This window comes from Lynx rufus, unplaced genomic scaffold (assembly GCF_022079265.1).
Source record: "Lynx rufus isolate CCGP_SWC_20201006 ecotype Redwood Valley unplaced genomic scaffold, mLynRuf1.p SCAF_3, whole genome shotgun sequence".
Lineage (NCBI taxonomy): Eukaryota > Metazoa > Chordata > Mammalia > Carnivora > Felidae > Lynx > Lynx rufus.
In genome coordinates this window covers 187,728,360-187,872,538 of record NW_025814845.1, presented here as the reverse complement: position 1 = coordinate 187,872,538, position 144,179 = coordinate 187,728,360, and the positions used below count along the sequence as shown (strand labels likewise).

The window sequence follows — 144,179 nt, the reverse complement described above, 5'->3', positions numbered from 1 at the left end:
CTGGCAGGGAAGCAAATTGTGACGAAGTGCCTGGTGTTAGACCAGAGCACCCAAGGCATGCTAGGGATGCAGGAGGAGGAACTGATTGCTTGGGAAGGTCAGAACTCCTTCAGCTCTTTATTCGTGTAGTTTGACATTTGTGTGATAGGGAATCAAATTAACACGCTGTGCCAGCTGATGCCTTTCAGACATTGGAGTGCATCCGAGGTCAAGGATTTGGGCTCTTGCTCAGCAAGTCTGTATTTACCCTAAATGCCTCTCTTCAGCATCATCTCCATGACGGCAGCCTCTCTCGGTGGCATCTGAGGTGAAATGTTAAGAAAACATTTGGACATCGGGCCAATAAATCACAGAAACGATTTTGCTAATAAAGCATCATGACATTTTTAGAGAAGACGCCAGAATCCCAGTTAGCCATGGACGATCGTGACTTCAACTCCTTCCAGTGCCTGTGGGTTGGATAACGGAGGACCTGTCTGAGTCCTGCTAGGTCGCTGGGTGGGCCGGTGTCGGTTCTGCCACCTAAGACGAACGTCATGGCTGCGGCGAAGGCTGCTCAGGTGTACAGGAAAAGTCTAGCGAAATAAGGAGCTGATACTTAAACTCCAAGGCGGCATATCACAGCCCACTGTATCCTGCCTGCTGAGAAGGATTCAGATGCTCAGTGTTGCCCTGAATGCTAGTCTTTTACCCCAGTTCAAGACTCATACTGTCCGAGTCATTAAATGGGGCTAGAAACTGACTTATCATTGAAAGCCGTTCAGAATTCTTGTCTTTTATCAGTGGTGCATGTGGATTGATAGGTAGAAACAGGTGTCCTTAAGGCATTTCTTTTTTTTTTTTTTTTACTGTAGCCATAGGAATCCCATGAAAGGTTAAAACTATAATGTATTCACCTTTTCAACTTGCTAAGTTAGATTTTCATCATTGGAAGTAATTTGTATCACTGTAGCTGCGTACCACAGTTTGAAAACGGAATGTTTCCCTTTCTTAGATTAAGTCAGTAAAGGTAAAATTTGGCATAACTGTCAGAATACTAACACTAGTCATTTATCACCCTGTTAATTTGTTAACTCAGAGTTTCCCTTTATCAATTTTTGCTTTCCCTAATTTTAAATGTGATTATTTGGATACAAACTGGACTAGGGTTACCTTTGCAGGATTTGTGAAAGGCTTGTTAGATTCTGTAGTTGTGTAAATAGAGACAATCAGCGACTCTTTAAAGCTACTTAAAACCATTCTTTGGGAGTTCCCCTATACTTGAAAACATTGATAAGCTATTTAAAAATCTTTTCTTTTAATCTAAAGGAATCCTGGAGACAGTTTGCTTTTCCTCGTTTCTTTTTCGTGATGTGTTAATTCCAGGCTTTATTATGCCAGGACCAAGGGATGGGCTTCTGATTAATGGAGGCCTCCTTTAAATAGGCAGCCCATAATGTGACACACGGATCTTTCCCGAAATTTGTTTGTGAGTTGACTTGAAGCATCTCAGAACTCAGATTTCCAAAGGGAAAAATCATTTAAAATAGTTAAGGTTTTAGACTAACCCACCAACACCCACTTCATTCCTTGCGCAGCTATGATGTGTATTATGGTAATAATATCTCCAAACTTTAGTAGTTGGTCTGCCTCAACAAGGTACCAGAACCCTTTATCATTCAGATGGTTTGTTGAGCCAGTTCCTGAAGTGGTACATTAATCCTTGTACAATCTCACTAGTTACCTCACCCACATTAGGGATTATGTTGGCCTTCTGTACTCCAGATTGCGACGGGAATTACCATCGATGATATTGTTTCTTGGGACAGTGGATTCCACCACAGATCGTGGTTTATAAATTTTGAGTCAGAGAACACCTGTGCACATATTTGGATCGTAAGGACTCGAGTAAACTCTGTTTAATGAAAAGAATCTTTAGATGAAAACTCGTTCTTTGAATAGTTACTGCTTACCCTGTTAGGATGCTCATAGCATTTCTGTCCTTAGAAGGTCTCTCAGCATCGGAATTAGGAATTTCAGTTGTTACACTGAGCAGGGTAGTGACTTTCAGTTACTACTACGGTACCCTTGGATTGCGAGTAACTTGTTCCGCGAGTGTTCTGCAAGATCAACATTTCTAGTAAATTTTAACTTGATAAACGAGCGATATCTTGCATCACGAGTAGTACGCCGAACGTCACATGATCACAAGTGAGCCAATGGTTCTTGAAATTGGCTTTGATATACGAGTGCTATGGATTACAAGGATGTTTCCGGAACAAATTATGCTCATAAACCCAGGTTTTACTTATATGGAAATTGGAAGTGCTGGTTAATAGAATCTTGTTTGTCGATAGAACTATATTCTTAAAAATACAGAAGTGCATTTCCAAAGAGGGTTCTTTATTTCACAGTTTTTGTTCATTCCAACTATACTTCTGTTAGCGAGCCCACATTCATGGAGTTTACTGAATGTGAAAATGTTCTCACTTGAAATCTTATATGATTCTATCCTTTCGAGTTAAATTTAAGAAACCTAGAAATCACACAGATGCTGGTTCTATGTGACTTACCTAACGACTGACTAAAATTATTTATGAGCTTTCTGTTTCTTGGATTCTCCTCTCTGTTTTTTTTTTTTAACATTTATTTATTTTTGAGACAGAGAGAGACAGAGTATGAATGGGGGAGGGTCAGAGGGAGAGGGAGACACAGAATCTGAAACAGGCTCCGGGCTCTGAGCTGTCAGCCCAGAGCCCGACGCGGGGCTTGAACTCATGAACTGCGAGATCATGACCTGAGCCGAAGTCGGATGCTCAACCAACTGAGCCACCCAGGCGCCCCTCTCCTCTCTATTTTGACTAACATGGCAGCACAGTGACAGTTATTCTGGTGAGTGGGCACCATTTGTGGTGTAGGAGGGATGTGACCCTTCCATGGGAACCACGGTCTTTATGCCTTGGGGTCCGCTCTGCTGCTCCAGATTTGCCCACAGTTTTTGTTGTTATTTTCTTTCGCAACTGTCTCTCTCCCTTTAATGACTGTGACATCTCTTCAGGGACTAAAAACTTGTTGCCCTCTCCTCGGCCCTCCCTTCAGAGGGCATGTCTTTTGTCAGTGCCTCTGATAGGCATTTCCAGGTCTGTTTTCAAATCTTGCTAAACTTGGGAACGTTTTTGAACCTTGAAAAATGTGTATCCTGATCTATTTTCAGTACTAATGCCAGTGAGTAAAATTACACTAATTGCCTTTAATCCCCTAGTCACTTTGGTTTTGGTATGAGAACATTCTGGTATTTGTGAACAGGCTTTTGTGCCAGAAAAATAATATAAAACCATTGCCCGGTAAAATAGTGCCATTAGGAGTCATCAGCAGCACATAATAATGGCAATTAATGACAATCAGGGCCAACATATTGCCTGCCATGTCTGACATTTTTTTAAAGGAGCAAAGCATGTGAAGTTTATTTTATTATTATTATTTTTTTACTTTGTGCAAGTATTTTTACATCTGCTTGTGATTATTCTGCCTTGTAACTACCACCTCAGGCCCAGTTCTTTTTAGGGGAAAAAAAATGAATTCCTTATGTAATAAGTTATCGTTCAGAAAATTTCTCTGACAGACCGTGAGCTCTTCTTATGAAACATTCAATCCGGAAAAAAAAAAAAAGTGCAGCTATAATTCACTGCAGAAATACGGGTTTATAATGGAAAGATAGTGGATTTTATGGGTCCAACTTAGTTATTTTTGTGAGGATGAAAATTTGTACCTCATACGTTAACGTGATAATGTAATACGAAGTGTTGCGGGATAAAATTTTAAAAACCCTATCATGTGGATGAACTCTAGCTTGTACCAAGACGCATGGCATCATGGGGAGTCATTTGGATCTTGTTCAAGATGACTTATGTATTAGACATATTTTCAATTCGGGAAGGGCGCCTGGGTGGCCCAGTCTGTTAAGCGTCCGACTTCGGCTCAGGTCATGATGTCACGGTCTGTGAGTTCGAGCCCTGCGTCGGGCTCTGCGCTGACACCTCAGAGCCTGGAGCCCGATTCAGAGTCTGTGTCTCCCTCTTTCTCTGTCCCTCCCCCGCTCGTACTCTGTCTCTCTGTCTCTCAAAAATAAAGAAAACATTAAAAACATTTTTAGAAGTATCTTCAGTTCAGGATTATCCTGAAGTGTATGTTGAAAAGGAAGAGTCATAGTCAGATTCCAGAATATGTATAAGCATTCTATGTGCTTGAAGAAAACACAGGAGCGTTTAAAAAATTTAAATATAAGAGAGAAATACAAAGGCTATGTGTCAGAGGCTTGAAATAGCATATTTAACCCCAGTAACAAAAGGAACTTCTTGCAGATTGTGAAATGGTGGTTTTTAAAATTAGAAGCTGGGTATGTTGTAACCTAAGAAGCATATGATATAGCTGTTGCTAGGGGAAGGGTACCGCTTTTGCCAAAATCTGAGTAAATAAACAGGATAAACCCACATAAATTGATGGCTCTGGTCCTCATAACTCATTGACCATCTGCTTATTTGTTTTCTTTTTTTTTTTTTTTTTTAATCCTGTGTTTTCTCACCCGGCAATATCTGTGTATCTGACACTTTGGAATTCAGATCAGCTATAACGAGATTAGTCAGTCATCTTTGTGGTTCCGTTGTTTGCTTTTCAGTGAAAGTTTGAAGAACCCTGAAAACCCTGGAATCAACCGTAAGACGTAGAATTTTCCGAAAGTCACGTTCTGAGACGTGTGTATAAAGCTCTGGGTGTTGCTTCTCAGATTTGGAAAGTGTTACTTATTTTTCAGAAGCCGGCTCTTTACTTTGAATATAAAGGGGGTCTTGAGTCTTTCCTTTACATGACGCGTCCTGTTGGCACGCTCTGATCTGTCTGTACGCATTTTTGTATTGTGCGCCTGCAGACGTTCGGAGGATTGGTCTGGTTCTTTGAGCGCTCTGTCGAGATGTCTAGGAGAGTGTGGAAGACTGCCTGAACGACTGTTAAAGGACAACTGTGCTGGTGGCACCCACCACATGCACCCTGTCTTCCGGAACACTGGGGTTGGGGCACTGATTTCGCAGAGACCGTGGGCGTAAGCATGCCGCCCTCTTACCATCTCACAGGTATGCTGGAAGGATAGTGAGACCATGTGTGCGCACAGGCTTTGAGTTCTTGGAAGAGAGCTCTTTCAATCAGGCATGTAATTCGTTTCAGCCCCATGATTATCTGTGCTTCTCCTAAACATTTCCCAGGGAAGCTCCACGGCGACTCATGTCACAGTTGTGTTGGTAGGAAGCTGCCTGGGCTGCCCGCCTGTGGCCGGCTTTGTTTTCCCAGGACCGTCAGTCCAGTGCTCGGCAGCAAGTTTGAAATAACATTTTCTTCTTTTAAAAACAAATTTTTTAAATGTTTATTTATTTTTGAGAGAGAGAGAGAATGGGGGAGGGGCAGAGAGAGAGGGAGACGCAGAATCCAAAGCACGTTCCGGGCTCTGAGCTGTCAGCACAGAGTCCAATGCAGGGCTCGAACTCATGAACCCCGAGATCATGACCTGTGCTGAAGCCGGACACTTAACCAGCTGAGCCACCCAGGCACCCCTGAGATCACATCTTCTCACATGATCTCACTGGGGAGTGTGGATGAACTCCATTCCCCAGACTTGACTTTCTGTCCCCTGCCCCCAGGCACGTGCCATTGGGTGCACAGGGGTCCACCTTTTTTTGCACACGGGCTGGACATCGCATTCTGTTCGTGGTTCCTAGGCAATAAATGAGTGGACAGTCATTGCATGTTTCTTAGGGAAGGGGTGTTCTGACTCAGACGTGGTTGTACCCAGAGCCTAGCAGATGGCAAGAAACAGATTGCAGAGACTTGGAGGGAATAAACGTGGCATTGGGTGCGTCCAGCCCACGCTTGGAGCCACAACTCCAGTTGAGCTGATTTCTTACCAGTGACGTCGTGAGAAGGTCTTCCCGCCCTGGCAGAAGTGACCCTTTAGTTGGTCATTTTCCCTTGGGTGTGCCTGTGAATGTCCTGCCATCCTCTTCAAGCCCAGCCCTCCCTGCAGTGCTAACCGAGTAAGAGTCTTTTTTTACTTACTGTCTCTCAGAGATGGGGAGAGCCATGTGGTCAGAGCTTAGATGTCCAGAATTCTCTTTAAGCAGCTGCACTCTTGGGTTGACTGATGGACATTTCAGAGTCTCGGGAGGACTGGAGATTATTAATGAGCTTTTATCACTTTGTTGAGCGTTTTAAAATGTACTTATTATTATAAGCAACTGTACAGAACTCTCTCCACTGGTATTTTTTTTCCTGACCGTGGAACTGTGCACATATTTATGCAGAGACTATATCCGTATATTTTAGGGTTTTACAGTATAAAATGTGCACGTTGTGGAATATTTTGGTTTGGGTGCATACTCAGGAATAGAGTCCCGTCCATCTCAAGAGCTCCCATTCTTCAGACTTTGAGTGGCTCTCTCCTTCCTCTTTCACTGGCCAACATTCTGCCCAAGCAGTGGCCAGCAAAGCCAATCATTGGGTGCTCGAGGCCCTGGGGATTATGGAGAAACTGAACTCCAGTCCTTCTTTTAAGTTCTTCTTCTTCTTATTTTTTTTTAATGTTTGTTTATTTTGGGGCGGGGGAGAGAGAGGGAGACACAGAATCCAAGGCAGGCTCTGGGCTCTGAGCTGTCAACACAGAGCCCAATGCGGGGCTCGAACTCGCAAACTGCGAGACATGAGCCCAAGTCAGACGCGTAACCCACTGAGCCACCCAGGCACCCCTGGTTCTTACTGTCTTAAAAACAGAGGCTCTTTTTGTCTTCCCTTCCTACAGGCTTTATTTAGTCTTCGTGAGGTAGTGGTGAGTGTCAAGGTCAGAGTTTTAGAGATGGGGCAGAAAGGAGAGGCACTGTGGTTCTGTTTTGTCCTCCTTGCTGCTAGCTAGCACTTTTCCCCTGGCCGGGTTGCTTTCCTACGGAGTCTCTGCACCTGCCCAGAACCGGGTCTCCTTTTGTGGGAAGGGCTCAGGACAGCCTCCTGTAGGGCTGTGTTACCTGGAGAGTTCTCTCTCACGTGCCATGGGACCAGCAGCCTTGGGAAGCCAGGCTGCCAGCCTGCACATGGCTGCTCTTCCCTTGCCTTTCACGAGACAGTAGCTGGTGCCTCTTTGCAAAGCCCTCTGAGAAGCGTGAGCGCCGGGATGTGCTTTACCAAAAGATGAAGGGGCGCCCGGGTGGCTCAGCCGGTTGGGCGTCTGACGTCGGCTCAGATCACGATCCCACGGTCCGTGAGTTCGAGCCCCGCGTCGGGCTCCGTGCTGTCGGCTCAGAGCCTGGAGCCGGCTTCCGATTCTGTGTCTCCCTCTCTCTCTGCCCCTCCCCTGCTTGCGCCCTGTCTCTCTCTATCTCTCAAAAATGAATAAACGTTGAAAATTAAAAAAAATAAAAAGGTGAAGAGGAGAGGGTCGCCTTAAAACCTGGCTCTCGAGAGTGATGGAGTTTTGCTTCTTTTAGTTGGACGTCAATGCTTCGGATAGTGTTGACCCAGAGACCCCCCAGGTCAGCTGGAATTTTTATGGGAACATTTTGCCCACGCTCACCTTGGACTTCGTGTCCTCCCCTAGAGGTACGGATCTCCCGTGGACCCCAATTCTGTTTCCTGGGGACACCTGAACCCTGTCCCTGACACACACACTTCTTTGACAGAGACCATGTCTATAATTTGAACATTAAGGGGAGACTCCAGGGAGTCCGAGTCATTCCCCCCGACTTGGCCAGGCCCCAAGCTCTTGGCAGCTTCCCAGACACGCCTGCAAAGGCTGTGCCTGCCGGCCTTCCAAAGAGTATGCAGCAGGTCTGGGAAGTCTGGGCTTTGTTTCCTTGGGGGAAATGCCAGCTTTGGCCCAGCGGCCTCCCCGGTTGGCTCTGACCAGTAAGCGGCTGATGAATAGGCTTCTTGGTGTGCCTTGTTTATAGTATTAATATCCAGAAATGGAGCTCCACCAGAGAGGAGAGTTTTAAAAATGAAAGTAGTTAGTCACGTTAAGCCAGGGATGGGGAGGAGAGGTTGGTGACTCGAAACGATTTGAGAGGTGCTAAAAGGCCCCACCTGCACAAAGGCCGCCCGCCCAGCTGCTAGTAATTCTCGGCGTCCAGTAGGGGACTGACCAGCTGTGGCCTGAGCCAAGTCGCTTAACTGCCGTGCCCCCGGCTTTCTCGTCTGCAGACTGGAGGGGATCAGGGGTTGCTAGGCAGGTCATGTGAATGAGCGCGGTGAGCCACATAGACATTCTTGTCCATCATTTCTTAAAAACACGTGGTCCTCTGAGTGCCGTTGTGACTCGAGAGTTGAGACATATATCTCTAGCGTGAGAAAAGTTTACAACAGTGCATGTATCACGATACGCAGCCACTGATGTCTGGCCTCTGTGTTGGGAAGGACCGTGGTGCTTTGGGGTCCTGGAGAGCGTGTGGTCCGTCCCAGGGGCCATCATGCAGCTCCCGTGTTCATTGCCATTCAAGAATAAAGTCTCTGGGTTATGGTATCTTCGGAGTTTTTTTTCTTTTTTTCATGCTGTAAATCTGTGAAGGTTTCCCAATTTCTGAAAACAGTATGAAGACAAAAAACAAAACAAAACAAAACACACACACACACACACACAAAACCACAAAATAACAAAAACAAAACAAAAAACCCCAAACCCACATTGATGTGTGAGTTGAATGTGACCAGTTTTCCATCTTCGGGATGAAAAACAATCTCAGAGTTCTCTTGTAGCTCAAAGTTCGATGAGTCTTTGATTCTTATTACCCTGAACTAGAATCCTGTCATTCCAAATGTGATCTGGGGACCAGACGATCAGTCTCTCGTGGGAGCCTGAGAAAAATGAAGAGTCTCAGACCCACACCCTAGTCTACAGGGTCTGCATTTTCACAAGACCCCAAATACTGTAGTGGGAGAAATGGCAGAGCAGAACATCATCTCGGGGAAGGTCCTGCTGAAATATTTCAGAGTAGGGGAAAACACCAATGCTCACTGGTGTGCTAACATGAATCCAGACTTTAGATTAATTTACTGTCTGAAATAATGAATAGGTCAAACATAGGAAAATTAATTTTGATGAAAGGAGACGATAAGGCTTGTGATTTGGGTTGGGATGTTTTGAATTCTCTGGGCAGCCGGGTAGGATGTGTGGAAACGTGTGTATGTTGGTTTTTTTTTTTTTTTTTAAACTCTACTAAGAATTCTAAGCACCTATCAGATGCCACACTGTGCTTCACCCTTTCCCATAATTTATCGTGTTAAGTCCTGATAACAGTATTTTGAGGCAAGATTATCACTTGAATGTTTTAGATGAGGAAACTGAGTTGCAGAGAAGCTTAAGAAACCAGCTAAGGCCACTTGGTAGGAAGGTGGAAAGAGCTGTGGTTTGCACCCAGGGGAGCTGTATCCCCAAAGAGCTGTACAGTTCAGCCTTCTTTTTTGTAACTCTGGCAATGGCCTGGCCTTGCTGGCAATACTCTCAGATTCAGTGGCCCTGCCCCCTCACGGTACCACCTGTAGAATTTCCAGGAAAGAGAAAGACTACAATGCGGGCCTTAGAATTCTGCCTCACATTGATGCGTTGCGTTTTATTTATTTATTATTATTTTTTTTTTAGTTGTTTTTGGGAAAGACTATTTCTTCGATCTTCAGTGGCCATAAAAAGTGAGAGCAGTTCCAGGATAAGAGATATTTGTCACTTCATGAAGACCCATTATTGTGTTTTCACAGTGGTTTCCTGGGCTTATTCGATCCGGGAAAGTTGGTTCCTGATTTAACTTCTGAATTAGAATTGCAGACAATAGCTAATTTGGAGCACACACACAGTTTTGGTGTTGGAAGAAAACTGAATGAGTATGAATTTAAAAAGCATGTTCTTTGTGCACCTTTTATGAAAAAGTTTCCTCTATAGAGACCTCTTCGATTTAGTATTTAACATTTCAAAGGATTTTGAAGAACTCTGCCTTCTCAAAAGTTGCCAAAGATTTTAGCTGTTGTCCTCATTAGACTTCAAAGCAGACACTGCAGGGTATTTTCAGTGCGGATGCTTTTAATCCTCACCTTTGTATTGAGATTAGGAACACAGAGAGTAGCCAGTAAGGGGCCAGCTGAGTTTTTTTGTTTCGCTTTATTTTTCTTTGTCCCAAAGAGTTACAATGAAAACTCCACTTTCTGGATTCGTTCTTTACTCATTGATAGATTTTTTTTTTTTTTTGAGTTTCTAAACTATGTTGAGATCTGCACAGTGGGATCTGTGATTAAAAAAAAAATAGTTGGAGTAACGGAAGGACTTGGCACTTACGGATCAACGTCATGTGCTCACAGCCTGTTTCCGTAAAAGATAAAAAGCCAGAAAACTCGCTCAAATTATCTTCTGTGTGTCGTTAGTTTAGCGTTTGAAGGGTATATATGTGCATGGCGGGTGGTTGGTATAAATGAGTTGCAGTGACATCAAGCAGCCTTAGCCCAGTCTCCATGGACCCTTTGCCCAAGGGCCCCCTCCCTAAAATAGCACCTGCCCGCCTCACCTCTCACCGTCCCTACCTTCCCCACCAACACAACGCTCAGCACATAACATTCACACACCTTCCTACTCTCAGCCAATATGTCCTGCTCGGATGTGTTACGCAGTATCTCCTCAGAATAAAAATCCCCCAGAAGCATGCCGTGGAGGGAGGCACAGAACTTCAGCGTGGTTTCACAAGGTCTTGTACATCTTGGGTAAGTTCAGAAAGTGGCTGGACAGAGGCGCCCGGGAGGCTCAGTCAGTGAAGCATCCAACTCTTGGTTTCGTCTCAGGTCACGATCTCACGGTTTGTGAGTTCGAGTCCTGTGTCGCGCTCTCCGCTGATGGCACGGAGCCTGCTTTGGTCTCTCTCTCTCTCTCTCTCTCTCTCTCTCTCTCTCTGCCCTTTCCCCCCGCTTGCTCTCTGTCTTTTTCAAAATAAATAAACGTTAAAAAACAAACAAAAAAAAGAAGTGGCTGGACAGCAGGCTACACTTAGTTTTCTCTTCTAATGGCAACTATGTAGGAAGGCTTGTGTAGCCACAAGTCAGAGTGAGATACATCTCAACCAGGTTCTCATGGGCAACAGTCGTGAACAGCTGCATCTATTACCTTGGAGGAATCTGGGCACCGTTTTAGGAGTTACAAGTGGTGCGGCTGGTTTGCTGTTGCTGGGAGGAGAGCAGGGACTGTTTTAGGTCTATGACCGGCTTCACAGGAGGCTTTGGGGGTGGAGGTAGATAGAGCTGGAATCGGTTATACTTGAGAAGCCTGGAGGCGAGGGCTGTGGAAAAGTGCTGGCATGTGTCATATGGCAGAAATAGAGCTGACCCCGCGGTCAGAGACCTGGGGCCTCGTCCTACTACCGTGTGCCGCCAATGAGCTGCAGAGCCTTGCGGAAAAAAACGTTCGCTGCCTCAGTTTCTTCATCCAACTAACCAGGCCAAAGGTCTCAGTGGGGAGGACCAAAGCTTGTGTTAATTTCGCAGAGGGATTGAAAGATACTGTTAGAATTTTAAAAAGCGAATGTCATGGCCAGATCAGGAACACCGGTAATTTTGTCATCTACGTTAAATGAAAAAGTGTGTCCGGAGGCCGGGAAGATGGAAAAGATAAAACCGAAACGCTTAGGTTAGACTTAAGTTGGAGGTCTATGCCACTAGCGACGAGACGGAAAGAAGAGGAAGGAGACGTTCGAAAAGGTTGTGAAAGAGAGAGCAGAAAGATTGGACAGATCGCTATTCATTATTTTCCTCTCATTTTAGTATTTGAGCAACCAGTGCGTGAGATTTGGGGGGGGGGTCTTACCTCTGACAGATAAAGAACACTGCAGGGTAATCATTTTGGCTGGTAACTCCTTTCTGAATAAGATTTAGTGGCTGTTTAAAATCTGTGTAAAAACTCTCAGGAGGAAACTTTTCCAAGGAATATATGTTATTGTTGGATATTTAAAATTTAGAATACTGTATATGGCAATCAGCTTTGTCTCATTGGTTGGATGATTCGTGCTTCAGATACCGAGCAAAAGAATGGACGTGAAAACGTTCTCCTAATATGACAAGAGATACTGTTGCTGGCTCAGGTCCCTTCCAGAGCCTTTCTGCCTTCAATGAGACTGAAGTAAAGTGTCGTCTCTGAGCTCCAGGGACTGCTGAAGTTGCCTATAAGCTCAGAGATTGTCCAGGAAAGAAGTACAACCTCAGATACCAAGAGGGAGGTGAAATCTTAGGCCCAATCATTGAGAACAAGCAAAGGCTTGGTCAGCAAACTGGAAGAATGTCACTGTGGCACATCTTTGGGTTCAGGTAAATGACTAAACGAAATCGTCGGTTTTTGAAAACTAGAATTCAACATGAATTTATCGCCGGGGATACATAGAAAAACCTGATGAAGTTATTGGAATCTCTGTATACGATGATTTTTAGGCAGAAATGCACAGAAGGAATAATTTTTCTGTGTTTCATTATGCTATTCGCATTTCCACTGAAGCCTGTTTCATACTGCAGTTTAAAATTTCTGTCTGATTTCATTCTGTGTAGCATCTGAGCCATCCTCTGTGTGGCTCCGTAATGCTGACGAATAATGACCAAAATTATTTCTGATCGAGACATCTTTAGACACCCTCCATTCTAGAGTAGAACTAATTTGAACCAGTAACTTTAAAATACCTTATTTCCACTGGTTGGATCTTGAACTGACCTAGAACTGAATGAAGTACAGTGATGAGGGCCCCAGCTAAAGCACCACTCCATAATATGCTTTGTGACCAACAGTGTTAGGTGAGAAGTATGGGTAAGTGACAGATATTAGGACCTCAGATCTAATGTACATAAATACTCAACTCACTGTTCTGAAAAAATTACAGTGAAAATGTTTGTTCTAAAACAGATCCTGGCCTGTTCTTTCTTTATAAGGACTCCCAAAATGGAATTTGGGAAACTGAATCCCTGAGATGAAATGCTATTCCCTTGATCCGAGTTAGAGTCTTTGTTTTTCTGTATATGGAGTTTTCTATTCATTGACCCTTTACTCTGCATACACATTGATCTTTATGGGTTCCTGAGTGCTGGGCTCCCACTTTTTAAAGCAATTATAAAAGAGAAAGCAGGGAATTTCCCAGACGTAAAACTCTTTCTCACGTCCCAGTGGGTCAGTTAATCCTGGGATATTGCAAGAGTTCAGCGAAACCTAATTCAATTAAATTCTATCACTTCATTCTATCCGGATTCTGGAGTATATACTTCTGGCTGCATAAAGAGGAACAAAGCCAAGACTTTGGTCAATGTCAGAAAATATCTTTCTTCCAACATTTAGGTGGAATGCTTAGTTTTTGTAGTTGAGCAAATGTACTATAGAGTTTTAGCAGCTGTTGGGATTTACTATGCCTGGGTTGCACTTTAAACTGCTTGTCTGACATATTTTGCTGCGTATTTTTAAGTGGGCTTCATATTTCATAGAATCTTATAGCTGGAAAACGCCTTGGAAAACTTCTCGGGCTTGACCCATTTGTCTTAGAAATGAAGCAACAAACCTGTGGAAGTCAGGAGACTGGCTCAAGGTCACAGAGCTGGTAAGTGACAAAGCCCAGGCTAGAACCCATATCCTGCCCCAGTATTTTCGGTCACTTATTTCCAAGTGGGATTTAGTGATTATTTTTCACCTCTGTCCAGAATCAAGAGGAAAATGTCTCAAGGAATATGTGTCATTGTTGGAGATGATAAAACTTAGACCATTTTATATAGTTGTGAGCTTTTTTCTTAATATGTTCAATGTCTGATGTATACAAAAGTAGAGAGAATAGAAACACAAACCCAGGGGCGCCTGGGTGGTGCAGTCGGTTGAGCGTCCGACTTCAGTCAGGTCACGATCTCGCGGTCCGTGAGTTCGAGCCCCGCGTCGGGCTCTGGGCTGATGGCTCAGAGCCTGGAGCCTGTTTCCAATTCTGTGTCTCCCTCTCTCTCTGCCCCTCCCCCGTTCATGCTCTGTCTCTCTCTGTCCCAAAAATAAATAAACGTTGAAAAAAAAAATTAAAAAAAAAAAAAGAAACACAAACCCATAGTCACCTTCCATGATTCTCAGCTTATGATTCACCTTGTTTCATTTATGTCCCTACATACTCTCCCACTTAGCTTATTTTGAAGCAAACCCAGACATCGTATTATTTTCCCCATAAATATTTCAGCGTGAATCTCCACAAGATTAAGGTGCTTTAAAAAAAAAAAACATCACCACAATGTTATTACTAACTTAAATAAATTAACAGTGGTTCCGTGAAGTCACAAAATATCCTAGAGCCCTTTAAAGACTCTGTCATAAATACCCTACGACCATTTTATTTTCAAATATGTTTTTTCTTTGAAAGGAGAAACAAACTGTTAAAAATGGTGGGTGTTTTAAGTCAATGAAAAGAGAAAGGAGCTGGTAAAGGACTCTCAATATCACTGATAAAATGTGTCATGACTTTACAATCTTGGAGGAATTCGCTAGATTATTCATTTGATTTGGGAGTGTTTTAATTCTCCTTTCTACCTAAAATAGTCCATTTTAATACGACATTTTCCAAAGGCATTGCAGCTATTTTCATATTGCTTTGAGTTAAGTACCAGTAGATTGAAGAAACTTATCGCCACAGAAAAAGGGAAGGTTGTGGTTATTTCTGGTGGTGGGTCTGTAACGGGTTTTTCCTTCACGTCCACAGATGTGAATGGCTTGAGCTCCTAGAGGTCCAGTCTCCCAGGATCGGGATATAAAATGTTTTATGGTTAGAGATGTGTTCTGTTCGCTGCAAGTTATATTCCAGGGAAGCATTTTAGGGGAGACGGGTTGAAGCTTTAGGGGATCATGGTTGATAACTGCATTTCTCATTTCTTCGACTTCGTTTAAATCTCTTTAGTGATAGAAGCCAAGAGCAGGTTTTGAATGGATGTCCCATCTCAGTAATATATCCAGACTGGCCTGGAATTCTGTGTTACAGGATATGGAATACAAAACAAAAATTTCCTCCTTGCCCGTCTTGTGTAATGAGAAAGCTATGAATTTTGTCAGGCTGGCTGAAACCAGACGTTTTCTTCCTTAGAGAAAAGTTAGGGAGAGTCGGGTCCTGGGAGTGAGAAGCAGGAAGCAGGGTTTTCCTGAACGCAGCAGTCATGAACCTGGACACCGCAGTGTGTGTGTGTGTGTGTGTGTGTGTGTGTGTGTGTGTGTGTGTCTGAGCCAGAGAAACAGCCACTGCAGAGGGGACAGTGTGTGCCCAGGAGCCTGCCGCTGTCACCGGACCCCTGAAAGCTGACAGAGAAGAGGTGTGATCTGAAGCCAGTTTTAGACTTGCTCGATGTAGGTCAGGCGGACTTCCAGGATGGAATGAAAACCGCTGTCCTGGGGTGATCAGAGCCACAGACACACTTGTGATTTGCTTATGGTTTTGTCTCTCACTGTCCCCTCAAGGTTACCAGCCTCCCCACAACCTTTCACACAGTGGTTGTTGTTGTTGTTGTTGTTGTGTGTCTTCTCTCCCTGCCACTGGTTTTGGCTGGTCTCAGAAACACCAGGGTCTCAGGGAAACAAAGAGAGAGAGAGGAATTATGCAGTTGACAGGTTCTGTAGCTGGACCAGGTGTTGGTGAGCAGGCCCGAACTCTTGGGTCTCCAGGGCCTGTGCTCTGGGATCTGCAGCTCCTGTCCAGGCCTCTCGGCCCTGTTGGAGTTATGGCCATGCTAGTTCTTGTGCAGGAGACAAATGAGTCTCTTCCATCCGTGGGAGCTGCCCCAGGCCCGCGGCCTCGTATTTGCCTTGTTAGTGGTGCTAAGGGAGGGAGAGGAGACGCCCCAGCTTCTGGAAGGTAAACAATGTGGACGTCCAGCCTGATGGGTGAGTAAAATTTGTGTATCTCCCCCCCACCCCGACCCACTGCCAATACTTCATTTATCCAAAGCCCTGCTCTTTAAACCTGTTGCTGTGCAACTCTGACTGAAGGAATTAGAGGAAACCCACCTTTAACGTCGCCTATTTGTTTAAAGTTTATTTATCACAATTGGCCAATTGCCGAGGGCCCAGACTAATAGAGCGCACCCTGCAAAGGGAACCTCAGCCCCCTTTGTGACAACGTTTGCTTGGAAGCTGCCGTAAGGGTTCCAATGTCTACCTGTCTCCTCGGCTCTTGTCATCCGAGACTGCCGGCCAGAGGGAGTGAACTTCCCAGCCCAGAGATCCGGCTCCAGGCGGCAGGATGGACACAGAAGATTCTAGAAGTGAATAAGGACTAGGGGACAGAAGGAGGGGGTCCCAAAGTGTATGGAGGCTAGAGGGTGTGCTGAGGTTTCAGATGGTTGCTTGACTCTTATGCAAGATAAGGGTCATGAAGGTTGGATGTTGCAGGGCAGAAAGAATGGAATAAGGGCCTGAAAGCATCTTTGGAGATGGGCCTCGTACTTAAGAGATGCTTTGTGGTTTGGTTTCGTTTTGCTTTGCTTTGTAATATTTTTTTTGATGTTTATTTATTTTTGAGAGAGAGAGACCGAATACGATGGGGGCAGGGCTGGTGGGAGGGGCAAAGAAAGAGAAGGAGACACAGGATCCGAAAAAGGGTGCAGGCTCTGAGCTGTCAGCACACACCCTGACGCGGGGCTCAAACTTGGGAATGGCGGGATGATGACCTGAGCCTGAGGTCAGATGCTTAATCTACTGAGCCACCCAGGCACCCCATGTTTTATTTTGCTTTAAATGTTTATTTTTATTTTTGAGAGAGAGAGGGAGGGAGGGGCAGAGAGAGAGGGAAACAGAGGATCTGAAGCAGGCTCCAGGCTCTGTGCTGTCAGCAAAGAGCCCAGTGCAGGGCTCGAACTCACGAACCACGAGATCATGACCTGAGCTGAAGCCGACGCTCAACCGACTGAGCCACCCAGGTACCCCTTAAGAGATGCTTTGTAAATGGACTGTTTGCAATGGGGGCCACCTGGATTTTTCAGTAACACAGACTTGGTGAGTAAATCCTGCCTGCCTGTCTGTGAGTCCTTGGGGTACATTCGGACCCAGGAGAAGGGGAGGGGAAGAGCTAAGGCCTGGGCAGTCAGGGTGTGTCTGCAGCAGTGGGCACTGTGTCACAGTGCTTCCCACGTGTAGAATGAAGACAGACCCAGCCCCGGGTGAGGCAGGTGTTAGCAGGGCAAGATACACAGGAGAGGACAAGCAGCGGCCGTCTTTCTCTTCCAGCTGTCTCTCTCAGATGCCCTTTTACCCTCTGACAGCAGGTCTTGAGTGCTGACACCCATCAGTTGAACACAAGACAGTCCTTAACGACAACCCCCTCCCTCCCCCTTTCCCCTCCCCCCTTCCCCTCCTCCTCCCTCTCCTGTGTGGAGAATCCTTTCCTGTGGCACATCAGCTCATACCATTCTGCAGACCCGCCCCGCACCAGGATGGTTTAACTACGAGGGTTTCATTTTGGCGGGGGGGGGGGGGGGGGGGAGATGAAGTAACGTGGTGTCCTGAGACAGGACAGTCTCCCCCACCAGTTGTCACAGAGGCACCGTAGAAGCTAGTTGAGGCCTGGATCCACCTGCTTTCCCCCCTTTATGGTCAGACGCACTGCTGCTGCTGATTGGACGCGTACGGAGTTATTAGCAGGCACCTGCTGAGCCCTTTACCTGTATTTTCATGTTTGTTCTTTACACCACATTAGGAGGAAGCTATTTTTCCCATTGTTCCCTTGAAGGAAATGGCGGCTTAGCAAAGATTTTGGACTTTGCTCAAGGTTATGCATCTAATAAATATTAGATCCAAGCTCCCAAACCCAGGCTCTTCTTAATACCTTAGAATGGTAGGCGAATATCTTAGACCCATCCGTATCCTTCTACCCCGTGGGAGAAAAATATGGTGTCGGAGACCTCCATTATTCTTTATTATTCCTGAGACAGCTTCGTTTTTCGAAGGATGCGGATTCAAGGCTCCAAGCAAGAACCTCCCCGTAGACTCTGCCCCTCAAGCAGTGATAATAGTAGCTGATATTTACAATGCTTAATTCTGTATCAGGCAGGGTTCTAAGCAGTTCATGTGCACTCATCTATTTCACCCTTACAGCAGACGTGAGAGTTCCATTATTATCCCTGTTTTACAGTTGAGGAAATTAAGGCACAAGGGGCCCACGCAGGAGTCGTCAGTGGCCCAGTGCATTTTACCTGGGCCGGCTGGCTCCAGCTTCTGCACCGACCGCCTCTCTGGATCCCAGGTACTGTTGAGGCCCTGTCCTGTCTGTGTCCTCCTGGCCTCCGCGGACCCTGAGGAGACGGCCTTGGGGAGGTCTGACTGCCGAGACAGAGGTCTGCCTGAGACAGCACGGCCTAATTGGGATCTGGATGTGTTCTCTCGCCAGCTCTCTGCCAGTCCCGTGGTTCGTTCTTATTCTGACTTGCTTATTTATGGGCCCTGGGGCTTGGCACGGAGGAAGCTAGAGGTTCACAAAGTCTGCAAAGGAATGAGACAGTTTCTTGCTCCTGTTAATGAGAGTTAAACATCTCGAGTGCTACTTTTTTTTCCCACCCCTATCTCCCACTTTATTTTTTTTGGATTGTGCTCAAATCCTGCAATTAGGCCAGTGACTGGAAAGCAGAGTGATTTACCACTTTGTTCCTTGAACTCTTTCGGTTTTATGCAAGGAAAAGGGGCAAACGCTCCCTTCCTCTAGAACACAGCAAACAAGGTGACTTCTTCCCTGAGTAAGTGATATGCACAGGTTGACCCAAAAGGCAAGTTTTGCTGTTATAAACTGCCAGAGAAGTACTTGAAGCATTGTTGGGTTATCTTTCCCCACCCCCCCTTCTTCTTCATGACTAGCTTTGGTTTAGGACTTTGAGGGAATGTCAAAGGATTGTCATCAAAAACACAGTTATGTGTTGAATTGTGCCCTCCCCCCCCAAATTCATGTGTTGAGGTCTCTAAGACCTCAGAATATGACCTCCTGTGGAACTAGGGTTGTTGGAGATGTAATTAGTTAGGATGAGGTCACAGGTAGGTGGCCCCCAATCCTAAATGACTGGGGTCCTTATGAAAAGGAGCAAGTTGGACACAGATACACACACAAGGAGGATGCCACGTGAAGGTAGGGGCGATGCCCCAGCCACGGAATGCCAACAGTTGCCAGGAAACCACCAGAAGCTGGGAGAGGGGCCTGGGATGCGTTCTTCCTCGCGGCCCTCCATAGGAGCCAACACTGCCAATGCCTTGATCTTGGACTTCTGGCCTCCAGACCTGGGAGATAATTTCAGTTGGTTAAGCCACTCGGTTTGTGGTATTTTGTTACAGGAGCCCTTGCAAACGAGTACAAATTCTTTCCTTAAGCAAACAAACAAAACAGTAAACGTGAAAATGCTTGATGGATGTGAGCCCTTTGCGAAGGTGGGCTTTCCTTTTTCCAACGTTGCCACAACTTAGAAGCAGAGGACCTCCGTGCTGGCGGGGACGTGCACGGGAGTGCGGGGCACCTGCTGGGTTCGCTGTGAGCCCAGGCACACCACTCACTGCGCTTCCCCACCCCCGCCTCTTTCCCTTCACTCTTGTCAACAGGTCCCTTGCACAAGCTCCGTATCCCAGAGATAGTCTTCTCCTCTCAGCCCCCTAACCCCTCTCACTTTCCCTGCCTTTTCCTTTAAGTCTTCCTTGTTTGATAAAAATACGCTGCTTCCTTTCAGCTTTCCCTGGTCTGGAAGTGAAATCACCACCCCCCTGTATTGTGGAAGAAACACCACCCTACCTTTACATTTGTTCCCACCCTTAACCCCTCCAGTGCCTTTACCCTTTGCCTGTATATTTGGATGCCATATTCTGTGCCTGACTGTCTGGTACCTGCCCTACTTCTGCCACGTGTTAGGTAAAGTTGGAGTCGACAGGGAAGCCAACGACCGGACCGGGTTGCAGTTGGAAGTGAAGGAGGGTGTTAGGGCAGCACCCATGAACCCTGAAGGGGAGGCAGACCATGGTTAGAAACACAAGCCAACACATAGGCGACTTCCCAACGGGGGGATCTGGCCAAGAACCAAAGACAGAAGGGAAGAGAAAACACCAGGCAGACTGAGAGTATGGGTTTAGGATCCACGTTGAGTGCGCAACAGTGTAGACCGTCTCTGGCGGCAGCGTGAAGTATATGTGCACGGCACTGGGCAGTGAGTAGGGCTTGTAGAGGTTGGAGCCCTACAGCTGAGGAGGTGCAGAGACTCATGGGACCGTGCCATTGTGTCGCCTAAGATGAAAATCTCTTGAATTCACGGACCCAGGCTGATTTGAGTATTACACTTTCTATCCTATCATGTTTTACTGACAGGAATCGTTCTTTCTAAAAGTTTACTCCCTTCCTCTTTGGAACCCCAGTGGTGTCCAAATCTGCTCTGTATGGGAGAGTGGCCAAGAGCTGTACCAAGGGGATGGAAGAAAGTGAGCTGTGCCCTGGCTGGACCCCGGGGGGTGGGAGTTCCTGACTCGGGCGGTGTTGTTGAGTGGTTTGTGCAGATGTGGAGGATCGTGGGGAAGATGGCAGAATTCCTGGGCGTCTCGTTTGGTGGGTATGTTCTCCCCCCCGGCAAATTTTCTTTTCCCTGAGCAGATGCCAGAGTAGAGCCAGGTTGCTACTTCTGTTTTTCTATTCTATTTGGTAGATAAAACAAGCTTATCTCCCCCCCCCCCCGAAGACTTAAGGTATTAACCAAATAAATACTAAATGGAAATCCTTGACTTGACTAAGTTTTGCCTCATTTGCTCATCTTCAATGGCAGGGACTTCCTGAGTGTAAGCCTGAGCCAAATGCTTCACATTTATTATCTTGAAATTTTTATTTTATCTTATTTTGTTTTTATTTTAGAGAATGAGCCGGGGAGAGGGTCAGAAGGAGAGAGAAAGAACCTCAAGCAGGCTCCAGTATCAGCACAGAGCCCAAGGCGGGGCTCGATCCCACGACCCTGGGATCGTGACCTGAGCTGAAATCAAGAGTCGGACACTCAACCGACTGAGCCACCCAGGCGCCCCACATTTATTATCTTCTTTAAATTCACCACTAACGTAATATTGTTCTCATTTTAAAGATGAGACGACCGAGGCTTACAGAGATTAAATAACTTGTCCAGGGACACAGAAGTAGTGAGAGGCAGAGACAGGACTTAACTGAGATCTGACTTCAAATTCTGTGTTAAGCATTGCTCTGGCAGAACCAGTCAGATCATACGTAGCAATTCTGGGCTCCTAAGAATTCCTTTTTACTATTCCTGTTGTTTCAAAGTAAAATTTTACCATAACCTTCTGTATTATTATCTCGAAATCACAAAGAAATAGACAAATGACTTACCATTTATTTATTGTTAACTCCAGCCCTAATCAACTCCTCTGTATAGAGGTATAGTGCTTATATAGACCTCAGAGCATGTTCATATTTATCATCTCATGGTAAGAACGTGCGATGGAGCTCAAGCCAGGAAGGGGGCCTGGCAGCTTCTAACACGCTCCCCGCCTTTCCTAAATGAAGATGTCTACTCATAGAGGCTTTGTGATCTGACTGTTATGGGGATCGTGAAAGCCTGGCGTAGGACTCAAGTTTCCATGTGTCTGTTCTAGTGTTCTTTCCCTACACTCGCTGTCCCGCCCAGAGCCCTGATCTTTCCCAGAACCTCGCTGAGGTTGTTGGGTGAGAAGGCACAGGCTCAGAGAAGTTAAGTGATGCTTGCTAAAGAAGCCAAGCAGAGTTAGTGGCAGAAGCAAGCCATGAGCTTCAGAACCCCGATTGCCACCTTAGCGTGCCTTCCATCACCCCACCCCAGCTCCCCAAGCCTTGCCACGCTGTGCCTGGTAAGGGCTGCCCTCTCCGTAGGTGTCAGAGTGGGCCATGTTGCCTTGAGCCCACTGAGAGGCAAACGGAGACAAGGAGCGAGAACCATAACCATAGTATATCTCATTGTGACTTACTGTGAAAATACTAAAGGGTGCCTGGGAACTTTTGTTCCATGAGTGTGTGTGTGTGTGTGTGTGTGTGTGTGTGTGTGTTTCTTTTACCCCTCTATTTTTCTTTTTTATGTGTGTGAAAAAATCAGATTTTATAAATACTAAGGGATTCTTCCTGTTTAGAGACCACAAAAGAAAAAAAAAGAAAGAAAGAAAGAAAGAAAGAAAGAAAAGAAAAGAAAGAAAAGAAAAGTGAACTGCTTGCTTCCATTTCAAGCAATATAGCTGACTCTCTATCCTGGAAAGCCCCAGATTAGAAAAAATAAATCTATAAATTTCCAGGTGAAATATTTCATCGTATTTCTTGGCTCTTTAATCTCATAAAACAGAGATCTCCATCCACCATGAAACTAGCAACTCAGACCTAAGGGAACTGGTTTGTTCATGCTGTGCAAGGAAACTGGTAGACAGGGCCAACTGCAACAAGGTCTGACTATTTAAAACAGCAATAACAAGATGGAGGGAAAAAAGAGAGAAAGAGAAAGGAGGAGGAAGAGAGGGAAGGAGGGAGGGAGGAAGAAGGAAGGAAGGCAGGAGGGAAGGCAGCAAGGAAGGAAAAAAGGAAGGAAGGAAGGATGGATGGGGAGGGAGAGGGAGGGAGGAAGGAAGAAAGAAGGAAAGAAAAAAGGGAAAGAAGGAAAGAGGGGGAGGGAGGGAAGAAGATGGGAAGAGGGAGGAAAATGAAGCAGGAGGAGGGAAAAAGAAGGAAGGAAGGGAAGAAAGGAAAAGAAGTAACAATAATAGCCTGGGAGCCAATATGTGTTTTGACAGCGTTGAGTCATTCTAGGGTCTTTGTGTTGTTGGGGAGAATATGGAGATAGTGGTTCACTTTAGATTTTTTTTTTAATTGAGAATGTTTGCTAAAATAGGGTAATCACAGAAAGAGTAGAACGAGAGGAAGCGATGGAATGAAGAGGACAGAGGGCACTTTGATGATCTAATGTGGCACAGTAAAGAGCTTTGTGAGCTTTCCAGGGATCGACCCCTTGCCTTGGCGGGCAGAAGAAGTTGTCTCTGTGTCCAGCCCCGGACCAGGTATAGGGTGTCAATTAAAAATAATTAAATTAGCATTTACTGAGCACTAATGAATGGGCAGGCACTATTCTAGGCTCTTGATGTGTATCTCACTGAATCCTCTGAATAACCCCATGAGATTGGCGCCTTTGTTTCCCCCGCACATTACAGAGGAAGAGCTGAGGAAAAACAGTCCCCCGGCTGGGAAGTGGAGATACCGGGATTTGGACACTGACATATGAATTCCAGAAAGTTCCTTGTAGCTCCTAAACCATGCTGCCTTGGCAAAATCCTTGCAGGGAAATCCTTGCCCTGGCAAAATTCCAGAGAGGGGATCCGGGAAACCACATGCCCCCAAGATGGCTCAAGGCCTCTCCCCTCCATTCTCGTGTCTCAGCAACCTTCAGCTGCACACCGCGGGGACCCATTGTCCTGATTTCCTGGGTACAGTCCAGTGCTGCGTTCTTGAACTCGCATCATGTATGAACTCTGACAAGTGCACAGAATCACTTTCTCTTAAGCTTTTATGTTTTGGTGGCTGGGGTTGTGGTGGGGGTTACAGCAATCTGTAATGACATGTGGAAGCCCACTGGATATTCTTCTCATAATTGATGCATACATAGGGCGAATTTGGCCTCTCACCCCAAGCAGTTATTTTTCACTCATTACAGCGTCTAAATTTAAAAGATCACACTTGGAGAGCCACCAATTCATTAGCATATGGGTGATGACTCCGGAGACATTTATTTGTTAATACCAAACATGGATGGGTTCCCTTATGCCTAAAACTTACATAATGTAGGTTTAAAATTGTATAATGGGTCTGGAAAATTCCGTAGAAGGCTTGCTTCCAAGGACTTGGAGATGTTTAAAACACAGTGTCTGGAGCTAGGAAGCAAGATCAGATATCCTCTGGAAATAAGTCCTTGAGATTTTGGAAGAAAACTGTGTTGCAAAACTGTGACCCTTTCTTATCTCTGGGCTCAATATTCTCTTTCCTTCATTGCCTTCGGTCTCTTTCTGGTAGCTTCGAATTTGGGTTCGGCCTTTTCCCACTTCTGGGGTATTTTCTCTCCTTTCTTTTGAGAAGCCACCTTGATAGACAGGTGAAGTTTCCTGACTGGCACAGAGATGTGTCCGCACGAAGCCCGAATGTAGGCTGAGGCCAGGGTTCGACCGTCGCACGTAGTCTCGTTTGTGTGCCAAAGCACGTTCCACGTGTAAAATGTTAGGAAATGTGGCATTCTGTCCCTGTCCTCTGCTGCCAGTCTCCTCAACTTGGTGGCCCAGAGGGAGCCACCACTGGTGTCTTAACACAGCCCCTCATTCTCTGTGGGAAGCGGGAGAGAGCCAGGGAGGAAAATCCGGGAATGCTGGGTTCACGTTCCCTTCTCAAGGAGCATTTGCCATCACGTGCCAGTTACCTGAGCCAGTTGCCATTATGTTTTTTGGTAAATGGGGTCATAGCAGAGCCGATTCAATCTACGTCTTGGCCCAAACTAAACTTTTGCTACAGGCCTTCGGATCCTCACCATTTTTACAAATATACTTTACAAATTACAAATATACTTTTATTTTACATTTACAAATAACTGACCGTCCTGGAGACTCTACTTGTCCCCCCACTTTAGATTTATTTATTTATGGGCTCTTATAGAGCACAACTTACATTTTTTGACTGACCTTCCTGAAAGTAGGGTGACCAGATGTCCCTGTTTGCCCAGGAGGGCATTGGTTTAAGTGTTTTGTCCTAGTCTAATTAATAGCGTCCCTTTTACTTTAAAAAGTGTCCTAATGGAATAATAAATAATACGGTAACTCGAATTAAAGCGGCTGCAAATGATTTTTAGGTTATAACTAATCCTTTGTGTTTGAACTAGAGGGTCCACAGCACCCTTAAAATACCAAACGAAGAATCATAGGAAGATTGAAGATTTTTATCCATAAGCCCAATTACTTCAACTCGAAACAATATTTCAAGCGGACTTAGCAGAATGTATTAAATAATCGCATCTGTGTGTTTTTCACTCTATATTAGGGTTGAAAATGTTGTTAGTCGTCATTACGTGCTATTACCTAGAAGTCCTATATTTTGCTGTAAGTTGAAGTAGTTGTTCTTAAATAGAGTCTGGAATTTCCATAATCTGGGACCTTTTTTTTTTTTTTCCTTTTCCAATTTTTGTAATTTGATAGAATAGGAAACTATTGGGGCTGTGCTTCTTTTTTGATATATGATTTTAATTGTTCATGTATAACATTTCCTTAAATTACAGGAAGCCACATGTTGGAAAAAAGATCCATCCGTTACAATCCATCTGGGGTACAGTGTGGGTTTTCACTGGCTTGGGAAACGGGTCTGTGGTGACCTGTAAACAGAACTGAGAAAAGAAAACTTTCAAGATTGATTAGTCTGAAGGAGGCGTGTGGATTTAACTCTAAATCTCATGCACCATCTGTACAAACCAGCCGAGGGAGTCATTTGAGTCATCTGAAGAAATTCGTCTTCTGTTTTACATGCACATCTATTCATAAAAACTTATTAATAAGATTACGAATTGGGGGGCTGTTCTGGCAGTATAAAAATGTGTATGAACTTCATTCATACTACGGAACAGCAGTTAAGAGATAACCCTTGCAAGTGCTCCCATCAGTCATTCCAGAGGCAGAGGCGGGCCGGGGCGGGGGGTGGGGGGGGTGGGGGGCAGGGGAAATCCTGGACAGGAGCAGAATCCCGGTTCTTCAACCTCTGTATGACATTGGGCAAGTCACTTACTGCCTTTGGGCCTTCATTTTTGCATCTTTAACGATGATAACTCCTGCCTTGCTCACCTCTGACCTTGGACACTCCATAAACTGTCAAGTCCTGTGCAAACATAAGGCAGCATTTACTATCCCTTAGCTGTAAAATGGATCTGGGGGAAAACGACGTAGATATGGTAGCAGTTCCTTTACGACCAAAATCCACTTTATGTATCCATGGCATTTGTTGCATTTCTGCTAGGACTGCAGCACTGAAGAGGGTCTAAAATTAGCACGGCACGGCACACATTTATTGAGGGCCTACTTCTGGAAAGGCACGAGGCATCACTGATGAGTAGAGTGAAGCTGTCCCTGGCTACCCCATTTTAAATCGCAAACCATCAGCCTCAGTGTTTTTCCCTGGCTTTATTTTCTCGCATCACACACATCACTATTTCACGTCCTCTATAACTTGCTGCTCTCTTTGTTTATTGTTATCTCTTCCCATTAGGGTGCAGGCTCCTTAGTGACAGAACGTTTTGTTCTTACTGCTGTTATTTTGTTATCCCAGAACTTCTGGCCTTTATGAGCACAGAGCAGGTGCTCAGAGCACATGGGTTCAGCGCACAAAACGGTCCTTGGTCTCAAGGGGCAAACAAGCCAGGGAAGCAGTGGGAATCTCTGTGCCATATTACGTTGTGTTACAATGTGGTGAGTGCCGTAATCGGAGCAAAACAAGGGCTTCTCACGCTGCAGGAGAACGGAAGGGCTGAGGGAGGGAGAAGGTGGAAAGCTTGTCAGAGGACTGACCACAGTTGGAATCTGGAAGGATGAGTGAGAGGTTTTAGGAGGATAGAGGGACCACAGACATCTCCGGGAAACAGGACGGCTTCCAAGAAGGCCAGGAGACGGAAAGGACGTTGTTGGGGAGTAGGAATAGTTGAGCTAGTTGGGCACACCGCAGTGAGAGCCCACAGTGATTTATTGGAGCATCAGGGGAAAACGTGAGGACTTGTATTCCTGTTGGTCTTCTAAGTAAAAAGTGCAACAGAAATGAAGACTTACAGATCGATGCCAGGGCCTGTCCTGGGTGAATGTGTCACCGGGTTGGAAATACATGGTGGAGAGGCCATTTCTGTGTGGCCCCGTGTGTTTAACTTTTAGGATATTACTCTCTGTTGCAGATTATTTGCGCTCAGAAAGTGGGTTTACAGCTCCCATGATCTTCAGATCTTGTCACGGGATGAGGAGTAACCGTGAAAATAATTGCTACCCCGGCCAAGCCCACTGGTCACCTCGTGGCAGGACGCTTCAAGGAATTGGTCAACACAAAGCGATAGTATTTTTCGTTATAAAATGATGGGAGGTAACAATTTTGCTGACCTTTTCTGAGGACGAGGTTGGTACCACTCACAATAATCTGAGGAACCCGCCGGTACTGTGATTTTTTAGCTGGTCGTCTGTGGTTAGTCAACTATGACACTATGTCAGGTTGTGACTGATGTCCGGTGGCCCAGTGGAGAACTCAGGCTACCTACTGAAGCTGGGCAGTGGGAATAGACATTCCTCAGTCTCACGTGCACGGGGTAGCCCTGACATGTCTGAGGATAAATGGAAAGATTTCCTTAATGAATTGTTGATATTACCATTTGCGCCAGTCAGGCACCTTTCTATTCTTTTCCTTCTCAATCTATATAGAGGCGAGGTGACTCAAGATTTTTCATTCACTCAACTCACTCAGATTGTTTCCTTCGGAGGCTTGTTGGATTTCATGGAGAGAACTCAGTCTTGGTCTGTTTGGATCTCAGAAAAGTATTAGGCCTTTCTAGAGGATGCCTGTTCTCTGTGAGAGCGTGCCTAGCTGCCCCTGGCTTTGTAAAAGGTCATATTTTGGTGCTATCTTTAATGACTCGAAGCCTTGTGAGCATAGCTTTAGGGTCTTTACGTGAATGAATACAGCCGCGCCACATGCTAATTTGCAAAGACAGATCTTCAGCGTAAGGAGGATTGTCAAAGAGGTAGGTGGTTACGAAGCTGGACAGAGGGACTACGCACCAAGGTTAAGGTGAACTGGATTCTTTCGCTCAGCTGACCACCCAGGTGAACTCTTCTGATTTTATGGAAAATATTTTAAGCATTTTGAAGAGAGACTTGAAAGCCTGACACAGGATCCTCATGGGTACTTTTCCCAAGAAGAGGGCAGTATATCTTACTAAATATGTGGCATATTCAGAGTAAAAACCGGCCACGAGGTTTACCTCAGGTAACAAAACTTGTTGAACAGAAGTCAGCCGCTTCATGGTCAGTGTCAAAATCTTATCAGAGAAGATGGTTAAACGGTTTTATGCTTTCCAACCGCATTCATGTGTGATTTGGGGCTTCTCCATGCTAGTTAATATAAAGACTGAAATGTGTAATCTTTTCATTACTATGTAGTCTGATTTTTGCCTTAAACTCTTTAATATTGAGCCAAATTACTGATGATCAGTTTCCATTTTTAATTGAAAAACTGGTTTTGAAGTGTGTATTTAGACAAATTAGGCATATGATTATATATATCTTAATTTTTGACATTTAAATTTATAATGTAGTCTTATTTCATTGAAGATTTTAGGTTACTCTTTACCTTTGGCAAGTTAACACTGATTTTCCATGTGTGGCCAGCTGCTCCGTCCTCCTTGCCTTGACTCAGGCCTTTGGGAGATAGGAAGGCAGTGGAGACACAAGAACGTGGTGATGATTGGGTGGAGTGAGGGGCATGAGATGGATGGGAGGGAGCCGTGGAAGAGAGAAGCACGGGCTGCCTCATCCCCTTGTTCTTGCTGTATGACACAGGATGGCCAGAGTGTCATTCACCATATGGAAACGTGTGCCGGGAAGCCAGAGGCCAGGAGAAGGGGGATAACAGTGACTCATTTTGTGTAACGAGCAGTTCGAGTTTGATTGTCTGTGGAGGATCTGGGGAAAATACTCAGTTGGGGGAATAGGGATTTGGAGATCAGGGGAGAGGTCAGATGGTGAGAGTTTGGGGAAAGCAGTCACTTACAGGGGTCAACACTAAGCGGAGGGTGTTGTTGAGTTCGGCTAGGGAGACTGAGAAGGGGAAGGAGGAGTGACTAGGGATGGATTCCAGAAAACGCCAGCATTTCATGGGCAGGGGAGAACTGAGAGGTGGGAGGAGAGCCAGTGGAGAGGTACAGCAAAACAGACAAAGGAGAGACACATTTTAAGAGGAGAGAGTGGGCACCAGTGCAAACAAGAACCCAGATAAGGACCACAGTCGTCAAAGGATTTTGCAAAGGAGAGCTTGTCAGTTACGTCAGCAAGAAGAAAAATGTGTGTGTATCATATTTAGGAGTTATGTAGTATTGGAAAGTATGGGAATAAGGGCCAAAATATGTAGCATAAACAATAAGTGCCACAAAGTTCAAGAAAGGGGGGGACCCAGAAGTAAAATGACTCCCCGCTTCTGTGTGCGGAATCACCAGTCCGTTAAACCTTGGAGGTATCCACGATCCTCTCCCCTTGGCCTGCCCTCCTCGCCCATCGTCTCATACATCAGCCGTGTAGATCTGCAGGTTCTAACCTGGCGGTGTCTCCTATCCACACTCCTCCATGCTTCCAGGGAGAACTCAAATTCCAACTCGCATCGAGTCAAGAGCTGGCCTTCTGGGGTGGGTGTCCTTCTTTTCCAGATAATGTCCCACTCACTCTACGGCTAGGCTAATAAAAAAAAGAAAACAAAACACAGCATTTAAGAAAGTATAATTCATATACCATAAATTCACCAGTTTTTAAAAAAATTATTTTACATTTATTTATTTTTGAGAGACAGAGAGCGAACGGGGGAGGGGCAGAGAGAGGAGGAGACACAGAATCCAAAGCAGGCTCCAGGCTCCGAGCTGTCGGCACAGAGCCCGACGCGGGGCTCGAACCCACGAACTGTGAGATCACGACCTGAGCCCAAGTCGGACGCTCAACAGACTGAGCTACCCAGGCGCCCCTCACCAGTTTTTAAGCGTTGGATGTGTTTTGATACATCTGTGCAATTGTGCAGCCGTGGCCACAGTTCGGTTTAACCGTATTTTCATCGTTCCAAAAAGCTTCCCCCTGCCTATTTGCAGCCAGTTTCCGCTGGATTAAATTTATAACCACTCAGTTACGTCTCTCCTTTGCTTGGTAGTCACGGTGCCCCCGTTCCTTGTGAGTTATGCACAGCCTAATCGGCCTAAGTCTCAAGCCCTCCCTGCACTCACTGCCCCAACATACGTTTCCACCCCTGTCTCTTACGATTCCCTGTATCTCCCTGCCTTTCAGCTGGACAAGACTATCAGCTGCCGCTGTTGACATCTGACCATTGTGTCATTGATCAGGCTACTTTTGCCAGCTGGCAGACACATGGAGTGTTAGAATGGAGTGTTTGTTAATTGTATATATTTATGTATGTATTTATTTATTTATTCATGGCAAACGCTTCAGTGTCTGCAAACTTAGAAGAAATTTAAAAATTGTTTCCTCTCCCTCTCTACAAACTCCAGTGCAGCCTCGAAGGGCCCATTTTCCACTCCGATTTCGGTGGCACGTGACCCCGCCCGTTTACCTTTGAGCTTGTTCTGTGCCCGTGGCCTACCTGAACTTAGCCTGCGTTTTCAAAGCTGATAAAGGAGAAGATGTGTGCGGCCGGCGTGTGCGAGTATGAAGACCGACTGGCAACGGCACGGCCTCATACAAAGCCACTTCTTGCCTGTGGCTTTTGTTCCATGCAGTCTCTTCTTTTTATCTTTAAACGTTTGACAAAATGTACATTTTAGTTAATTTTGAGTTCAGTGGCAACAAGTGGATTTATATTGTTGGGCAGACCGTCCCCACCATCTACCCGGAACTCTATACTCACTGATCACCAACTCCTCCTCCCCACCCTACCTAGGCCCTGATGACCATGATTGTTCTTTCTATGGCCGCGGGTTTGTCTACACTAGGTACCTCATTTAAGTGGGACCACACAGCTTTTGTCCTTTTGTGTCTGGTGTCTTTTCACTTCGCTTGGTGTCTTCAAGCTTCATCGTCCACGTTGTGACCTGTGTCAGAATTGCCTTCCTCTTTAAGGCTGAGCACTGTGCCATTGTATGGACAGACCACATTCCGTTTGTCCTTTTGTTGGTGGACCCTTGGGTTGTTTCCACCTTGTCTGGACTCTGTTCTTGACCCCAGGAATTTCTCCACTTTAATCAAGGTGTGCTGGGTACCACTGAATGCCCCAGCTCCCGAGTATGCGGTAGCTGGGCTGGGTGCTGTTTTCTTCTTTTGTTCTAAAACCGGTCTGTGGATGCTATATATTTCCACTGTCCAACTCAGCAGCACCCATCAGGGTCAGTGAGCTAGCTGGTAGCATCCTTGACCCCCACTGGGATTCAGCCTCTTTTGTAAATTTGATACAAAGCAGGGTTTATAGAACAAAGGGATCTAGAAGGGACTCAGGTTTTAAAAATGCTTTCCCCTCTCAGTGATCAATACTAACAAGAAAATTGGTTCTCTTTTACTGATGCCTTCTACTTGTCAGCAGTGAACTGGGACATTTGTGTATTTACCTCACATTCTTGCTGCAACCCTTTAAGAGAAATCTTACTACCATCACAATAGAAAAACAAATGGAACCCAAAGATGAACTTCTCCCAGGCCCCCAACAAAGTTATGGATATAGTACCTTGGACATCACCATGCCTCCCTGCTCTCTGTTTCTCTGCCTGCGATTAGTCTGGTCTGGAGGTGGGCATCACAATTATGCCAGTTTACTCCAGCAACGGTCCTCCAGATCTCAGGCCCTCTTGAGTTACTTCTCTTTGGTGAACCCCTCTGTCCCCAAACATTGCTGTCTTTAAAGGGAGCATTCATTGACAACCGTGACTCATTATGGCCCTGTTAGGAGTAAATGACAGGTGACAATGTACCTAAGTGGAGAATAAGAGAAATTCAGCTTAGATTTTGATAACAATGGAAAGAACAATATATACATGCATTCTCCTTATTCTTCAGAGCTCTCTTAACCATGTTTCCCCCTATGGATTTATCACTTCCCAGGGTGTTTCAGCCACCACCTGTCTAGCATCTTTTAAGAAAGACCGTAAGTACTGGAGCTTTCTGTTAAAATTGTTAACTAGCAGTTTGGGGCCTGGGTTAGGGAAGACAAGATGTGGATAGACTTGCCCTGGGGACAGAGCCTTGGTCAGCTACCTTAGCCAGCTGCCTTCTGGAGGCCAGCATATCCCAGGCCCTACAGACGTGCGAACATATATACATATGAACATACGCGTGTAGATATGTGTCCCATAAGAGACTCCTCCGGTTTTCCATTTCACAAGCCTCTGAAAAAGCCCTAGTCCTTCAAGGGAATGCTCTTTTCCGAGTCGCATCTAGCTTTATGACCAGGGTCATCCACCTGCCCAACTTCAAGGTGTGCATTTAAGTCTCTTTTTTTTTTTTTACTAATCAGCTCATTTGTCAAATTAACCTATTAATCTCATCTGCAAATCATGTTTCAAGAAGAAGCAGAAAGATAAATTATTCTCAGACTCAGAATTCTCATTTTTATTTAACAGGTATTTTAATCACAATATTCGATGCCTCTATCACATAACATACATAAATACGAGAATGCCTATTTCCTTTCTGCGCATTTAGGTCGCTTACTGTACTATAGTCGCACTTGGGCAGAGAAATGAGGCCACAGGCAACTTTGGTTGCAGTTTCAATGGAATGTCCCCTGGATATTCTAGTTTGGGGAGTCTAATATGCCATTGGAAATTGCCAGTGGAATTGCAGTGGGCGTCCCTGCATCCCAGAGTATTGTGAGCCTAGGAGGTCCTGGATTGAAATTCCTCTTCTGGGTGACAGGGTCAAGGCTCAGACCTGTTACCACTTACGTTTATGCTTGTGTTCATTTTTCACTCATATCAACCTTTTCTTTACTCCAGAGATTTTTCTCCCTGATCTATTATTACATGTTCAGTCTGTAGTCAGGGTGGGCTTTCTAATGTCTGAGGGGGGCTTTCTGTGCACAGCAAAGATCATTTACAGATATTTAGGTCTTTCATTAATGCTCAGTATACGAGAGATACAAATTCAAAAAATCAAATTTTCTTTTACAAGAGATACAAATGGAAAAAAAAATGCCCTTAAGTTTTTAGATTCGGTTTACCCTGTTTGTAAATTTAAAATGATAAAGTAAAAACTATAACTCTTGTGGGAATGTTGAAAAAAATATTTGATTAATTCAAGTTAAAGACTATAAAGTCCCTTTACTCAACAATTAGTTCCATTCAGAAATACGGTTTAGTCCATTCCCTTAAAAATTTAAATCACATTTATAAATTTGGTATATTTAACTTTTAAAGATTTTATTTTTTTTCATTAGTTCTTTTTAAATTTTTTTTAATGTTTATTTATTTTTGAGACAGAGAGACAGAGCATGAACAGGGGAGGGGCAGAGAGAGAGGGAGACACAGAATCTGAAACAGGCTCCAGGCTCTGAGCTGTCAGCACAGAGCCCGACACGGGGCTCGAGCTCACGGACCGTGAGATCATGACCTGAGCTGAAGTTGGACGCTTAACCGACCGAGCCACCCAGGTGCCCCTACTTTTAAAAAAGCACTTACTACGTCTGACTGGGAAGGCTTCAAACCAGATCTTCCAGAATACTCACTCAGGCTTCATTAGTCATCAAATACATGCCAGGCATTACTAGCCACTGGAGATACAACTCTGAATAAAACAACAATGAACAGCGATGAGTAAAACAGAAAAATCCCTTGCCTTCATGGAGTTTATATTCTTAAAACCCTCAAGTTCATTAGACTCTTAGAAACCTAAAAAACCAGAGTTTTAGGGGCGCCTGGGTGGCGCAGTCGGTTAAGCGTCTGACTTCAGCCAGGTCACGATCTCGCGGTCCGTGAGTTCGAGCCCCGCGTCGGGCTCTGGGCTGATGGCTCAGAGCCTGGAGCCTGTTTCCGATTCTGTGTCTCCCTCTCTCTCTGCCCCTCCCCCGTTCATGCTCTGTCTCTCTCTGTCCCAAAAATAAATAAACGTTGAAAAAAAAATTAAAAAAAAAAACAAAAAAAAAAACACCAGAGTTTTAAGTGAGAATTTCAAAGTCAAATTTCTTACACTTTTCCACTTAGAATCAGAAGTCTAAGATCAATTATACATTTGAGTTAGAATCACAAAGCAAACGTGTATCTAATTATCAGCGTCTATAAGCTCATATGTAAATACCAAATGTACAAATTATGCTGGAGCCTGATTTTAAACATTACACCGTAAAATTCATTTGCTTTATCATTTTTCCATTGAATTCTAAACTTGCCTAGTACTGAATACTGGGTTATGCAACTGAACTTCCTTGAGAGACGATGGGTGACCCAGATACAGGACAGTCTCATTTAGGTGGAGAGACTTGGAACCAGTACTGAAGACCTACAAGTTGGGTGTGAGCGGAGTGAATGTTTGCACAGGACACACTGGGTCTCATTTTCACAGTGGCTACAATCACAGGGGTTTCCACGTCCACTTTCTTCCGAGAGGATTGGTTTCGTAATGTGCTATTTACGAGATTCAAGCCTTACCTTCATAACGTTTCTTGATGTTGCCACCTGATTCGGATGGATAAATTACTTAACTGTCCCTAACTCTCCTACTCCATTTACTATCCGATTCCATTCAGCTAACCCCACCTATTTGCTCTTTGATGCTTCTGTGTCTGGCTCCTTGGCCTTGCCTCCAAGGGCACTCTGTTGGGTAGGTACACGGGACAGTACCACTCCCCTCTAAGGCCCACACTCAGAGGTGGCTGAGGGTAGCTCTCCTCCCCAAACCTCCATCACCCCACCTCATTTTTTTTTTCACGTCAACAATGAATATTTTCTCAGTTTTAAGGGCAATTCAGACTTACTCTCCAGGAAATTCCTGGCTGACCCCTCCCTTCAAACAGATTCCCTCTTCTGAGCTCCTTCTATTGAGAAATTCTAAAACTATCGGTGCGTCTTTGCTCAAAACCCTTCAGCAGTTCACACTGCACTGGGAATAGAATACAAAATCTTTAATACAGCCTGCAAGTCCTTGCACGATCTGGCTCTTGCCTTCCTCTATGACCTCATCACACGCGTTCCTCTTCTGCTCCAACTCCAGCCCCACTGGCCCTCCTTCACTTCTTCCAGCAGAGGCCACACTCACTTCCTACCACAGGTCCTTTGTATGTACTGGTCCCACTTTCTGAAATACCGTGTTCCCAACTCTTTGCTTGGATGACTCCTCATTCCCTAGGTCTCAGATGAACATTGTTTTTCATAGAGGTTATTCTTCTTTCTAGAACTTAGCACACTTGGTGCATTTATCTGCTTACTACCTACACCATAAACTGTGTGGGGCCATGTGTGGTATTTAGCGCCCATGACAGGGCTGGCATATTCTAGATAGTCAATAATTATTTGCTGAATGAGTAAATATCACATTTGCCACAGCAATCACCATTAGCCTTCAGTCAGAACTATTATAATCATTCACATCACCACTTTTGGCTCATGGGAGGTACTGAGTAATTGTATGTTGAATTGGACTGAGAGATCTAAATGTCAATATCTCATGCATTTTTATTTTATATTACCTTTATGGTTCTTTACACATTTAGTCTTCTGTAGCTTCTAACACTGTGGTCTTTCTGTTCTTAGAAGACCTCTTACAGTAAAGAAGTCATCTTAGCAAAATGTGCCTTCTGGGGGAGTCTCTTTTCCTAACTTTTAAAAAATGTCACTAAACTGTGGCTAATTGGTTTACAGTTGTAGTAAATTTTGATTAGTGTAAATATAAGTTCCATATGATACTTAGTGATTTTAGTTGTTTGCTGGCTTGTGTACTCCCACTATCCCAAGAGATAGATTAGTTACGCTGGCTCCTTAGAGGAGTTCTGGCTCTTTAGAGAGCAGCCTTAAATTACTGAATTGAGGCTCTGGTTCTAGATTATCTGATGCTTGTGGTTTAAACCCCGCCCCCATATGCATCGTTCTTCAAGAACCTTGCTGCCCGCCCCACCCCCAACAAAGAATTCAAGCCTCCGAATGGCACCAAATCATGCTAGAACTCTTGAATCTTAACCATTTAGAGCCCGCTGTTTTTCTGGTTTTGTTTGTTTGTTTTTGTGGCATCAGCCTAAGGTCATAGCCCCATAACATTTCGTATCCTTGTCTCTGTAACTTGGCACCTGTGTCTACGAAACAACAACATAAAAATGATTCTGAACGTTGCATCGTCAGTAATAAAAAAGCGCAAAAATGTACAATAAAGTATACTGTCGAAAAAAAATCAGGTTTATTTTTGTTGTTTAGAACACCCGAGCATTTCTGGAAACCCAAATGGGGGTATAAGCGCTTTGAAAACCAAAAACCAAAAACAGAAAACCGGCAGCCCGCACAGCGTCGTCGGGTCCGCAGCACTGTGACCGCGCGCCTTTAACTCGGCGTGACCTCGGCGTCCCGGCCCCGCGCCTCGGCCGGGGCGGCGCATCCCCCTCCGCCCCTCCCGCGTCGCGCGCATTGTTGTCCTTTAGCGATTGGTTGCTGGACCAGAAGCAGCTGTGCAGAGCCGTGCTGTGTAAAGGACCTGAATGCAGGTTAGCGGGCTGCTGGTGACTTACACGAGGGATCCAGGGAGAGAGAGGAAGAGCCGGAGACCACCTCCACTGCGTTTCCCAGGCGGCGTGGACCAGGTGCCCCGGCGGTTGCGGCTGTCGCAGGAGCTCCCGGTGGCGCCCCCTTCTCCGGCTCTAGCTGACTCCGGGGTTGGCGCAGGTGGGCAAGACAGGGCACCTCAGATCTCCCTGTCCCCACCGAGGGGGTTCTGTCTCTTCCTGCGAGGGGGAGGGACTATCCTAAAAATATGTAAATATCCGAGCACGGACTCCGGGCTGGGGCGCCCGCCGAGGTCCCCGCGCCGCCGCAGGGTGTTTTACATGAAAATGAGAAGCCTGACAGGATCCGTGCTCTAACTTAAGGCAGCTCGGTGATTAGCATGAGACTGGGCGGCTGCCCCGCTTCCTGCCCTTCAATAGCCATTCTGCGCGCTCGCGACCGGGCGTTGGTGCCACCGTGCGGGTGTGGATCGGCAGGCTCGGCATCGCTGGCAGCCATGGCTCCAGACGCCCCCTCGGCCAGTAAGTAGGAGCATGCATGTGTAGGGGGGCACATGCGTGTCGGCGCGCGCGCGCGCGCACACACACACACACACACACACACACACACACACACGCACACCACCCTGAGCCTGGGAAGGAGGAAGATTGACGAGGCGCTGCAGTTGCGAGGAGGACTCGGGCTCTTCCTGGATTCCGCAGGAGCCCGCCTGCCGCAGCTGCTGTCTGCAGAGTCTGCTCGGATCCCTGTGCACACGCGCCCCCCATTCGAGCCTCTGTAATGAAGACTGCCTCCCGAGGACTGCAGGGGAGGCCGAGCCAGCCTGCGCCCGGGACTGCGGGCCGCGCGGCCGAAAGGCCCGGGGGGACACGACTCGGACGCTGTCATCCCCACGCCTCGCTCTGAGCCGCCGGGTGCGGAGAGGGTCTGCCGCCGCCCCTCCGACTTCCCGGGCGCCCGATCCCGGGTCAGCCCCGGAGGAGGCCTCGGCTTCCTCATTTGTTTGGGTCTTTTGTGCCGTGGCTCACAGTTGGCTAAGCACTCCTGCGCTGAATCGGGCCATTGTCTGCGCTCCCATTGCTTTCACGCTGCAAGTCTCGGCGCCCCCACCCCGCCCGCCCCCTCCCCGCCTCCTCCCGGCCGGGGAGCCTCCTAACGTGCCTTTCCCCCCCCAGGAATCTGGAAGCTATAAGCCGGGCGGATTGCAAATGAAGTGTAATGCATTGTGGGACGTGTGTAAAATCGGAGCCTTCGCCGTGGGGGTGTGTGGGGGCGTGGGGAAGGCCGGACCCGCCGCTGGCGGTGTAGACGCCGACGAGGAGGGGCTGGGAAAATGTGCGCAGAGTCCGCCAGGGTCGTGCCCGCCGTAGACGGATGAAGCAGCGCGCTGCGCCCCGGCGCTGAGGCCCCCAGGATCGGGGCGGCAGGTCGCGCTCCCCCACCATGAAGAAGACCCGGAGCACAACCTTGCGGCGAGCCTGGCCTAGCTCGGATTTCTCCGACCGGGCCTCGGACCGAATGAGGTCCCGCAGCGAGAAGGACTACCGCCTGCACAAGCGCTTCCCCGCGGCCTTCGCGCCCCAGGCTTCGCGGGGCTACATGACATCAGGTGGGTAGCCGCGTTTCTGCCCCCGGGCCGGGTCCGCGGGGCGTGCTCGGTGCGCCGCCGCCGGGGTGCTTAGGTGGGAGCACGGCCGGTGATGGATGCGATAAGTTATGGGGAAAGCAGGAAAAATTAGCTCACATCCACCATTTTGTACCTCCGCAAGATCCACAGCAGGCCCTCTCAATATGGGGTTTGAGAGCTATTAGTTAGGTAAAATAAGGGAGGGGGCCGTGCCTGGCGCTTTGGCTGCAGGAGATAAATGACTGCAAGGCTCCTGCGCGGCAGCCTCCTTGAGCTTTGTGGGAGAGCCTGCGTCCGGGGCCGCCTGCAGTAGCGAGCTGGCCGGCTCCTGCGTGGTGGCCAGTTATCCTGGTGGGTGTTTAGACAGCCCCTTGTGCCTACAAGGGAACAGGTTCCGTGCACAACTCTGGATGGCTGGAGTCCGGGAAGAGCCCCGCATACGTCTCAGAGCTCGTGTGATTTGCACGCAGACAACTCTGTGGGAGCTCATTGCATGCATTCCGTGGGGTAATGGTGTGTATGCGGATTGAACGCTCACATGATTCTGTGTGGATTTAACATATGTTGCCTCGAATTAGGTTGTATGGAAAGAATGGAGGCTGTATTTGCATGTCAGACAGGAAGGACGAACAAAACGGTGAATGGAAACGGAGGCTTCAGAAAGGGTTTCATCATCGTAAAACGCAGGGCTGTTAAGAGCATTTCGGAAGGAGCCGGTTCCCTTTGGCAGCACGACGGAATGGCTTTGGCTGTGACTTGGGAACCCAGGGGATAAAATACTGGAGGAAATGCCGAAGGAGGCAAATCCTGGAACTCTTTCCTTGTTTTCTCCTTACTTATTGTTGACCACTTGTGTGCAATGGTCAGACATCAATTTTTGTTCATTTTTTTTCAGTCTGAAAGAAGTGATTTTCTACCAAACACAATGTGATGGAAGAGATGAGATTATATTTGAAACCACATACTATTCCAAGTCATCCCGAGCCCTGTCTTCACTGGCGAGGTTGCTTTAAGTGTGTGGTTGGTGTTCACAGGGTAGCTTTGCTATCTTTCCCCTTAAAACAGCAAGTTTTTTTTTTTTAAATATGTATTATCCCTGGGATCAGTACTTCATGCTTTAAAAATGTCTTGTGACCACATTTCCATAAATTTAAAACCTAAATAAAATAACCATCTTCTTTATCGCAAAATCTGGCTACAGAGGATGTTGTACTGTTTTGGCAGTAAGGTGCCCTCGATTCTCTCTTTCATGAAAAGCCAGATTTGCAAAGTGACAAGTACAGTTTATATGTTAGTAATTCAAGTCAATCACTGCTGTGGTTGCTACAGTCTTCAGACTTGTGATTGTAAATTTTGAAATGCACCTAAATCGAAATCTAACCTCAAAACACATATGTACATAAACTCATGTCTGCACCGAGTGTTTCGATAATCCCAGGTCTCAGATGCCTGGGTTTGAATGTCTTCATTCCACACTGAATGGTTCCCCTCTTTTTTTTTTTTTTTTTTTTTTTTTTATCCCTCTTCAGGAACCAGTACTGACACCAAGTGTGAAGCTATGGGAGGGCAGGTGGCCATAATTTCTTCAACAAACCTGTGAGATTCTTTAACGATTTCAGGCATATTCCCATAGAGCCTGTTTTTATCTGTCTTTGGCATGGCTTCATTATGATCACATTTTCGTTATTTGCTGAGGTACTTCTCTGCGTTTGCCAGATCTGCGAGGTGTTTCTGAAGGCGTGGGGGAAGAAACTCTTAATGTTATTTGATTCTCTTTTCTTATTTCATTTCTTGATCTGCACATGGTAAGCAGGTCTGACAGTGATGTTGAAGGATAAGCTGTTTCAGGATAGTGGTTTTCTATGCAGATTGAATCTTAGGTACCTGCTGACAAAAAAACAAAAAAACAAAAAACAAAAAACCACCAAAAACCAAAAACCCCAAAAGGTGGGGGACGAAGAGCTGTGTCAGTCATTCAGTATTCTCTGGAGCGTCCCTAAGGGCCAAGTGCCTTGCTAGATTCTCACCTATCTGTTAGGTTGGATGTAATATGGTGTGCCCAGCGAGGGAGGGGTATTATTTATCTATCCTTAAAACGTTAGCTAAAACATGTAATGAGTGGTGTTGGTGCTGATGGAAGGAAATGGTAAATATTGAGACAGACACCTACAATGAGCGTTGGGAGAGTAGATGGAATCGCTCATATGCATCTTTTGTGTGTTTGGGGTGGGTATCTTATCAATTTCCTTTTCAAAAATGGCTCTTTTCCAAATATGAAACTTGATAGGAATAGACGGTATATTGAAACACTCAGAGATCATTTACAGGAAGTTCTTTTCCTCTTACGAAAGGTAAAGGAAATCTACTTGTATCAAGTTAGTGACTCTGGATATAAACAGAGGCTTTGTCACATAAAATGAAATAGGAAATGAGGCAGCTGAGAACATGAGTCTTTTCATATTCTGTTTGTCCAGTCATTTGGCATAATAACGACTGGTATTATCATACTTCATTTTCAGTAGAAAGAGTTTTTTTGTTATTGAGTTCAAAGGACAAAATAAGTTAGGGAGTTACTTAAAATAAGGAACTTAAAATAACTCCACTTGAGACTCTTTTTAGAAATCCACCTCCCCCCACCCCAACAAATGTTCCTAAAAAATATGGGGGGGGGGGAAATCACTTTTTTTTTTTTTTTAACTTTAGGAAAGAAGAGAGAGAGAGAGAGATCCTTGGGAATTTTAATAGCAGTTGTTTTGGTCTGGCATACCTGTCACACAGTAGACACTTGAAGTTTACCTCTGTTTATTAAGGCCGAATTGCAGGCGTCCGTAATAGCTTTCTAATGAGACAGCACCATTTCAAACAGCCTTCTCTCCACTAATAAGTAATTACCAGTTTGAAATGTGATTTATAGCAGTAGGCTTGACATTTAGCCGTGGCTTTTTCGTATAGCTTCAGGATAAACTACACTTAAACTCAAGAGGTTAGAACAGGCACATATAAAACTTAAAAGAGATCCTCTGGAAGTACAGAGAATTCTGAAACTTCAAATCTTGACGACCATGTCTTTTATGACTGTTTAAGCTCCCAATTCATGCTACCAAATCTAAAATAACCCTAAGAATTCACAGGCCTCCTTCTGGCAACCAGCAAGTTCACAGGCCATGAGATGAATTCCTTGTTCATCTTGACTATTAATTTCCCAATGGTAGTTTCTGGGCAGAAGGGGGAAAATCTTGCCTTTTGTTCAAAACAAGAGAATAACTCAATGCCCAGGCATTATCTGAAGAAGAAAAGAGGTTAGATCAAACGGATGTGGAATCATTCTGCATTTTCTAAAACTAGATGTTATGACATCAGTTAACTAGAAATAAAAGTCTGTCTCCCCCCAGGGAGGGCAATAGCTGTATAATTTCTAGCGCTTTCCACGTGAAAACATGCTCACATACCTCCATGAAATAATTTTCAAGACCGCAAACCTTTTGTCGGTGAAGCTATTAGAGCCTTAACTGTGTGACCTCTTTGCACAAATGTTGCTACTAACTTTACATTTTCTTCACTCTCTTCTCCCCCAGTCCCGGGGAAGAGTGAGTGTAGATGTTCCACGTGTAATGCCATCAAGTCGGGGGTATTCTATTGATCAGGAGTTGGAAAGTCAATTTCCCACATAAAGGTTCTACAGAGCATGTCCATCAAAGCTGTTGCTTAATGCAAGATATCTCCAAAGTTATGATGCTTTTAGATTTTAAAGAATGGCAAAGCAGACAGTTTTACCACTATGACTTTAAAGGGTTGGAAAAGAGAGATAACACAGAAGGCCCAAATTGGCATCTGAAGAAAATTTAAATCTGTTTTGTCTGCCAACCCAACTGATGTCATTGGTGGGGCGGCATGACCAGCACAACCACCTTGATGACTTTATTAGTTTTAATTTTATAGAAACTAATTCTGGGGCACAGCTGACTGTGTGTCCCAGATCCTTCTGTTCTGTTATTTTAAGAGACGTGAGAGTTTCCTGGGAGTGGAGGATGGACACTCGAGGTTCCAATCTGGGCCTGCCACCAACCGGCTGTGTCCCTGGCGAGTAATATGACCTCCCTCCCGTCTGTAACGGGTCCTTCTGGTCCCTGCTTCCATTACAGAATTGGGCCCCGCGGTGACTCTGTAATGAGCCATCACAGGACTCGTGAGCACTTACACAGAAATCGTTAGAAATAACCTTTGCCCTTTCTACTTATTGGAGTCACGTGCTTCCCCGTATGTGGGGTGTGTGGGAAGTGTGCTCATTTTGCAAAACAGTCCTATTTCCTGCCGTCCTCAAGCATTGTGTTAAATGTGCGCGCGGCTTGTGCTGGCCAGCAGAGTGATGCGGGAGGGAGGTGATGGACGAAGTTATAATCACATGCAAGTTTTAATAAATAACATCCTGTCACCTCCTTTCCCCTCTTTGGAGAGATCCATTTTCAGCCAGCTACTCCAACTGTGTTTTAATTTGAAACTACCTGTGTTGACTCCTTTCATCAGGCAAGTGGAAGTGAGGAATATTACACTTGGTGGTGAATGACTTTATTCTTTATTTCCCAAGAGAACACGAATGCACTTACAAAAGGTCACCTCTCTTGGTGTTTCAATATCTTTTACGCTCTCGTGAATGTTTTTATTTGAAAAAAGGAGTATGAGTGTATTGTATAAAAACCTTAGCATTTTTACACCTCCGGAGCAATTCTGGCTTAAGTTCCCAACACCCCAGAGAGTTAGGAGAGTTCAGACAATAGCATGTTCTTTGGTAAACCATTGCTTGTGCTGGGTGCAAATATAACCAAGAAACAAAATCTGGTTAGGTCCTTGCTGGTGGGATAATACGTTGACTTTTCAGTTTAGGACAGGCTTTTGTGGATCAGAGACGCTATATGGAGCCTAATCTATAAGGTGTAAAGGCTCTTGTATGTTATAAGACTGTAGGCTATAGTCAACTCTAAATTAACCTCAGCCACTGTACCACTGGAAAGAAATGTCATGGGTAAATTTTTTAAGTAGACAGCAAACCTTTCCTCGAGTGGTTAATCCCTAGACTGTTTCTATGTGACGTTAGAATGTACAACCAGTTGATCAGAAAATCCAGTGTCTACCACCTAAATATTTCTAAAATCTGCCCTCCTTCTTCATCTTGTGTTGCTTGAATCTTCTTCTGTTCTATTACGGTATCTTCCAAACTGACCTGTCTTCAGGTACAGTTCGTCCTCCATGGGTCCCCAGAGGGTTTTTGTGTTAGGGTCACATCATTTCTCTTTTCAGTGTTTCTCATGCCTGTGGATGAAGTCCTAGACCAAGGCTCTTCTTGGCATGACCTCTTCTTGGCATGACTGTCTTTTCCACCCCCTCTTCCCATTCTTTCCCCACCATCCTGTGTTCTAGGCTCCTGAAAATACCTTCAACAATACCGTATTGCCATTTTGTGCCTTTTGTAATGTCTGTTCCACTGCTTAGACTATGCTCTCCATCTTTTATTTTTTATTTCTTGAAATTTTTTTTATGTTTATTTATTTTCGGGAGAGAGAGGGAGGGAGAGACAGAGCACGAGTGGGGGAGGTGCAGAGAGAGGGAGACACAGAATCCGAAGCAGGCTCCAGGCTCTGAGCTGTCAGCACAGAGCCCGACGCAGGGCTTGGACCCACGAATTGTGAGATCATGACCTAAGCCGAAGTCGGACTCTTAACCGACTGAGCCACCCGGGTGCCCCATAGGCTCCCCATCTTTAAAGGTCTGAAGGAATACTTTTGAACCTTCCAGAACCAGCTCATACACCATTCTCTTTCAGTTGACCTCCAGATCCTTTCTAGAGCAAATCCCTCCTATGACATTTGTTCTGTACTTGTGTTACAGCAACACGGTCACCTTGTGTCATACCACGAGTTCACACGTGGGTCTCCAGTACAAGCCAGCGAGTTCCTCAATGGCACTACATGTTTTATTCACATCTCTATTTTGCCAGCAACCACAGGGCTTGGCACATATCGGGCACTCAGTAAATGTTTATTGCGTGAATGAATAAAATACGACTCCTCTTTAAAAATTGGATAAAGACATGACCAGCTGTCAGTGAATCGACCATTAGAAAGTGGTAAATAATAGGTAGCATATGATCAAGAGTCAGGTGGGGAAGTTGATACGGTTGGTGTAAGGGGAATAGGAGTTCAGAGAAGGATATCAATTAGAAAAGGCTTCCTGGAGGGGAGACTTCCTTGGGTCTTGAAAGACTGGGTAGGATTTGAGGAGACAGGGAAGGAGGGGGATGGAGGGAAGGTTGTAGAAGCAGTAGCAACCAAGGATGAAAGGAGCGTTTCAGGAGGAGTGTCTGTGGTGGCCTGCAGGACAGATGGAAGACATGAGAGTCTTGAGGCCAGGAAGCCAGCTGGGATGTGGCTGAAGGGGCCGATGCGATCAAGCCATATGATGCTGAGCGACCACCACAGACGAGGGCTTCCCGGCACTGCCAGGCATTTGCACACCACCCCCAAGATTTTAGCCATGTCCGTAAACCACCCGTATTAGTTACTTCATATTTTCCCTTAACCTGAGCCCACTGTTTGATTGAAATGAATTAAGAAGAAAGTTTTGTATTCTGTGTGACATTACAGGGTTCATTTGCTAATTCCATTTTTCTGATCTCCATTAAGATTAATATATTACTGTATCAATTAAAATACTCAACTAAATACCGCCTAAAATGACCTCGCGTACCTGAGCGGTAGTCATGCCACATCGTGGAAAGCTTGTATCAGCCAAGGAAGGAGGGATGGGTCCGAAGGGGAAGGGGAGAATCTTCAAGAACAAAGAGCTGGCCATTCCTTATAACTGGATTTAAGATGTTAAAATAAAGGGGGGGTTGTAAACCAGATTTTTGTCGGAAGAATGCAGTATACGGCCAGAAAGCTGGGACAGTAGAGCAGGTGACGAGTTCCATTTTGAACCTAATGGGCTGGTTAGACACACGAGGAACAGTAAGAGTTAGAGATACAGTTTTGGGGGTCATCCAGTTAGCAATGTTGGTTGAGAACACAAGTCTAGCTTAGCTTTTTTTGTACTCGGTGTTCTGTTTCTTAGAGGGGAGCAGATGACTGACTTATTTTTATTCCCGGAACATGGAGGGTCAGTTGGGTTCCGTGAACTTTCAGTCCCACTTGGGTTTTTCTGAAAACGTGGGGGACCAAGGTCAAGGTTGCTTGGAGATCAGCTGCTCTCCCGTTCCTAAATGTCAAGTGCTTTGTAACGCTAGGATTTGTTTTATTGGTGTTTGCCTTTATTCAGAAGCCACGGTGCTGATGATAAAAGGGATATATGTTTGGTGAGTACAGTCAGGTGTGAAAAGGCTTAGAGTAACGGGTGTAGCAACCCAGGAGACTAGACCAGCTATGTAAATAATGTACATTTCAAACATCTGTCATACACCTATGCAGTTGAAAAATTATGGCTTAGGTAACTCATACACACAGTTAAAATCTCCATTTATCTTTCTACTCAAATCCATGATGGCCCCTCCAGGCCAAGTTTTCTCCTTTTGAAGATAAAAGAGAGATACTTGGCAGATGTCTGTGGGCATTACTGGTAGCAGGACCTATGCCTGGCCCTATCCTGCTGATGGCCATAGTTTCAGAGGGAGGAACCATCCAGCTTTGCAATTAACGCCCCCACCACACCCCAACTGCACATTCCTGTCTCGCTGATTCCCCGAAGAGAGCTAACAGGCCATTAATTGCTTTCGGCATATCCAACTTTGGCTTTGAAATCACTTATTTCATCCTTACATGAGATGAAGGGCCCTCATAGCAATTGAGATACATTGGATATTTGTCATTTTTTTTTTTTTGAAAAAAAAATTTTTTTTTCAGCATCTGAACCCTCCACTGTCCTGCGTTGAATGAGCGCCCCCACCCGCCCCCACCAAAAGAACCATTCACGTCCTAACCTCTGGTACCTGTGAATATGAACTATTTTGGAAACAGGTTAGATGTAATTACGATGTGGTCATACGTGAGTAGAGTGGGCCCTAAATCCAGTAAGACTGGTGTCCTTATAAGAAGAAGAAGAGAAACACAGACGGCAGGCACAAGGTCATGTGAAGACAGAGGCAGAGATGTGAATGATGCGTCTACAAGCCACAGGCAAGGCCAGGGTTTGCTGGCCACCACCATACCGGCGGGAGAAAGGCACGGAGTGGGTTCTCCTTCGGGGCCTCCTGAGGGGAAATGGTCCTGCTTCTGTCTTCTGGTCCCCAGAACCCTGAGAGAATAAACGTCTCTCGTTTTAAGCCATCTGGTTTACGGCGTTTGGTTTTGGCGGCTCCCGAGAATTAATACAGCCGCCTTATGAAGGTTGGAGGGAGGTGGAAGTCTCCTTTCTCTCTGTGTTGCTGCTGAACTCGCCATGGGATTGCCTTCCTGGCCTGCCCGACGTGGAGGGCCTGGGTGCTGACCTAGGCTTCACCTGTTACCCACACCCTTCGCTTGTGCACAGAGCAGCGGGGGCTGTGAGGCACGTTCCCTTCACAGGGTGGCGCTGTTGTGCAAGACCGCGCTCTGGAGGCTGCTGTTGGGGGTGGGGGGGGCGGATAGCTGGCAGGTGGTGTGCATTGTGTGGCCGGGTTGGTGGCGCTCATGCTTGGTAGAAGTTGCTGAGGAGGCCTCACGGAAGCGGCTCTGGCCACAGAGCTCCAAGCCTGGATCTCCAACACCCCGCCCCCCGAAATTCTCCGAGTTACTCAAAATATCCCAGTAAATATTTCAGCCTCTCTTCTCTGAGAGGCTGTGTAGCATAGCAACTTCGAGCAGAGATACAGGCCACGGGGCTTCATAATCCAGCCTTTCCAGCACTGGCTGGGTACACATGGATAAATTAACGTATTTCCTCCGTTTTCTTACCTGCAAAATGGGAATAATAATGGTATGCAGCCATGAGGTCTGGGGTGAATTATGTGACTTATTATATACATGAAGTACTTAACACCAGGTACAGCACACGAGAAGCATTATATCAGTATTGCTTGTCATTAGCATTATTAAAAGAGCCAGCATTTGTTTGTTCGTTCTTTCTTTCTTTCTTTTTCTTTCTTTTTCTTTCTTTCTCTTTCTTTTTCTCTCTCTTTCCTTCCTTCTTTCTTTCTTTCTTTCTTTCTTTCTTTCTTGTTCTCTTTCTTTCTTTCTCTTTTTTTCCCTTTCTTTTTCTTTCTTTCTCTCTTTCTTTCGCTTTCTTTCTCTTTCTTTCTTTCTTTCTTTCTTTTTTTTTTCAATCTTTATTTTTGAGAAAGACAGTGTGAGTGTTGGAGGGGCAGAGAAGAGGACAGAGGATCTGAAGTGGGCTCTGTGCTGACAGCAGAGAACCTGACTTGAGGCTCAAACTCATGAACCGTGAGATCATGACCTGAGCTGAAGTCGGACGCTTAACCCACTGAGGCACCAGACACCCCAAAAGAGCCCGCATTGGTTTCTATGAACCCAGTGAACTCATTTGAATTTTCATTTTGGTTGGTTCTAAAATAATTGAAACAAGTATTTGAACATTTTTTTTCCTTACACTTGCTTACTGGTTATTTGTAATGAAGACAATGGTCGGCTGCTGATAAACAGAAAAAAAAAAAAAAAAAAGATGCTTTACCAGAGTTTGCTTCTCCGGGGACCGAACATGCCCAGAAGAGCTGAATGGGAAGATGGTCGTCGTGTCAGATGGGGTTTTCCACCTTTGTAATAGTGGCTTCAGTCTTACGTTTGTAAAGTGCCTTTAGAGAGCAGCAGAGCGTTGGGACTTAGGGCTTTGAAGTCAGAGGGTTGGTGTCCTGACACCCACTTGCTGGCTGTGTGATCTTGGCAGTTTGTGCGATCAGTCTGTTCTCTGTTTCTCGTCCGTAAAATGAGGATAAAATAGTATCTTCCTTACAGTTGTTCTGTGCATTAAAGGAGCAAATGCACACAAAACAACTAGCATAGTTCCTGACACACAGTAAGAACTTAGTACGTTCTTGCTACGATATCGTTATTTCTCTGGGGGCATAACTACGGGGCCGACTCGGTCCTCAGTGTCTAACGGAGAAGGGCGACAACAGGTAGTGTTGTCCATGATCTGGCAGAGTTAAAAAACGGCTTTAAATCTTTTTTCTTACGCTTGGTACTCATTTAATCAGAAGTCAGACATTCCATTTCTTCCTGATTTTGGTATGCGATCTTCTAAGAAATCTGCGGAACTGTTCACGTGCCTACGTGGGCTCGCCTGTCCTCGAATGTCCGTCTTTGGAAGAACGGTAGAGCATCATTGTGCATTCAGTGCACCTGCAGGATATACATCTGAGAGAACTTGGCTTCACGGAAATCAGAGAGACAGTGCCCCATATGATCAGACTCCGCTTAATCTGAGATATATGCATTGACTTTTCGGTTGAAGGCAAAGGGGGAGAAAGCTGCTTCTGAGCTGAGGGTTGAGCTGTGTGCTTGTGTGTGTTTGTGTGTGCAGTTGAGCGTCGCAGAAATGGGGTGTGAGGTAGGAAGGCAGCGTTGAGGCCAAGGTCCATCTATCAAGGGCACTTTTGAAAGTGAGGCGCAGTGGCTTCTCTCCTCCAAGCAAAGCCCATTTCCCCTCCTTGGGGAGTTTAGTGATGGTCCCGTGGAATCTCAGGTCAGAAGTCCCGCTGAATGGTGTAGAAGGTAAAGGGGTGCTGAAGGTTGGGGTCCACTTGTCAAATATGTTAATATTTCGGCAGCTTTCCTAAGAGCAGATGGGATGGCAGCCTGAGCTGGGGGATAAAGGGCCCCCCTCCTCCGCAGCTTTCAAAGCAGTCACTTCCCCCCTTCACCCCCCTTTCCAGGCAGACACAGGAGCTGCATCCACTGGGATTGGGGGGAACGCCGAGCTTTTCATTTTGCCTTGTTTACTCCTGAATTTGCATTTTACCTATTTGTTTTCGACACTTCTCCCCCTCCCGAGACCCTCCTTCCTTAAAGTCTAGGTAAAAATACCTAATGAACCGGGAGGGTACCGAGGACCTTGCTTCATACGGCCGCGGCCAACTGACTGAACCTCAGAAGCCTCCTCCATCCCAAATGGGACAAAAGCATTGGCTCTTGTTGGTTAAAGCATCGTTTGTTGGAGCATGCAGATCCCGTTTCCCCATAGGTTGTCCTGTCCTTGATGTGGGTAATTTAAACACGTGCGGATTTCAAGGGACGCGTTTGGGATGCCAAATGCAAAAGAAGACGTGATCTCAAGGCCCAGAAACGGAGGTTTGGGTCACCAAATGCTGCCAGAGGTGTGAAAGTATGTCCTCTGCACTGAGGCCCTGCGAGTGTCCTCCCTCAGGCTGGAATCGATGCTGCGGGCTTGTGGAAGGTGTCTTTCGCACCACTGTGTGTATAGTCCGGCCCTGCAAGGTTTCTGTTCAGCTTGGTGGAGGGAAGCCAGAGGTCGAAGGCCCTGGGACATGAGCACAGCCTTCCTCTGTCAGTCTGAGAACAAGTTTCCAACAAGATAACAGACATCCCCCCACTCCCCAAAAAAGAAATGTCTAAAAAGATAACAGAGTTCCCGTGTGGTCCTGACATGTAGATATTCCGGGGGAGCCGTTTTACCCTCAGTCCCCTTTTCCCCCGGCAGAAGGGAACCATTGGTTATTAGGCACAACTTGTACCAGCCAGTGGGTAAGAATGATCTCGGGGCGCCTGGGTGGCTCAGTCAGTTAAGCGTCTCGCGGTCCGTGAGTTCGAGCCCCGCGTCGGGCTCTGTGCTGACCGCTCAGAGCCTGGAGCCTGCTTCCGATTCTGTGTCTCCCTCTCTCTCTGCCCCTCCCCCGTTCATGCTCTGTCTCTCTCTGTCCCAAAAATAAATAAACGTTAAAAAAAATTAAAAAAAAAGAATGATCTCATTCACTGACCCCTCACACAACGGTCTTGGGGGGCAGCCACTAATTACTGCTTAAGCAGTAAGACGACAAACCTGAGATTTTATACACTCATACACATGCATACACACGTACTCAAACACACATACATAAAACATATACACACACTCACACACACACTTTAAACCATGTACATATTCAACTATTAGTTTCTATGTTAAATGTTAGTAAAACCAACTTCTTTGATGGGTCGTCTTGCTCTTACTCTAGGGCCCCCTCTTGCAATGCCTGTGTTCTACTGAGAGGACAGATCTTAGCCTTTCCTGCATATTTTAAGGAATCTAAAGTCAAATATTTATGTATGATATTTGAAAATTATCTCTACTCTGTCAGTGAATGTTCTGAGCGTGACCTTGACTTGCCTAAAGGACAGTTTTCTCCTAAAATCCGCAGGCGCTGGGGTGGGGGACAGTAGGGGGAGCCGTTGCTGGACTCTTTCCTTGCTGACTCTTTCCCTTAGCACCTTAGACAGGGTTTCCTCATCCACATGATCTCCTCTGGTGTCTTAATTGGCCTAGCATTTCCATGTGGTGAACATCCCTGATTCTTGGAGGAGAGGAAGCAGTTGGGACCACACACTTCCTGGGTCTCAATTTGTTTGGCACAAAAGGACCTGACAACAAAATTGGAAACTTTATGTGTTTGTTTATTCTGAGAGAAAGAGAGACGGAGGGGCCGAGGAAGAGGGAGAGAAAATCGTACGCAGGCTCCACACAGAGCCCGATGCGGGGCTTGAACCCACGAACTGTGAGAACATGACCTCAGCTGAAACCAAGAGTCGGATGCTTAGCCGACTGAGCCACCCAGGCGCCGCCAAATATGAAACTTGAAATGGAAAGAAGTCTCCCACAGAAACATCATTTCATTTATTTGGTAAACCATTTTCTTCTGCAGGTTCATTTTGTCTTGTATTCTCCTTTACTTTTTAGTTACGGAAAATCACCGAGGAAGCATTAGTTTAGCGCATCAAACTTTTGCCATGTTATTGTTCAGACTGAGCATGATTCTGAGCATTACAATAGGCTGGCATCCAAATAATGGCGTAATTGGGCAGTACTCTGCACAATCATTTTAAATGACAGTAGCAGGGGGGGGGGAGAAAATAAGGAGGAGTTGTATGGGTCTGAATGGTCTATGGTAGGATTAAGTACAAGGTAGTCAAGAAATTAATAAACTAGGAATTTTGGTGAATATTGCAAAAAAAAAAAGTACAGATGGCTAAAATCAGGTAAGTGGACTATATTTTTGAAAAGAATCAGTTAACTGATTTTGAAAGCATCAGATGTATGTTCTAAAATCTTCAGTTTGGGGGAAAATGAAGAAAAGTGTCCTTGGGATTCCCTACAGGAACCACTCTGAGAAAATACTGTATAGTCTCTCCTACTTTGTCACTGGACAAAGAATATGAGCTCAGTAACCCACGGCAATGGAGTGAATGTCAATAATATGAAAACATAATCTAAAAAAAAAAAAAAGAAAGAAAACATAATCTTCATTTTGTATTTCTCCTGGTCAGAGGACTTGCAAAATCGAGCACCTCCCTAACCCTTGGAGTGTATAATTTTTTTAAAAAGGCTATTTTTCAGTAATGTCTACACCCAACGTGGGGCTTGAACACACAACCTGAGATCAAGAGTCACATGCTCTACCTGTTGAGCCAGTCAAGTGCCCCTGGAGTGGGTATAACATTTAAAGTAATACAAATGAGGGGGTGCCTGGGTGGCTCAGTTGGTTGAGCATCTGACTTGGGCTCAGGTCATGATCTCACAGTTTGTGAGTTCGATGCCCGCATCGGGCTCTGTGCTGACGGCTTGGAACCTGGAGCCTGCTTCGGATTCTGTGTCTCCCTCTCTCTCTGTCCCTCCCCTGCTTGCAGTCTGTCTCTCTCTCTCTCTAAAATAAATAAATGTTAAAAATTTTTAATAAAATAAAGTAATACAAATGAAGTAAACTCCCCTCTTCTTTAGAAAATTAAAGAACAGTCACAAAGCTTTATGATACAGTGTATTTTAAAAAAAAATAAACAAATTGCTTTTAGACACTCTGTACCGGTTAAAAACTGTATCTCTTATCAACTCTTCCCCTGTTTTATGGCTAATCAGTGAATACGTATATTCTGTATGTATCAGATTTAAAAATACTAAACAAATATAACAAAATTGCCAGCTCTTAAATTAAAAAAAAATGTGACTCACAGTTTCTCTGTATTTATTAACTTTAGAACCAAGGCACCAAACCGGATAAACTCAAAGAATGAAAAAGGTCACTTGCACTTATATTCAGTTTCCTTAGATTAGAATTTCTTAATATTTGCATATCTTTGTTTTAACTTCTTATTGCCAGGCAGGCAATGTGGGAGAGATTTGATTAGCCAACTACTTCTTTAAAGAAAAGAGTTTAACAATATGCAGGAAATTAAACATATGGAAATTACATTCATCTCAGCCTGAAGACGTCTTACAAATTCCCTGTACCCTGCTGCTTTGAGATGGATAGTTTGCTCCTCAGGTCAAGTGTATTTAATTCTAAAGACTCATTCTCTAGTCATCTGGTTGGTTTTTTTTTTTTTTTCTTTTACCTTTTATTTTTATTGTGGTAAGATAGACATAACATAAAATTTATCATCTTTTTTTAAAATTTTTTTAACGTTTATTTATTTTTGAGAGAGAGAGAAACAGAGCATGAGCAGGGGAGGGGCAGAGAGAGAGGGAGACACAGAATCTGAAACAGGCTCCAGGCTCTGAGCCGTCAGCACAAAGCCTGACGCGGGGCTCGAACTCACGGACCACGAGATCATGACCTGAGCCGAAGTCGGACGCTTAACCGACGGAGCCACCCAGGCGCCCCTATCATCTTAATTCAAAGTGAACAGTTCAGTGGCATTAAGGACGGTCATGTTGTACAACCATCTCGCCCCATCTGTCCGCAGAACTCTTTTCATCTTGCAAAACGAAAACTCTGTTCCCATGAAATGGTAATTCCCTGTCCCCCTCGTCTCAGCCCCTGGCAACCACCGTTCTTTCTATCTCAGTGACTGTGACTAACTCTTAGTACCCGATACACGTGGAATCATGCAATGTTTGTCCTTTTGTGACAAGTGTGTCCTTTGGTCCTTTTCTTTCACTCAGCACGATATCCTCAGAGTTTATCCATGTTGTAGCACGTGTCAGGATGTCCTTCTTTTTTAAGGGTAGGTAATATTCCATTGTCTGTATAGACCCCGTTTTGTTTATCCATTCATCTGTCGGTGGACACATGGCGGCTTCCACCTTTTGGCTGTTGTGAATAATACGGCTACGAATATGGGTGTAAAGGCATCCATTCAAGCCCCTGCTTTCAGGTCTGTAGGATAAATACCTGGAAGTGGAATTGCTGGATCATATGGTAGTTCTTTTTTTTTTTTTAAGTTTATTTATTTACTTTGAGAGGGAGAGACCGAGTGCAAATAGGGAGAGGGACAGAAAGAGAGAGAGAGAACCCCAAGACGGCTCCATGCTGTCAGTGCAGAGCCCGATGCGAGGCTCAAACCCACAAACCGTGAGATCATGACCTGAGCTGAAACCCAAGAGTCAGTCACTTAACTAATCGAGCCACCCAGGCACCCCACTGGAGCATATAGTTCTGTGGCTAATTTTTTGAGGGACCGCCATACTGGTTTTCAGAGCGGCTGCACCAGTTTGCATGCCCACCAACAGTGCAAGAGGGTTCCCCTTTCTCCGCATCCTCACCAACACCTGTTCCTGTCTTTCCCTCTTCCCTTCCCTCCCTTCTCCCCTCACGTCTCTTTTGACAATAGCCATGCTAACGGATGTGAGGTGATCTTAGTCATGTATTTTAGGAAGTGTAGATACTCATAGCCTCGCTATGTTCCATATGATCTTTCTTCTCTGGGGGGTTGGAAGGAAGGTGGAATGATCTCTGTGTGGGAGGTGACCATACAGAGAGACGTGATGAGTGTCAGAGGCTGGGTTTTTGTTTTCTTTTTTATGTAAGAAGGCAACAGTCTCCTGGTTAATGGGCACGGTGGAAGGTAGAGGTAGGGCTGACGCAACCAGGAGCTTCTAGTTTCTTCGAATACTATTTTCTTATTTTTCCCCCCAAATGAGGGACGTACTTAAATGTGGGTAAAGTCAACTTCTAATCATCCAAATGCTATTCCTGAGGTGGTGCTATGGGATGGAAAGACATGAGCCCTTACCCTCAGGGTGCCTAAAACATATTTGAGAGCCTGAAATATACGCAGAGGTGAACTGCAAAAAAGCCGGATGCTGGACGGTGAGAAGTGGCAGGTCTAATCAAGGGTAAAGAGAGGGTGATGGCATGAAGTTGTGTGCATTTGGCAATGTCGGCACGGAGGTTCCTATCCTGGTATTCTGGATACACTCACCCCGAGATAGCCAAGACGGGAGCATGTTGTGTGGACGGTGGCTTCTAGAAGCCATCTGTGTGGCTCAGTGTTGAGTTCATTCCTTCTGCAGAATCATCCGGGGAGCTTGTGAAGCAGACCCCTGTCTTGGCCTCATTCCTCAAGTATTTAGGTTTGTAAGTTTGGGATGAGGCCCAGGATTCTGTAGTTTTAAAAACTCCCTAGGTGATCCTGAGGTTTGGTGGCCACTGATTTTGCACTCCTTGCCCAGTGCGTCTGTCAGTTCATTCCTCCCTGTGTTCATCCCGGTCCTGTCCTCTGTCCAGGAGCCTGAATGCCTGTACCTGTTGTGGGGAATGCAGACCGCTTCTGGCCTTCAGGAATCCTGCAATTTTCTGGAGACTTCGGGGAAGCAATTCTAAGATAGGATAACGCAGGCTTGGGTGGAGCCGGAGGCGTACCACACGGCAGGAGCCCCTGGCAGAAATCTGGGAGACAGGAGGGGACTTGGGAAGAGGCACAGCGGTGGCAGTGGGGGTGGGCGGGGGGGGACAGCTAGAGGGCGATTCACACAAACAGCTCTCTCCTTTTGGAGGCCAGCTGGGGATGGTGGGAGGTAAGGGACAAAGACAGGAGAGGTAAAGATCTAGAAGGGTCTTTGAGTTCAAACCAAGGACCTGTGACCGAGTCACAGAGGAATTGTGAGCAGGGTTGTGACACGTTGTGATTTGCATCGGAGATCATCCTGGCTCTGGGCAGGGGAGGGGGAGGTGGGGGACAATGGATTGAGGGACCTGGAAGAAGTGCCAGAGAGGAGAGTGGTCATCGATATGCCTGTAAGGGTCACAGGGACCAGGATGTGGAGGGCTTTCAGTCCCATGGTGTCGGTCTCCTCCTTGAAGCAGGAAGTTGGCCATCGGCTGCGAGAGGTGGGAGAGGAGATGGGCGAGGCGGTGAAGTCAAAGTAGGCGTGCTGCTACCAGAGGAGGGTTGTGTAGACGGATTGGTGAGCAGCTTGAAGAGCCCAGCTGAGGCCGATACCATGCATCTGTGGTGACATTTAATTTTTAACTTAGTTTGATTGAGTGGTCTCCATAATGAGCGCTCTGTGATCTGAGTGCAAGAGTGGACAAACCAGACGTTCAGATTTTTCTCAGATTGGCACTTTGCCGAGCAGAGGGATCAAGAGTCCTAAGAAATCGAGGTGGCTTCTCTGTGTCATCACCTGCCAAGTGAAACCCGGAGCTGGTGTCTCATTTAAGGTGTGGTCTTGGAGGCACAGGTGTGGCATGTGACTAGGGATCCGTGGACTCTGCTTCCTCTTCCAGATGGCTCTCTGGTGGTGGGATTCTGAATACTCAAAAGGTGAACCCAAATTCGACAGAAACACAGTAGGCCGAGATCTGAGTCACGTTCTCACACGGAGGCATCCAAAACTCATTTTGAAGTGGTTGCAAGAATAATTCAGATCTGAGTGTGGCATCATGAAGAAATTTTTCTTCAGGACCAGTGGTGTTCGTCTCCAGCTCTAGTCAAGAAAAATTGATCATCTAATTAGGCCTTTGTCAGATGGGACTCGCTATGTATATAATGTCCCACTAGACAATGTAATAAATATAACTAGGGCTAGAATTGCACTAATTTGGGATAATGAGGAGGAAGACTTGTCTAAATAAGTGAAAGATTTAAATTTTATAGAATGTTAATGAAATGGAGTCATTACTTTCATGTCCTCGGGCTATCTAACGAATGGATAAATTATTTATAATTAGCATATCAATTGTTGCCGTATAAGAGTTTGCTCCTTTAGTGTTTGAAAACAGGTTATTTTTCCTTCTTCAGTAATTGATATGGTCCGTTGAAACGGTATTTATGCCACTTGATCCATACTAACTATCCATACTAACGTAAAGATAACCTTCAGCCTAGCCCTGTTCTGTAATTTTTAACTCCGAATTGGTAGGTTACAAATTAAAATGATTTTTTTTTATATGGGAGGATGAGATAATTCTGCATTCTTAAAGACATCTTAGGTTTTTTTGCTTTCTTTTGAAAAAGAAATACATATCTCAGCTGTCTATATGAGAACAGATATGCTTCTCAAATTCATAAGCAATACACTAAAAATGCATGTTATGTAAGTACATAATGCATAAATACATATTCAAGATAAATTAAGAGTTTATTCAGGATAAATTTAAAAAGTAAAATTGAGGGGCGCCTGGGTGGCTCAGTAGGTTAAGCATCTGACTTTGGCTCCGGTCACGATCTCACTGTTCGTGAGTTCAAGCTCCGTGTCGAACTCTGTGCTGACAGCTCAGAGCTGCTTTGGATTCTGTGTCTCCCTCTCTCTCTGTCCCTCCCCCGCTCACACTCTGTCTCTCTCTCTGTCCCTCTCTCTTTCTCAAAAATAAACATTAGAAAAATGAAAAAAATTTTGAAAAAAGATCATATTCAAGATAAATAGTGAACTTAAAAATAAGTAAAGCATACAAGATAAACACTCAGAATAATAAAGATATATCCCAGAAGAAATAAGTAATAAACCGTGTTTTTTTTCCCAAAGAATTTTAGAATTTTGTGCTAATAATGTCCTTCATTATGGAGGGTCTATGAGATGTTGGTTCCATAGATACTTAACGGGACAACCAATCTTTTGAGGTTGGTACTATCATTCTATCAGTCTGAGGTTGAACTTTACCTAGTCCGTGAACATCAGAGCTAGGATTGGAAGCCAGGTCCATGTTTCCTTAGTAAAAACGCTTAGCACTTCATGCTCCAGTTTAGAATCAGAGTAAATGGTGTTTTTAACCAGATCTAACAGTATTAAGAGATGGAACCTGGGCATTGAGTGAGGTTATCAGTGTACTGCTAACAGAAAGAAAAAAAACTGTTGGTAAAAGAAAGGCAGCGTACCATGAACATCACAACAATACATCATGGTGGACATTACTCATTGACCCTCATCTTTTTTTCTGGCCAGTTACCGATTCTTTACACACACAGACTTTTCAGTTGGTTTTCCAGGAGAGTCAATTGTAGCCTGTGGCCCCAGGCCCAGGTTTGGGAGAAGGCTGCCGGAGTCTGGACACGGGTCATGCACGTAACCAGCTGGGTAGCCTGGCCTTTCTGTGTCTCATGTGTAAAATGGGATAATAACAGCACCTGCTCACGGGGTTGTTTTCAGGATTAAATACCTTAATAAATACAAAACTGTGAAAGTAGTGCTTGGCACCTAATTTGTGCTCAGTAACAGTTAATAGTTATTATTATTAGTAATAACCTTACGGTCTGAGGATAGCAATAAGCAGCTTTGGGTCTCTAAAAATGGGTCATTTATTTCTTAGAACTGTTTCCTTTTTTTTTTTTTTTTTTAGGGGTAGGAAAGACTTAACTGCCAGTAATTACAATTTCCCTGACCTATAGGGAGCAGTTTTAAACAGTGTGTTTAAAATAGATTGGCTTTGCGGGATAGACGGGGTGCTTTTTCAGTGCACGTGTTACTGATCTGGAAGTAGCAATTAGGACTTAATAGTCATGAGGTTGCCAACTGATGTATTTGATAGGAGGTAGGAGTGTGCGTGTATGCTGGTGTGGCATCCTAATTACCGCCTTGTTTTGCCCTTTCTGGGACTTACCCAGGGCTCTACATCTGTGAGGAGCTACCACCAGTCTGTTCCCTCCTCTCCCTTGGGACATAACCCCACTTTCTGTCTGCAGATCGCTGAGCAGACCCCTTAGCAGGGCACTGGCTTCCCCCGCAAGTTGCCCAGAAGCGGACTTGGCTCTGTGCCTGTCCTTGCTACGGAAGGACTGTCTTGCAGAGGCCGTGATGGGACCATCCTGGCGCTCAGGGCCCTCTACGGAGAGCACAAAATTGCATATGTGTTCCCAGATGAATAGAGGCCTTCGGGATCCACAGTGTGTTACTTCATTCGTTCCATTTTGCACTGTTTGCTTTTGTGGCTGCTGCTTTTTGACACATCCGTTTTCAGCTGGGGCCATCTGTCTTGAATATGGTTGTTGGTTGCTCTTCCCTTGGTGTGGAAGGGGGCACGGCCCTAAGGATGGGACATGTTTGCATCTGGTCTGGCCTCCCTGTGCCTTGTGGCGTCTTCCCAGAGTTGTCCACTGAATGCTGGTAGACCCGGTTGCTGCCTTTATTTGCAGAAGATAAGCGCTCGGGATTAAAAACAAGAACAGTCCCAGCACACATACATATAAGGGCGCCTCCGTGCCTGAGGGCTTTGGGATTTCGCCTTCTCAAGGTTCTTGAGAAATTTCTGTTTTCAGGTGGAGAACACCTTGGAGAGAACAGCAGGGGAGAGCCTTGGCGTTCAGGGATTTATTTATTAGAGGTTTCAGTGATTGACCGGTGATCATGAAGGAGGTCTGGAATTAACTCGTAGTTGTGCAGAGGCACAAAATTCAATCCTGCATCCTGTCCACACGGGTGTGGGCGGCTAACCCAGTGAGTGGGTTGAGCCTGCTGTCCAGGGTCCAATCCAGTGTGGCCTGAGTCTTCTCTTAAGGTTTCTGAGACAGGAGGGAATTGCCTTAGTTTCCTTTTGGGAAAGGTCCCCAAAAGAACACTGACCACTACTTTTACTGATGAGAATTGAAAGGAAGTGAAAATGTCTGAGAACGCCACAGTTCTTATGCAGAGAAACAGAAACTTTGGATAAAGTGTGAAATACGAACTTTGGTGATGGTTTGGATCTGTGATGTAGTTCAAGCCCAGAAAGAGCAACTCCTCTAACTGTCCCGAGATTGCACTCAAATGAACATTATATATATATTTAAAACATTTTAATGTTTATTTATTTTTGCGAGAGAGTGTGTGTGTTTGTGTGTGTGTAAGCAGGGGAGGGGGAGAGAGAGAGGGAGATATAGAATCTGAAGCAAGCTCCTGGCTCTGAGCTGTCAGCACAGAGCCCGATGTGGGGCTTGAACTTACGATCCGTGAGATCATGACCTGAGCTGAAGTCAGACGCTTAACTAAAACACCCGGGTGCCCCTCCTTTTTTTTTTTTTTTTTTGGAGGAAGAAGCCATATTTTTTTTAATGCCATCAGTCAGTATTTCTGAAAACCTGGTTCAAAATGCTGATCCAGCTCTCCCGTGTTTTGTTTTGTTTTTCTTGCATGATGCTTCTAAGAACCATACGTGGCTTCTGTAGAGATGTCTTCAAATCAAAGAGACTGAGCACGAGCCATAAGAGAGATTTCTACTGAGAGATTATGAAAATGTACTCGTATCAAATAGCCCTTTATAATAGTCATCTAGAAACTAGAGGTCATTGTTGAAATGATTGCATTAAACCCAGATCCTAGCTTGCTGAGTTATTTTTTCTTTTAATTTCTCAAAAGATCTTCATCAATCATCTGCTACAATACGCTTGTTATGGAACTACCGTATTCCCGGTACTCTCTTTGGTTGGTTTATTCAGTGAGACCTGGTGTCTGTGTGCAAGCAGGATATTAGGCGTCAGGTGCCTCAGGAGAGTGAAAGACACAGGCTCCTGTTCTCCTAGTCTGCAGACATCGGGAAAGAAGGGAAATGAAAGAAATTCACTATGCCTGGAAGGTGGTGGGCAAGGTAAGAAGCAGCTAGAATGGACTTTGGAGAGTAGGGCAAATCAGAAGGGGCTTTGTCGGTAGGGTGACCATATAATTTATCATCCAAACGGGCACCGCTGGGCCGGTGAAAGGGGGCACTAATACACTAGAATAGCAGGCATGGGGTCCAGCCATGCCAGCCAGCCAGAGACACATGGTTACCCTACTTACAGAGTTAAGGAATTTGCATATTATTCAAGAAGTAGTAAACAAGGAGCCGTTGGCAGGTTTTTAGTAACAAAACTGCATCGTGGAAGGCAAAGTGGAAGGCACAGGGACCAGGTGAGGGCTGTTCCAGAAACCCAGGCCTGAGAAGGTAACGGCCGGGAACTTACAAAGACAACACAGAGGCAGAGTGGTGGACAGACCTCAGGTGTCCACTGGGGACCCAACTGAAGGATCTTGGTGATCAATAAGACGCTGCGACTGGGCGGGAAGGAGGAAGGAGTAGAGGATGGCACCCAGCTGACTGGGTGAGGCGGGGATGGCCTTCACGGAGAGGGACACACAGGAGGAGAGGAGCAGGTGCGGGGTGGGGGACGATGGCGAGTTCCATTTTGGCTTTGTTGTGTTTGAGGTTCTTCTGCAGACGTGCAAGTCAGAGATGTTTGATGGACATTTTCCCCTTGTGTTAACCGGGAAGTCGGCCTGCACCGTATACTAGTGTCGGTACGTATAGCTTTCATTCCCTACAGTATCAAGATCTTGAGCGCGCAGACTTACCTTATTTCTCACAAGGGATCATGTCGATCTTGAAAAAATCTAGTTACTGTTTTGAGCCTCGTCCAGAGTAGGTAGTACGGTTGCCCTTTCCTGCAGCAGCTTCAGTTTGGCTACGAAACTGGGGAACCCGGCTTCCTACAGCAACAGCGTTTCCCCTCTCCGCATCAGAACCGTGCAAGATGTGGGTGCTTCTGCAGCTTCGGAACTGAAGAAATGTCCCACGCGAGAGCTCCTCATCTGAACAGTATTTGCAGCCTCTTGTAGAATCCTACTTCAAAAATGCCTAGTATTTATAAAGCACTTCTTCTAAAGAGCTTTTGCTGGCATCTCTCCATACATCCTTAGAACGTGCATATGACGTCAGCCGGAGTCCGACTCGCATTCTTTCTTTTTTTTTTTTTAACTTTTCCCCTCAGTTTTATTGAAATATATTTAACATATAACAGTGTATCAGTTTAAGGTGTAAACATAATGATTATATATATATGTATATGTGTATATTGTAAAATGATGACCACAGTAAATTTAGCTAACGTCCATCACGTCCCATAGTTTTTTTTTCTCGTGACGAGAACACTTAAGGTCCACTCTTTTAACAACTTTTAAATATACAGTGCAATATTTTTTAGCTGTAATCACCATGTACGTTATATCCCAAGAGCTCATTACTCAACCTTACCACCTGAAATTTGTGCCTTTGGCCACTTTCTCCCAGCTACCCCTCCCCCACCAGTAATCACCAATCTGTTTCGTTTCTATGAGATTTTTTTTTTTTTAACGTTTATTTATTTTTGAGACAGAGAGAGACAGAGCATGAACGGGGGAGGAGCAGAGAGAGAGGGAGACACAGAATCCGAAGCAGGCTCCAGGCTCCAGGCTCTGGGCTGATGGCCCACGTGGGGCTCGAACTCACGGACCGTGAGATCGTGACCTGACCTGAAGTCGGACACTCAACCGACTGAGCCACCCAGGCGCCCCTTTTTTTTATTTTAGATTTCACGCATAAGTGAGATCATACAGTGTTTGTATTTCTCTGTCTGATTTATCTCATTTAGCATAACACTCTTAAGGTCCATCCGTGTTGTCACAAATGGCAGGATTTCCTTTTTTTGTTTTTAATGGCCGAATGTTCTTCCATTGTATATTTATTTCTATAGCACATTTTCTTTACCCTTCATCCGTCAGTGGACACAGATTACTTCCCTGACTTGGCTATTGTAAATAATGCTGCAGTAAGCATGGGGATGCAGGTATCACTTCAAGATTGTGATTTTTGTTTCCTTTGGATATATACCTACAAGGAGAATTGCTGGATCATAGGGTAATTCTATTTCTAATTTTTTGAGGCACCTCCATACTGGTTTCCTTAATGGCTGTATCAATTTACATTGCCACCAGCAGTGCACAAGGGTTCCCTTTTCTCCACATCGTTGGCGACACTTGTTACCTCTTGTCTCTCTGGTGACAGTCGTTCTGACAGGTATGAAGTCATCTCTCACTGTGGTTTTTATTTTCATTTTCCTGATGATCAGTGATGCTGAGCCTCTTTTTGTGTACCTGTTGGCTATTTTGTATGTCTTCTTTGGAAAAATGTCTATTTAGATTCTGTGTCCATTAAAAAAATTTTTTTTAATTTAGTTTATCCATTTACCTATCTATCTATTTATTTTTTAACGTGCATCCAAGTTAGTTGGCATATAGTCTAATAGTGATTTCAGGAGTCCATTCCAGTGATTCATCCCCTATGTGTAACACCCAGTGCTCATCCCAACAAGTGTCTTCCTTAATGTCCCTTACCCATTTAGCCCATCCCCCCACCTACAACCCCTCCAGCAACCCTCAGTTTTTTCTCTGTATTTAAGAGTCTCTTATGCTTTCCCCCCTCTTGTTTTTACATTATTTTTGCTTCCCTTCCCTTATGTTCATCTGTTTTGTTTCTTAAATTCCACATATGAGTGAAGTCACATGATACTTGTCTTTCTCTAATTTCCCTTAGCATAATACCCTCTAGTTCCATCCGTGTAGTTGCAAATGGCAAGATTTCATTCGTTTTGATTGCTGAGTAATACCCCATTGTATATATATACCACATCTTCTTTATCCATTCATCCCTCGATGGACATTTGGGCTCTTTCCATACTTTGGTACTATCGATAATACTTCTATAAACGTGGGGGTGCATGTGTCCCTTCGAAACAGCACACTTGCATCCCTTGGATAAATACCTAGTAGTGCAGTTGCTGGGTTGTAGGGTAGTTCTATTTTTAATTTTTTGAGGAGCCTCCACACTGTTTTCCAGAGTAGCTGCACCGGTTTGCATTCCCACCAGCAGTACAAAAGAGATCCTCTTTCTCCACATCCTCTCCTACATCTGTTGTTGCCTGAGTTGTTAACGTTAGCCATTCTGACAGGTGTGAGGTGGTATCTCATTGTGGTTTTGATTTGTCTTTCACTGATGATGAGTGGTGTTGAGCATTTTGTCATGTGTCCGTTGGCCATCTGGATGTCTTCTTTGGAGAAGAGTATTCATGTCTTTTGCCCATTTCTTCACTGGATTTTTGTTTTTTGGGTGTTGAGTTTGATAAGTTCTTTATAGATTTTGGATACTAACCCTTTATCTGGTATGTCATTTGCAAATATGTTCTCCCATTCCGTCGGTTGCCTTTTAGTTTTGCTGATTGTTTCCTTCGCTGTGCAGAAGCTTTTTATCTTGATGAGGTCCCAAAGTTCATTTTTGAGGCAGATTCACATTCTTAATGACAATTAAAAAAATATAAATATCACAATGCTTTCTGAATGCTTTATTGAATGCTTATATTATAGTAATATTTACATTTTTAAATGTGCAGCCATATAAAGGCTTCTCCTTAATCTCTTGGATAATTTCAGAAGCAGATTATCTAGTTCACGTGAAACATTTAGTTCAGTTTATGGACAGATACAAATACTGTACTTTTCCTTAATGTATTTGAAATGATAGGGATTCATTTTAAATTTGGGAATGGCTTTTCTTAAGCATATTTAATCTTACCGAAATTAAAGTGATTATATAAAAACCTATGCGAAAAGATGAGGGAGTTTTAGGGCATAGAACACTGCCCAACCTGGGTATCCCTGGCCACTTCAGTTGGGATGCAGTAGTTAAAATTGTAGTATCTTATATTTGGGAAAGCATTTATTATTTATTTGTACTCCACCTCATCCTCCCTCTCTCGAGAGGATTTAAGATGTCTTAGGGACATATTTAAATACAACACAATTTAAAAAAAAAAAATAAAAAAAAAAATAAATAAATACAACACAATTTTAAAAATTAAATAAGTGGAAAAACGGACCTAGCGAGAATAAAAGGAAAGTAAACTGAAGGTAGAGTATTTAAGGATTCACAAAAAGAGGATACATGGCTGGAAGTGACTTGCAATTCAGACCTGATTCTCACCTATTTAAAGGTGAAGTATAAATAAGATGTTTAATCAAACCATCTCCGCCCCTCTCTCCCGATGTCTTACCCCACCCCCATTCTCTTGAATCAGGTAAGCACTTCCTCAAACACCTTCAGTTAAGTGTTTAGTCATTTCTTTTTTTTTTTTTTTTAACGTTTATTTATTTTTGGGACAGAGAGAGACAGAGCATGAACGGGCGAGGGGCAGAGAGAGAGGGAGACACAGAATTGGAAACAGGCTCCAGGCTCTGAGCCATCAGCCCAGAGCCCGACGCGGGGCTCGAACTCACGGACCGCGAGATCGTGACCTGGCTGAAGTCGGACGCTTAACCGACTGCGCCACCCAGGCGCCCCTAGTCATTTCTTATTTTTATGGAGCTTATCTTTTGTCTCTGGCTCCTTTTACTGACTTTTCTAGTAATACGGTAATTAGTTCATTAAAACAAATATCCAAATTCTCTTATTCAGTATTTCTTTGATTTAAAGCAGTGGTTTTCAGCCCCCTTAGCCTCAGCAGACCTCCTTTGTTACAACAAATACTTTGGTAATACTTCCTTTCCTACCCAGAAATACAATCTTACCTGCACGCATAATTTCAAAAAACCAATATGTTTACCTAGTTGCCAAATCAGTGGGAAAAAAGAAGAATGTAATGTGTAATAAGATAATGGGTACTTTAATATGTAAGTGCGTGAGTAGGCTTTACTAGAAGCCACCCTGAAGCGGTCAGACGCCTGCACCTGTCAGCAGAGTCCTCCCGAATGCAAACGCTGCCCAACCCAGCTGAGTTGTGGGGTGGCTCAAACGATAATTGCCATTGCTATTATTGGCACAATTTTCGGCAGTGAGGAATCACTCAAGGCAACATTTAAAAAAATTTTTTTAATGTGTATTTATTTCGGAGAGAGAGACACAGAGCACGAGCAGGAGAGGGGCAGAGAGAGGGAGACACAGAACCCAAAGCAGGCTCCAGGCTCTGAGCTGTCAGCACAGAGCCTGATGTGGGGCTCGAACCCATAAACCGTGAGATCATGACCTGAGCCGAAGTTGGACGCTTGACTGACTGAGCCACCCAGGTGCCCCTAAGTCAACATCTTAAACAAAGCAAAGTTTATTCCGTGTCCAGTTGTAACCTCCTGGAAAAGTCAGTGCTTATTAAAGGTGGTTGAAACAGTTTTGTGTTGTAAAATGGGATTCTATTCTAATTGCCAATGAGTATCTCACAAAAATGGATGTCCAGCAGGACGTGGAGAGCCCATGCAGGATCATGCACTCTAGGGGTCTGCCCCGTGCCCTCCAGAACCTCCGGCATCCCTGGGACCTCTGCCACTGAACACAGTGACACCCTCTCTAGTGTTGTGGCAAACAGAACTGCCTCACTCATGTTCAAAACTTCTCTAATCGGTATCAGCCTGCTGAAAAAGAGGAAGATAAAAAAAAAGAAAGAAAGAAAAAACAATTGCAAATTCATGTTTAGGGTTGTCTTTCCCTTAGGTTTGGAGTGCAGCATTCAGGGATCAACTCCTTAGAGAATTATAAGGGTGAATATATCTATCTACCTGTCCCAGAAAGACTAACAGGCAGACAGCTGAGAGGGTCAAAAGGTGGGTGAGCGGTCACAGGCAGATCAGTTTGGTAGCTGGCGGAAGTCAAACCAGACTGAATCCAAGCCCTGGCACTTGGCTATATGATCAGGAAAAATCCTTTCAAACTCTGAGGCTTCTTCCGTAACACAACTACCTATGCCTCATTTGTAGGTTGGTTATGGGAATGAATGGCATGGTAATATATCGAAGTAACTGACATTGTGCATAGGACCCAGAATGTACTCACAAACTGAGATTTATAATACTGGTGTTTGCATTCCAGAAGGGGGATGTAAGGATAATAATTAGGTGACATTTTTCTAGGTGCTTAGGTTTTTAGGTTCTTAATTTCTTAGGTTCTTAATTTTTAAGGTCAAAAACCTCGTATATGGTATATTGTATACCTTGAAGCACTTTGGATTTTTGTTGAAACAAACCCTCTGCATTTCAGGTTTGGGTTTTACACTTTAAAACATTCCTTGGAGGAAAAAAAAAAGGGGGTATTTTTTTAAGATTGCAAAAGAAATACTTTGCTGTAGAAACTTCAAATGAAACACTTGTAAATAAACTTAAACTTGAAATCCTTACCACCCACTCCAACTCCCGAAGGGTAGCCAACGTTAGTAGAATTTGAACTCGCGTGCTCCTTCAGTCCCCTTCCTGGCCTTGGCCAAGGCTGTTCTCCCTTCTGGAGTCGCTGCACTGTCCATGTGACTCTTCCGCACCTGTCCTAGAGAAGCCACCCTGCTGTGAAATGCCCGCGTGATTGTATTCATTCTAATTGCTTCAGCATGGCTTTTCTTTGTCTTAGGGCTGTGACGGCTGTACATCACTTTATATTTCTCCTGTACGGGTTTTCCTTTTTCTTTTCTTTTCCATTGGATCATGAGTTTATTGAAAACGCTCTTTCACTTTATTATAACATATTATTTTACCTTTTTATAAGTCCTTATGGGGTTGTTGTCGTTGTTTGCTTTTCTGCTTTTGCATATGAAGGTTGCTAAAAATGGGAAATATTGGGTGCCTGCGTGGCTTAGTCAGTGAAGTGTCCGACTCTTGAGTTTTATCTCAGGTCATGATCTCCCCATCATGAGATTGAGCCCCATGGTGGGCTCTGCGCTCTGGGTAGGGGGCCTGCTGGGGAGTCTCTCTCGGACTTCCTCTCTCTGGGCCCCTCCCCCACCTCTCTCTCAAAAAAATAAAGAAAAGAAAAAAAAATGGGAAATATGGACCAAAGCTTTGCTATTTTGATTATACGCGAACATTCTGTAGGAAGAACTGTGTCTGAGGACCATAAAAGAAAAATCTAGAGTATAAGAAACTAAGGACGTTTTGAGTACACTGAATCATAAATAAGTTTATTTAAAGAAGAAATATAAATGCACGGGGTTCTTTAACATTTGGAATTACCAGCCTGCTTGTATTCCTAGAGGTGCTTTGTGCTGCATGGCACTTTGCCTACTTTCCTAACTCCGTGCGGTATCGTCTGTTGTAACCACCTAGAGGTCTGGTAGATGCTGTGTTACCTTATTTCCATCCTAACTGGGGTTGAAAAGTGTCATAAGAATGATTAATTCTTAAAACAATTTGAGGCCTCATCTTGTGGCCAGAGGATTGACGGTTTTCTGCGTTATGAATTTTCTTTACGAAGGCATCATCTTACTCATTTTAATTTTCTCTGGAATAGGCAGCACAAGCAAGGAGGAAAACAATCATGACGGTATCTTAAGTTTCCATGTGCGTCTATTTTTATGCACTGCGTGGTGTCTTTGATGCACACTGAAGGCCTCCCTCTTTTGGGGGGGACTGTGATGATCTTCACTGCATCCGATGGACAGTCACTGGGGTTTTCCTTTCCATTCCCTGCCTAAGAGAAAGCTCAGTAACATGCAAGGAAAATCCCAAACATATTGCAACTAGGGTTTAACATATGTGATGCTTCAGCTGGGATAGAAATCTGTCATTTTTTTTAAAAAAACTATGAATTCTCCTAGTTAATTTCAACCCCCCATGGAGACATAGTTTTCTTAAAAGGCTGTAATGATTTTTTCATCTGACTTGAAGGAGAGAGTTCCCAGTGGAGAGAAGACTATGTCTTTTCACCTTAGGTCATGCACACAAGAAGCCATAATAAGTCCCCTCCTTTATCGTATGAGGCCACGGTGCTTCCGTAGGGATGTTAGCAGTTTGTTTGAGGGCTACTCTGAGTGGCGTTGATGGACAGGTCCACCAGGACTTACATTCAAAAATTAAGACTAGGCATGTCATTATACCTCAATAAAAGAGGGGGGGCAGTCTTCTTTTGAAGGTAAGGCTATAAGTTGTGTTAGTTATGGTCATCTAAAACCTATTCTTTTCTCTTGGTGTATACATAAGTTTTTACTCAGTTTGTGAGTTGCCTGCCTATAGGCTCTAAAATCAAGTTATAGAAATACAATTATATCCCATCGTCTCCAAAAGTTTCCTCCCGGCTTCTTTATTATTTTGTGGGTGTGCATGATAAGAAAACTTAACATAGGATCTACCCTTGTGGCAAAATTTTAAGTATACAGCACAGTGCTGTATTGAGGGGCACCTGGGTAGCTCAGTCAGTTGAGTGTTCAACTCTTGATTTCAGCTCAGGTCATGATTCCAGGGTCCTGGGATCGAGCCCTGCATCAGGCTCTGCACTGAGCATGGAGCCTGCTTGGGATTCTCTCTCTCTCTCTCTCTCTCTCTCTCTCTCTCTCTCACCCCCCCCCCGCCCCTCTCCCCTGCTTGTGCACATTCTCTCTCTCTCTCCAAAATAAAAACAATTTAAAAATTTAAGAAATATATTGAGGGGCACCTGGGTGGCTCAGTCAGTTAAGTGTCCGTCTTTGGCTCAGGTCAAGATCTCACAGTTGGTGAGTTCAAGCCTCGCATCAGGCTCTGTACTGACAGCTCAGAGTCGAGCCTGCTTCGGATTCTGTGTCTCCTTCTCTCTGTACCCCTCCCCCCTCAGAGACACAATCTGTCTCTCTCTCAAGAATAAAGAAACATTAAAAATTTTTTAAAAATTAAGCATATATTTAGAGTAGGCATCTAAACCTGAGAGGAGATTGACATTTTAGCAACATCCAAATATACTGTTAGTGGATTGTCCCCAGTTCAGGTGTGGTTTGAGCTGGAGATAGTAGGATGTTGTTACTGTATACCCCATCTTAAGATTAATTTCTGTAACCCAAAAGGCTACAAAATCTGGAAACCACTTTTATCGTGGATCGATGATTTAAACTTAGCTCTGACTTTACTGGATAGATTGTTGGCATCGACTACTGATGAAGGATTAAAGATAAATTTTGAAAATACAGGATCTCTGGCTTTGAGTAAAAGTAAAAAAAAAAAAAAAAAAAAAAAAAAAGCCCAAGCTTGTGGAATTGCTTTCACATCTCCTCCATTCCCATTAACATACCTTTTTGAGACTAATTTCCCTACTACGACTGTTAGTAAAACGAAACACAGAAGCATTTGAGGTATGCATTGTCTCCTGTAAGATCCTCGCCATCCATCCAGTTTAGATTAGTAAATTAACAACCAAGACTCAAGCTCAGTTGTCACGTTAAAAACCTTATTGATACACTTGTTTGTTCAGAGTGTGCATATTGACATTGAAAATGACGAATACTTTTTCTCCTATAAATTTTGTCCCATTACAGTTTCGAAAAGACAAAGAATTGCGAGTATAGTAACATTTCTTGAAATTAATTGTCTGAGTACACTTTCAATGATCAGTGTGTAATGTTTGTCTTTTATTTTTTTGCCTGTGTCTTATTTGTTGCGATTATATTTGTTGAAATGTAATTTGATAGCTGCATATAATAAAAATTTGGAAAAAATAGAAAATGGAAAAAATTTGGATTTCCCTTTTTGTTTTTTTTAAATTTCCTTTCCCCCAATAATTCATTTTTATTATATTTTACAGAAGTGTCCCTGGCACAGGTAGTGTGGCATGGGTATAATGAACCCATCTGACGTTGAGGAAGCCAGCAGTTACTTGGTTTTATATGCGCATCTTACAAACATCCCTTTTTCTAAGAGCTTTTAGTGATTGCTTGTACCTTGTGACGTTCCTGTGACGCGTAGGGTCCCCATCATTTTTTTTTTCTGCTTCTTTAAAAAAAAATTTTTTTAATGTTTATTTACTTTTGAGACAGACAGAGCATGAGTGGAGGTGGGAGCAGAGAGAGGGAGACACAGAATCTGAAGCAGGCTCCAGGCTCTGAGCTGTCAGCACAGAGCCCGACATGGGGCTCAAACCCACGAACCGTGAGATCATGACCTGAGCCGAGGTCGGATGCTTAACCGACTGAGCCACCCAGGCACCCAGTTTTGCTTCTTTTGTTTGTTTGTTTTTAATTTTTTTTTAATCTTTAATTATTTTTGAGAGAGAGACAGAGTGCGAGCGGGGGAGGAACAGAGAGAGAGGGAGACACAGAATGTGAAGCAGGCTCCAGGCTCCGAGCTGTCAGCAAAGAGCCCAACACGAGGCTTGAACTCACGAACTGTGAGATCATGACCTGAGCTGAAGTCAGATGCTTAACCAACTGAGCCACCCAGGCGCCCCTTGGTTCTTTTTAAATAAAGGCAAATTGTTTCTTTCTAAGTTATTTTTGTTTATAGGAGGAATCTATTTTATTCCCAAAGTTTGTTCTTTCAAATGCCATGGCTTCTGTGTGATAACTTTGGTTTTTATAACTCCTCCTTATCTTGGAGACAACATTCTGCCTCATTTTAGGATGATTGTTTTTGAAATGCATTTTAGATGTCTTTTCTAGCTGTGTAACATCAGTTGTTACACTCCGTCAGCTCTGATTTAAAATACCAGTCTTTTAATAGGCTACTAGTTATGAACTTTTTTTTCTGAAAATGAATTATTTTTAAAATGAGAGCCGTGTGAGGAAATCGGTCGAGTCAGTTCCTTGGCATCTACTGAGTGGGAGACTGCCTTCAGAGTTTGCACTTGTAAAGGCTGTTGAGTAGTTAGCTGGATAATTTGGAATTTTAAGTGATTTATAATCAACTTAGTCATGTGGTAGCTTGGACTTGTGGATGGTGTTTGAGTTTGCTAGCGGTGCCCTGGCAAAGTACCATAACCTAAGTGGCTTACGATCACAGAGAGTTCTTCTCTCAAGGTTCTGGAAGCCAGAAGTCTGAAAGCAAGGTGTTGGCAGGCCCTCCCTCCCTTCAAAGGCTCTAAGGGGTGGATCTTTTCTTTCCTCTTTCAGTTCTGGTGGTTCCACAGCTTCCTTGGCCTGTGGCCACATCACTGTGATCTCTCTCTTCATGTGGCCTTCTCCTCTTCTCTTATAAGGACACTTGTCATTGGATTTAGGGCCAGCCAGCTAATCCAGGATCATCTTCTCATCTTGAGATCCTTACCTTAAAGACCCTTTTCTAGGGGCGCCTGGGTGGCTCAGTCAGTTTAAGCGTCCGACTCTTGATTTCAGCTCAGGCCACAATTTCGAGGTTCGTAAGATCAAGCCCCACATCGGGCTCTGTGCTGACAGTGCTGACCTCACGGAGCCTGCTTGGGATTCTCTCTCTCTCCCCCTCTCTCTGTGCCTCCCCTGCTCACACGCTCTCTCTCTTTCTCTCTCTCGCTCTCACACACATACACACACACCACACACGCTCTCTCTCTCTCTCTCTCTCCCTCAAAAATAAAGAAATAACTTTAGAAAAAGACCCTTTTCTAAATAAGGTCACATTCGCTGGTGCTGGGGTTAGGGCTTAGACGTATCCTTTTGAGGGGACCATCACTCAATGTGCTGCAGATTGTAACACATTCTTTTACGATCACTGAGCATCTCTTGAGTGTTTTATAGTACGTGCCAGTTGTGGCTGGAGGGCTGGGAGCAGTGCCAGAGTGAAAAGGGCCAGCTCAGTCCCGGGTCCGAGTTCTGGTTCTAGCACATTCCTAGCTCTGTGACCTGGGGGGGCCTGTTTCTTAAATTCTCTGCACCTCAGCTTCCTCATCTGCAAAAGACATGGCGAGGAGACACGCTATTCCTGAAAATTCTGAGCAGTGTGAGAGAGACGGAATATCTCTCATATTATTATCACAACGATGGTAATTCTCTTATTTGTAAGATGCATTTTTTTTTTCCATTTCTGAACTCAGGGCATCCCTGGACGTGAACCACTGGTTTCCTGGCTTGGTTGATTCATCATACGTTTTCATGGCTCAGTAATGTTGTCGTGGCATTCCTAAGGCAAAAGAAATACCTCGTCATCCTGTTCAGTAATTAGTTCAGTCCATTTAAGTGATGTCCTAACAACTTAGTAACAATTTTAATAATAATAAGTTACATGGATTTTTAATAAAAATATATATTTTTTATTCTTAAGTAACTCCGGTTACTTACCGAGGAGACGTGTGCATACTCAGAACACTGTACCACTTCCCAAACCTGGGAATTAGATTGGACGCGGCCCCCCTTATTCGTGTTCCGCACTGATATTCGCACAGCACTGCTTTTTATCACAGCCATCAAAGAGCCAGAACCTCAGAGATGTTGTCGTCAACAGGAATGGAGCACAATCTAATTTGAGGCTGTACGATAACCCCAGCTGGTTGTTGGCATGAGATCAGACAGAGGTCAAATATTGTTTTCTAATTTGGTTCTACTAAATTTACAACCAACTCGGCGACGTTAAAGCGTACCTTACATTTTCTCTAAGAATTTACTACTCTTTATTACCCTAAATAATGTGTATATATATATATATTATTATACCCGAAACATAGTACTTTTTTCGGAATCTCCAACCCTATTGATTTTACTGTTTTAATTTTTTTTACTGTTTTATTTATTTTTGAGAGAGTGTGTGAGCGGGAGCGGGGGAGGGACAGAGAGAGAGGGGGAACCGAAGATCTGAAGTTGGCTCTGCTCTGACTTGAACTCACAAACGGCAAGATCATGACCTGAGCTGAAGTCAGATGCTCAACACACTGAGCCATCCAGGCACCCCCATTTTACTGTTTTAAAATTTTGTTTTATAATTCCTGCATAAAATAATTGTTCAGGAAATGCTTTTTGATGAATACCATGTCAAAGAAACCGTTTTGTTGTTGTTGTTCAGGCTAACAGAGATAAACACGGACGATGCAAAGCTTGCTCTGTGTTTTTTGATCTGTTATGGCTGACCAGCCACTGTTTATGAAGCAGGCTCTGATCTAGCCTCTTTGACATGGGCCAGAGATAAGCATGGTGTAGTAAAAATGCACGAGGTTATCTTCAGTTGATCTTCTCATGAACCAAATTAACTTCTCTGTGAAATGGCTGTACTCAACTACGGATTCAGTAGACTGATGGAGTCTTTGAGTAATCCTTGTTCGTCATATTCATTTTGACCCATTCTTCTGGTTCTCTTCCTACTCTTCCGTTCTTAAATTCATTCAAAAAAAAAATTTTTTTTTTAAATGTTTATTTGTTACTGAGAGACAGAGAGAGACAGAGCGTGAGCAGGGCAGGGGCAGAGCGAGAGGAAGACACAGAATCCGAAGCAGGCTCCAGGCTCTGAGCTGTCAGCACAGAGCGTGACGCGGGGCTCGAACTCACAAACCTCGAGATCATGACCTGAGCCGAAGTCGGACGCTTAACTGACTGAGCCACTCAGGTACCCCTCAAAAAATATTTCTTGAGCACCCCAGTAGTTGTGTAGTGGGCATCTATACCTACTATGACGCGCTTAAAGCACTTAGCACGGTGCCTGGCGCATAGTAAGTCACTGGCAAATGGCAGATAGAATTAATGTTAATATTATTAAGTTTATGTATTATGCATTGAAAAGCTCCACCAGAAAGAACACAGAGATGAAATATAAATCAGTAGATCGTGAATATTTTATTGTAAACTTTGGCTAGAGAGAGAATTTGAGACTTCTCTATGACAAGAGACATAATGATTCCCTTGTCGACATTTGTCACATCGTCAGGCCTCGCTCTTCAGTTATTAGATTGCACATGTGTTGAAGGATCTGTCCTCAACCCATTAAAAAATATGTATGGTCCTCAGGGGTATTTAGTACATCAAAAGTGTTTAAAACCCTCAAGGATTAGTAAGTAATTAGCCTTCATGCCTAATGTGTAAACAGCAGAGGAATCTTTGATTTTGGCTCAATCAGTGTAATTTTGATGTTAACAGATCAGCAGCCAACAGTTAAATAAACTTTGACACCGAGAGCAGACATGTCAACAAAGGCACAGTCAAATCTACTATTGATTCGTCAACCAGCTAATTTCCTTTTAGTTTAGACACTTGTCAACGCTTTTCTTACACATTTGCGATATGCACATGTGCAAAGCTTCTTGCCTAAAAAAGCAACAAAACAAAAATTTAAAAAATAGATAATTGTGGGACACTCATGACTCACCCCGTCAACATACCAGATTTGAGATTGTTAGGTTTGGGTCTCCATGCACCTGCTGAAAAGTCACTGAGAGGCCTCTGATTCTTCGGAGCTCCTATCTAGGATACAGCTACACCTGCCCTCTTTCATTTTTGTGACCTATATGCAAATCCTGTAGTCCCTCAGCTCCCCTTCAACTGTATTTTTCCTTTTCTCAGGAAAAAAAAAAAAAGGAATTCTGTATTGCCTAATTTACATTTTTTAATGTTTATTTATTTTTGAGAGAGCGAGAGAGAGCGGGTGAGCAGGGGAGGGGCAGAGAGAGAGGGAGACAGAATCTGAAGCAGGCTCTAGGCTCTGAGCTGTCAGCCCAGAGCCTGACTCCAGGTGGGCTGGAACTCACAAACCACAAGCTCATGACCTGAGCCAGAAGGGGAAGGAAGTCGGAAACCTAACCAACTGAGCCACCCAGGTGCCCCTGCCTAATTTACATTTGTAAATTGACTTTGTAGGCACTCCACAAAGAGGGAGGAAAGCTCTTATTTGTAAAATACAGGGCAACTGCTGTTTCAACTTGAGAAAACAAAACAGGACCTTTGTAGACTTCAGAGCTAGGACAGGTTCAAATGGAGAGACACATGACTTTCTAAGGATTTTTCTCTCTCACATGGTCTTTAGAAAACGTCTTTTTAAAAATAGTTTCCTTTTTTGGGGCACCAAAAAGGTGTTCGTGAGTTCAAGCCCCCCATTGGGCTCAGTGCTGACAGCTCAGAGCCTGGAGCCTGCTTCAGATTCTGTGTCCTCTCTCTCTCTGCCCCTCCCTCCCCCACACTTTCTCTCTGTCTCTCTCAAAAATAAATAAATGTTAAAAAAACTTTTTAATAAAAAAGTTTCCTTTTGAAAACAATTCTTATGGAAGTGAGATTGATTACTATTACTCTCCTAATCCAATAGTTTCATCTCATAAAAAGGTACTCTTTGGATCACTGTATGAGCATTACTTAACCAGTCTGTCTAATTGCCAGTGCTCTGAATTCCAATTCTGGAAAGAGTGAGTTAAAACTTTTCTAGAGAAATGTGTCGCTCTGGGACGCCAACGGTTTTCAGAGTGATGTACAGAAGAAACTGGGAGATTGCAAATGTTCACTATTGCAGATGAAAGTTTAGGCTGGGATGGAACAGTGGTCCTTCATTATTAAATACATGTAATCAGTTTAACTAGCATTAACTGTTGGTGCAGCATATTATAGGACCATGACCCTGTGTCTGCGAAGTTGACAATCCAGAACATGTCGTCGTGAACATGACTGGTAGCTAGTTGTTTAATGGATGAACTTAGCTAAAGCAGGGAGTCATTTTTTAAAAATCCAAAATATTTTAGCTGAAAACACCTTTTTGATATAGGGCCAAGGACACTTTTTGGCATGTGATTTTGCATAGCTTTTCTTTCATAAGCATACCTATATCATCTATGATATATCCAGTTTTGGTTTCTGTAAAGAGGGATAAAAATGAGTTAAATAACGGGGCACCTGAGTGGCTTAGTCGGTAAGTGTTCGACTTCAGCTCAGGTCGTGATCTAGCGGTTCGTGGGTTCAAGCCCCACATCGGGTTCTACGCTGACAGTGGGGAGCCTGGACCCGGCTTCAGATTCTGTGTCTCCCTCTCTCTTTGCCCCTCCCCCATTTGAATTCTGTCTGTCTCTCTCTCTCTCAAATATTAAAAAAAATTTTTTTAACGTTTATTTATTTTTGGGACAGAGAGAGACAGAGCATGAACGGGGGAGGGGCAGAGAGAGAGGGAGACACAGAATCGGAAGCAGGCTCCAGGCTCTGAGCCATCAGCCCAGAGCCCGACGCGGGGCTCGAACTCACAGACCGCGAGATCGTGACCTGGCTGAAGTCGGACGCTTAACCGACTGAGCCACCCAGGCGCCCCCCAAAAAATTTTTTTAATGAGTTGATTATTGAAGCTGGGTGATAGGTACATGAATATTCAGTATGCCGTTTTGTCAAGCTTTCGAACTTTGGGAATTATCCATGTTAAAATTGTTTTCAAAAGAAAAGTGATCAAGAATTTAAAACATATGAGGAGATATGGAAGTGCAGAATCATTCTTGAGTTTTATGATATTTTTAAAATCTACAAGATCCAGTTCACTGAGGCTACAAGTGGGTATTGAGCTCAGTGCTATGGGTGCAAAGATGGCCGAAAAGAAGCACTACCCTCAAAACCCATGGTTTGATGTATCGAAGACAGACATGTAACTCCTCAAAATTACGTTGTGGTGTCCTACATGCTGCAACAGAGGGTGCGGAGCAGGGGAGAAAGAAGCCATGCTAGGGATTTGGAGAATACATCACAGAATAGTCATCAGTACTAAGTCCGAAAAACCAGGTCATTCCCGCGTATCATGGGGGCTGAAGCTGCTATACCCCTCCACATCCTGGAAAATAACGTCTTTCTTTGAGCACCAGTGTTTAACTCACGTGGTCCTGATATGCGTGGGTGCTCCAAATTTTAGTGGATACTCAAATACTACATTAAGATGATGTCATTATCCAATTGGATATTTGTGGAGCATGCATGTGAAATGTACGGGGGAAAAAGTTGTGTGAGTTTTGTGTTTGCGTTTGAGATTGATGTCTGGAATGTTTGGGGGAACTTAACTTATTCAGCAAAATGATGGAACTGCCCTATTATAAACCTATCTTTCATTCGTTCAACAAATATCCATCTAATATATACCATGTCTACACTTAGTGCTAAATACTGGGTTCATCAACAGAGAAGAGAGACACAATTACAGAACAATTAATAATATGGTACCATTTGGTTAAGTGTTTTATTAGGCACACGAAAATACCAATATCACGTGGGGTGCCAGGGTGGCCCAGTCGGTTAAGTGTTCAACTCTTGATTTCGGCGCAGGTCATCATCTCGAGGTTCATGAGATTGAGTCAGGCATCGGGCTCTGCGCTGACAGCACAGAGCCTGCTTGGGATTTTCCTTCTCCCTCTCTCTCTGCCCCTCCTCTGCTCATGCTCTCTCTCTCTCTCTCAAAATAAATAAATAAACATTTAAAAACAAAACAAAAAGCCAAATATCACATGTACATACATTTCCATATGTAAAAGCGTTTCAAGGATTGGGAGGACTGGGGCTCCTGGGCGGCTCAGTCAGTTAAGCGTCCAACTTCAGCTCAGGTCATGATCTCGTGGTCAGTGAGTTCGAGCTCCACATCAGGCTCTGTGATGACAGCTCAAATTCTGTCTTCCTCTCTCTCTGCCACCCCCACGCCCCCCCCCCCACTTGAGCTCTGTCTCTCTCAAAAATTTTAAAAAATATTTTAAGTATTGGGTGGATTGACATCAAATTGAGAATGATGATCTGTGGGTAGGGAGACCATGTATATATCACCTTCCCCCGAAAGATTTCATTTCTTCTATAGAAAAGATTATGACAACATTTCAACAGTTGCCAATGTGGGGTGGTGGCTATATGTGTGTTTGTTAATTTTTAAAATTTCTCCAAGAAGGGAAAACACAGGAGAATCCCAGTCGCAGGACTTGGGGGGTGGAGGTGGAGGGCGACAGAAGACCGATCTCATTTTCACTGGAGAGAGAACTGTCAAGAGTACAGCCATTCATTGGTGAGAAAGCAACAGCAAGGGACTTATTGGTTAGTTATCGATAAACAGTTTCTCTATTTACAACAATAAGTAATTTTGTCCTTTGGATTTTATAGACCCTTTCCAGGTAGTAGTTTTTTTTATCATTCTTCTTCTTTTTTTTTTTATTTTATTTTTTATTTTTTAAAACATACATCCAAATTAGGTAGCATACAGTGCAACAATGATTTCGGGAGTAGATTCCTTAGTGCCCATTTAGCCCCTCCCCTCTCCCAGGACCCCTCCAGAAACCCTCAGTTTGTTCTCCATATTTATGAGTCTCTTCTGTTTTGTCCCCCTCCCTGTTTTCATATTATTTTTGTTTCCTTTCACTTATGTTCATCTGTTTTGTCCTCTAAAGTCCTCATATGAGTGAAGTCATATGATTTTTGTCTTTCTCTGACTAATTTCATAATACCCTCTAGTTCCATCCACATAGTTGCAAATGGCAAGATTTCATTCGTTTTGATTGCCGAGTAATACTTCATTGTATATATATACCACATCTTCTTTATCCATTCATCCGTCAATGGACATTTGGGCTCCTTCCATACTTTGGCTCTTGTGGATAGTGCTGCTATAAACATGGGGGTGCATGTGTCCCTTCGAAACAGCACACCTGTATCCCGTGGATAAATGCCTAGTAGTGCAATTGCTGGGTCGTAGGGTAGTTCTATTTTTAGTTTTGAGGAACCTCCATACTGTTTTCCAGAGTGGCTGCACCAGCTTGCGTTCCCACAGGTTGTATGTTTAATTTGAGCAAAACTTAGTCGTGCTCAAGTCAGTTCTGAGGGGCACAGGGCGCTCTGTGTGCCTGAAGGCATGATTTAAAAATGGTACCTGTGGCACTTGTTACGAGAAGAAGTTTTGCGAAAACCAAGAAGGTTCAGTTTTCTTGGGGGTTTATGTGTGTTGCCAAGGGTTGAGGAAAACCACGTAACCGGTACAGCGATGGTGTTTTACAAACATCCCTGAAGTCAAAGCACATTTTCGTGGCAGCTAAAAGACACTGTTAACTCAGGTTCTGACTGAGACTTTTTGGAAATGAGCTCTTGTCCTCATTCAGTCTGTTCTTTTATCTTTGGTTTGTTTTGCTAGGACGCATCACTTCCTCTCTCCTTGCCAAGAACCCCAGTCATCTTGCCCTCCCTTTAGAATGTATTTCTTTAAGCTCTTTAAAAAACTTCAGTCATGAAATGCTTAATGTTCTAAATCTGAATAATACATTTTGAATGTAGCTGCAGAGCTCCCTCAGGACTACAGTTTTTTAAATGGAACAATTTAAAATATTTTCTACGTAAATGGGCACTCGGGGTAAATGATTTTGGTAAGAATGCAGTAATGTTTCCGTATAACTGGTCCTGTTCTAACACAAATAAATACAAGGTATTGGCTGAATCTGAGATAAAACAAAACAACCTTTTAATTGTTTCTGATGACCTGTTCGTGGTTAATCAAATGGCAGCATAGCATAGAGGTTAAAAGCATGGGCTTGCTAGTCAGACTGACTTGATTTCAAGTCCTGAATTCAGCATTTATTTGCTGTGTGATCTCAGGCAAGTTACATACCTTTTCTTAGCCTTAATGGCCTCATTTGTAAAATGGCTGTTGTAGGAATAACTACTTCAGAGATCACTGTTGGAAGGATGGAGTGAGGTTATGTAGGTGAAAAGTGTCAAGCACATAACAAGAACTTAATAATTAGCAACGCTTACTTACCTGTCGGCCTCGGCATTTACTGGTGTATTAAGTGTGTGGTTTGTGAAATGCACCCGCCTTTTGCTTCTCAATTCAACACACGTCCCAAAGTATGCTCTTTGGTGGTACACAGAGCTCCACTCTTCCATCGGGTGTAGACATCGCTTCTGTTGCCCTGTCTGTAAAAAGGGAATGGTCCTAGTACCACCTCACTGGGTTGTTGTGAGGCTCAAATAAGGAAGGGAATAGCGACCTTACTCTTCTTCGGTACGCAACACACGTTTGCTGATTTTGTATTATATGCATCGCTTTCTTTGCTTGAAATGTTCGTCCCTCTTACTCCTTCCTGAAGACTCTGTGGTTGTCGCCATTCTCTGCTGCATTTTGGGGGTTCTCCCAAGCGGAGTTATGGTCCCTTAGCATGTCCCGGCACCATTGGGTAGATACTAACAAAGCGGTTGGCATCTCGTGTTACGAGTTGGCCAGTTACTTGATTCTGTGCTGTCCTAAGTTGCAACCAGGTACTGTTGTAATCAGCCTCCATCTCAGGGTGGGAAGAGAGTGCGCTTGACAAGTAGGTGGAGCCTTATTTCCTTTCGAAAGTAGAAGCCGGGAGATAGACTCTGTAGAGTATTTTCAGGTTGCGCATTTATATCTTGTCCTTAAACCGGTAGGTGGCATTTCAAAATAGGCAGGTGGAGGGTTTTCCAGTTTAGCTCCCCATTACCGTTGGTCAGTTAAACACATAGTTTGGGTGTGAATCATTCGGCGGGGATCCGGGTGTGCTTGGGGCTGTTGCTGCAGTGACTGGACAAGCTGTGAACTTTTTAATGCTTTATTCGTAAAATCGAGATAATGAAACCCAACTCACTGGGTTGCTGTGACAATTAAAGGAGACGACGGGTCAAGTACTGTCTGTCCCTGGTACTCGAGGTGGTGCTCACTGAACGTGAGATCTTTTCTTCTTGCTCCGGGTTCATCCATTGCTGGAGTAGGATGCTAATTCTTAGAGATCGTGAGAAACGTGATGGAAGCGGTATCTGCTTATTACAATTCCACGCAGTAGTGGAGTCACAGTTTCGATAATTATTTGCATGTCCTAATGGGAGATTGAAGTTATCGGTGTCATGGTTGGGATATGACAGTGTTCACAGCCACCAACCAGACCCAAAGATCAGGCACCAGGGGAAGTTGGAGAAGTGTACGAGAAGAGAAGGAGCTGTCAGAAATAATCTCAAGTCGGGAAAACTCAGGAGCCACCTTGCTAAACAAATACTCAAATAGGCAGGTTTTTAAGAATCAGAAGATTAGGGGGCGCCTGGGTGGCGCAGTCGGTTAAGCGTCCGACTTCAGCCAGGTCACGATCTCGCGGTCCGTGAGTTCGAGCCCCGCGTCGGGCTCTGGGCTGACGGCTCAGAGCCTGGAGCCTGTTTCCGATTCTGTGTCTCCCTCTCTCTCTGCCCCTCCCCCGTTCATGCTCTGTCTCTCTCTGTCCCAAAAATAAATAAACTTTGAAAAAAAAAAATTAAAAAAAAAAAAAAAGAATCAGAAGATTAATTCCTTAAATACGGGAGCTCAGAGGTCTCCTTTTCCTTCTGTTCTCCTTTAATTTCAGTGAACGGCCATTAGCGTTGCAGTATTTTGGATTCGTGATTTGCTGTACTTGAAAAAAATTTAGTATTAATTTATTTCACCTTTTCACCGAATACTTTTATATTTTTTAATTAACTAATTTATTTATTTAATGTATTTATTTTTTGAGAGTGAGAACGTGATGGGGGAGGGGCAGAGAGAGGGGGGGACAGAGGATCCAAAGCAGGCTCAGCGCTGACAGCAGAGAGCCCGGCGCTGGCTTCGAACCCACAAACCGTGAGATCATGACCTGAGCTGAAGTCAGACGCTCACCCAACTGAGCCACCCAGGCGCCCCAGTTTTTATATTTTTAAATCATATTTCTTTTTTTTAATTTTTTTTTTTTAATTTTTTTTTTTCAACGTTTATTTTTTATTTTTGGGACAGAGAGAGACAGCATGAACGGGGGAGGGGCAGAGAGAGAGGGAGACACAGAATCGGAAACAGGCTCCAGGCTCCGAGCCATCAGCCCAGAGCCCGACGCGGGGCTCGAACTCACGGACCGCGAGATCGTGACCTGGCTGAAGTCGGACGCTTAACCGACTGCGCCACCCAGGCGCCCCTAAATCATATTTCTTTATTTAGTTCTTGTTGTTGTTTCAGGCTGAGGGTCTTAGAAATTTAGAAATGTAGCTAAGTTATGCCTCACATTTTGTGCTTTCACATGTGAATGCCTCGTTGTGTTCGGCATTTACGTTCTGCCTCATCCCGTGTCTCCCTGAGCCACTTTCCCTACATCGTGCACCTCTGAGGGGTTTGAAGTCTCCCGGTGAAAGTTAACAGCTTGAATTACAAATCACAAAATTTTCATTGTAGACATGCTCTGGTCCCCATCGTACAGCATTTTTATGATACTTGATTAATGTGCTAACTGCATTGCACTTATTAAATTACGTTGCCATTTCATAAAAAGGGTAACTACCGCTGAAATTCTTCTAGCTTTGTTTCTGCGGGTAGATCCGGACACTTCATTCATGCGTTCATTCATTCAGATGCTGAGGACACATTTACGGAGGCTCACTGTGGCCCTGGTGCTGGTGTGCGTGCTAGGGATTATTCGAGGATATCTGTTGGGAAGCGAAGGTCCTTGGTGGGCCAACAGGTTAGTGAGAGCGACCGCATCAAACACGGAGGCCGTCATGAAATCTAGCCTCGGCAGGACCCAGGGGTAGAGTGTCAGGCAGCGAAGCAGCCTGGAGGCCCGTGTGGCTGGAGCATCTGAGGAGACAGGATGGAGAGGCCCAGTGACCCAGGAGTCCCTGGCTGTCCCCAATGAGGCAAGTGGCCCGATTAGGCCGAGTTCGTAAAAGATCACAGTGTCCCAGGGAGATGGAAGGGCACAATGGCACGCGGCTAGATTGTTGAGGGTTCCTGGTACCCCAAGGAACTTCCAGGGTGCCGGGGACTCCAGACGAGTAAACAGGCAGCTGTGGAAAGCGCAGAGAGGGCTGATTTCAGAACTCAGGGTCCCGCGGGAGGACAGGACAGAAGAATGGCTGCCAAGAGCTGTTAGCTGGGGCCAAGGTGTAGAGCACCCTCCAGCCCATGATAAAGAGTGTTTAGTTCCAGTAGGAAGAGAGAGGGTGCAGCCGGAAGGCTCCCCTCGGGGACTGGCAAGACCATATTAAGGCACCTCAGAAAGCCCCTTTCCTTCGGCGTGGGGGTGGGGGGTGCGGGTGAGGGCTGACGGTGGGGGAGGAGGAGCTAGACTGGGGAAAGGCCGGTCATTGTTGACTTGGAGGAAGACCATCTTCTCTCCAGTTTTAAAAAAGTAGGTGATCGGCTGTTTTCAGCTGACCAGGGCGTTTCCTATGACGCTTCTCAGGAAGATTTTAGGCGTGAGAGTAGTTGTTTGGTCTGATTTGGTTTCTGTGAAATAAACGACACCGGATTTCCAAACGCGCTTTCTCAGAAAATGCCGGTAGTACTGAAAAAAAATGTATTTTTGAGTTTTCTCAAAAGGCAAGAGAAGCAAGTGAATATAAAATAATCCAAGTCATGCATATTTCAAAACAGGAAAACGGCAGAACCCACCTGGTACTTTTTTTTCTAAAAAAGCGTTCTCACAGAGGCCTTGTGATGCAGATTTGTTACAATATGCTTAAAAAGCCATAACATATCTCATTTTTCAAATTACCCATGATTCATAGTATTCTTCTAAACGTAAGAGTAGAGAATCTATTAACTGCTTTTACCTTTGTTCTAAAAACTTACTGGAGCTTTTTCTTGTGTGTGAGTTATTTGAAATCGACTATATGATCATTTTCAAAAGTATATGCGGATCTCATCAACACCTATTTGATTGCTTTTCACAAAAGGAATTTAATTAGGGGAGCTGTCTATTAAATCATATTTTCACCACTTTTAAATTTGTCAAAATAATCACGGCAAAAGAAAAGGGAATTTAGAAGGCTGTGAAAAAGGAGAAGCAGAATAAAAGGACAGCCTCAAAATCTAAGGCCGTGGCTCCCAGAACGTCTCACTGGAGCACCATTGTTGTGACGCTCGGGCCTCTTGAATAAAAAAGAGTTCCAAGGTCAAATTCGTTTGGGAAATACTGGATTTCAACCCAGGGAAGGGACAGGGAGGGGGGAAAGAGAGAATCCCAAGCAGGCTCCGCACTGTCAGCACAGAGCCCGACGTGGGGCTCGAACTCACGAACCGTGAGATCATGACCTGAGTGGAAGAGTCAGACGCTTAACTGACTGAGCCACCCAGGCACCCCAACCGCACAACATTTTTAAAAGAGTGTTTTCAGGAATTCACATTGGAAACACTGATCGTTCATGCCAGGGTGCTGAGGGGAAGTGGAGTACAGGAACTTGTCTCCTGTAGGGCCCCATATGTTATCCCTTTGTGACCTGGCCCTGTCACTGCCCACTTTACTGCCACGAGGGCAGGTGCTATTTTTTGTTCATGTTGTTCCCCAGCGGCAAGACCAGGACCCCATTCATAATAGTATGAGTAATAGTTGCCTTGATTCGGCACTTTTTCTGTGCCGCTATTACTGAGATATGTATTATTATTATACCCATTTTACAGGTAAGGAAAACTAAGACACAAGGAAGTTAAAAACTTGCCCAAAGTCACACAGCTAGTAAGTGCTGGGCCCACAGGAGGTAGTCAAAAAAGGTATTACTAATGGATTGATTTCTACCCTACCTGCACCTAGGCTATTCATCACAGTTTTGGTTTTATAATTTAATTTTTACTTTTACAAAGATAATTTGGTAGAAAGTTTAAAAAGTCCAATGATACAGCTATTATATAGTAAGTACACACGCATACACTCGCACACTGCTGCTCTCCTGTCTAGTCTAACGAAAAATACCCGTCACCCGTCAACCCTCTGTCCCCCTATCATTTCTGATTCTTACTTCCTACAGGTAATAATCCAGGCCAACCCTTTTAGGTGTTTCTTTGGTATTTATTCAGTTTCTAAATAGTGTGCTTGTAAGGCTGTATCTCGATTTATTAATTTTAGGTTTTATCTTTGTCTTCCTGGGAGAGTAAATGAACATTTCACTTTCCTTATAAACTCACTTCCTCTCTGCTGATCTTTCCAATGCAATTGTGCTAAGAATTTAAAGATACATCTGTAGTCAGTGTTCAGGTTATGATGACTGTGTAGCTTTTGTTTTACGAACGGCCCAAGAAGTGTATTGTATGTACATTTACTTATTTAAAAAAATTTTTTTAATGTTTATTTTTGAGAGAGATAGACAGGGCATGAGCAGGAGAGGGGCAGAGTGAGACAGGGAGACACAGAACCTGAAGCAGGCTCCAGGCTCTGAGCTGTCAGCACAGAGCCCGAAGTAGGACTTGAACTCATGAACTGTGAGATCATGACCTGAGCTGAGCCACCCAGGCGCCTCTCGCCTTTAAAAAGAAAAAAAAAAAGTTTATTTTTTTATTTTGAGAGAGAAATCGTGAGTGGAGGAGGGACAGGGAGAGAGGTGGAAGAGAGAGAATCTCAAGCAGGTTCTACACTGTCAGCATGGAGCCCGACATGGGGCTGGAACTCGTGAACCTTGAGGTCATGACCTGGGTCAAAGTCAAACGCTTAACCCGCTGAGCTACCCTGGTGCCCCTTATACCTCACCTTTAATGATACCTGCATTCTAGAGACTTTCCAGATTTCTTTCCCCTCTCCAGCTTTGAATTTATTTCTTGTAACATAGAAGTTGCAAAATAAGTGAGATAGATACCAGTATACCCTTCACCTAGATTTACTAATTACCGACATTTTGCCACGTTTGTTCATTCTATCTGTCTCTCTGTCTGTCCGTGCATCCTTCCATCCATGATCTGTCATGTATCTGTCTTTAGTACTGTTTGAGAGTCAGTGCAAACATCATGATACTTCCCTTGTAGAGCACATTTCTCATAAACAAGGACATTCTGTTATATAATGAAACCAGAATTACCAAATTCAGAAAGTTGAACATTGATATAATGCTGTTATCTAGTGGGCAACTCATATTTAATTTTGTCCTGTTATCCTAGTAATGCCCTCTATGGCTGTTTTCTTTGAATTTTTATTTTTATTTTCATTTTTAAAGGTTATTTATTTTCAAATAGAGAGAGCAGGGGAGGGGGCAGAGAGAGAGAGGGAGAGAGAGAATCCCAAGTGTGGAGCCCCACACAGGGCTTGAACTCATGAACCATGAGATCACGATCTGAGTCGAAATCCAGAGTGGGACACTTAACCAAATGAGCCCCCCGGGCGCCCCTGGATTTTTTTATTTTTTGGTTCCAAGCTCTAATCAAGCACCACATGTTGCATGCTGTGATTCTCCTTTAAGCCAGAACAGTTTTCCAGCTTCCTTTTGTCTTTTATGACATTAACCTTCTTGAACATTACAGGCTGGTTTTTCAAAAAATTTTTTATGTTTGTTTTTGAGAGAGAGAGACAGACAGACAGACAGACAGAGTGCAAGTGGGGGAGGGGCCAAGAAAAAAAGAGACGCAGAATCAGAAGCAGGCTCCTAGCTGTCAGCACAGAGCCCGACATGGGGCTTGAACCCATAAACCGTGAGATCGTGACCTGAGCCGAAGTCAGACACTTAACCAGCCGAGCCACCGAGCCACCCAGGTGCCCCCATAGGCTGGTTGTTTTATAGGCTGTTCCCCGGTTTGAAGTATGTCTTATTATCGTTTCCTGATTAGATGTAGATTAAACTCTTTTTTTGGTGAGAGTATTTCATAGGTTGGATTGTGTGCTCTTCAGTGCCTAACATTAGGAAGCATGTACTGGCTCTTTGCCTTATTGATGATGCTAAGTTTGATCACTTGGTGATGATGGTATCAGCCCAGTTTTGCCATTGTCTTCTTCCTTTTGTAATTAAGAAGTAATCTGTCTGTTGGTGCGTTGAGACTGTATGAAGGGCTTGTTCTCCAACAGCGTTTTACCCCATGTTTTGATCACGCGTCGGTAATTCTTGCTTGCATCACTTTGATTTCGATGGTGGTTACCAATGCAGATTCTAACTCTCGAGGTTCGTCTGGGGTTATGAATTGGTGTTCATTTGTGAACACAGAAAAGCTTTATTGTTTTCTGCACACCCTGTATCGGCGTGTTTGTTTCGGTATCACAATGTACTCATGGCTTCCTTTCTGTTCAGTGTGTTGTATAGTATTTTGCCTACACGCTATTTGATGTTGAACTTGTTCCTGATTTGGCCAGGGAAACCCCTTCAGTTTGGTTCCTGAGTCTTTTGAAGTGTCCCCATCAGGTGTGGGGCCTTCTCTTGCTTTCTGGCCCAGAAAGATGTTCCTCGTTCACTTGTGTGTTTCTTGCCTCAGACCTGGGATCAATCATTTCTTTTATTTGTTCTTGAGAAACAGAGAGAGACAGAGCACGAGGAGGAAAGGGGCAGAGAGAGAGAGGGAGACAGAATCCGAAGCAGGCTCCAGGCTCCGAGCTGTCAGCACAGAGCCCGACGCGGGGCTCCGACTCACAAACTGTGAGCCCATGACCTGAGCCGAAGCTGGACACTCAACCGACTGAGCCACCCAGGCACCCAAGATCAATCCTTTCTCTAAGAATCCTTTTCTCTTTCAGTGGGGAATGGTATTTAGAACCCAAGATCATGAGTGCCGTGTGAGTTCGCTGCTGTTGGGGTGGCACGGTGACAGAGCTAGGAAATGGGACTCTTCCTCCCCTCCCCCCCCCCCCCCGGCAAATGTGTATACTCCTTCTCCCACGTTGTATTTACTCACTTTCTCATCTCACCATACACACAACATCATTTCCGAATTACTCTGCCCACACTACCATCCGCGGTTCGCTCTTCCTCTTGTATGTATATTTAAACTTTCTTTACTGTCTTCATTCAGCTACCTCTCATCCATCTGTTTTTCCAGCTTCCAGAATTGTTCGATGGTTTCATCTCTCCTGTCGTTCTTTTCTTCCTCGTGCTCTTACTGTCCCCCTATGGGAGTCAGGAAGTACTGTTCACAGCCTCCCATGTTTAACGGAGACCAGCCTCATTTGTTTGCTATCTCCTGCTTACTTGAAGTGGGAAGTCGGGGACAGAGGAAACAGTATTTACCTCTAATACCCCAAATAGCCCTGCCAGTCACCTCTCCTTCGCCCTCCTAGGCCGGCGTTGCTCCCATATCCCTCACAGACAAATTAGAATTCTATACGGCTTCTCTGACATTTCTAACGATCTCTGTGGGTGGGACTTCTTTTCAGTGGTATTCGGTGGTAGCTGTGAAAATTCAGAGATGAGGGGGGAGGGTGGGGACACCGGGAAGAATACGACCTGTCTGTCTGCTTATGGGTTTGCCCTGTGTTTGAGGACAGAACGCCATGAGTCAGGCAGCTGTGGCTGACTTCCGACGGGAAAATTAGCAGACCTACCTGGGAGGAAGCCGCAGCCCAGCCTGCTCCAAGCCTGTTTTCTGACATCTTGGTTTTCCCGTTTAATTGAAACTAGTACAGGCTTTCCCCATAAACTGTAACCCTTGGATTTTTAAAACCACTTTGATGTCTGTTATCTCTGCTTTTTCACAGTGGACCTCGTTTCAGATTTTAATTTTCCTTCGACTCTATTAAATACGTTAAGTGGAAAGCTGAAAAGAAAAAAGAAAAGCACGAGGAATTTTTGCTTTAGAATCCTAATGTCTCTAGGATCAACTCCAGCCACAAGGTATCACTAGAGGTGTAAGGGGAGTTTTCCAAAAGGCGATGGATGTGAGGCAGCCATCATCTCTGAACCCGTTTGGGAGGTTTCATTTATTCGCCTGTGCTTTGGTAAACAAAAACTGGCATCTTCTTCCCATGGGTTTTCAACTGCAGACCTGCTGTTTTTGTCCCACCCCACCAGGGGTACATTTCAGTGGTCAAATCTAAAACATATGACAGGTCCACAGACATGCCTTCTGCTGGAACCCCTTTTTAGCACTTGCCATATTGGCAGTTTTTACAGGATCTTTTTCTCTGTGCTTTATTTATTTATTTACTCTGCTTGCATTGTGGAATTATGGGTAAAGCTGCTTTCGATCAGAATCATGTGAAACAAAAAATATTTAAAGAACATTTTGACCGAGAATGATGTGAATATTTCAACGTAAATCATCTCTGCTGAATTGGCTTATATATTTCCAAACAGGAAGAACATCTTTAGCGATGTTCCTGGTTTGGTTAGCGACAAATTCCATCTGGCTCGAGCTACATGCAGTCTCTCTATTGATTGGTTATATTGGGACTTCATGGGAGTGTCCTTCAAATCGCTTTTCCCAGCATTTTTTAAAGCTCCGTTGGAAAAAAAAAAAAAGAAAGAAAGAAGAAGGAGAAGAAGAAGGAGGAGGAGGAGGAGGAGGAGGAGAAGAAGAAGAAGAAGAAAGGAAAAGAGAAAAAGGACGCTGCATTGTTTCAATTTGCGTCCAACATGCGAAACATAGTCCTAAATTTTTAATTAGCTAAGTGAGTGGTGAAAAGGAAAAGTAATATAACAAGCCTCGGTGAGCAGCTGGGATGTGTTGCCATGGCGACAAGTTCAGCAGGCTGCCAGGGAGCATGTCAATGGGTAATATTGGGAGAGGGCTTTGAAACAGTGCCTGCTAGCCACAATGTGATTGGTCACGCCTCTGTTGTCTTTGTGTGAACCGGAGGATGCTGGGTAAGACCTAGAGTGAATGCTCAGCTTGTCTCAAGGCTGCAATGAGGTAATGCTTCTGAATCTTTGGGGATTATGAGCTCCTGCCTCCAAAAGACTGCAGTCTAGAGTGTTTTCATTCCTATTTGCGTTAATTACGGACTATAACGTGTTAAGAAGTTTTACAGCTGCTTTTATTCATTCTTTTATACGTGCATGTGTACGTTATAGATAACTTAACACGTGTATATGTTGCATATAGAATCTCACGCGTATTCTAAAAAAAGAGATAACCCTCCATATTAGTCATTCTGCTTAGAGTCAACATTTCTTTTGATTGCTGGCATCAGTGACAATATCTATTGATGGATAAATGAGGTATTAAAGTGCATTTGTGTTGGGTAAGCAAACTTGTTCGTTTCTAGAGAATATTTTGGTGTTGATTACCTTGTAGAGTCTTTTATTTATAATGATAAGTCTTTTGATAGATATAAAGGAGGGTGTAAAGAGTGTCATCGGATTTGCTTGGTCAGGAGGGTTCAGTTCATTTTAGATTCCTTGAAGTTGGCTGCTTTATATCCTAATCCTGATCTTATATAGGTTTTCATTAATTGGACGTAATATCCTAGCGCTCCAAAATTATCTGCTGAATAATGGTTTGACAGTTTAAATTTAAAGCTCTAAAGGGAAGCTGTATTTACAGATTCAGAGATCTGGTAACGTTTGTGTGCGGGTTTGCGAAACAAATACATCAAGGTGCTGATGTGACAGAGACACAAGAGCCAAACCCTAAATGTGGGTCCTCTGTGACGATACAGTAACTTGGATTCGTGCCAGGGTCTCTCAGGTGGTTGGAGAATGTTTTCTCACGTTCATAAACGGTTACCCTGGAAAGGTTAGGACAGCATCTCCAATGCTGCGTTCAGCTTGCGGGGGAAGCCGAGTGGTTGACCTGCTTCGTCATGTCACGCATGGAAAAAGCATGGGAGCTAGCTTTCGGACCGAGCTCATCGGGCTGTCATACCACCACCCTGTTGTAATTTACCTTGCAAAGAGTTCATAAAAATTTATAAGCCTTTAAATGGATAAACACAGAATGAAGATACCTCTAGCAATAATGGTTTGAACGGTTTCTGTTGCTGCACAAAACAGAAAACTCTGCCAGCTCCCTTGCTTTATTTGAGGGCAGGCCACGGGCATGTGGTTGGAACCGGGCGATTCTCCGGCCCGGGCGTCACAGTTCATGGAATACAAGGCCACGTAGCAGGAGTCGGTCAGGCTCTGCTCCTGCTGCAAACCACGCTTTCTTTAGTCCTTTAAAGAACTTAAAGCCTGCTTTCATTTCGCTCGTCTGTATGGTTGTAAGCAAAGACTATAGACAGAACCAGGGATAAATAAATGTGATAGTGTATCTAGGTTTTAAGTGGCTGGTTCAAATACTGTCCTTGTGGCACGCGTTGGATCTTAGGTTGTGACTTTCCACTGGACTTCGTGAATGGGGAGGCCCTGGAAATGGGCTGGAGTCCTTTGTCTAAAACGAAGCAGGGCGCAGTGACCCCCTGAACAGTGCAAGGAAAACCCACCTGTTGATAAGCCAGGGACTTTTTCCTCTGAGCAAAATGTGATGTTTTGCTACCTTCGTTTCTCTGGGGATAAGTTAATTGTGTAGTTCCAAATCTCAGCATGCCTGGCTAACTTAAACAGTTTTAAGGTTCATTAATGATTCAGAGTGTTCGTAAGATTGGCTGCTCTGTAACACAGTCCAGTTGTTATCGGCAGGATTTGTCACCTTTGTTATCTTGCAGGCTATAAAAGATCTTTCCTTTAATATTGTGCGACTGTCTATGCTAACTTGTTTCTCTTAATCAGGTTGTAAAATCCTAATCTCTCTTATTTAGGTGATGTAGTGCATCTCTGTGAATCAGATTATGATGCTGCAAAATCTTCATTATTAAGTCATTTTAGAGCCTCGAACACATACAAGATTAACCTGTTAAAGATGAAGTGAAATAAAGAGTAAGGGAACTTTTTGCTTAAGGTACTGTTTCATAAGCTGTTTACTAGTTCAAAAGCCCTCTGGAAGAGGGGAGTTGCAGGTCTCAACTAGCACGAGTCATTATGTCCTGTGACAGGTTCCACAATAAATGACTTCTGATTGATGCGGAGCCCGATGCATGAGATTAGGGGCAGGTACGGTATTGCAGTGCTTAACTTTCATCTCTAATGGTATCGAATGAAGCTCGTAGCTTAGCAAAGGGCTTTGCTAAAAAATAAGGGCGATTGATGATATTGATGGCTTGTAAAGTTGCAAAAATAGGACCCTTTGCAGAAGCCCAAAGGGGGCAAAATATGCTTTTAGATAATTTGAGGGATTCAGGGGATTAAAAGGTAACTTTTCTTAAAAGATTCGTACTTTACAAATGAATCACACACCCAGCAAGCTTATAAAATGGGGCTTATTGAGTAGTAGAAGCAAGTTTTTGTTGGAAAAGCATAACTTTAAACTAGGAGGGTAAAATGAGGGTCTCTGAAAAGTAGAATACAAAAGTATTAATGCTTTGTGATTAGACAAAATCCTAATTGTTCTTCATTCCTTCCGTGATCCTTCTGCCATGTTTATCAGTCACAAAAGTCAGTGCCTCCTGGGGCAGGAATGGTGGGGGACTGAGGCACACACCTGGGTCTTCATTCTAAGGAAAGTTCCTTCGCATGGAAACATGAGGAGGAAGGAGTAGCTGGTACCCCCGGTTGAGAAAAATGTGGTCTCTATTGTCATGGACTTTATTATAACATCAAAAAGTTGCATTTGGGGGCACCTGGCTGGCTCAGTCGGTTAAGCGTCGGATTCTCGATTTCAGCTCAGCTCATGATCTCACTGTTGATGGGTTTGAGCCCCGCATCAGGCTCTACGCTGTTAGTGCGGAGCTTGCTTGGGATTCTCTGTCTCCCTCTCTCACTGCCCCTCCCCTGCTTGTTCTCTCTCTCTCTCTTTCTCTCTCTGCCTCTCTCTCTCTCTCTCTCAATAAATAAACATTTTAAAAGATCTTTAAATAAAAAGGTTGCATTTATATAACACTTAATAACTTCTTTAATAAAGTGCCATTAAAATAGTTTTTGTAAGCGGTACAACTTATTGTAAAAGTGAATTCCATGTCAAATGTTGATTTCTTCCATTTTAAGGTGTTATATTATTTCTAATATGATAAAACCTTACAAATGCATAGTGTGCTAATTCAGAATTTAAAAATTGAAATAGGGGCTGGTAAGAAATGTCCTTGTCTTCCCTTCACAAAGAAAGGGTTTTCTAGTTGAGTTAATAGCATTGAAAAGTACATCAGGGAGAATGTCTGCTTTAGAGAATAAGCTTTGCGAATCAGTTCGTTCTTCATATGAATTTCTCATTAATACTCAAATGGTATGTTTAGAAAGGACTACTTTTCAGATCTTTATGCTGTAGAATCTCCCTTGTTATGGCATAATTTATACATTTGTGTGGTTTTAATATGTCAAATCCTTTTGTATACGGAACTGTTTTGTTTAGATTGAATATACGATGGGTCGTGTGTAATATCAATGTCATAATGCCGGAATAGCAAACGTTGCCTTGCTCAATGATCACATGCCTCTCTTGGTGAATTGATAGTTTACCAGTATCATGGTTTTGTTTTTCTTAGTGCCCATAGTACGTAACCCAGTACTAAGTATAGGACAGACACTGATCCAGCTATCTTACCTAGTTAAAAAATTGGTGGGGTTTTCTATGGAAAAATTACCCCGGGCCTTAGACCCAGGCAACAGAAGGGTTCTATGAAACCTGAGCTGTGTTGCCAGTTGAATTTTCGTATCGTCAACTCATGTTTCTCATCTTTACCTAGTTCCTCTTTCAGTCAACATAAAGGTTTTATATTCCTTGAAATCTGAAATTTTGACCAAAAAAAATATTATGGTTGAATTTAGATGAAAGCAATGATACCATGTATGTAACTCTTTTTTTTTTTAATGTTTATTTTTGAGAGAGAGAGAGAGAGAAAGAGAGAGAGAGAGAGACCCAGTGTGAGCGGGGGAGGGGCAGAGAGAGAGAGGGAGACACAGGATCCGAAGCAGACTCCAGACTCTGGAGCTGTCAGTACAGTGCCCAACGCAGGGCTCGAACTCGTGAACTGCGAGATCATGACCTGAGCCGAAGTCAGACACTCAACCGACTGAGCCACCCAGGCGCCCCTGTGTGTGAATCTTTTAATCATTCCTTGCCCCTGTGAGCCTCAGCCGTTTTCTTGGTGAGGTGGGTTGCCAGATGATGGCAAGTGCGTGGGCTGGGATACTGCACAGAGTGACATTCGGATCCTGGATGTACCACTTAGTGCTCTGAGACAGAACAAATTACTTAGTGTTATCCCTTGAAATGGGGGTTATTCCTTTATTACAGGGTTGTATTAATTTTGGTAACTTACAAAAAGTACCTGGCATCTCGTACCTGTCATGTGGTAGGTACCCAGTATATGTCAGTATCTCTCTCTCCTGTTTGCGTTGAACTGCTGCAATGATCAAATTATTTTAACCTTCATGGGATCTCTTTCCTGCTGGGATAGGAGAAAAATGATTTGTTCTTCAACGCAGATAAGTTGTTCTAGAGGAATATCTTTCTGATATGATAAGAAAATTTTATCACTTGTATTTGTATAACATTCTTGGTTTTATTAGCTTGAAAATAGGGATGTAATTGTTATCAACACATTTAGAGCATTTGATGTTGGTTACATTCCAATTTTCAAGCTGATGAAACCAAGGTACATAAATACAGGAGCATCAGACATGAAGAGTATTCTGGTAGTTCGAGAAATAGCAGCAGGCTTTGCAGGTGGTCCAGAGAGGCAGAGACTGGCTAACAGCAAAGCAGAAGAAAGGGAACAGATTTAGAGACAACCAGGCAGGGAGTAGACTGGCTTTATTGACTCTTTAGATTATGGGGGGGTAGGGGTGGTCAGTGAGGAAAAGACAGGAATCTGACATTCATGGGTCACGTGTCTGCATCCATGATGGTGCTGTAATCCAAACTCAGACATCAAAGAGGTTGCAGTATTTATGGGAAGGACAACAAATTTCGTTTTGGACAGGTGGAGTTTAAGGCACTGGGGACATGTAGACGGAGTTGTCTGGTAAGGAGAGAAGTGAGAGGTGGGTCTGGAAGTCAGAGGAAAGTTTTAGGACCAGAGAGGGAGGTTTGGCCCCTTCTCAGCTGTGTGAAGCTGGGGGTTACAATCGGGATAGTGGATGGAGGTGCCTCTGCTGGGGATATGGCTGCGGAAGAGAGGGGGGTGAAGGTTGGAGCCCTTGCAAACACTCCTTTCTTGAAGCAGCCGGGGGAGTCTCAGACCCTAGATGTGAATTTAGAATCCAGATTGTCTTTTAATGATTTACACATGACTCGTTTCCCCAAAGAAATTGATAAAGTCAACCATTTGGAACTGAAAAGCCGAAGCTGGAAAGAGCTACAGCCGTCTAATGCGGCTCTTCTGCATTTGACTGACAGACTGATGGGTCTCTGGAGTCAATGGGAGACCTTGCCGTTTCATCACACTGCAGCCTTCCCGTAGTGCACTTTCCCCAGAAGCTCTGCTCAGTGGTGGTTATGTACTCAGGCCAAACCACAGTGTTTATTTCCATGAAATAAAAGTGCTACAGATGGCTGTGGAAAATGGAAGAAGATACTACCCCAGAAATGTTGAATTAGAAATAGCTTTTAACTATCTTCACCCTGAGTGCATAAGTTTATAATTAGAGGCCATGACCTAGGATACATGTGGAAATTGTGACTTCATCTTCTAATCTCTACTTTCGAGGGCTATTAAAAGAAGTGAATTGTTCTTGACTTTGTCAGGTTCTGCTTCAGACCTTTTTTTTCCTTCCTCTGGCTATAACTCTATCAATATCATAATTGTTATGATTATCTGTCCTGAAAGCTGTGTATTGACTGTGACCCCAAGCAAGTTACCAAATTCTCCTGGTGTTCATCCATCAAATGGAGATAATGGCATCGGTCTTATCATGTTCCAGTGACAAATAAATGAAAGGACATAGGTAAAGCCCCTTGGTAATGCTTGGCACATATAGGCACGCAATAAGTGTGGGCATTATTGTCAGTAGGAGGAGGGAAGGGAGAAATATTGTCAGGTGCTGGGTGGGCATTGTCGATGAGAGGGAAATTGTTAAAGGGGAGGGGGAGTGAAGATGCTTACCGCAAGTGGCATTATGAGACGGTTAAATGGCGCAGGAGGAAGAAAGGGGAGCATTGACCATATCTGGTGTCCTTAAGGGTGAGTGAGGGTGGAGGCGAAGACACTGAAACACATACTACATGTTGTCCAGACCTGACAGTTGGGTGTTTGGGACCCATGGGGTCCCTGACCGAATTTGTTGATTTTCCTAATGCTGGAATCGTTGTGTTTGCTTTGTTTTAGTTTCGTAAAATCAGACAGTGTTGGATTGTAAGATATGGTGAAAATGGCAATAAGCTAAGAAGGAAAGTCATTACATTGTATTGGATGAAAAAGATCACTTTCAGATTACAAAATAGTGCCAAAAAAAGTACAGAACATTAAAATGTATAAACCAGGGACTTAGTAATGTTAATCTTGCAGATAGAAATATGAAATACCCTTTTTTTTTTTTTTTGCTTATTTGTTTATTTAGAGAGGGAGAGAGCGTAGGGGAGGGAAGAAGAGAGAGAATCCCACAGACAGCTGTCTGTGCTGTCAGCGCAGAGCCCGAGATGAGGCTCGAACTCTCAAACTGTAGATCATGACCTGAGCTGAAATCAAGAGTCTGACACTTAACCAACTGTGCCACCTCGGTGCCCTGAAAACCCTGTTTTTTAAAAAGTAAGAGAAAAACAGAATGAAGAAGACAAAGCTTAAGGAAAAACAGTGAGGCGGTCCACTTAAAAAAATTCATTAGCACACATTATATAGCTAAAAACAATACCTCCTTTATCCCAAAGATATCAAGGTCAGTAACACTTTGGTTTCCAAATCCTGGCGATCACCCATGAGTTGGAATGGTTTCAGGATATGTCAGGATTGTAGATACCTGTGCCTTCCTCCCTCCCTCCCATCTGAAATCTAATCCAAGGGGTCTCAGGATCTGGACTTCACAGACCAAAAGCATTTCAATAAAGTCTGTGTGGACCAAAATAAGATTACCACCTTTCAGTTCCAGCCAGGAAGTGCTTTTAAAAAAGCATCAAACGTTATCATGGTCAAAGACAGGTTTTTATTTTTTTTATTTTTTTTTCAACGTTTATTTATTTTTGGGGCAGAGAGAGACAGAGCACGAACGGGGGAGGGGCAGAGAGAGAGGGAGACACAGAATCGGAAACAGGCTCCAGGCTCTGAGCCATCAGCCCAGAGCCCGACGTGGGGCTCGAACTCACGGACCGTGAGATCGTGACCTGGCTGAAGTCGGACGCTTAACCGACTGCGCCACCCAGGCGCCCCCAAAGACAGGTTTTTAATCAAGTAGAGTTATCTTGGTGAAAATTCTGCGTTGTCCTAATTTTTCCTTCCTTTCATTGGGGACTGATGAAATAATAGGTCCGGAATTTGGAAAGTACTGGTCCCACTGTCATTTTCTGGCTCCCAGGTAACCATCAGCCTGCACAGCTTGGGAGACAGAGATCCTGCCTCTTAAACCAAGTGCTGAAAAGACAAACGCTTTTCCCAGACCACTTTGTGTCCCCAAGCCAGTTTACCAAAAGGATCTTTGTTGCCAGGGGATCTTTTTTCCTTTCTTGAGGCTAGGTTGGACTGGGGAGGGGATGAGGCTAGAAGGGATAAAAGGTACTAGAACAAGGAGGGGGGGGGGGCGTGCCTGGATGGCTCAGTCAGTTGAGCGTCCGACCTCGGCTCAGGTCATGATCTCACAGTTCGTGGGTTTGAGTCCTTCATTGGGCTTACTGCTGTCAGCACAGAGCCCGCTTTGGATCCTCTATCCTCCTCCTCCACTTGTGCTCTCTCTCAAAAAAAAAAAAAAAAAAGGGGCGCCTGGGTGGCGCAGTCGGTTGAGCGTCCGACTTCAGCCAGGTCACGATCTCGCGGTCCGTGAGTTCGAGCCCCGCGTCGGGTTCTGGGCTGATGGCTCAGAGCCTGGAGCCTGTTTCCGATTCTGTGTCTCCCTCTCTCTCTGCCCCTCCCCCATTCATGCTCTGTCTCTCTCTGTCCCAAAAATAAATTAAAAAAAAAAAAAAAACGTTGAAAAAAAAAATTAAAAAAAAAAAGGTAAATAATGTAACACAAGAAGGTGAAAATTTAAATACTTACGATGACTAAATAGTATGACTTTAAGATATATAGGCAAGAATAGGTTCTATTTTAGCATAAAGGAATATTACATAGTATCACAATGGAAATAATTTCTTTCTCAGTCATTTGGTCTCAAAAAGGGATTTTATAGGGTGTGGAACTTTAAACAGGATGGTTTTGCTATTCCTATGAGACCGCGACTCTGTATCACTTCAAAATGTGAATGTGGTATCCATGCTGATTTTTTTTTAAGTTAACAGAAAATTTTTCCTAATCTGAACAGATCATTAAGAGTATAGCCTCTTTCATCAATGTATGTGTTACTTCCAGAAAAACAAACAACCAAAAAGATAACAAAATTTAAAAAACTTGAATTGGCAGTTATTTATCAGCAAGAAAAGAGAATAAAAGGTAAAATGTGGAAGCAAAAGCGTACCATGATACTTTTTTTTTTTAATGTTTATTTTTTCTTTGAGAAAGAGAGAACGCAAGCAGGGGAGGAGCAAAGAGAGAGGGGGACAGAGGATCCAAAGCAGGTTCTGTTGACAGCAGAGAGCCTGATGCAGGGCTCGAACTCACAAAGCCTTGAGATCTTGACCTGAGCCGGAGTCGGATACTCAACTGCCTGAACCACTCAGGCGCCCCCCACCACCATCATTCTTTTATTATAAAGAAGGTTATAGGTAACTTTTGTTGATAGATTTCATGAATTTAGAATTATTTTATATTAACAGCTTAATATTCAGAGACATTTACTTTGTCAATTAGTTTGATTCGTACTTCCGGTGAATGAATGCTGGCTTTATCATCTGCAGGGTTTATAGTTTTTAGATGGTAAATGTATTGTCTGCTGCTGTGGAAACTATTGATTTGGGTCTAGACCTCTAAGCAAACCCGAGTATAAGGGAGCTGATCAGTCACCTTCTCCTCTCCAGGTAGACTGTGCAACAACACTCTATGCCTTGTCAGTTCTCTTGTTCTGTATAATCCTTTGGGGGTGAAGGTTCAGCTGAATTTTTTGCCCGAGTTAGAAATCAGATTTTACTCACTTTTTTAAAGTTATGTGTTTATTTTAAATTTATTTTTAAGTTTATTTATTTATTTTGAGAGAGGCAGAGACAGCGCAAATGGGAGAGGGGCAGAGAAAGAGGGAGAGAGGGAACCCCAGCACAGAGCCTGATACGTGGGCTGAACTCCCAAACCCGTGAGATCATGACCTGATCTGAAACCAAGAGTCAGGTGCTCAACCCACGGAGCCACCCAGGCGCCCCAGATTTTACTCACTTCTCAATTTGTCATTATTCCAAGAAACATTGGTAATTTTTAAAAATTTTTTAAAATTTATCTATTTTTGAAAGCGAGAGTGCTTGTGAGCATACGACCGGGGGAGGGGGGGTGGGCAGAGACACAGAATCCGAAGCAGGCTCCAGGCTCCGAGCTGTCAGCACAGAGCCCTAAGCGGGCTCGAACCCACCAACCGTGAGATCATGACCTGAGCAGAAGTGGGACGCTTAACCGACTGAGCCACCCAGGCGCCCCCGAACATTGATATTGAGTGTAGTATTTCTGACATCTCCAGGGGCGTTTGCTGTGTGAGTACCTGTCACAGGTGTCCACACTGGTAGCTCAGTTTAAGTGATGGACAAGAAATCGGTGTTTTCTCAGCTGGGCGGGGAAGCCCCACAGGGCCCCCGCAATGTGCGGAAGGCACCAGCATGCTTGTCATGCTGTGCACGGGGGGGGGGGGGGGGAACCCCGGGGGGGGGGAACCCCTGGGCCTCGTTCCCTGACCCAGGTCACATCACCGCCCCCCACCAGACCCTGGCTTACGTGTACCCTTCACGTGTCACAGAGGCGTCACGCAGAAGGAAGGGCAGTCACCTCGTAGCTGGAGGACAACGGGTGGCTCCCCACCGACAGCAAGGGGGCAGCCCCACGTGGCAGTGTGACCGAGGAGTGGCCGCTCCCCCACGCGCACCCCCACCGCAGTGCTGCTGCCAGTAGCCGGATTGAAATCCTCATTTGGGCTGCGTAGGAAAGTTTGCCCATTACACGTAAACCTCTTCTAGCAGATGCGCTCAGGCTGCAGATACGACTTGTAGCGGATGCTCCGCGCGGCGTAGAAGGATAAATACCCCTCGCCCACTCCCCGTGCTGTCCACCGACGATTCCTGCTCCCCGGGCATTCGCTGGCCTGTCAGCCCTGGACTGGCCCAGCTCCGGCACGCTGAGCGATACGTGTGGCACGAACATCGTCTTCGTCTTCACAGAGCCCTTGTAAATACCCTCCAGGGAGGAGGCCACTGGAATCCGGGGGCAGAGTGACTTAGGGATGGGAGTGCGTGGCGGCGATGCCACGTTTGAGAGTTCTCTCCTCGGAAGGCTTTGCGTCAGTAGAGGACAGCGGCTCATCGTGCCCACGTCCTGAACAAATTGGGTGACATGTGCCTCGGGGACCACAGACGCCAGCCATCTGAAGGGAAAGGAGGAGGAGCGAACATACCTGAGTAAAAGTCTCAGGCCACACTGGTTTCTCCTCTCAGTCGTGACGGCCTCGGTCACCGCTAAGGAGGGAGTCTTTGAAGCACCTGTTACCGCTCTGTGTGTGGTGTGGATAGAAGAGAGCGGGTCAGAAGGGGAGCAAAGAAGGCAATGATGACATTTGATGCTAATGATCTGGCTCGTGGGGAGTGTGGGTGCCTCATTGCTCCCGAGCCATCTAACACTGACGACAAAGCTCATTAGTCCTTGTGCCGGAGGCTGGACGCAGAGAATGGGACAATGGCACTCATGTCAATCACATTAGCTTCTCTGTAGTGACTCCGAAGCAAATATTGTGCCAAGAGACCGGGGCCTCAAAAAAGGAAGTGGATCTTAGTTAACCGTGTCTTGCCTATACCACTATCCCCAAGGTGGGAAAGGGGGAGGGGCTTAGTGTGTGAGAAATGGATAAGCTGAAGGAGAATCGTTGGGCAGCTAAAATTTAAAAATTAAAAAAAAAAAAAGCTACTTAAATACATCCTAAAATAAAAGGACATTTGTATAAAAGGAAAACAAAGACCCAAGTTAACGTTTGCTTCTGTTACCAACGGCGCTTGTTTATTTATTATGTTTATGTAAACAAAAAAAAGGAATTACAATAAAAAGAAGATTCCACTTGTAAGACGGGTAAGCATACTCCGCCCTGTCTTTCCTACCATATGTAGCTGTGACGTTTGCAAAGAAGACTGAGGACTCTAACAAGAAACGGGATCACGCAGATTGGGGAAGGAGACCAGAATTTGAGGTACCACCAGATTGGTTGAGTTTCCTTTTTTTTTTTTTTGTCTTCCCTGGTATCACATGGCATAGACCCGAAGGTGGCCCAAAACCCAGTAGAGCACACTGGTGTGGACAGGACGATCTTCAAAGGAAGTCCTCACTTTCTGGCCTGAGGAGGAGAAAAGTGGACTCCTACATTCAGATGAGTGAGGGAAGTCACTGTTTTGTTTCTTCTTATTTCTTTCTCTCCTGTCCAACTTCTCGTCATCCTTCAGGGAGAGAGCAGCCGTCGGGTTTGGGCAGTCATCTCAAACTGTAAAGATAGAGAAATCCTCTCCAATGAGGGGAAGCATGGTCCCACGAGTATGGAGGTGAATTCCCATTGCTTTTTCTCCCTCCAGTTGTACTCCTGTAATTTGGCACCAGACTGATTGAGAGAGTAGCTAGAAGTAGATGCTTGAGCAGGGAAGCTAAAGCCCCAGCCTTCTGGAAGAAGGATCCCAGGGAACTTGGAAGTGTTGAACAGATCACCTAGAGGAGGGAGCTCAAGAGAGATAGCACATAAAAGCCTGTATGAACTCGTGGGTTCACTTCCAAGCTGTGCAAGTGTGGATCCGGACCCTAAGCAGCATTCTGGACACTTTGATATCTGACATATGGACTGGATGATTCCACTGAATGGAACACACAGTGGACAGATGCAGATAGCATTGCAAAAGCTTTGAGAACACGGACGTTCAAATCACAGCTAACAGAGGTGCTTTGGAAGTTACAGCCTGAACTTACCATGTTGATCACCTCCCTTAAAAGGAAAATCAGCTTTTTCCTAAGGATTTAAAGACTCAGAGTCTCATAACATGATAACCAACATTACCCAAAATTACTCAGTGTATATGAAGAACTAGGATAATCTCAATTTGTATGGTAAGGGACAGTCAGCAGTTGCCAGTGCTAAAGTGTCACGTGTTGCAATTAGTAGACAGAGACTTTAAATCATCTATTATAATTAATAGTTCAAAAAGTATGGATAAACACTCTTGAAAAGAATAGAAAGGGGGTGGCTCTGTTGGCTGAGCATCCAACTCTTGATTTCAGCTCAGGTCATGATATCACAGTCATGGGATTAAGCCCTGCATAGGCCTGCTTAAGATTCTCTCTCTCCCTCTTTCTCTGGCCCTTCCCTACTCACGTGTGTGTGTGTGCGCTCTCTCTCTCTCTCTCTCTCTCTCTCTTAAAAAAAAAGAATAGAGTGTAAAAAGATAGAGGATATAATGTATAATCAAATATTTTAGAATTGAAATATATAATAACCAAAGTTAAAAATTTATGGATGAGCTCAATCCAGAAAGGAGATAATTGAAAAGTCAGTGGATTTAAAGATAGATCAATGGAAGTCTCAACAACAGGGAATAAAAGATTGAAAGAAAAAATAAACAGTCTCAGGTTATATAGGGCAGTACTAAAAATGTCTGACATTTTTGTCATCAGAGGTCTGGTGTGATTTGAAAAAAAATATTTGAAGAAATAATGGTTGAAAACTTCCTAAATTTAGTAAGACATAAACTTTCATATTCAAGAAGACCAGAAAATCCTACTAAATAGGATAAACTCAAAAAAATCCATTCCTGGATACATCGTAAGCTGCTGAAGATTAAAGAGGAAAAAAATCTTGAAAGCAACTAAAGAAAAAATGATACATAACATATTATAAAATAACAAGTTGAATGACTGCAGATTCTTCATTAGAAGCCACCAAGGCCAGAATGATACTTATTTTTAAAATACCCAGTGAACATATCCTTCAGATATGAAGATGGAATAATGACATTTTCAGATGAAAGAAAACAAAAAAATTCGCTGCCAGAGACCTGCTCTAAAACAAATGCTGATGGACAGAAAATGCCAGAGGAAATTTTGGAACATCAGGAATGAAAGAAAAACAATGATGATAAATATCTGGTTAAATATAATTAACTATTTTTCTCTCGAGTTCTGTGAACTATGTGTAATGACAAAACAAATGTAACACTAATGAACTTCTCAGTATGTATAGCTGTAATATATATAACAACTATAACATAAAAGAGGAAGGTCAAGGAACCAATATCATGGTAAGATTTCTCACTTGATGTAGTAAAATATTAATTCTAAAACAGACTGTGAAAAGCTAGATGTATATACTGAAATGTTTAGAGTAACAACCAAAAACACTATACATAGAAATTAATAAAAACTCAATAGATAAATTAAAATAGAATAGTAAAAAATACTCAAATAATCCAAAGAAAATAAGAAAGAAAAACAGGAACAAAATGTGGGTAGAAGCATAAAAAGTGGTATATCTAAATTGCAGCATTTAAACAAACTACATTCAATATAAATGATTTAACAGGGGCGCCTGGGTGGCTCAGTCGGTTAAGCATCCGACTTCAGCTCAGGTCACGATCTCATGGTCCGTGAGTTTGAGCCCCGCGTCAGGCTCTGTGCCGACAGCTCAGAGCCTGGAGCCTGCTTCGGATTCTGTGTCTCCCTCTCTCTCTGACCCTCCCCCCATTCAGGCTCTGTCTCTCTCTGTCTCAAAAATAAATAAACATTAAAAAAATGAAAAAAATAAATGTTTTAACATACCAAATAAATAACAGATATTGTCAGAATGGACTTTAAAAAAATGACCAAGGGATAGGTTGTCTACAAATAATACAATTTAAATATAATGAGATGAGTAGGTTGAATGTAAGAGGTTAAAAGACTTACTACGTAACCACTAATCGAAAGAAAACTGGACTTGCCATATCAATGTCAGAAAAAACAGACTTCAGAGCAAGGAAAATTATCGGGGATAACGAGGATCGTTACGCAAAAAGAATTGCGTAAGTTCACCAAGATGACATAAAAAGTGTATGTACCTCTTCTACCATACACAAAAATCAACTCAAAATGGAATAAAGATTTAAATGTAAGACCCAAAACTGTAACACTTTTGGAAGAAAACGGGAAACTTCATGACATTAGTCTTGGCAGTTATTTTAATGATTATCACTGAATGATTTCAATGACTTCAGTGATTGTCATTGGATATGACACCAGAAGCACAGGCAACAAAAGCAAAATTAGGTAGGTTGGACTACATCAAACTAAAATACTTCTGCACAGCAAGAAAAAACAGTCAAGTAAAAGGGCAACTTCTGGAATGGGAGAAAATATTTATAAACCATATATTCAAGAACAGGTTAATTTCTAAAACACACAAGGAACTCCTATAACTCAGTAGCAAAAACAAACAACTAATAACCTGAATTGAAAATGGGCTAAGGACTTGAATAGACATTTCTCCAAAGAAGATATATGAGTGGCCAACAGGTATATGAAAAGATGCTCAACATGATTAATCATCAGAGAGAGAGAGAGAGAGAGGGAAGGAAGGAAGGAAGGAAGGAAGGAAAGAAAGAAAAGAAAGAGAAAAAGAAGAAAGAAAAAAGAAGAAAGAAAAAGAAGAAAGAAACAAGTGCTGGTGAGGATGTAGAGAAATTGGAAATCTTGTACTCTGTAGGTGGGGATGAAAAATGGTGCAGCCACTATTGAAAAAAATGTAAAATTTCCTCAAAAAATTAAAAATAGAACTACCATATGATCCAGAAATCCCACTTCTTATTTATTCAAAAGAACTGAAAGCAGGATCTTGAAGAAGTATGAGCACTCTCATGTTCCTTGCAACACTATTCACTATAGGCAAGAGGTGAAACAACCCAAATGTCCATCGACAGACGAATGGATAAAATGTGGTATATACATATAATAGAATATTATTCAGCCTTAAAAAAGCAAGCTGTCCTACAATAAGCAACAACATGGATGAGCCTTGAGGATACTATGCTAAGTCCAATAAGCTAGTCATAGAAGGATGAATACTGCAGGATTCTACTTACTATATCTAAAACAGGCAAATTCATAGGGGCAAAAAAATAGAATGATGTCTGCCAGGGACTCGGGGGACAGGAGAAAATGGGGAGCTGCTAATCAATGAAATGTATGAAATTTTAGTTTTGCAAGATGAATAAGTTCTAGAGATCTGATGGACAACATTGTGCCTCTGGATAACAAAACCGCATTGTACACTTAAACATCTGTGTTAAGAAGATAGATCTCATGGTAAATAATCTCACCAAAAAAAAAAAAAAAAACTGTCTCCTAAAAAGAGTATATTAACAGTGTATGTACCTGACAACAGAGCTTCAAAGTACATGAGACAAAACAGAACCGAAAAGAGAAATGGGTGATTATAGTTGGTTGGGGACTTCAGCATGGCTCTCACGGTAATTGATAGAATAAGTGGAAAACCAGTAAGAATGTAGAAAAACTGAACAATGCCATTAACCAACTAGATCCAAATGACATTTATAAAGCATTCCTCCTCAAAATAGCAGAATAGACGTTGCTTTGAAATCCTCAGAGATCATTTACAAAGATAGATGATATCCTGAAACATAAAACATATCTAAAAGCAGTTAAAAGAGTTGAAATAGTTCAAAGTGTGTTATTTTACTGTAATGGAATTTAGATAGAAATCAACAACAGACAGGTAACTGATAAATCCCCAAATGCTAGGAAATTAAAGAACTGCTTCTAAGTAATCCATGGATCAAAGAGGAAGTCTCAGGAAAAGTAGAAAGTATTTTGAGGTGAGCAAAAATGAAAATACAACATACCACAATTCATATGAAGCAGACAAAGCGGGGCTTAGAGGGAAATATATAGATTAAGTGCTTAGGTTAGAAAAGAAGAAAAGATCTGTAATGAACAATTTAAGCTTTCACCTGAAGGAGCTAGAAAGAGGAGAGCCAAATAAATCCAAAGCAAGCAGAAGGAAAGAAAAACAATAAAGGGTAGATGTCAAGGAATTTCAAAACAAAATTAATAGAGCCAATGAAGTCAGAAACTGGTGTTTCAAAAAAAAAAAAAAGCAATGAAATTGATAAATCTCTAGCCAAATTGACCAGGAAATTAGATGCAAATTGTCAATATTAGGAGTGAAAGAAGGTATATCACTACAGATCTCACAGACATTAAAAAGTAGGTGAATACCACAAACAAGTCTGTGTACATAAATTCAACAATTTAGAGGAAATGGACCAAATTCTAGAAAAAACATCCTATCAGGACTCACTCAAGAAGTAGATTACCTGAACCATTCTGTATCCTTTAAACACATTTTAAACTCATAGTTAAAATTTCACTGCCCAAAACCCAAAACCCAAATCTCCAGGTCCAGATAGTTTTCTACCAAACACTTATGGAAGAAATGCCACTAATTTCACATGAAAATAGAAGAGGGGGCAGGACTTCCCAACTCACTTTATGAAACCAGCATTATCCTACTGCCAAAACCAGACACATTACAATAAAATTACAGGCCAATGTACCTCATAAACATAGATGCAGAAATCCTCCCCCAAATATTAGCAAATTGAATGTAGTAATATATAGGAAGAATAATAAACCATTTCCAAGTGGGGATTAGACCTGGAATGCAGTGCTAACTCAGCATTTGAAAATCAGTCACTGTAATCCACCATATTAACAAGCCAACGAAGAAAAGAATCACATCATAATGTCAATTGATTCAGAAAAAGCAATTGTCTAAATTCCACATACATTCGTGATAAAAGCTCTTCATCTGGGAATAGAGGGCAACTTCCTTAACCTGACACAGAACATCTACAAAACTGTGCTGCTGGCATCTTATTTAATAGAGAAGGACTGAACACTTTCCCCTTAACACTGGGGCTAAGACTAGGATGTCCATTCTCACTGTTCCTATTCAACATCATGCTAGAATTCCTAAAAAAAATTCCTAAGGAAAAAGAAACTACAGGCTTACAAGTTGTAATAAAACCATTCTTATTTGCAGACAACATGCTTGACCATGTAGAAACATCTCAAGAAATCTATGAAAAAGCTCCCAGATTACGTTGTTCATTGGATTGCAAAACTGCATAACCAATCTGGGAAGTAGTCTAGCAGTTTCTTATAAAGGTAAACACACTCTTCCCATGTGACCCGCCATCCCATTCCTCCTTCATGCAACAACATGGACATATCAGTTGTTTCCAGGCGTTAGGAGTATACAAGGATCAGGATGAAAGAGTTTTTTTGAGGGGGTGATGGAATTGCTCTGTGTCTGACTCATCGTGATGATTACCCAAATCTACATATGTGTTAAAACCCATAGATCTTGAACATATTAAGAAACTCCTTGATTTTGGTATGTTAATTAGAAAAAATTGCGTCTAAAAAGTTACCAGTTTTCATGGTAAAAGTGAATGGTACCTGATGTTCTTGTGATTGCTCATTGATAAACTAGATGAGATCGCTATTGTCCAGTAGAACGTTCTGAGATGATGGAAGTGTTCTATTTATGCTGTGCGCAATGTGGTGAACACCAGCCCCCCTGTTAGCTAATGAGCACTTGAAATAGAGCTAAAATGTCAATTTATTTCATTCAAATTAACTTAAAAAAAAACCCACACATGGCTAATAGCTACTGTATTGGACAGAGCAAATATAGATGGTTGTAATAATCACTGTGATCCCAGACAGCAAAGAAATCCTAATTCTTTTTATCCATCCTTTAGAGAGGGATAAAAGACAATATGACTGGTTTGTATTTCTTGACTCCAGGATTTTCTGATTTTGTCCCCCTAGTTCCGTAAATTCTTTATTTGTTAATAAAAAGGTAGACTGTGACTTCCGCGAGATGACATACAGAGGATGACACTGAGGTTTGGACTCACGTCAGCCAAAGAAGTTAGTAGATAAGTTCAAGTGTGTGATAATGAATACATACAGGAAGCCCAAGCCCAAATAAGGTTGTTGTCTTTCTGTCAATAACTAGTGCCTGTTTCAGGTGCTGAAAACACTGTTTGCAACCCGTGTCGTGAGTACTGAAAATACAGTCCAAATCCTGTTTTCACCCTAGTTAGTTGGAACGGTGTAGACATTAGAGTCAGTCCAGGGTTTTATGCAAGTGTCGGGAAAGCAGCACATTGAAGGGACCGCCGTTCCCCTGAAGTGTGTGTTAGATTAGCGGCTTCCCCCTTCCAACAGGGTTCTGTTGGAACCTGTAAGAAGTAGGAACACAACCCAGGCCTGCTGAGTTCAGCTCTGTGATGGAAATGTTTGGCCGGTATTTCTTTACACTCCGTCTGGACTTAGTTTGCAGTAATTTTTCCCCCTCTTATTCATCGTTTTCTTGGGGACGTAGTGTGATACCTCCTTTTCATGTGTGTTTACTTTTCATTCTTTCGTTAATTGGAAGCACCTTGAGGTCAGAGGTTAGTTCTATAGATATGTCTCCTTTTAAAAAATATGGCAGCCTTTGCAACATTTTCTGTCTCTCTCTCTCTCTGTCTCTCTCTCTCTCTTTTTTTCCTGATTCCATCTTAGAAGGAATGCAACCCACAGAAAGAATAACTTGGCCATAATGAAATAAGCCAGTGATCAAGTAATTCAGTTTCTCAGCTCTTTGACCTTCTAACTAACTCCAGCTAAAAGAGCTCTCGGGCTCTCTAACGGTATGTCTTTAAAGCTGCAGAGGGACTGATGATAACTTTGAAAATGAATTGGGAAGTACCACTTTCTGGTGTATTTTCAGGTGTAGTTGTTGCTTCTCAAATTGGGGGCGTGTTTGCCTCCAGGGACTGAGGCCTACACTGCAGGTTTATACAACCTCAGGACAAACGTGGATGGGCTTCCTGGAGCTGGTTCCCTCGTGGATTTTGGAAAGCAATGTTGAATGATCTTCAGTGGAAACATTGTTTTTAAGCTTTTACTATTAAGGCAAAAAGTGATATATTACAGAGTGTATTATACGGCTCGGCTCGCATGAATTTCAGGGAGACTTCCAAACAGAATCTTTTTCCTGGCAGACTGCGGACTTCTTTGGGCACACCATTCCTGTCGTCTGCAGATGAAGATACAGAGTACAAAAAAAAAAAAAAAGAAAAAAAAAAGAAAGAAAGAAAAAGAAAAAAAAAAGAGAAAAGAAAATACTGAGCACCGCTGTCTGAGGTGTAGTCAGGTGAATTTTTGCCCAGTGGTTTGGAAATGAATAGTCCACAAGTCCAGATGCTTAGTAATAAAATATATCACCTCATTTCCCCACGTTTTCCCGTAGTTTTCTTGACATTTAATATCAAAACATCAAATTTAAAATCTGTCTTTTACCTATAAACTCACCAGCTCTCCGTTTTTCTCACCTCACTTTTATCTTTTCCTTCCTTGTCTTCTTTGGACATTGATTAGAAGAACTGAGGGCAGAAAAATAATGCATACCACAATGAAGTATGGAAAATTGGACATCTGCCTACTTAATTTATAGTATGGTGCTGAAAATGCATCCAGAAAGGTCTTGCAGTTTAATATTCTTTTAATAAGTTTTACAGGGTGTTGCAGAGTTGTGAGGAGATGTCTGCACTGAGAATCAGGACATCTGTGGGGGCTAGTTGTGGCTTTGTTATTAACTCTCTTTAACCTTGGGGAAGTCATTTCTCCCATTTGGAACCTAGGATTATCCTCAGTCAGATGAGTTTCAGTGCCTTGCCCAGCTCTAAAATGTCACTATTCTGTTTTCCTAATCCCACGAGGAATGATCTAATCCAAAGACTTTGGAGAATTTCAGTAAGTAACGTAGAATAACCTTATTCTTGGCTCTGTGGTCTTTTTGGTGCTCTCTAATGCTTGTAGGGATACCGAGTGTATTCGTTCTTTAAATATTTAGTTTCCTTGCCTATACCATGCTGCATTGAATCCAACCGTAATTGCAATGGTTTCTTCCACCATAACAATAATGAACTTACCTTGGTCAACCCTGGGCTGTAAAGCCCCTTGAAAACTTTGGAACTTTCTCTTTCTGAAACCACCATTGAATTTTAAATTTGTAGCTTTGATCAGCTTTTGTGCAACTAGGAAAGCCTGGTCTGTTATTGGTGCCCAAGGATTTTTCTTTAGAGGATTTCTCCTCTTCCCTTTATTTCTCAATTTGAACTAATATTCTACCCTGGGCATTACTCCAGATGTCAGACTATCACCAGGGTGCAGGCTTTTGGACAGTTTCTCGGCAAGTCGTATTAAGTGTACATGATGCTTCTAGAAATACATTGCGGATAGTACTCTAATATTTCATGCTGGACATTTTGAACAGTCCCTTTGTGAGACAGAAAAGCATCTCACATCTCTGCGCTTGTCTCTGTCCCTTGTTCAGGCACTCTTTGCATCTTGTTGGGGCTCACACAATAGGCTCTTTCCTTGTGTCAGTAATTCATTATCTTCTCTCTTTGGACACATCCTATGCCCTGTTGCCACAGTAACATAAACCTTCAGCATAAATAGCATCACCCCCTGTGAGAACCTTTAATGCCTTTCTCCTACACTTTCCTGCTCTTCAAAATCTTATCTCAGCTTGACTGCTCTGGTTTTATCTCTACCCATCTCCTTCGTGTATCCTGCCATGCTAGCCAAGCAAGGTCGGCCACCAGTCATTCTCTGAGACAGCTTGTACTGTCTAACCCACGTGGTCTGTAAGCACCTGGCTTTGCTGCCTGGAAAGACATCCCCACCATGTTCTTCTTCCCGCTTTGCCTCCCCAACTTCGGGGCCCACCTCAACTGCTTCCTTCCTGAAGCACTACCCTGTTCCCACCGCGCTTCCTTACCACCTGTCTCTTACATCAGAAATTGCCATCTTTTGGGGCGCCTGGGTGGCGCAGTCGGTTAAGCGTCCGACTTCAGCCAGGTCACGATCTCGCGGTCCGTGAGTTCGAGCCCCGCGTCGGGCTCTGGGCTGATGGCTCAGAGCCTGGAGCCTGCTTCCGATTCTGTGTCTCCCTCTCTCTCTGCCCCTCCCCCGTTCATGCTCTGTCTCTGTCCCAAAAATAAATAAACGTTGAAAAAAAAAATTAAAAAAAAAAAAAAAAAGAAATTGCCATCTTTCTTTGGTCTCACGATACTCTTCCTCTCTTTGCCTTGAACATCTCAGATGTTGGCACAAAACTGTGAGGATAGATGCTGTAACTTCACGTTTATTCTGACCTCAGCAACAAGCGGTGTCTTACATGTTGCATTTAATAAATGTCTGTTGACTTGAATGACACTGAATTAGGGTAGGTTTGGTATAATATTGCTGCAGACGAGGATTTTTATCTCCCCTGTTGGTACATTCTTGCAAACCAGAGAGAGTGTTGGCATCACAGACTTCTGGGTGGCGTCGGGGGCCAGAGAAACCCCCCAGGGGAAGCAGCATCTGGCCATACTGTCAACATATCATCCCTCTAAGGGACTGCCATAAGCGTATAAATACTTGTTTTTGGAGGATGAGTTCACGCAAGGGTAGTGCTTCTTGGGAGGAGACTTACTAATTGCTGTAACAGATGCCAAGGGGAATTCATTGCAAATATAAGGTGGGTCATTTTCTAATCCTTTAGAGTCTCTTCTTAATCTGACCTTGAGCCACCCGTTTTGCTTCCTCTTCGTCTGTGTTGCAGTAGGAACCCCGTGCCCCACCTCATGCTTCCCACCTCCCCCCATCAGCACCTCCACACCTGGGCTCATACTTCCTCTCTCCAGGCCATTCATTCATTCATTCATTCATCCATTCATTCATTCAGCACCTGTTTATTTCGTGCCTTCCATTGGCTGGGCACTTTTTCAGGAATACGTCCGTAAACACAAAGCATGCGGAAACCCCTCTCTCCAGGGAGCTCATGTTCTAACACGTGGTGTGCCCTTCCTTTCTCTGTCTCCCACCCGTCCGGATTTTAGAACAAACTTGCCTTGGCCTTTGAGCCATCCCTGACTGCTTCGGCCAGCTACTTTACTCCAGAGTTCTCAGAGGCACCTGTCACCCGTTCCTCCTCTTGGACATACACTGTCTTGCATTCTTTGCACTTCTTTGTGTGGATGTCTTATCTCTGCAAGTGTTTTATAGGCTTCTTATGAATAGAAACCATGTCACCTGTTCATAAAAAGGTGTGTGTACCACTGTGTATATCCTACATTACGTACACTATTCACACATGCTCAAATCTCCATCCTTACCATAGACTTTGCAGCTCGGTACCCAATAAATATTTTTAACCGATTTAAGATACTTACTGCTGTCCTTTATCAAGTACAGCAGCTCTAAGGCTGTAAGATCCTGCGTGACTGTGTCACTGGGTGGTGCTACGATGTCCTCTTTTGCCAAGGAACCAGTCAAGCGCCAGGCACAACCTCTGCCCACACCTCATCAACTGATCAGATCACCTCTGCGATAGTCTGTGTGATGTTTGTAAATCTTTACTGTAACACCAAAGCTGTTATTTTTTTTTAATTATTTTTTTTTCAACGTTTATTTATTTTTGGGACAGAGAGAGACAGAGCATGAACGGGGGAGGGGCAGAGAGAGAGGGAGACACAGAATCGGAAACAGGCTCCAGGCTCCGAGCCATCAGCCCAGAGCCTGACGCGGGGCTCGAACTCACGGACCGCGAGATCGTGACCTGGCTGAAGTCGGACGCTTAACCGACTGCGCCACCCAGGCGCCCCCCAAAGCTGTTATTAAAAGGAGCAAGAGGCAGCGGCGGGGGGGGGGGGGAGGGTGGGGAGGAGGGCGAGGACTGCTCATAACGCCTCTCTTGAGTTTCTCTCCCCATCAGAGACTGGTACCTAAACCATCAGAGTGCCTTTCTCGCCTTTATTTCTGAGTTAACGCTAATGGTTGTCCAGCATAAAACTCACCATGCTATTAGTAGGATGGAAAAATGAGCTTAAGGTGATCAGTCACCCTCCTTTGCATGATCATTTAGGAACAGTCTGCCAGCAGAGGCCAAGGCTGGAGGCAGCCCATTAAGGGGGCGCAGAACTTGGCAAGGCAACTGCTAGGAAGGGGACCCCCCCTGAGGCCCCCCACTGGCCTCATGTGCTAATGAAGTGAATTGCCATCAGTTTAAATGTAAAAATTCAGGCATGGGTTTTTAAAGAATTTTGTTACCAGTGGTTATTTTATTATAATAGTTGAGGGGCCTTATATGTGTTTTTTTTTTTTTATTGTTTATTTTTGAAACAGAGGGCACAGCGGGGGAGGGGCAGAGAGGGGGTGGGGGAGGGAGGTAGAGAATCCGAAGCGGGCTCCACACTGACAGCAGAGAGGATGTGGGGCTAGAACTCACAAACTGTGAGGTCATGACCTGAGCTGAAGTCGGATGCTCAACCGACTGAGCCACCCAAGCGTGCCAGGGTGGTATAACGCACGGGCTCTGGGGCTTGTTCTGCAGGTTCAAATCCTGCTTCTGCCGCTTAGCAACTGTGGGAACTTGAGAAAGAGTGAATCTCTTTTTAAAACGGGGATAATAATGGGAAGCCTGGGTGGCTCAATCGTTAAGCGTCGACTCTCCATCTCTGCCCAGGTCGTGATCTCACAGTTTGTGAGTTCGAGCCCCACATTGGTCTGTGTGCTTGCAGCATGGGGCCTACTTGGAATTCTCTCTCCCTCTCTCTGCCCCCACCCCACTCGTGCTCTCTCTCTCTGTTAAAATAAATAAATAAACTTTAAAAAATGGGGACAATAATAGGACTTACTTTACTGGGTCCTTGGAAGGCTTAGGTGAGTTTCTAATATGGTCATTGGAGGCCCATGTATAGGTGGAAACATACATATTCAGATGTTAGAAATTTCGAATACCTTTTGATTTGTAATTTTCCATCCGTTTTCTTTGGGTATTTTTTTTCTTTATCCGTTTATTTAACCTTTTCTATATCATAGAGGAAATCTGAATTTTTAGCTATCAGGAGGTGGTCCAGTGACCCAGAGCTTCCTCAGAGGCTCTTACGTTGCCAGAGCTAAAGACGCTCTATTTAGAGCTTCATTTTTCATACATTTATTCTGTAGCTACATCACTGCACTCTTACAGTGCAGTGGTTTACGAGGCATACTTTTTAACCTTGTAGTGATCAGACTGTGCCTGACAGGAACGAGCTGGAGAAGGCGGATTTGGTGGAGTTACAACCAACGACACAACCACACTCAGAGGGAGTCAAGTCAAGGTGAGCCGTCCTGGCAGGAGGCCCCGGTGCTGGGCCACAGTCTCAGTCTGTGTCACGGATGAGAGTCTAGGTGGCATACTAAATGAGAGGAAGCAGGGGCGCCTGGGTGGCTCAGTGGGTTAAGCGTCGGACTTCAGCTCAGGTCTTGATCTCACGGCTCGTGAGTTTGAGCCCCACATCGGGCCCTGCACTGACAGCTCAGAGCCTGGAGCCTGCTTCAGATTCTGGGTCTCCCTCTCTCTGCCCCTCCCCCACTTGCTCTCTCTCTCTCTCTCTCTCTCTCTCAAAAACAAATAAATGTTAAAAAAAATTTTTTAATGAGAGGAAGTAATACATCAGGAAGGAAAATCAAAACTAAACCATTTCTGATGAAAATGCATAGGGCATCATGGATGAGGGTTTTTTTCAAGTGTATAAATGAGACCTGATTTAATAGCAGTTAATGTGAAGAAGTCCTCTGGGGGTTGACCATCTGACTCAACCAAAAGCCTACTGTATAGTCTCAGGCCACGTGAATATTATAGAGTCCAGAACAAGGGAGGTAATGGTGAGAACACAGCTAGAGTGTATTTGGTTCTTTGTACGTTTTTTGTTAAGTTTCTCTATTTATTTTGAGAGAGAGAGCAAGAGAGCATTCAAGCCAGGGTGGCGGGGGGAGAGGCAGAGAGAGAGGGAGAGAGAGAGAATCCCAAGCAGCCTCTGTGCTGTCAGTGCAGAGCCTAACACAGGGCTTGAGTTCACGAAACCGTGAGATCGTGACAGGAGCTGAAACCGAGAGCCAGGTGCTTAACCCACTGAGCCACCCAGGCATCCTGGTTCTTTGTACAACATTTCAAGAGGGAAGTTGATACACCAGAGCAGAAGCGAAGGAGGGAAACCACGAGGGCAGAGGATTTGGAAAGTGTCAGATGGTTGAGGGATCTGAAGAAACTTTATTTAATAATGTCAAGACCATGTATCAGTCAGTCAATCAATGAGCATGTAGTGTGTGTGGTTACGAAGTGTCCCAAACTGTAGGCGACTAGAGAAGAGATCATTTGGAATGTAGGGATGGGATTTTTATTTGTAGATACCGAGTGACTGGTCAGGCAGAAGAGGGTTATAAATTTTTTATTTTCCAAGGGCAGAATGGGAATCCCTCCGTGGGGTCATAGGACTCAGTTCCTGGAGGGAGGGCCTTCCCCAGGGGGTATGCACAGGCTGGGATGGGACCCCGGCTCCTGGGGGAGGAGGTCGCGGGAGACAGGCTACATCGCAGAAGTTACAAGAAGAAAGGATTCTGGTAGGATTGTAGCCGAGGGACCGTCCGAACTCAGCAATCCGGCATAGTCTCACTGAGAGATTCAGTGCATGTTTGTTCTCCCAGCTCTGGTTGTGCCCTGTAATTTGTATTCAGGGAAGCTAGTTGCTGTATTTGTGAGGATGTGGGGAACATGCTGTACATGCATCCCCTGCTACCCAAATCTCTTTGGTTTCTTGTATCGGATGATTTACTGATACCTGGTTCTTGAGTGCAGAGAGTGAGAGGTGCCTGCTTTTGGTGTCCTTCCTTTTGGGACAGTTTGGACGGCATCCTTCCTAGGAGCACAGAATTCACTTCTTCCCTAATTATTCTTTTCCTCGCAGGCTCCATTTCTCTGCGGTTTTAGCGCTGACTGCTGATGTCCCTATCTTCCTTTCCTCCCTCCCCAACTCCCATCCCCTTTCCCTCTCGAGATGTTTATATGTTGTTTCGTGTACTCTAAATAGAGATGAAGCGTTTCCTCTCTGGCTCTGATGAAATAGGGCCCCGTGCTGTGTATGTGTGTCTATAAATACAACCACGTACACGTGCATATGCATGAGTTAGTTGGTGCAGGGCTCACACACAGTGCAGCGAAAAAGACGTTTTCACACAACTATGTAATTGATTTTTTTTTTTTTTTTGGCCTTACTGGTCTGAGACACAGAAAATTAAAAAAAAAAAAAAAGAAAAGAAAAAGCAGAGGAAGCCACGATGTAAAAACCACCACCACCAACAACCACCCTGTGAATCCTAGTGCTCTGTGCAGTTTCAGCTGTGTGGCGAGCCCAGGAGAAGCTCACGCTGGAATGAGTTCCTGACATAGTGACCTCATTCCCAACACCGCCTCTCCGGGGCGGCGGCGGGGGTTGCGGGAGCTGTGGCCGCGGGTGCCACAAGCCTGTGGGCTGTGCCGGCAACGAGGAGACCCAGGCGTGCGAGGGCTTGTGCGGCGCCTGGAATTTATGACAAATAGCTCACTGCAGCTAAACTTTGATCCAGTGTTACAGTCGAGCCGCCTGTTACACACAGGAGGGAGATCCGTCCTGCATCACAATGAAAAGCCAGCCTTAGAGAGAGAGAGAGAGAGAGAGAGAGGGAGAGGGAGAGGGAAAGGGAGAGGGAATGTGTCAGGTTTATAAATTACAGACTGGTGAGTATATGACGCTAGATCAATTTCAGTGTGTGTGTGTGTGTGTGTGTGTGTGTGTGTTCGTTCTTCAAGCATCCGGAGGTACGTGCCCTTTTTTACTGTTTTAATGATGCAAAGATCTGAGTTGGCGCTAATGCGTGGGAGGGGACCCGGGTCCCTTGGAAGGAGGATGCACCCCCTCGCAGCCCCAGGCCCGGGGTGCGTTCCCAGCCCAGAGTCTCCGCGCTGCACAGACAAAGGAGCCAGCGCAGACAACCAGAAGAGGCTGTAGCTTTTCTTGGAGCGATGACTCATTTCGGTTCACAAAGGATTCTGGGCAGGGTAGTGAGAAGTCAGGTTGGCTGATCGTCCCTATGACTTCACTTTGCAGAGAACAAGGCAGAAGAGGAGTGATACTGCAGATTCCCGAGGCACTGCAGTGCGATACTGGCTCAGTGCGAGTGGCTGTGATGTATGAGATAGGCACGGGACAGACCCCAGCTGTCCCATGCAAATAGGAGGAAAGACTGGTAAAGAGGATCTGTTTGTTTGTTTTTTCTTCTAAAATCGTTACCAGCAAAGTACATTCACAGAGCCTTTTTAAAGGTGCTTCTTGCCAGCTTTTGAACCGAATTTGAACCAGTATGTCGAGCCCCGAATTGTAAGAAGAGCTGAGAGTTCTGGAAAACTCAGTTTTTAAAAGTAGACCTCCGAAGGTAAAGTACCAGATTCCTGTTACGTTCCACGTGCCCTCAGTAGCCAATCCGAAATGCTCATATTTAGGATATTATTACTCGAAGGTTTACTCTTTCTTCTTATTCCAGATTCTAGGACGTCCGTTTCTGTCACTGGCTCCTCCTTGTGCCTGGATGCAGTCCCCTAGCATGCACCAGGCTTTAGCGTCAAAGCTACCTGGGGCACGGAGCCAGTCCAGAAAGGGTCAGGTACGTTTTCCCTGCTTTTCTTTCAAGACGTGTTGTGTGCGAAGCCATATGGTACGATGTCGACACCCGCTTTGAGAAGAGTACACTGTCCCCTGAGAGGTGGTCTTGCCTCAGTCTTAGGCAGCAGACATGCCCCGTGGTAGGCTGATGCCACCTCAGCAGTATGATTCATCCTAAGTCACATCAGAGCTGAAAAGTCAGACAGCTGTAGGATTTGCGAACAGGAGATAATTAAACCGCTTCAGATTTCCATCCGCCGCAGTATCTCTTCTACTCTTCCGGTGGGGGCATTCTACAAATACTGTTTGAAATGTCTTCTTCTCAATTAATATAGTCCCCGAAATTTGGCGCGTTATTTGGCCTGTTAACCTACATGTAGTGCACTGAAATCCAAGAGAGCCTGATTTATACGCTCAGGGACTGTTTCCAACACTAACATCAGATTGAGGTTGCTATTAACCACTAAGGAAGCAAGCGTGTTTCTTCCTCGTCTGCTTTAGGATTCAAATGATTACATAGCTGTTTTCTTACAACATCCGTGGGCTTTTCACACAGAAGCTTTTTTTTTTTCTTTAAATAGCGAGATGGCAAAATGTGGTCCTCAGAAGTCCATTACATGCTACGTTTCCAAAGTGAAACTTGGCAAATCCGAAAGCGTGGCTTTAACTATCTCGTCGAATTCATAGGTTTAGCACTCTTTTTTATTAAAGATGTTTCGAGAGCACCAAATCCCTGATGTCGTTTGTACTCATAATGAGAACATTTTAAAATGCAAACTCTGCATTGGGTAGGCTCCTTGAACCCCTCTTCTTCTCTTTGCTTTCATATCCATCGCCCTCGCTCACTCTTCCACGGAGGGGCAGAAAGCATGCTTCCTTTCTACACGGTTAAAGATGTCTCTTCTTTGTGCACAGTGCTGTGCATCTTCAAAGCAAAGTCGAGCATGTTGAGTCAGTATTAAAAGATGCTTGGTGACACCGTAGTATATTGAGAATATACAGTAATTATATAAGGTCCCCACACCCATCATTTCGATTCATCCTTAAAGACCCTATTCAAAGTCTCCCTCTTGCGTAAAGCCTTCCCTAATTTCTCCAACAGAAGGTCATTTCTTAATGCTATTATAGAATTCCTACTTCTGTCTATGGATAGATGAATGTAATTATATATGAGTAAATTCCTATTATTGAGTTAATTTGCTAGCCATTCATGTATTTTCTTGTATCTCTTCTAAGGATGTTGTAAACAGTGATTTAAGTATGTTCTAGCTGCTTGTGTTTTCATGCATTTATTTCATGTTTCCCCACCCAAATCATAAGCTCATTGAAGGCAAGGATCGAGATTTATGTCTGTGTCTACAGTTCCCATCTCCTAGTAGTTCCCTGTACACGGGAATCCTCCTTAAATAGTGGATTCAGAAGAGAGGCAGTTTAAAAAGCATTCATTTGTCACAGAGGGCGAGAGTGGTCTGTTTTGTTCATTTTAAGAGTCTTCACAAGGTAGATTACTGCAGGATGGATGTCAGGAGTTCAAATTCTAGCCATGATGATTGTTCTTATTTTGAGACATGGTTCCGGACAGAGTCGTACGCTGCTCGTAGAGGGTTGGTACTGTTAAGAACAGATGTGAAGATGCGACCCTTCAATGGGGACATTGTTTATGATTTACTTGATTAGGAGGCGTATTACCGGACAAGCCATCCGTAGGCAAGGAGTGTGCAAAACTCCGAGATTTTGTGCGTAAGTGACTCTCTTGAATCCCACAGGATGTTTTCCTTAGAAGGGGTAACCATCATGGGTCTTTGTACCTCAGGTTCTGTCAGAGATTATGTAGCTCCTAGTGTCACTGGTTTTTGGTCCTAAGGGTACCTCCTCAAGGGCGGAGTTTCCTTTCTCAGGTAAGAGAGCGGCCCAGCCAAAATTTCCAAAGAGGCCAGCTTTGTTTGGTGTCCTTGTAACTCTCTATCCATACAATTTCTCATCTTCTGGTGCCCTTCTCTCTTCCCCTTTGCTTTCACACCATTCTCCCCCAGCCCAGTAATACATGTCAAATGCTGTATGTTTACACACAACACACACACACACACACATATATTGTATGCATATATAGGTATATATACATATAAAGTATATATGATATGTGTATAATATATGTGTATATATTAATGTGTATAATATATGTGTATAATTCTTGTGTATATATGTATATTTTATACATATATATTATATGTATGCACATATAATATGCATATGCACATACATATATAATACATATATACACATATAATATATGTGTATATAAATAAATATATATGTGTATATAAATAAAATTATATACGTATATGTCTTAGCTTTTCTGCTTCCCAATCAAACTATTCCATTCACTCAGTGCTTATGCTCACATTTAAGAGGTGAGTGGTCCGATTAAACGAATTCATACTAGTGTAACAAAGACTGTTACTCTCTTATTCTTTTTGCAGATGTCTCAGTTTTGTTTACAAACAAAAAAGTTCCTTTTTAGGACAGAGCGATTGTTCTATTGAATTGCTATCGGTAGATATTCAAACACCATCAAAGAATAAATGGAATAAATTTAAGTGGGCTCAGGGAAGGTAATTAGAATACTCCTGCATTTGTCAAATAGTTTTTAGGTCTCAGGGGCAGCGTAAGCACCCAATATCCCTTATCTTCTTTAATCCCCTCAACTCTGTAAGGTGAACATCACTTTGTGTACTTCGCCCGAGAAGAAACTGCAACCCCCCAAATTAAATAATTTGCCCCAAATCCCGCAGCCAGTGAAGAGCAGAACTGGGCTCTGAACCTACAGTTTTGGCTGCAGAGTCCATGGCCTCTATCCATCTTGTGATGCCAGACTGGGGAGAGTAAAGTTCCTTCTTGGTACAGTGAGTTGGGCGTTTTCTCTGTGTCTCGCTTCTGGCCTCTGTACCTCATTCCAGTAGACCCTCACGTGGTTATTTCATAACAGTCTCCATGACTGTTGGAAGGGATGGTTAGAGTATTCAGTTGTTGGGGAGTTGGTAGCAGTCATTCAGTGTAATTGTGCTGTAATTTGGGAACTGTCATTTAATTAGGCCTTCTTGTTCTGGTATAATTGCATTTTAGAGAAATCAGTCACAGTATGGTTGCAATACCAGCAATAAGCTAGTGAATCCGGGAATACAGAGACTGAGGAGCAGCTGTGGTGATTCTACCTTGTAAATGGTGGGAGAGAATGACCCTGGAGGTGTTAGACTCATGTATTAAACTGTCCTTGAGAAATATCATCGGTGCAAGTTGGAGCATCTGATCCGTCTCTGGTGTGAGGCTGGGTTCTGGTGCGGGATAGATTAACTTAGGCACGTGGGTCCGGTCTCACACGATGCACTTAAATTGAAGAGGAGGAGGACACTGTCTTACAAAGGACTTCTGTTGGCCAGGTGCCCTACTGGTGTGTAACACCTGAGAAATTAATTGTTCAACTGGGACTGGTATTTCGTCATGATTTTATCCCTGGGGGTAAATGGCTGTAACTTAGCCCCGGATGAGGGTCTAAAGAGAGGGAGGCAGCTGGTGATGGAAACGTCTGGCAGTTAGCAGGGTCTTACCTTGCCTTGTCCATGTATGTGCCGTCCCTAGGTATTCAGCAAGCATTTGCGTGCCTGCTTGTGAATAGCACTCGGCCAGGTTTTAGTCCATACACACGTGCTACTGTGGAGCCCGAGCAAAGGTTTGAATTACTGACGCATTTAATTGGCCCGATGGCTCATACTGCCATCCTAACTTTTCAGCTACACATCTAGCACAAGAGCAAAATGGTCCAGCGGTGTTACCTGACTCTGATTAGAGAGATGTCTGAAGCATTCCTGCTGACAGTGACAAGGGCCCCCCAGCAGGGGGTTTTCACCCATCACTGCCCACGGGTTGCCCTTCTCTACCTCATCCTCCACCCTTTCTGGCTTGCCCATCTCTGCTTATCCTGTGGCAATTTTTTATCAGTAGTCAAATCTCAGCTAACAAGAGTGGTAGCTAATATAACTAATGAAAGCTCTTAGACGGAGGAAGATAATGGGTTTCTGAACCGATTGATTTGTCATCACACCTAGCTGCACGTCTGTGCATTAGACAGACTGCTAAGCAGAAAGATTCAGGAGACGCGGTGGACGTTAACCCATTTGTGTGTGCGTGTGTGCACGTGTGTGCACCATATGCCGCCATGATTGCTCGTTCGCTCTCATCAGAAGTTTCTTAACGAAAGTCACGGGGAATGGACACCATTAACTTTACTATTATTAATGGGAACCCCTTATTTACATTTCTCTTTGGGATTAAGACAGTTCGTTTATTCAAATGGTAGCTTAGGAATTGAGCCTTCTTTAAGACACTCATCATGTGTTGACATAAAGCACCGGGTGACTTTAGAAAAGCTAGTGTAGAATTTCTAAATGTTCTAAAATTCCTTCTTTTTTTTTAAAGAAAAAAATGTCATCTTTACTGCCATCGACTATTGCAGGGAAGGCCCAGCCTTAAATTTCTGAAAACAGTGGCATTTAAACCAAACATATAGTAAACTGGTAAAGCGGGCTTTTTCAATGCCAGTTTCCTTTTAGATTTCAAATGCAAACATTTGAAAGTCAAGTATAGTAATTTGGTTCCAAGGGAAAGCTGTTTAAAATAACGCAGCTGTAATGCTCTGCCCTCCTGCAGGGGTCGCTGTCTGCTCGAGAGGGTGTGGGAAGGGAATACGTGTTCCTCTAGAGCAACTTTTTTTTTTTTAATTTTTTTTTTTAACATTTATTTATTTTTGAGACAGAGAGAGACAAAGCATGAACGGGGGAGGGGCAGAGAGAGAGGGAGACACAGAATCTGAAACAGGCTCCAGGCTCTGAGCAGTCAGCACAGAGCCCGACGCGGTGCTCGAACTCACGGACAGTGAGATCGTGACCTGAGCCGAAGTCGGACGCTTAACCGACTGAGCCACCCAGGCGCCCCTAGAGCAACTTTTTAAAAAATATATATCATAGTAGACCGTCTGTTCCAAGAACCAAACAATATTTATACATAAAATTGGGGTTCATAAATTGAACTCATTGTAAAACACAAGGTCCGTCTGATGCCCTGCATCAGAGACGTTGTTCACTTAACCTCAGAGAGCTTATGACTTCCCCAGGCTCACGGGTGTTTTCAGGTAAAACTTGGCTTGTCAGGAGTTCCGTGAACAGCTCATTGGAAGGAATAGAGTCGTCCTGCCGCTGTGCCCACCGTACATTTTATAGGCATGTTTGACCATTTTTATGAGTCACGGTATCTACCGCATGTGGTAATTTTATTGGCATCTATAATTTTAACTTTAGTGTTAATTTTGGCAACACAGAGAACAAAAACAGGCACGCTTTCATCCCGAGGAGCAAAGCTGAGCAAGACTTTGAATGAGAAAGAGTAAATGATGAAGCCTTTATTACCAGGGAAAAGATTAATAGCCAATATATTTTGCTATTCTTTTTAAAATTAAAGCCTACTTTTTTTCCAGATTGGATCGATTATTAAAATAGTTTCCCCGGCAAGATGGAAACAGAGCTACACATGAGCACTATATTATGCTTTTATGCCAGAATCCTGCTGCATTGACATAGAATCACAGAATCATTGAGAGCCTGAAGGAATCTTTGACATCATTTCCCTTCTCAGATGAGGAAACAGCGCAGAGTGGTAATTGTGTTCTGTTGTGAGAGACTGGGCGCTTAGCAAAATACCTCCTGAATGCCTTTGTATGTTGGGAATTTGCCGATTAGAAATTAGTACAGTTGCAGAACCGCGCTTGGAAGTAGACTGCTTTGACTCCTGAACTTGATTAGAGTCGAAGGTAACTCTTCAATCCAGAGTACAGATTAAATTGGCATTTACAAGGAAGAGTTGTGTTTAAAAATAAACAGGAAAACAGGGTAATTTAAACATAATGCTGGTGCTTGAAAAAAATGGGTTATTTAAAGAAGGTTAAGATAGAAGATGGGCTTCGGGGTATTTTCAGTGTTGTAGTTTATTATCATGTAGTTCACCTGGAAGAACTATGGCTGTCTGTTGTTTGTTTGTTTTTTTTTTTTTAACGTGTATTTATTTTTGAGGGGGGGGGGGAGGGGCAGAGAGAGAGGGAGACACAGAATCCGAAGCAGGCTCCAGGCTCTGAGCTGTCAGCACAGAGCCCAGCACGGGGCTTGAACTCACAAACTGTGAGATCATGACCTGAGCCGAAGTCGGTCGCTCAACCGACTGAGCCACCCAGGCGCCCCTATGGCTGTCCTTTTCTTACAGTCATGTGAAGGTGGGGACTTTAAGATGGAAGGAAATGGTATGCTTGCTCTTCTAGTTAGGTATCTTTTGGAAAGCTGCAGTTATCATCTGGGAAGAGATGGGTATAAATTGTCACGAAAGTCGTGTCTTCCTAGGCTCTGTGTTGCCCTCCCTCATATGCAGAGACTGAGGAGTCCGGAGAACCTAGATTAATGACTGAAAAAAAAAAGGCATTTATAAAGAACAGAGCTTTATTACAGTACTTTTTTTTTTTTTTTTTGGCACACAAATAGAACCAAGATAGGAACCACTTTGCAAGGCGAGTGCCTAAAGGTATTGAATATATAACAGGCTCTCAAATATATTTCTTGAAAGGATGAATTATGTGAGCGAGCATTTTTTTTTTTTTGAAATAATTCCAGCTAAAGGAACTGGCCAGAAGTTGGAAGGGAAAATAGAGGGGGGGGGGGGTCAACAGTAAAAACGCACGCTTGGGGTACAGATAATCACTGAGGTGGAAATAACTAGCTGTAGATACTGAGGGACGGAGAAAGTCAGCACGGGCGTGATTTCTACCTGTCGTGCCGGATGCCCCTTGTCAAACAAACCAGTTGCCGGTTTGTTTCCCACGGTGGCACAGAACTGATTTTCTGACACCAACATGTCACGTGATTCCTCCGTATAAACACACGCAGAGGTTCCCCGTCAGCATCAAGAATTGGACCGAAGCCTCTGGTCAGGCAGGACCTGGCTCCTGTTTTTCTTGCTAGCCTGCTCCAGCTGTGCCCAGGTGTGCCCCGCTCCCCGGGGAAGGGGGGTGCTGCCCCACACCTGCTATCCCGCCTCTGCCGCGCTCCCCACCTTCTCCCCATGACCCTGGGCGGGCGGTCTCCTCTGTCCTCATGCTTGTCAGCTGACCGGTACCTTAAATGAAAGCGGCGTCCAAATGTTCGCTGAGGCATCGAGCTTTAATGTCGAATGCTCTTAAAAGCAAAGAGGTTTGCTTACAATGGGAACATTTTCATGTCTTCTCAGAGTTGCATTTTATTTACCAGGAACTTACGGAATGCTTCCTCTGTCCAAGGCACCGTGCTTGGTCTTATCCGAATTATTTTGGATTTGACAAATGTCCCCTGAGGATTGTACTTAAGTGGATGTTTGTAAGAAGGTAAAAGCTGAAGTAAACCCTACTTTACCCCTTCTTTTTGGAACAACAGGACAGAATTGTGGTCCAGAAAGAATTTGCTAGTCTGCAAAGGAGCCATGAGTTGTCTTTATTGAATGCGTACAGAACTAATTCTGACAATAGAAAAACCCATCCCATAAATTATAGGCAAGTAACAATTCATAGTTTATACACAGTGTGGTAGTTTCTGTAGATTATGGTGACCCACAAGATTTTGGCAGTATTTACGTTCCCTTGTTTTCTTCTTTGACTGTAAATGTGGTCCAGTTGTTGGAAGAATTTTCTAGTATTTTAATGAAGAGTGATTAGCTGGCTCATTAAGCAGGTCTTTATATAAAAGAGCCATAGAAAATCATGGTAAACTTGAATGATGTGTTGTATTGATACCTATGATTCCTTTAATACAGATCTTAAATGTATGTCCTAAACCTCACTTAATATATAATTACTTTCCTGTGGTAACTGCTGTGTTTGGGTGCTCTGTTGTTGATGAAATTAATAAAGGGAGTCTTAGAAATTGCACGGTTAAGTATATTCGGTCTCTTGTTATTTTGTTTGAAATTATTTAGCAAGATACAAGAGGGAAGTCGCAATCCTTTAAATACCCTGAGAAATTCCTAGGATTACAGTGTTATCAATGGCCATTTATTCATTCATTCATTCATTCATTCATTCAACAAACACTTACTGGGTGTGTGATGTATTCTCTGCATTATTCTAGGCATCGGAAATCTAGTAGGAACGTAGCATTCAAATGTTCTTTTACGGAGCTCTTAGTCAAGTGGGCGAGACAGACAGTGAACACACAGACACACGCACACACACTCAGACAGTGAAGAGAGTAGCTTGCTGAGATTCTGGTACCAGTTCAGGTGTGCGTGTGGGTTTTCCACATCACCAAGCAGTTCTCCAACACAAGCGGACTGTCCTACAGTTCAGCTGATTTCTGATATCATCTTCCTGGAGATAGCATCAGATCCCACAGGTTTTACCTGAATTCTTTGGGATTTGGCAGATATTCCCTGAGGACTATACTTAAATGGATGTTTGTAAGAAAATAGAGCCGAAGGAAAACCTGCTTACCCCTTCGTTTTAGAACAATATGAATTATGGCGGCTCAGAAACAATGTGTTCGCCCACAAAGTAGCTGTGAGTTTGCTCACTCCTGTAAGATTGCCCCCCTTCCAAGCCGACCAAAAGCCCAAATTGTCACCTGTGCTTCTGACTGACCGGCTATAAATTGGTTTCCATGAACCCTCCTTGGATTCAGTTAACTTGCTCATAGAACTCAGGGAAACACTTTATTTATTGGAGTGCCGGTTTATTATCCAAGGATACAACTCTGAAGAGCTGATGGGACGAAGTGCAGGGAAGGGGCTCGGACCTTCCATGACCCTCCCTGAGCACACCCCTCTTCCCCAAATATCCACGTGTTCACCAGCGTGGAAGTTCTCTGGACCCCATCCTTTGGGTTTTCAACGGAAGCTTCGTTAAGGAAACGTAATTAAATCATTGGCCATTGGCCACTGATTCAACCTGCAGCCCCTCTCCCCTCCCTGGAGGCTGGCGGTAGGACTGCAAGTTCCATCTCTAGTCACAGTTAGTCTCCAGGCCACCAGCTCCTCCCCTCCCCCTTCCCGCCGGTCTGTCCCTAGTTTCAGGTCTAAAAGCCACCTGATTACCATAACAAAAGACACCTTATCTCTCTCCTCACCTAGGAAATTCCCCCTGGTTTTAGGAGCTCTGTGCAAGAAATGGGGATAAAGACCAAATATGCATTTACTCTAAGTAACAGGAGAGAGTCTCTCTTGTAGCGTTGGGACAGCGGTACGTCGGGTGGTCAGGACAGGGCTCCCTGAGGAGGTCCCGCCTTAAGCTGAGACCCAAAGGAGGAGAAGCCAGTCCAACAAAGGCCTGTGCAGCGAGCATCCCAGAAGCTCAACAAACGGCAGAGGCCCCAGTGCAGAAAAAGCTTGTCGCGATCAGAAAACAGAGGAGGTTGTGCGCGTGGCAGAGGGAGAGGGTGGGGAACTGGGAGGGTGACCGTCCCAGAGGTGGGTGGACAGGCCCAGACCCTGACCCTGCCACTGCAGGCCTGGTGAAGCGATCCCTGTCTGGGGCGCTGTGCGCCGTCACTGTAGGACGTTCTGCAGGGCGGGGGCATGTTTTCTGTTTTTCTAAGACCTGGCTGTCCTGTGAGGAAAGCAGTGTCAGGTCAGAGGGAAAAGCGACAGTCATCCAAGCCATCCCAATGGGTCAGGGGAGAGCATGGTGCTTTGGAGGGCAGGTAGCACTGGACATAGAGCAGAGGAGCCCATCTAGGGAGCACCTGGGCCCGGGGTAGACAAGGATTGCCGATGGGCTTGGGGACCTGCGGGGAGTGGAAAATAATTTATCTTAGTGCAGTATAAAAAATGAGGTGACGAGATAGTCACTTAGAGCCTCCAGATCCCATTCCGTTCTGTACCCGGAGTGAAAAGTTATGGCACATATATTCAATATTGTCGCAACACTGAGCTTTTTCGAAGCAAATGCAATTCAGACGCACTTGAAGCATGCTGGCCCTTGTAGTTGGCGGCGAAGAATGAAAAGAAATTAACTTAGAAGATAGCAGTTCAACTAAACAGATCATTTTAGCTAAAAGCATAAGGACAAGAGTGGCCTGAACTCAAGCGGTCCGTTTGCTAACAGCCCTATCTTTTCTCCGGAGACTGCAAGTTCCCTGTATCCTCTATAAGACTAGAAGGGAGATCTGCATTCAAAAAACAAAGATCATATTTAGTGGTTTTGTACCCCTGGTCTTCTGAGAAGCCCTTAATCGTGATAGGCAAGGTTCAGAAGGTGTTCAGCTCCCAAATGGATCCCGGGTCGGAAGGTGCCGGAATCTGCACTGATCTCCCCCGTGGCCCGCCGACCCCAGATGCCTTAGCCAACCGAGCAAGAACCTAGCCTCAGTGCCCCAGCCTCTCCCGCAGGAGGCAGAGGGAGAGAGAAGGACTTCCAGAAGAGATCTTTCCGGAGGCTGTGGCTGAGCTACAGGGGCCGCTGTGGGGAGGGGGGATCTGAACGGGAAGAGCTCCAGACTCCCACCTCCCCTGCACCTCACCACTACCACCGGTTCATCTATTACGCCTGAGCCTTCAGAATTAATTTGGTTTGAACTGAGGGTATAATAGCTTTTAAGAAGATATATACTGACGGTTCCTGGGTGGCTCAGTCGGTTAAGTGTCAGACTCTTGATTTCGGCTCAGGTCACGATCTCAAGGTTCGTGAGTTCGAGCCCTGCGTCGGGCTCTGTGGTGACAGTGCGGAGCCTGCTTGGGATTCTCTCTCTCTCTCTCTCTCTCTCTCTCTCTCTTTTTCTCTTCCTCTCTCTCTGCCCCTCCCCCCTCAAAATAAATAAACTTAAAAAATATATATACGCTGTTCTAGGCAGTCGCACACTTGCCTACCGAGATGGTCCCAGCCCTCATTTTTGAGCCACCAGTATGAATTGAGCTTTACCAGCCAGCAAGTGATGCTCATACCCCCAGTGGCAGCCAAAATTCCACGTTCTCACTTCCACCCACTGCTACCCCACCGAATGTTTGCAGGAGGCCTCTCTTTGTGATTCTTCTCTTTCTGTTCCATTGGCCCCCAAAGCTCACGTATTCTGGTCAGTTCTGCCTTCTGCTGTTCTCTCCTTCTGGGCCTGGGTACTCCCCACTCGCTTTGACCACTCTTCTCTGCCCTGTCCTGGAGAGCACGGAGCCACGGCAGAACTGACCGGAGCCCTGAACTGAGCTGGGCTTGGTGGGAGGGGTGGGGCCTCCAGGCTTTGACCCCGGGTTCCCGCTGCCTCATCCCTGCACCTGTTAGGCTTAACCCCCCTCTGGGGGTTTTCATTCCCGGGCCCCGTTGCCTGGTTCCATCCATCAACCCTTTTCCCATCTAGTCCATCCAAGCACGTTCAGGTTCTTTCTCGAAGGGCCTCTGGGTTCCCAGCAAACCGGGAATTGCAGCTGGGCACAGCTTTGAGTGCCCGACAGTGAGGAGCTGGCCCACCCCAGAGGGTCCTGACATGCTCCCAGGAGGGCACTGCCCAGTGCCACAGGCTGACCTGAGCCTGGGTTCTGGCCAGCATCTGGGAGTTTATTACATGGGAGAAATCAGGCCCAAGAAACAAAAAAGGAGAGATTATGTAAATACATGTGGGAAGTCAGCTCAGAAGCTCCCAGATCCTCTGCTCTGCTGCTAACTTTACCCTCTTTCTGTGGGGCCCTTTTGCACATGACACCCTACCAAGCCCCGGGTGGCACCCAGGTGGCACCTTCAGGCTTTCCTGCTCTTCCAGCCTCTCCCTCCGCTGGGGCCCCAGCCCCACCCCAGAGATCTTTACGGGGAATCCTAGGAATCCTCGGAACATAACTTGAAAAGCACCACACTGCGACACAAAGACCGCAGAAGTGAAGACAGAGCCTCACGGTGCACGTTGATGCGCTTCAGGAACCATCGTCAGCCCCTCGCGGCTGGATCTTCAGCCTGTCCTCCGCCACCAATTCTTCCAGTTGCAGACACGGGCAGGAGGTCACAGGGTCCCTTGCGGATGGTGATCTGCTCTCTCCTGCTCCCTCCAGTCCATCCGGCTTCTGAAAGTCACATCTGACTGTCGTTCCCGAAATTCCTTCCGTGGCTCACCCTCCCTCACAGGGTGAAGGCCTCTCGTGCTCAGCTGTCCCCTCATGGTGGCCCCGTGCCCTTCCCCACTCCTCCCCAGAAAGCGGCTGCTTACAGGTCCTTTTCCCCCCACACCTCCCAGCCCCCAGGCACACTCCCGCTTCAGCACCTGATTCCGGCTGCGCATCCTCAGGGAAACCTCTCACTTCCAGCTTCTAAGCACCCCCCTCCCCTCACCCCCCACCCCCGTCCCCGGTGCTGCTGCACCACCGCCCTGTCCCCTCTGTCCCAGAGTCTGTCATTCAGCCTTCTGTGGAGAACGGTGGACTTCGGTCTAGTTGCCCGTCTCCTCCCCTTACTCCTTGAGAGCAGAAATGATCTGGGGAGGGGAGCTCACTCCCTTTCCCAAGGAAATCCCAAGCCCCCAGCAGATGGCTGACACGTGAAGAGCCACTCAACATTTGAATGAATGAATCCTCACGTTTCCCCAAGTGCATTTGTCGAGATGGGAATGGCAGTTCTTAAATAAACCGGCTCCGAGTTAATAAAAACAGAGCTCATTTTTCAGCCTCGTGTCGTACGCCCTTCAGCTGTTAAGTCTGTTGAAAGGAGATCTCAGGTTTTAGAGGCAGGTTCTGTTTGCCGAGGCCATTGGAGCTTCCACTGCTCGGGGGGCATCCTTCCACCTGAGGGGCATCCGCTGTGTGGCCGTAACAAGCTTCAGCGTTCAGAGTTGATCGTCCTCATGATACTGGGAACCGGGAAGGGTCATGGTGTGTGCGTGTGTGTGCGCGCGCGCGCGTGCATGTGACAAAAGGCTGGGTCTTTTAATGAACTGCTTCCTTGAAAATTGTCTTTCTGCAGGTGATGTGTCACCAATCAGCATGTCTCCCATCAGTCAATCTCAGTTCATTCCACTCGGGGAAATCCTTTGCTTGGCCATCTCAGCAATGAACTCCGCGAGAAAACCGGTCACCCAGGAAGCGCTGATGGAACATCTGACCACGTGTTTCCCAGGTAATGGGAAGAGAATGTAGCACTTTCCAAACAGACATGTGTGCTGGTCGCTCTGGGACCTCATGTGGACCGTGGTGCCTCTCACTGAAATGTAATAGAAAAAAAATGATTTGCCAAAACTGGCCAGAAACGTTCCTTAGGTCTGTAATTAGAAATCAAATCATCTCTGTTACTTCAAAACTAACGTGCCGTCTCCAGGTGATAGTGTAATGCTCTTTTTAAGGGGCACTGAGAAGAAATACAGTCAGGATGCGTGAAGAATTCTGGCAAAACCCACCAAGGTTCTAGTCAACTTCAACATAACCTTTATTTTTTAAAAAAATTTTAGTGTTTATTTATTTTTGAGAGAGAGAGAGAGACAGAGTATGAGCAGGGGAGGGGCAGAGAGAGAGGGAGACCCAGAATGCGAAGCAGGCTCCAGCCTCCGAGCTGTCAGCAAAGAGCCCGACGCGGGACTCGAACCCACGAACCGTGAGATCACGACCTGAGCTGAAGTCGGACGCTCAACCGACTGAGCCACCCATGACGCATGGGAGCGTGTCGGAAAAGTTTAGTCCCAAGGGATTACACTAGAGCGATAGTAAGGACAAACAAACAAACAAACAAACAAAAACATATCTTGCATGCTTGTGTCATGGCCTGATGAGTTTTAATAATAGGATGTTTGATAAATTAGTTAAGATCTCATTTTAAAGGAAAAAAATAAAATGTTTCCTTGTCTCTTAAATATTACAATAAGAAGACAATAGTCCAGCTGCCCTACCGATGGCATTTGGTGCCTCTGGCACCAAAAGACGTTAGGAATAGTGATAAGCTAAAGACAGCGTGACCTGTCTCAAGGGGGGCAGCCCGGTCCTCAGCTCCCGTGTATTGCCCCCCCCCCCCCCCGCCAAAAACGTCAAACCCTGCCAGAGCTTCAAATCTACTGCTTTTTCAAGAGACTCTGGAAACTCTGTAGAATCTGTGACATCTGTAGATTTCCTTAACTATTGGCAGTTACGTGTGTGTTGGCTGTATGCATACATTTTAACACACGGGTGCCCGTGACTTGCAAGTCAAATAAAGTACATTATCGGGCCACCAGTTTGGCAGCTTGGACTCGACATGTACCTAGAAGGAAATAGAGCTTACCCAAAAAATGAACTCTCGACGTAGTTTTCACCCAACCTAGAAGGGACCTTGGTGAAACAGAAGCTGTGGACTGTATCAGTTCCCTTTTGCCACCAAAATGCCGGGTAACAATCACAGGTCATGGATGGCATACGGCAGTGAACGTTTATTCAGCTCATGTGTCTGGGGGCTCTCCGGGAGTCAGCAGATCCAGACTGGACCTGCCCAGGTGGCCCTGCTCCACCTGTACCCCATCCTCTTTGGAAAAGGGGACACGCAGTGGCAAGTTCTGCTAACGAGGACGACAGAGGCCACCAGAGAACAAGTCTGGTTATACAGAGGCTCTTCAGCCCTTCGGTCACACCACACCCACTGACATTTCATGGGCCAAAGCAAACCTGGCCAAACTCAAGGTCGAGGTGTAAGAAAATGCACCCCACCCATGGCAGAGGGCAAGAGGAATACTTCTGTTTTTTTTTTTAATGTTTATTTATGTATTTTGAGAGAAAGCACCCACATGTGAGTTGGGGAGGGGCAGAGAAAGACAGGGGGAGAGAGAATCCCATGTTGTTAGCACAGTCCCTGAAGCGGGGGTTGAACTCACAGACCGTGAGATCCTGACCTGAGTGGAGATCAAGAGCTGGTCGCTTAACTGACTGAGACTCCCCACTTTTCCTTTTGCCCCGAAGGAACTTTACATTTCTCTCCCAGTGATTTATTTCGTCCTTCTTCAGTTTTCTAATTAACATGTTTGGAAACTATGTGTGCTGTTTAAAAACTCTAACACAGACCGACCGACCTTTTGCAACCTATAAATTACCTTAAATTTTCTAACATTATCTCTGAATATTCTTCACTGTCTGATCGTCTTTCTTTGTTAACTTTCAGGCAAACCCTTTTCCTTTCGGTAGCAAGATAAACAGAGTGCCAGGTGAGAGCAATCTAAGGGGACAGATGTGGTTCACAGATGTAATGCTCTTGTGAAGAAAGACCCTTCTTGGTGGCCTTGTACCTGGTTGGCCTCTTCTGACATCAAACTTCCCCACAGCTTTTGAAATCTATTTTTATGTAGCTTCGTGGGAGATCACCTAGCTTTTCCAAAATTGGTTACATCTCTCCCATTACTGGGCTATGAAATAGAGAATGGAAAGAACACAGAGCCGGTATGGAAGAGCAAATTGTGAAAAATAGCAAAATAAAGTAGTAAATTGCCAAGCAGTTGATTACAATATCACTAAGTTGGAATACTTTTGTAGAGAAATCCATAGGTCACCTGTACTTAAAAGAACGACTGCTTTGCTAGCTTGTATTATGGCATGTGAATTTAGATCTCAATGCCTTGTCATCAGATGGGCCGAGGGGAGCGAACTTCACCTTTTTCAGCTTTGTGACACTGATGACTAACGGGTCAACCCCACATTGCAGGGGCGCTGTACAGATCTGAGTCTGGGGCAGGGGTTGGCAAACCATGGGTGCAAGCTAAGTGTGGCCCACCACTTACGCTTGTAAATAAAGTTTTATTTGGAACTTTGTTAGAACACAGCCTTGACTATTTGTTTATGTATTGTCTTTAGCTGCTTATGCGGCAGTTACAGAATTGAGTAGTTGCACCTGGGAGATCAGAGGCCTCACAAAGTAATATAATTACTTTCTACCTCTTTAGAGAAAAAGTTTGCTGACCACTGGTTTAGGGCGTGGTAGTAATGATTTAAAACTTTGTTCAGCAATAGTTCCATATTTTATTTTATTTTTTGATGTTTATTTATTTTTGAGAGAGAGGCAGAGGTGAGTGGGGGAGGGGCAGAGAGCGAGAGGGAGACACGGAATCTGAAGCAGGTTCCAGGCTCCAAGCTGTGAGCCCAGAGCGTGATGCGGGGCTCGAACTCCCAAGCTGTGAGATCATGACCTGAGCTGAAGTCAGACGCACAATCGACTGAGCCACCCAGGCGCCCCATGACTGTTTACTTTTATATAGCTTACTGCCTGAAAATAAAGTTTTGACTTTATTTAACTTAATGTCATTAAAACATTTGAACTCTCATATTTAATGCATATGTTATACATAAAAAGAATAGTCTAGCTTTGGGCCTCCATTACTGTTTTGGTCATCCATATTCTTTTTTTTTTTTTTTTTTAGTGTTTATTTTTAGAGAGACAAAGAAACAGAGCATGAGCAGGGGAGGGGCAGAGAAAGAGAGGGAGACACAGAATCCAAAGCAGGCTCTAGGCTCTAAGCTGTCACCACAGAGCCCCAACACCAGGGCTCAAACCCACGAACCGCGAGATCATAACCTGAGCTGAGATCAGACACGCAACCAATTGAGCCACCCAGGTGCCCCTAGACACCCATATTCTAAAGAAACTTTTTAGTGAAAAGTCTCCTAGTAAAAATGCCTGACATACTGAAATGTAAACCCTTTTATCACCTTTCTATATTGGTTGAATTTTGGAATTTCCATTATAGAAACAAGAATTTTTCTTAAGGTATAAAAAGAATAAATACTTGCTTCTCAGCTAAGTAAGGACTCGTCACCCACCCATCCAGAAGGATCACTTAAATTGAACTAGTACTTGTTGGGTTGTTCATGATTGGATCTTCCTGGGAGGAAAGCTGACTCTCAGAGAAAGAGACCTATAGGCTGCTAATGGGGTTGAAGTTTGCTTGTGAATTTGCTAGAGAATATTAACATATGTATGTGTATATATATGTATATGTATGTATATGTGTATATGTATACGTATATATGTACATATATAATATATATTATATATACATTTAACATATATGTATATGTGCATATTATTATATATGTATATGTACATATATACACATATATACATATATATACATATACATATATAATATTCTGTCTCCCATCTCATCCCCTTACATTGGTTCTTGCTAAATTCTCCCTCCGCCAGTGTTCTTCACAAATGAGAAGAAATAATCCAGAGAAGCCCATTGAAAGTTTCCATCTAAAATGCTTAACATACAGAAGGTATACATAAGCGCTCCATTCCAACGATTTTCAGATTTGTGGCATTAAAGGGATATGTAAGTCTAAGTAACCTCGCCTTGTCATGCAGTGTTATTAGATCTCTGTTTTTGCTTTGGAAGATGTAAAAGCGTGGAAAAGGAGAGAAGTCGGGTGTCAGCCTTATTTGGATACAGAGTTTATCTTTTTGTTCTTTAAGCCCTCAAAATCCAAGCTCATGATGAACTTTGGGAACAGAATCTGGAAGTGGTTGAATGCGCAAACTTCGAAAAGTACCCATCACGGCCATCTCTGTCCCAGGGGAGCCCTGCAGACCTCTCATGGAAGTCTGGATTTCACAGACAACTGAAAGTGCAGTCATTATACTGGGGCTTCATAATAAAATAAGCATCATAAATACCAGCGACTTTCAGTTAAAGCCTTGAAGACTCACAGGTAGAAGTGTGGAAGGTTGATTGGACAGGGCATGTTTCCAGCTTGTGTTTTCAAATTAGACATCCCTTGACCGATACACGTGAGGATCCAAGACACGAAGACTTCGTTCTGTAATACCGTCACAGTTTTGGTTTGTAGTAACAGCTGTTCTTCCGGATTACGCCTCAGCTTTCCTTTATAATGGCAGCATAGTAACCTGGGCAGTCGTGAACTCGTATAAACGAGGCTTGCCGTGTTCTGGAAAAACTTGTTTCTGTTCCAGTGTTGACTGCAAGCAAGCTACTATGTAAGACACAGATTTCAGTACGGGTTTGATATCCGGATTGCTATGCCCCACAGCCCAAGTGGGCATCATTTGTGCCCACGGTGTGAATACGGTCTCATCTGGGGAGTTTTAGTCTGTGTCAGTGTGAACGGTGCCCCCAGACTTGTCCAGCAGGAGGCCCTGGTTGTTAGTGGGGTGTAGAAGCTCTTTTAAGTTGCTTCTCTTATATGCAAGCATTTTTTTATTTTATGACGGCACTCAAGAATTTCATATATATGGTTTGGGTTCTATCGCTAATTCACATGAAGTTCATTTTGTGCAGAAACTATCATAAAAATTTTAAAAATTGTTATTATACCAGCCTTGAAGCCATTTGCATAAAAACCAGAGTACCTCTCTCAAGAGCAGAGCCCTAGACTAAAGGGAAACTATGCAGCTCAAACATTAAATAATTATACTAAACAATACATTATTCATAAGCAATGTTGCCTTTCCCACCTCGCCACTACGGATGCCTTCTGAATATGGTAACTCAGACAGACATGTATGTTACATCGCATTCATCGACTCTCTCCCAGGCCGTTACTAATGCTTTCATATCCCACTTTTGTAGTTTTGGAAGGATTGGGGGAGCCTAAACTTAGTTTACCTGCTGTTTTAGGTTGCTACAGAATGTTCTTAGGAGGTAATCTGGGTTTCCATGGATCCTGCCCCAAAGTTGAGACTATATGGTTCATGTTCATGGAGCCCCCAGTATATGTCAGGCACTGCTTTACATATCTTAAGCTCATTTTTAGAAATTTTAAGTTTATTCATTTACTTATTTTGAAAGAGATAGTGAGTGGCAGAGGGGCAGAGAGAGAGAGAGAGAGAGGGAGATACAGAGTCCCAAGCAGGCTCTGCACTTTTGGCACAGAGCCCGACGCAGGGCTGGAGCCCACAAACTGGGAGATCATGACCTGAGCCGAAGCCGAGAGTCGGACGTTTAACTGACCGAGCCACCCCAGGTGCCCCTGCCTTAAGCTCATTTAAACTCACAACTACCCTACGAGGGTACATGGGGTTATTATCCACATCCCGATGACCATGGACAGAGGCTCAGAGAGGTTAGGTAAGTTACCTAAGGTGATAACCAGCAACACTCATTTTCTAGCATAACCCTGACCAAGTACAGGTGGCTTAAACAACAGAAATGTATTTTCTTACAGTTCAGGAAAGCGCAAAATCAAGGTATCAGCAGAGTTGGTTGGTCCCTTCGGAGGTCTGTGAGTTCAGAAACTGCCAGACCTCTCTCCTTGGCAGGTGGATGGACATTTCTACCAGTGTTTCTTCACATGGTCTTCTCTCTGTGCACGTCTCTGTGCCCACTTACCCCTTTTTAGAAGAACATTGGTCGTGTTGGAGTAGAGTCTACCCTGATGACCTCATTTTGACTTGTTTACCTCTGCAAAGACCCTGTCTCCAAACCAGGTCACATGCTTAGGTTTAGGGGATTAGGTCTGAATGGAGGAATGGTGTGGTGGGTGGGGTTCTGCATAATGCAGCCACTGCCACCAGATAACAGTGATGGAGCTGGGGTTTGAATCCAGCAGTGTGGCCCTGGGCTCCAGGCTTTCAGTCTTCACGTCACACTACCTTAACTGTGTCAGGTTGAATCCCATGAAATTACATTTTTGTGGGTCAGACACGGTTGAATGTTGGCAGTATGATTCAACCTGACCTATTTCCAAATTATATCATCCAGATCAAATTAGTCAGGACTGTCGCCCTCAGTGTGCCTGGCACTGAGGAATGGACAGTATCCAAGAAATAAGTAAATGTCCTCTAACCCGGAGAGTTTACTCTCTCTTAAGAATTTATACTTGTGATTCTGTCTCTTAAGAAAGACAAGGCATAGACATGCACACAGAACCCTTTGAACACAGTATCGGCCACGGTACCAGGAAGTCTTGTCATTTTCTTCTGGAATTTCTACTCTAAGGACTATGGCATTTTCGGACTCAGTGACCAGACAGATGGAGAAGCTTCTAAGTTTTCACAAATGTATTTCTTAGGGCTCTCTGGTTACGAGTTAGAAAAACTACGTCCATCCTGCTGACTTAGTCCAAGAAGGAGAACATTGTCACCCAAACTTCATCAGTAACGTAGTCACTTTCAAAACTGAAGGTAATGATTTCAGACCTGGAGCGTCTTGAACAATGGTCGAGTCTGATTGCCCTTTTATGTAACTTACAAAGTTAAGTTTATTAAGTAAGCTTAATCTTGAAAAGTGAGTGTATGGAGTAGCTTCAAGTGTGTATGGTGGCCTCTGTATATGTTCTATTGGTTTTTGATGATCAAGATAGCTATTTCAACCCAGTTTCCTTAGGTTTTTTTTGTAGTGAGAGAGGCTTTTCTGTAAACATATATTATATCATGTGAAACATTTTTCATTTTTCCATCCTTTAAAAATACTCTGCCTTTTCATGGCTCAGTTCAGGAAAGACCTTGTGACAACCGTAGCAATCTCACTGCCCCTAACTTCTGTCTCTCTTCCCGAACGCCTTTGAATCCTGCTGGCTTGCCATGTGGATGATACGTTGAAGCTTGGCAAAATTCATACGATTTTGTCTTAGTTTGGGCTGCTGTAAAAAATTCCCATAGACTGGTGGCTTAAGCACCAAACATTTCTTTCTCACGATCCTGGAATCTGGGAGCTCTGAGATCAAGGCACCTGCAGATTTGGTGTCTGGTGAGGGCCCTCTTCCTGGCGTGAAACCGGCCATATCCTCTCATGGCAGAGGGAGGGAGGGGTGGCTTGTCTCTTCCTCTTCTTACGAGGGCACATCATGAGGGCCCCATCCTCGCACCAGAGATTAGGATTTGCACATGTGAATGTTTGGGGGGATACAAACGTTCAGTCCATAGCAGATCCTGAAAAATCGGGAACCAACGACAAGTTCCCTCTACATTCTCATGAGTGTGTTCCTTTGGTTTTAGGTGTTCCCACCCCAAGCCAAGAGATTCTACGGCACACGCTCAACACGCTGGTGCGGGAGAGGAAGATCTACCCAACTCCGGATGGCTATTTCATCGTGACCCCGCAGACTTACTTCATTACTCCTTCTCTCATAAGAACTAACAGTAAATGGTACCATTTGGATGAGAGGATACCTGACAGGTCTCAGTGTACCTCTCCGCAACCCGGAACCATAACGCCCTCTGCCTCAGGCTGCGTCAGGGAAAGAACATTGCCCAGAAACCACTGCGACTCTTGCCACTGCTGCCGAGAAGACGTGCATAGCATGCACGCCTCGACTCTGCAGAGGAAACCTGCCAAGGACTGCAAAGACCCCTATTGCCCTCCTTCACTCTGCCAGGTGCCACCCACTGACAAGAGCAAAAGTACTGTCAACTTTTCGTATAAGACAGAAACTCTCTCAAAACCGAAAGATAGTGAAAAGCAGTCCAAAAAATTTGGGCTCAAGTTATTCCGGCTAAGTTTTAAAAAAGATAAGACCAAACAGCTAGCCAATTTTTCTGCCCAGTTTCCTCCCGAGGAGTGGCCCCTGCGAGATGAAGACACGCCAACCACTATCCCTAGGGAGGTGGAAATGGAAATCATTAGGCGTATTAACCCGGACTTGACCGTGGAAAATGTCATGAGACACACTGCACTGATGAAGAAACTTGAAGAAGAGAAAGCACATCGGAGTAAAGCTGGGTCCTCTGCCCATCACAGCGGAAGAAGTAAAAAGAGTAGGACTCATCGAAAGTCCCACGGGAAGTCTCGGTCCCACAGCAAGACACGAGTGTCTAAAGGAGACCCTTCAGACGGTTCTCATCTGGATATCCCAGGTGACAGAGAGTATGACTTTTGTGATCCTCTTACCAGGGCACCCAGGGAGGGCTGCTTCATCATTGAACACAAAGGAGATAACTTCATCATGCATAGTAACACGAACGTGATTGAGTCTCATTTCCCCATGACACCAGAATGGGATGTGTCTGGGGAATTGGCCAAAAGGAGAACTGAGATGCCTTTTCCTGAACCTTCCAGGGGAAGCTCCCACTCAAAAGTGCACCGAAGCCACAGCCATACCCAGGACCGAAGGTCCAGGAATGAGAGATCCAACAAAGCCAAGGAGAGATCCAGATCGATGGATAACTCAAAGGGCCCTCTGGGTGCTTCTTCTCTAGGGACCCCTGAAGACCTGGCTGAAGGCTGCAGCCAAGACGACCAAACCCCCAGCCAGTCCTACATTGACGACAGTACGTTAAGGCCCGCACAAGCAATTGGCCATCAAAGGGCTCATGTGTCATCCACGAGCTATAAAGAGGTGTGTATTCCAGAAATAGTCAGTGGCAGCAAGGAGCCTTCCAGTGCTTGTAGCCTCTTGGAGCCAGGAAAACCACCTGAGAGTTTGCCATCCTATGGGGAACTCAACTCTTGTCCAACAAAAACAGCTACAGATGACTATTTCCAGTGCAACACCTCCAGTGAGACGGTCCTCACGGCACCATCACCTCTGGGAAAGAATAAAGAGGATCATGACACTCTGACTCTGGCGGAAGGGGTGAAAAAGCTGCCTCTGTCTGATAGGCAGGCCCCGCATTCTTCCAGGGAGCCTGTGGGGCACAAGGAGGGGTCACCGAAAGGGCCAGGTGGGGGCCCAGCTGTTTCGGGCGCAGTGGCAGAAGGGATCGCCAATGGACGCCTTGTCCAGCACCACAGCGCCGAGCCCAGCAGCCTGGACAAGAGGAAAGAGATATTCAGCAAAGACACACTGTTCAAACCTCTTCACAGCACCTTGTCTGTAAACAGCTATCACAAATCGAGCCTGTCCCTCCTCAAATCTCTCCCGAAGACACCTGCCGACACACTGCCAGGCCGATGCGAGAAACTGGAGCCGTCCCTGGGGACCTCGGTGGCACCAGCCATTCCTGGTTCCCAGCGTCAGCAGGAGTCCGGGGGGAACCAGGAAGCCTCTTTTGACTATTACAATGTCTCTGATGACGACGACTCTGAGGAAGGGGCAAACAAAAACACAGAGGAGGAAAAAAACAGAGATGATGTAGGCACCATGCAGTGGCTCCTTGAGAGGGAGAAGGAAAGAGACTTACAGAGGAAATTTGAGAAGAACCTCACCCTCCTTGCCCCAAAAGAAACCGACAGCAGCAGCAACCAGAGAGCCACGCATTCGGCACGCCTCGACAGCATGGACAGCAGCAGCATCACTGTGGACAGTGGATTCAACTCCCCACGGTAGGGAGAGGCATCTCTGCACACGGGCACACACACACATACACCTACCAGGGCCTGGGGCTTTATGCAAATAACTTGAAACGTTTCTTGATTTCACAGTTTTAATTCTTTGAATGCGGGTTAAGGGTTGTGTGAGCTGTATTGTTAACAACCTGTTTCTGACTTCTTTTTCAGGAATTGAAACAAATGTTTCTGCAGCTGTAGAGATCACCAATCTGGACTGGTGGGTTGGCTCCCTCCCTCAAACTTGCATCAGGCCAATCTAACTAGGACCAACATTTTCCAGTATTTTTCTTCTATGCGTATATTGCCCCCATGCTGGTAAAAGAAGTTTTTTTTTTTTTTTTTAGGTCCTCAAAAATAATAACTTTTTGGGTAGAATGAGTGGTCAGTAGTCAGTTGGGGGTTGGGTATAAATTAATTGACTCAAAGACAGGGGTCCCTCTAGTGGGAATGACAAATCTCAACCCCCTGGGGCATCCAGATGCTTGCTGCCACTGCAGTCCTGACTCTGTGCGCCCCCGTTCCCCCCCTTTGCTCATACATTTCAGATCCACAGAGAAATGGAACCTTGTGTCTCTCACAGGAAGATGAGGGGCCCTTGCTCCATTAGATCAAAACGTGTGCCCACACTTTTATGTCTCCTCCTGCAGAATTGACACAACCCATTTAGGCACTCTGATTATAGCTGGTAATTCAGCAAAGGGTTAACAGCAGAGAGCATGTAGTGCCTGACTGGCACGTCCAGAGCACTAAAGTGGTTCAGGGGATAAGAAAGCCAAAGAGCGTCTGTGCAACTTCCTTTTTTTTCTCCTTAACTCTTCCTTCTCCTCAAAGGGCAACTGGGGACCCAATTCTTCTAAATTCTACTCCAGATTGGTGACTCTGAGATGCAGAAATACTACTGAGAGGTTGACATTTCTCATGAGTTGTGATTCCCAAGATCCTACAATATATTTTAGAATTTTAACAAGTACCCAGATACGATTATATGCTTCATATATTATTTTAATTATTAAGAATTAAATGTAGTTCTGTTGTGATTTCACTTTACTCTGGATAATTTGGGGACGGAGCATTCCCAAATCTGAATTGGGAATCGTTAATCTGTCTGTCCCATATTAGACCTTTATTATTCCCTAAAGGGCTAGTTCTTGATTATTATGATGATGATTTTTGCCATGTAACCCTTTTTTCCAAGTTAACACGTGTGTGGAAGTCTAATGTCTAAACAAACCACAGAGACGGTGCTCTGGCGGAAGAGGGTGTGAGGCCAGAAGCCCCACATCTCCTCTGCCTGTCCCTCCAGGAGCCCTAACTGACCTCAGGGGGCCATGGCACTCAGTGTGAAAACCACTGGTCTACCTATTAATGACTTTTCTAAAATACGACTGCTGCTAAATATTTTTTAAGTCCCAAATCAAATCAAATCAAATGTATATATCCTTTTCTTTCTATTTCTGTCTTCTGCTCTTTTTTTTCCTCTTGAGTTTCTAATAGTGGGTGCAGGAGAGGCACATTGAAGGTTTGTAGTTGATGGTAGATGTTCAAGACCATTGCTTATGGAAGGTGTGGTTTATTTTGCCTGTACCTTATGTTCGACTGTTTCTTAACCATATAGACACTACCTGACCAATGCTTTGAACACCAGCTTTCAACCTTGCACAATGCCCGCTTGGCCCCTGCACCTCCACAGAGGGAAGGCTGTGGTGCTCTAGAGATCATTGCTAAGAAGATATTGAGAATAGCTTAATGGGTTCTAACTCAAAAATCTCCCACTACATAATAGTGAAAGGAAGGTTTTTGGCTTGGGGGCAGATAAACGCATACATTCACAAAATCGTTGAACCAGTCTCGCCATAGAATGTATTGTTTTATCTCTAAATTTGAAATGCAGAATATAGAACTTATGAATGGGATTATTTCTTGACATAGGCTTTATTTTCATTTCTTCAGTAACATACTTAAGGTTAAACGCTTTGTCCTGGTAGGAGGTAAGATCTCTCTGAGGAGACAGCCTTCTCACATTTAGGGATGTGTCTGTCCACTACTATGAGGGAGATTTTCTCTACTGGAATATGCAGACCACCCATAAATTTCCCGCGGTTAGATAATCTACAGAGCAATTCCTAATTTTGCCCCTTTCGTATTTTAATATCCTTTGGTTAGAAGTTATGTCAAAACTTACTTACTATACCTGTTTTTAAACTGTATTTTCTGTACACCTCAATTGATTACGTTGTTTTCTGATGCATGAAGAAGGTCTGTGAAGGAGAATGGTTGAGTTATAGGGAGTTTTATTCTATGGCATGAGGAGTATTTTAGCCACAGAGCATTATCAGACTGATACCTCTCCACTGCCGTGAGATACAGAAGTCTTAAGTGGGCCATTTATTCGAATCTTCCAGTACTTAATTCACTGAGCAACTAAGATCCAACAACAATAACAAAAAAAAAAAAAAAAAAAAAAGACTAAGAAAGGTGATGTCCACACTCCCAGCTTTCAGTGCAGGCTCACAAGTCATGTTCAGCCACATTTCCAAAATTCTTTAGTCCCTTTCGTTGGGGACTAAAGGGTTTTGAAAAGGGGGGATTGGGGAGGGAAGGTAGAAGCTTCAACTGTGCTGGGAGATCTAATATCGAACATGAAAAATCTTGACCTCAGAGGCCTGCTATTCCAAATCTGAGGCCAAAAACTGCTTGAAAACACAGTGTGAAAATCAGAGGTAGCACAGCTTCCCGGGAGGTGTCTGCTTTGTGTACTGCGGGAGCACGTGCCTGTCGGAGCGCCAGGCCAGCGGAGGCACGCTCAGCCAGGGCACTGAGCAACCAGCGTCTTGGTTCACCTCTTCTGCTTATCAAATCCTGAAATCTTATTTTTAAGGTTGCACTCCACTATAGCTTTCTTTTTCAAGAAAGTAAGAACTTTTAAGTGTGAGGAATATTTTTACTGTTAACGCTCTACCTCCGTCAGCTTTTTCAGGATCATGCCCAGAACCCTCATTATGCATGCCGCTCACCCTACTCATTAGTACGGCAATAATGAAATATATCCTTTGGGGAAACTGGAGTACTATATATATTTATCACTATTAATGACTCAGGCCAAACGTGGCCAGAGGCATCTCAGAGCACCTACAGCTCCCAACTTAGATGATCTCTTGCAGTGATGTGTGTTTATGGTGTCTGGCATGCCTTAAAAGCTGGTTGAAAAAGTTTAAGCTGGTTTAAGGTCCTTTGGACTTTAAAGTGCATTTTGCCCTAGGAAAGATGTCATTTAGTCATGTATGGATTCTGAAACCAACTCATCGGAGCTACTTAATTCATTAGATGCCAGATGTACAACCGAAATAATATGTATCTAGCTTTTTAATGTACAGGTTCCTTGATGCGTATTTCTTCACAATCACCCTGTGAGTAGGGAATCCCATAACTCTCCCCATTTTAGAGATGAGGAGATCAAATACTATAAAAGGTTGCTGTCACGATTTAAGAATGAAACTGAAGGAACAGGTCAGGAAATCTTTGGGGTTCTCCGTGTTGATTGCCCTTTTTCCTTCCTCCGCCTCACCCCGTGCCTCAGCTGTGGTGCTAGCAAGCCACGGATGACTTTTCTTAGGGAAGGTGTAAGGCAGGTAAGTAGGTGAGTCTAGCACTTTCCATCCCTTTAGTGCTGATGTTTTGGGGGTATTCTTTAGGTATGCTCAGATCTACTGTGAGCACAATGAAAGAACTTGATTTACTTCTGTGAACATATTAACCTTCTGGGCGTGCAC

The 144,179-nt window shown here is 44.4% G+C and overlaps 1 protein-coding gene across 1 annotated transcript; it reads left to right on the top strand.

The window, feature by feature from the left end:
• Positions 1-37,881: 37,881 nt before the first annotated feature.
• Positions 37,882-140,407, top strand: STOX2 (storkhead box 2). Its single transcript, XM_047092058.1, has 3 exons — positions 37,882-38,047; positions 130,200-130,352; positions 138,138-140,407. The coding sequence occupies exons 1-3, from the start codon at positions 37,882-37,884 to the stop codon at positions 140,405-140,407; spliced, it is 2,589 nt and encodes an 862-aa protein (XP_046948014.1).
• Positions 140,408-144,179: the final 3,772 nt, after the last annotated feature.

What these genes read in the sequence shown, in the direction of transcription:
- STOX2 (XM_047092058.1), top strand. Translation starts at nt 37,882, where the DNA reads ATGAAGAAGACCCGGAGCACAACCTTGCGGCGAGCCTGGCCTAGCTCG. An exon ending in GCGGGGCTACATGACATCAG is followed by an intron (nt 38,048 to 130,199) that starts GTGGGTAGCCGC and finishes GTCTTTCTGCAG; the next exon opens with GTGATGTGTCACCAATCAGC. An exon ending in TCTGACCACGTGTTTCCCAG is followed by an intron (nt 130,353 to 138,137) that starts GTAATGGGAAGA and finishes CTTTGGTTTTAG; the next exon opens with GTGTTCCCACCCCAAGCCAA.